Source organism: Ornithorhynchus anatinus, chromosome 1 (genome assembly GCF_004115215.2).
Source record: "Ornithorhynchus anatinus isolate Pmale09 chromosome 1, mOrnAna1.pri.v4, whole genome shotgun sequence".
NCBI classification, from domain to species: domain Eukaryota; kingdom Metazoa; phylum Chordata; class Mammalia; order Monotremata; family Ornithorhynchidae; genus Ornithorhynchus; species Ornithorhynchus anatinus.
In genome coordinates this window covers 130,987,040-131,100,633 of record NC_041728.1, presented here as the reverse complement: position 1 = coordinate 131,100,633, position 113,594 = coordinate 130,987,040, and the positions used below count along the sequence as shown (strand labels likewise).

At 52.5% G+C, this 113,594-nt stretch overlaps 1 protein-coding gene across 4 annotated transcripts; it reads left to right on the top strand.

Moving 5' to 3' along the window:
* Positions 1–7,538: 7,538 nt before the first annotated feature.
* PDE6D (phosphodiesterase 6D) lies at positions 7,539–75,934 on the top strand. Of its 4 annotated transcripts, none has more exons than XM_029066989.2 (5): positions 7,551–7,686; positions 68,467–68,555; positions 71,070–71,195; positions 72,299–72,404; positions 75,257–75,934. In XM_029066989.2, exons 1-5 carry the CDS (start codon positions 7,637–7,639, stop codon positions 75,336–75,338), a joined length of 453 nt encoding a protein of 150 aa, XP_028922822.1. In that variant the 5' UTR covers positions 7,551–7,636; the 3' UTR covers positions 75,339–75,934. The 4 variants fall into 4 exon arrangements, with proteins under 4 accessions (XP_028922834.1, XP_028922822.1, XP_028922827.1 ...); XM_029066994.1 differs by lacking the exon at positions 7,551–7,686 and adding an exon at positions 7,693–7,766; XM_039912935.1 differs by lacking the exon at positions 7,551–7,686 and adding an exon at positions 55,196–55,281.
* The last annotated feature ends 37,660 nt before the right edge of the window (positions 75,935–113,594 follow it).

The window sequence follows — 113,594 nt, the reverse complement described above, 5'->3', positions numbered from 1 at the left end:
CTTTAATAATAATAATAATACTAATAATGTTGATATTTGGTAAGCTCTTACTATGTGCAGAGCACTGTTCTAAGCGCTGGGGGAGATACAGGGTCATCAGTTTGTCCCACATGAGGCTCCCAGGCTTCATCCCCATTTTCCAGATGAGGGAGCTGAGGCCCAGAGAAGTGAAGTGACTTGCCCACGGTCACACAGCTGACAAGCGGCAGTGCTGTCACTTCTCTGAGCCCACGTTCTTTCCACTGAGGCCCTGTTCCTTCGCATCATGGAAAATAACAATCAGTTTTTCTAATGCACTATTACCTACCGCACGTAAATATGCCTGTATAAAAATCTGTCAATCATAGTAATAATGTTAGTATTTGTTAGGCCCTTACTATGTGCCAGGCACTTTTCTAAGCGCTGGGGGAGATACAAGGTCATCAGGTTGTCCCAGGTGGGGCTCAGTCTTCATCCCCACTTTACAGATGAGAGAACCGAGGACCAGGGAAGTGAAGCGACTTGCCCAAAGTCACACAGCTGACGCGCGGCGGAGCCGGGATTCGAACTCACGACCTCTGACTCCCAAGCCCGGGCTCTTTCCACTGAGCCACGCTGCTTCTCTATTTGAGGACAGTGTTACCGACCTTGAGAGCTGCCTTCAAATCTGCCTCCTTCTACCCCAAATTTCCCAGGGATCATCTTTGCATTTCTAAGTCTTGATGATGATGGTATTTGTTAAGCGCTTACTATGTGCCGAGCACTGTTTTAAGCACTGAGGTAGATACAGGGTCATCGGGTTGTCCCACGTGGGGCTCACAGTCTTCATCCCCATTTTACAGAGGAGGGAACCGATGCACAGAGCAGTGAAGTGGCTTGCCAAAGCTCACCCAGCACACAAGTGGGAGAGCCGAGATTTGAACCCACGACCTCTGACTCCCAAGACCGAGCTTTTTCCTCTTAGGCTGCTTCTCCAACTCTTCTCCTAGTTGAACCACCCACACAGTTAAAAATCCCCATACGCAATGGCTCTCCGGTGGGCTCGGAGCCCGGGCCTGGGAGTCAGAAGGTCGTGGGTTCTAATCCCGGCTCCGCCACCTGTCTGCCGTGTGACCTGGGGCAAGTCACTTCGCTTCTCTGGGCCTCAGTTGAATCAGTGTGGCTTAGTGGAAGAGAGTCACTTCACTTCCCTGGGCCTCAGTTCCCTCATCTGTAAAATGGGGATTAAAAGTGTGAGCCCTACGTGGGACAACCTGATCACCTTGTATCTACCCCAGTGCTTAGAACGGTGCTTGGCACCTAGAAAGCGCTTAATCGATGCCTGTTTACCTGATGTCTGTCTCTCCCCCTCTGACTCTGAGTCCGCTGTTGGGTAGGGATTATCTCCACCTGTTGCTGAATTCTACTTTCCTAGCGCTTAGTACAGTGCTGTGCACACAGTCAGTGTTCAATAAATACTACTGAATGAATACACAAATACCATTATTATTATTATTCCCTCATCTGTAAAATGAGGATGAAGACAGTGAGCCCCATGTGGGACAGGGACCGTGTCCAACCGGGTTACCTAGTATCTACCTCAGCGCTTAGTACGGTGCTTGGCACACATAATAAGCGCTTAACCAATGCCATCATCATCATTACTATGATTAGAAATGATTTAGGACACCTTTCTGGCCTTCTCATCTAGCATTCATTCATTCATTCATATTGATTGAGCGCTTACTGTGTGCAGAGCACTGTACTAAGCGCTTGGGATGTGCGATTTGGTAACAGAGACAATCCCTGCCCAACGACGGGCTCACAGTCTAAAAGCGGCGTGGCTCAGTGGCAAGAGCCCGGGCCTGGGAGGCCGAGGTCATGGGTTCTAATCCCGGCTCCGCCGCTTGCCAGCCGTGTGACTCTGGGCAAGTCACTTCACTTCTCTGAGCCTCAGTGACCTCATCTGGAAAACGGGGATTAAAACTGTGAGCCCCACATGGGACGACCTCATCTCCTTGTATCCCCCCCCCAGCGCTTAGAACAGTACTTTGCATAGCGTGGCTCGGTGGAAAGAGCACGGGCTTGGGAGTCCGAGGTCATGGGTTCTAATTCCGGCTCCGTCGCTCGTCAGCCGCGTGACTTTGGGCGATTCACTTAACTTCTCTGTGCCTCAGTTACCTCATCTGTAAAATGGGGATTAGGTCTGTGAGCCCCACGTGGGACAACCTGATCACCTTGTATCTACCCCAGTGCTCAGAACGGTGCTTGGCATATAGTAAGCATTTAACAAATGTGACCATCGTCATTATTATTATTCAAAGGGGGAGATAGACGGCAAGACATAACAAAGAGACAGATTTAAGCCCATGTTCCTAAAAGGGACTGATCGGTCGGCCGGATTTGGGCCGAACTTCGTCGCTAGGTTTTCGGCCCTCGAACGATCCCTGTGTGGGGGGGCCGCCGACTTGCCTTCGACCTCTGCTCTGGGTAGGGTAGGTGGGCATCCCCCCATCGGGATGGCCTGCGCTGGATTTGTTTTTGCGGTAACGTTGATGGATTGACACTAAGCCCTCCCTTTCCCCTCCCTATTTCCCCTACTAACTAAACGCCGAACTAACTCTCTTCCCCCCTTCAAAGCCCTTCGGAGCGCTCGCCTCCTCCAGGAGGCCTTCCCCGACTGAGCCCTCCCTTTCCCTCTGCTCCTCCTCCCCTCCCCATTCCCCCTACTCCCTCCCTCTGCTCTTCCCCCTTCCCCACCCCACAGCACCTGTGTCTATCTGTATTGATCACCTCTCTATTGATTTTGTTAATGATGTGTAGATATCTATGATTCTATTTATCTTGCTGATATGGATGCCTTGACTACTTGTTTTGCTGTCCGGCTCCGCCTTTTAGACTGTGAGCCCGTCGTTGGGCAGGGACGGTCTCTATCTGTTGCCCAATTGTCCGTTCCAAGCGCTCAGTACATAGTAAGTGCTCAATGGATACGATTGAAAGAATGAATGAACACTCCCTCCCTCTGCTCTACCCCGTTTCCCTCCGCCCAGCACTTGCATATATCTGTATATATTATTCATTACTCTATTTTATTAATGATGTATATATATCTCCTTGATTCTATTGATCTATCTTGATGGTATTGATGCCCGTCTACTTGTTTCGCTTTGCTGTCTCCCCCCCGTTCGACTGCGAGCCCGTCACTGGGCAGGGATTGTCCCCGTTGCTGTATTGGACTCTCCCGAGCGCTCGGTCCAGTGCTCTGCAACGTATTTGTACGTATTATTTATTACTCTATTAATGAGGTGTAGCTATCTACGATCCTATTGATCTATCTTGATGGTATTGATGCCTGTCTACTTGTTTTGCTTTGCTGTCCGTCTCCCCCCTTCTCGACTGTGAGCCCGTCGTTGGGTAGGGATTGTCCCCCTTGCTGTATTGGACTCTCCCGAGCGCTTAGTCCAGTGCTCTGCAACGTATCTGTACATGTTATTTATTACTCTATTATAATGTTGGTATTTGTTAAGCGCTTACTATGTGCAGAGCACTGTTCTAAGCACTGGGGTAGATACAGGGTCATCAGGTTGTCCCAGGTGAGGCTCACAGTCTTCACCCCCATTTGACAGATGAGGTCACTGAGGCCCAGAGAAGTGAAGTGACTCGCCCAAAGTCACACCGCTGACAGATGGCAGAGCTGGGATCCGAACCCATGACCTCTGACTCCCAAGGCCGGGCTCTTTCCACTGAGCCACGCTGCTTCTCTTAATGAGGAGTAAGCTATCTAGGATTCTATTGATCTATCGTGATGGTATCGATGCCTGTCTACTTGTTTTGCGCTGCCGTCTGTCTTCCCCCTTTGCGCCTGTGAGCCCGTCGTTGGTGTCCCTGTTGTTCTATTGGACTCTCCCAAGCGCTTAATCCAGTGCTGTGCACAGAGTAAGCGCTCAGTAAATACCAATGATGGAAGGAACCAGCAGCACCCGGCCTGGTCCCGGCTAAGGGCTCACCTCCTCCGAGAGGCCTTCCCAGACTGAGCTTCCCCTTTTCCCTCTGCTCCCTCTCTGCTCCCCCTTCACCTCCCCTCAGCTGAAGCCCCCTGTCCCCCTGCTCCTCCGCCCTTCCCCTCCCCTCGGCACTGTGCTCATTTTATATATTATTTATTACCCTATTTATTTTGGTAGTGAGGTGTACATCCCCTTGACTCTATTTATCGCGATCGAGTCGTCTTGTTCTTGTCCGTCTGCCTCCCCCGATTAGACTGTGAGCCCGTTAAAGGGCAGGGACTGTCTCTATCTGTTGCCCAATTGTCCATTCCAAGCGCTCAGTGCAGTGCTCTGCACGTAGTAGGTGCCCAATAAATATTATTGAATGAATGACCTGGGGCAAGTCACTTTAACTTCTCTGGGCCTCGATTACGTCATCTACAGAAGAGGGATTAAGACTGTGAGCCCCGTGTTGGGCGTGGACCGTGTTCAACCCGATTAGTTTGTATCGATACCGGGGCTTAGAACGGTGACTGGCCCATAGTAGGTGCTTAAATACCATAAAAAGAAAAGGGAATAACAGTAATAAAAATAATAATCGTAGCGGTGAAGCACATACTATGTGTGAAGCACTCTATTAAGTGCTGGGGTAGATACACGCTAATGAGGTTCCACACGGGGCTCACAGTTGAAGCAGTCGGTCGTATTTACTGGAGGCTTACTGTGTGCAGAGCGCTGTACTAAGCACTTGGGAGACTGCGTGGCTCAGTGGAAAGAGCCCGGGCTTTGGAGTAAGAGGTCATGAGTTCAAATCCCGGCTCTGCCCCTTGTCAGCTGTGTGACCGTGGGCGAGTCGCTTCACTTCTCTGTGCCTCAGTTCCCTCGTCTGTAAAATGGGGATTAAGACTGCGAGCCCCACGTGGGACAACCTGATTCCCTTGTGTCTACCCCAGCGCCTAGAACAGTGCTGTGCACCTAGTAAGCGCTTAACAAATATCAATGTTATTATTATTATTAATAGATACAATCCCGGTCCACAGTGAGCTTCCAGTCTAGAGGAGGCTCTGCAAACAGTAAGCGCTCAATAAATACGAATGAATGAATGAATGAATGAATGAATGAATGAATGAATGAATGAATGAGGCCTAGGTTGGGCCCAAAGCCTGTGGACCTACGTGCTGGGATTGGCGGTTTGGGGCGGATAATAATGTTGGTATTTGTTAAGCGCTTACTATGTGCAGAGCACCGTTCTAAGCGCTGGGGGAGATACAGGGCAATCAGGTGGTCCCACGTGAGGCTCACAGTTAATCCCCATTTTACAGATGAGGTGACTGAGGCCCAGAGAAGTGAAGTGACTCGCCCCCAGTCACCCAGCTGACAAGGGGCAGAGCCGGAAGTCAAACCCATGACCTCTGTCTCCAAAGCCCAGGCTCTTTCCACTGAGCCACGCTGCTTCCCATGGGATCCAACCGACGCCAGCCAAGAGGCCTCTGGGACCGCATTGCAGGGCGGGTCTATGGCTCAGTGCCAAGAGCCCGGGCTGGGGTGTCAGAGGTCGTGGGTTCTAATCCCGGCTCCGCCACTTGTCGGCTGGGTGACTTTGGCCAAGTCACTTCACTTCTCTGGGCCTCAGTTCCCTCATCTGTAAAATGGGGATGAAGGGGAGCCCCACGTGGGACAACCTGGTCACCTTGTATTCCCCCCCAGCGCTTAGAACATAGTAAGCAGCGTGGCTCAGTGGAAAGAGCCCGGGCTTGGGAGTCAGAGGTCATGGGTTCGAGCCCCGGCTCTGCCCCTTGTCAGCTGGGTGACCGTGGGCAAGTCACTTCACTTCTCTGTGCCTCACTTACCTCATCTGTAAAATGGGGATTAACTGTGAGCCCCCAGTGGGACAACCTGATGACCCTGTACCTCCCCCAGCGCTTAGAACAGTGCTCTGCACGTAGTAAGCGCTTAACAAACACCCACGTTATTAAGCGCTTAACAAATGTCATCATTATTATCCCTCCCCCTCCCCCATCCTCTGCTCCTCTCCTTCCCCTCAGCACTGTGTTCATTTGTATATATTGAAGCAGCGTGGCCCAGTGGAAAGAGCACAGGCTTGGGAGTCAGAGGTCATGGGTTTGAATCCCGGCTCGGCCACTTGTCAGCTGTGTGACTTTGGGCAAGTCACTTCACTTCTCGGTGCCTCAGTGACCTCGTCTGTAAAATGGGGATGAAGACTGTGAGCCCCACGTGGGACAACCTGATTCCCCTGTGTCTACCCCAGCGCTTAGAACAGTGCTCGGCACATAGTAAGCGCTTAACAAATACCAACATTATTACATTATTTATTGCCCTATTTATTTTGTTAATGAGGTGTATGTCTCCTTGACACTCTTTATCTCGATGATGTTGTCTTGTTTGTGTTTTGTCCTGTGTTGCCTTGCCATCTGTCTCCCCCGTTTAGACTGTGAGCCCGTCACTGGGCAGGGATTGTCTCTGTCTGTTGCCGAATTGTCCATTCCAAGCGCTTAGTACAGTGCTCTGCACAGAGTAAGCGCTCGATAAATACTATTGAATGAATAAATGAATGAATGAATGAGACTCGTAGTGTCTGCCTCCTTGGAGCGCACTGCATGCTGGGACTCGTAGTCCTGCCTCTGGGCGCGCACTGCATGCTGGGACTCGTAGTCCCGCCTCTGGGCGCGCACTGCATGCTGGGACTCGTAGTCCCTGCCGCTGGGCGCGCACTGCATGCTGGGACTCGCAGTCCCTGCCTCTGGGCGCGCACTGCATGCTGGGACATGTAGTCTCTGCCGTTTCCAACGTTGAACCCGGGCGGTTCAACGGCTTTTCTTGGAGCTCTGAACCGCCCGCCCGCCGCTCGAGCACAGCGAAGCCAACGACAACGGTCCCAAGGGACTGCCCGTCTCCCTGAGGGGGGCGGGGTCAAGCGAGGGAAGGGCCGGAGCCGCCCGCCCCTCGCCCGCCTCCTGGAGAGCGATTGGCTGATCCGGCTGCCCATCAGCGGCGGGGGCGGGACGTCGGTGGGAGAGCGGCTCCTCATTGGGCGGCACGCTGAGGCGGGCGGCCCCCGTGGGGGGGGTGGGGTTAAACGAAGGGCGGTTGAGAGCGATTGGCCGTTCCCGCTGCCCATCAGCGGCGGGGGCGGGACGTTGGTGGGACGGCGGCTCCTCATTGGTCGGCACGCTGAAGAGGGCGGCCCCCCGTCAGGGGGGTGGATTAAACGAAGGGCGGTTGAGAGCGATTGGCCGTTCCCGCCGCCCATCAGAGTCGGGGGCGGGACGTTGGTGGGAGAGCGGCTTCTCATTGGGCAGCGCGCTGAGGCGGGTCAAGCGAGGAGAGGCGCGCCCCGCCTCCTTGAGCGCGATTGGCTCTTTCCGCTGTCCATCAGCAGCAGGGGCGGGACGTTGGCGGGATACCCCCTTCCCCTCGGTCGGCGCGCTGAGGCGGGCGGTTCCAGCGAAGGGCGGGGGGGAGGGGGGGCGCGCGCCCCGCCTCCTGGCGCGCGATTGGTCGCTTCGGCCGTCCATCGGGGCGGGGGCGGGACGTTGTCGGGACGGCGGCTCCTCATTGGTCGGCGCGCTGAGGCGGGCGGGGAGAAGGCGGAGGGGCCGCCGTTGCCGTCGTCGTCGCCGTTGCCGCCGCTCGTCCGTCGGCGCTGGGCCGCGGCGCGGGGGAAGCCACGAATCATGTCCGCCCGGGACGAGCGGGCCACGCACATCCTCAGGGGCTTCAAGCTGTATCCTCCGACGCCCAGCCATTACAGTAATGTCGCCGACGAGTGATGCTCTCTTATCCCATCAGTAGGATTGCCGTGAGGTCGTTTATCCTGTTATCATGATTATTAGATCGTTAGGCGATCAGATCCTATTATTAGGACATGATGAGGGTGACGAGAGCGACGGTTCATAAGGATTGCGGCGGCTGCTAAGCGCTTACTACGCGCCGGGCAGTGTACTGAGCGCCGGGCGGGGGGGTGAGAGGGGGTGGGGTTCGTTTGTTCATTCATTCATTCGTTCGTTCATTCATTTATTCGTTCATGTATTCATTCGTTTAGCCGTTCGTTTATTCATTCATTTATTCGTTCATTCATGTATTCATTCATTTATCCGTTCGTTTATTCATTCATTAATTTATTCGTTCATTCATTCATGTATTCATTCATTTATCCGTGCATTTATTCATTCATTTATTTAGTCGTTCATTCATTCATGCATTCGTTTATTCATTCATTCATTTATCCATTCATTTATTCATTCGTTCACATATCCGTTCATTTATTCATTCATTTATTCAGTCGTTCATTCATTCATTCATTTATGCATTCGTTTATTCATTCATTCATTTATCCATCCATCCATTTATTTATTTATTCATTCATTCATTTATCCATTCATTTATTTAGTTGTTCAGTCATTCATTCGTTCATGCATTCATTCATTCATCTACCCATTCATTTATCCATTCATTTATTTATTCGTTCATTTATTCATTTATTTATTCATTTACCCATTCATTCATTCATTCATGCATTCATTCGTTCGTTCATTCATTCATTCATTTATTTATTCATTCATTCAGTCAGTCATTCTTTCATTAATTCATTCATTCAGGCGTGCTGGTCGAGCACCTAGGGAGTGCCGAGCGCTGTGCTGAGCGCCGGGGAGAGGACGGTACGGAAGAGAAAGGGAGACAGGCCCTGCCTGCAGCGGGATCCTATTTATTGAGCACCTACTATGCGCAGAGCACGGTGCTGTGCACTGGGGGAGGACAGTTGGACAAGAGAGACAGGCCCTGCCCGCAGCGGGCTCCTATTGCCTGAGCACTTCCTGTGTGCAGAGCGCTGTGCTGAGCGCTCGCTCAGTCAGTACAGTAGAGAAAGGGAGACAGGCCCTGCCCGCGGGGGGGGGGATCGTATCGATGGAGCGCCTTGTGTGCGCAGAGCGCTGTGCCGAGCGCCGGGGAGAGGACAGTCCAGTAGATAAAGAGACACGGTCCCTGCCCGGAGCGGGCTCACGTGGTCGTTGCGGGCAGGGGATGTGACCGCTTAGTGTCCTCTTGTATTCGTTCCGTCAGTTAGTTGTATTTATTGAGCGCTTACTATTTATTCTATTATTATTATACTTTTTCATTATTATTACTTTTATCGCTATTGTTCTCGTCTGTCCGTCTCCCCCGATTAGAGCGTGAGCCCGTCGAAGGGCGGGGACCGTCTCTGTCTGTTACCGCTTCGTCCGTCCCAAGCGCTTAGTCCAGTGCTCCGCACGTAGTAAGCGCTCAATAAATAATGAATGAATGAGCTTCCTACGTGCGGAGCACTGGACTAAGCGCCCGGAATGGGCAGTTGGGCGACAGATAGAGACGCCCCCTGCCCATCGCCGGGCTTACGTGATAGTCGCGGGCAGGGGACGGGACCGTTTAGCGTCCTGTCGTCGTCATTCGGTCAGTCGAATCGATTGAGCGCTTACTGTGTGCAGAGCGCTGTGCTGAGCGCTCGGGAAGTACAATTCGGCAACAGAGAGAGACGATCCCCGCCCGACGACAGACCCACACGCTCGTTGTGGGCAAGCGATGTGGTCCGCTTCGCCGTCCCGTTGCATTCTTAGAACGGCGTCCGGCGCTTTGAAGGGCGCTTCGCACGTAGCGAGCGCTTCACAGATAGCCTCGTGATGATCGTTATTATCATTATCGTTCATTCAGTCGGTCGTATTTATTGAGCGCTTACTGTGTGCAGAGCGTTGAAGTAAGCGCTTGGGAAGGACAGTCCAACAACAGTTTTCATTCATTCTGGCGTATGTATCGAGCGCTTATGGTGGGCAGAGCACTGTACTGAGCGTTCGGAACGGACAGTTGGGCAACAGATAGAGGCCGGCCCTGCCCAACGAGGGGCTCGCGTGGTCGTTGTGGGCAGGGGATCTCATCTGCTTAGGGTCCTGTTGCCTTCCTTCCTTCAGTCGTATTTATCGAGCGCTTACCGTGTGCAGAGCGCTGCGCTAAGAACAGGGAGGGTACAATGCGGCAATGAAGAGAGGCAAGCCCTGCCCACAACGAGCTCCCAGTCTCTCCCAAGCGTTCAGTACAGTGCCCTGCGCCCAGGGAGGGCTGCATGGATAGGATTGAGCGAGGGGGTGGAGCAGTGGGGCTGGGGTGCGAGTTGCAGGGAGATTGGGAGGGCAACGTTCAGTGACACGGGGGGAGGAGAGAAGGGGCTGGGGTCTAGTGGGAAGGAAATGAGGTTAATAATAATAACCATAATCGTGGCAATGGTTAATATAGTACGCGTGGCTTAGTGGAAAGAGCCCGGGCCTGGGGGTCAGAGGGCAGGGGTTCGAGTGCCGGCTCTGCCACTTTGCATCTCTGTGACTGTGGGCGAGTCACTTCACTTCTCTGGGCCTCAGTGACCTCCTCTGTCAAATGGGGATGAAGACTGGGAGCCCCACGTGGGACAACCTGATTCCCCTGTGTCTACCCCAGCGCTTAGAACGGTGCTCGGCACATAGGAAGCGCTTAACAGATACTAACATTATTATTACCGTCAGCTGTGTGACTGTGGGCGAGTCACTTCGCTTCTCTGGGCCTCAGTGACCTCCTCTGTCAAATGGGGATGAAGACCGGGAGCCTCACGTGGGGCAACCCGATGACCCTGTATCTCCCCCAGCGCTGAGAACAGCGCTCGGCACATAGTAAGCGCTTAACCGATACCAGCGTTATTATGGCGCACTTACTCGGCGCCAAGCACTGTTCCGAGCGCTGGGGTAGATACCAGGTCATCAGGTGGGGTCACGTGGGGCTCGCAGGCTTCGTCCCCGTTTTACAGATGAGGGAACCGAGGCGCGGAGAAGTGAAGCGACTGGCCCAGGGTCACACGGCAGACAGGCGGCGGAGCCGGGACGAGAACCGGGGCTTCTCGCCTCTAGGCCGGGCTGCCGCTCGGGGCTAAGCGCTTATTAGGTGCCAGGCGGGAGGGCGAGAGGATGCGTACGGTGCTCTGCACACAGTAAGCGCCCAGTAAATACGACGGGCTGCGTGCCATAAGAATAGAGACGGGACAGTTATGGCAGATGCAGGAGGGCTGCAGGGGGGAGGCATGAGGTTGGTGGATTAAGAGGACCAGCTTGGGCTCTTCAGGCTACCGCCCAGGAAGAAGAGGGAGGCATCCGAGCCCGTCCTCCCCCCGTTTTTAGACCGTAAGTCCGTCGTCGGTTCTCTCCGTTGCCGAATTGTCCATTCCAAGCGCTTAGTCCAGTGCCCTGCCCCCAGGAAGGCGCTCGATCGATAGGACCGGGGGACTGAATCCGAGCCTGAACAGGAAGAGTCTCTCAGGGCCCGCGGGTGGCATAACGTCGGCGCCCTCGGATCGCAGGCGGCGAGTGGGAGGCGAGGGTTTCCCTCAGGAGGGGCGTAGCGAGAAGTGGCCCGGTGCGTCACGTCCGTTCCCGTTTCTCCGGCTTCTGTTTATTCCCGCCGGAGAGGAGGAGGCGGCGGGGAGAGGTGGCTTAGCTCATCGGAGCCCCGCTAATCCCGGCTACGCCGCTTAGTAGCCGCGTGGCCTCGGATGGTCCCTCGGGTCTCGGCGTTCCCGTCGCCGAACCCCTCGCGGCCTCCGGCCGGGGACGTCGGCGGCCGCCGGCCCCCGTCGGGCGGGCGGGCTTCCCGGAGCCGCCCGGCGGACGGGATGGGAGAGGCGAGATGCGGCCCGGGGTTTGCTCCCTCTAAAAACGAGCGGGGCTTTGGGGCCTCCGTCTCCTCGGTTTTACGGCGTGAACGAACCCGTTCAACTTCAGAGTAACCGTCCGTTTACACCTCTTTACATCCAGGCTTACCAAAAAGGGCAACTTGTTTTTCCTCCTCTCCCCTTTCGCCCTCCCGGCGCTCACTGGCTCGAGTGGTCTCTTCTTGCCGAACGTCTTCGAGTCGGCCGGCGCACTCGAAGCATAATCGTTAGAGCGGGGCACTCTCCCTCGCCGAGGGAACACCCTCTGAACCGCCCGCGGTTTCGAAATACTTAGCGCGATCCTTCAGTCTTCGACTATCCCGCCCGTCTCGGAATAGGAACCGGGAGCGGTTTTTTAAAATGGAAATACAAGAAGGGAAATGGGACCGGGTCTAAAAACGGAAACCAGAGTGGGGGTTGGCGTGGCCAAAATACGTCCTCAGGGGACCTCGAGTCTCCGAATGTAAATGCGGTGACGGTTAAGACGTTCTGGTGTTTTTCCCGTTGGAATGCCACGGGCCCGTCTCCGATTCCTTCGGGAGTGGATTTCACCCAAATCGCAGCCCTCGGCTTGCGAACGACCTTCTTACCTGCCGCCTTGGCCCGCTTTTCAGCCTCCCTGTCGGGATCTCGGGATGCGCGGGTTTTCGGATTCTCCACGAGCGCGGTTACAAGGGATTTGGCTCTCCCCGTGGAAGCTGTCGGGAAGAAAGCCCAAGCAACTCGGATCTTCACGCAGGCAGGTTCAGAAACCTAAGCTCGTTCCTCGTTCAGATTCATCCGTCACCGAAAATGAGCGAACGGCCCTTCGGCCGAGCGGCCGCCCAAAGTGGAAAGGTGGTCCCTCCTTCGAGTTAGCGCTGAATCCTCTTGAAGGAGAAGTTACTAAGCTGTGAATACCGGGAGCAGTAAATCTGGATTAACTTGTTTAAGAAGTCAGTGGACCGGCCTAGTGGGAACGTGGCCCACCTTAATAACGGTGACGTTTGTTGTGCGCTTGCTATAGTAATGGTGGTATTTAGGCGCTTATTATATGCAAAGCGCTGTTCTAAGCGCTGGGGGATACAAGGTGACCAGGTTGTCCCACGTGGGGCTGAGAGTTTTCATCCCCATTTGACAGATGAGGGAACTGAGGCCCGGAGAAGTGAAGCGACTCGCCCAGAGTCACCCAGCTGACAGGTGACGGAGCCGGGGTTAGAGCCCACGACCTCTGACTCCCAAGCCCGGGCTCTTTCCACCGAGCCACGCTGCTTCTCAAGTGCTGTGTACTGAGCACTCTTCTAAGCGCCGGGGTAGAGACGAGTTAATCAGGTTGGAGACAGTCGCTGTCCCACACGGGGCTCGGGATCTAAGGGGGAGAGAGAAGAGGTATTGAACCCCCGTTTTACATAGGAAGCAACTGAGGCACAGAGAAGTTAGGCGAGTCACCCGAGGTCACGCAGGTGGCAAGTGGTGGAACCAGGATTATTCATCCATTCAATAGTATTTAATAATGTTGGTATTTGTTAAGCGCTTACTATGTGCAGAGCACCGTTCTAAGCGCTGGGGGAGATAGAGGGTCATCAGGTCGTCCCACGTGAGGCTCGCAGTCGTCATCCCCATTTTCCAGATGAGGGAACCGAGGCCCAGAGAAGTGAAGTGACTCGCCCACGGTCACACAGCTGCCAAGTGGCAGAACTGGGATTTAGTATTTAGTGAGCGCTTACTCTGTGCAGAGCACTGTACTAAGCGCCTGGAATGGACAACTGGGCAACAGATAGAGACCATCCCTGCCCATTGACGGGCTCACAGTCTAATCGGGGGAGACGGACGGAAAAAAACAAGACAACTTAATCACGATAAATAGAATCGAGGGGACGGACACCCCAGGTCCTGGGGCTCCACTAGGCCACAGTGCTTTTCGACACCTCGGTGTTGCTCTGGGGCAAGACTTACGTCCAGTCTCTTCTTCCCTGACTGGAAGAGGTTCGGGAACACAGGAGGACAGCAGGCTCGACCTGCAAACGAGAAGGGGGTAGGGAGCCCCTGGATAGTCGTTTGACGCTGGCAGGCGAGGACTAACACGGTGAAAGGCAGAGAAGGAAGGCCGGCTGGATTCAGTAAAAAAAAAAAGCGTCATCCCTGTTGAGAGGGGAAGCGAAACAGATCCCAAGTGTTTTCGTTCATTCATTCAGTCGTATTTATGGAGCGCTTACCGTGTGCAGAGCACTGGACTGAGCACAATACAACAATAGTCATATTCTCTCCATCCCCTCGCCCCCTCCTACCTCACCTCCCTTCTCTCCCTCTCCAGCCCACCCCGCACGCTCCGCTCCTCCGCCGCCCACCTCCTCACCGTCCCCCGTTCTCGCCCGTCCCGCCGTCGACCCCCGGCCCGCGTCCTCCCGCGGTCCCGGAACGCCCTCCCTCCTCGCCTCCGCCAGACTGACTCTCTTCCCCTCTTCAGAGCCCTGCTGAGAGCTCACCTCCTCCTGGAGGCCTTCCCACACTGAGCCCCCCTTTTCCTCTGCTCCTCCTCCCCTTCCCATCGCCCCGACTCCCTCCCTCTGCTCTATCCCCCTCCCCACACACAGCACTTGTATATATATGTACATATTTATTATTCTATTCATTTTCTTAATGATGTGTTTATATCATTCTATTTATTTTGATGGTACCGATGCCTGTCTACTTGTTTCGTTTCGTCGTCTGTCTCCCCCCCTTCTAGACCGTGAGCCCGTCGTGGGGCAGGGATCGTCTCTATCTGTTGCCGAATGGTACTTTCTGAGCGCTCTGCACACAGTGAGCGCTCAGTGAATACGACAGAATGAATGAATGCCCCGTTTTGTTGATCTTGTATTCTCCCGGGCAGTGCTGTGCACACAGTAAGCACTCAATAAATACCACTGATGATGGTGATGATGAATTGCTCGACGTGGCGTGTAGAGGCAGAAGAGGTATTTCTCGGGTGTGAGAGTTCTCTGGTCCAGATTTTCCCCGGAGGTGTTGTCGATATAGGGAAAGAGCCTTTGCCGCGCCTCGTAGAGTGACCGGATGATCTAGGGACTCTTCTTTCTTAAATCTCAGAAGATCTGTAGTTGTCTACGGGTGTGAAGCTGGAAAAACTGACCGATCCTTCTCTCTCTCTGCTTAGATCGTTCTCGTCTGCTTAAATTTAAAAGAAGTGGTGTCCGTATGGGAAGAAGGGGGCTGGAGTTAGTGGGTCATGAAACTCCTACCCGAGAGAGGTGGACGGTCGAACTCCAGTTGAGCGTGCGAAAAACGGCAGGGCCAAAGCCCGGAGAGAGCGAAGTTTCGCGTCGTGAAAGATTTGGTAGCGGGAGTGTGTTTTGAAGGGAGTAATGAATAGTTCGAAAGACCAAGTCGAGTAATTAGGTTGGGTATGGCAGATTTCTACGCCGAATTAGAGATCTTAACGGGATCCGTGACCAATTCTCTCCCGGAGAACCGCAGAGTGCGTTCTGTTCTCCCGAGGCTGCAGTTAACCCTGGGACAGGGCCACACTTGACCTGTGTAGTTTTTCCCTAAACTTCAAAGTTTGTGCCTGGGGCTCTTCCGCCCCGGGGGGGGGGGGGGGGGTCCACGGGCATCCCAGGGACAACAAAGATCTCTCAGTTGCCACAGGATGATCTTGGACTTGCCAAAAACCAGCATCAGTTACGGAAATCGGGGGCGCCGAGCAATCAGTCCATCGGCTTTTCCATGGTATCTACTGAGCGCGTACAGCGTGCGGAGCACCGCACTGGGCGCTTACAGTCCTCGAGACCGGAAGCTTGCCATGGGCAGGGAACGTGCCTACAACTCCTATTGCTGTATTGTACTCTCCCGAACGCTTACCTATTGCTATATTGTACTCTCCCGAACGCTTAGTACAGTGCTGTGCCCACAGAAAGCGATCAGCAGGTAGGGTCGATTGGTCGCCGGGAGAGTAAAATCCAATAAAGTTGGTAGGCGCATTCCCTGCCCACAAGGAGTTTACAGCCTGGAGGGGGAGGCAGATGTTCAAATAAATTACAGAGAGGGGAAGTGAGAGATTATAAGGGTGCGTACATTAGCGCCGTGGAGTTGGGGAGGTATCGGAGTGTTACAGGGGAAGCAGAGTGGCTCAGTGGAAAGAGCCTGGGCTTCGGAGTCGGAGGTCTTGGCTTCGACTCCCGGCTCTGCCACTTGTCAGCTGTGTGACTGTGGGCAGGTCACTTCGCTTCTCTGTGCCTCAGTGACCCGTAAAATGTAAAATCTGTTGAATGGGGATTAACCGTGAGCCTCACGTGGGACAACCTGATGACCCTGTATCTCCCCCAGCGCTTAGATCGGTGCTCTGCACATAGTAAGCGCTTAACAAATACCAACATTATTACAGGGGAAATCAATCGGCGATATCGAGCATCTACAGTGTGCAGAGCATTTGGGGGAGTACAGTTCCAAAGAGCAGGTGTAGACAAGTGCAGAGGGGAGGGCCAATTGAGGAGCGATATGAAGCGGGAGTCGGAGAAGACCTCTTCGAAAGGATATGATTTAGCATGGGAGGCGATTTCGGGAGGACCAAAGATCTAAACCCCCAAGTTGGCCGGACCAAGGATTTCTGAAAATGGAATACTGTAGGATTCTTCCATCCGACTTGGATTACTGTGAGCCTGGAGTTATTAGTTTGTGGCTTGAATCCCTGAGTCCGCCCTCCACGCATCCTTTTGCGGTGATAAGGGTGGGACTTGCATGCATCACTTTGAGATTTGCCTCCCTTCAGGAGCTAAACAGAGCGTGTTTAGGGAGGGATGAAGGTGCGATCTCACGTTTCCCATTGTTCTCTGCCTTGAAATAGCTTTTCTGAGAAGAGGAGCAAAGGTTGAAAAGTAGCCAGAAGCTAGTGGACCTGATCCCCACTTGTCAGAAGAACAGATGGCTGGTTGGGGCTGGTTTGTCGTGGGTATAAATTCACTCTTTATCGATGTCCTTTAGAAGTCTGATGGCTTTTGTCAGTGTCCTTCACAGGCCCGACGGCTCTCTCTGTCTGCATTCCTCGGGAAATGTTTTCGACGTGGGAAAGGGACGTGTCGACCAACTCTGTTAAATTGTATTCTCCCGAGCACTCAGTACAGCGCTCTGCACGCAGTAAGCTCTCAATAGGTACGACCGACTGGTTCTGTGGGGACCCAGTTGCATTCATTCGGTTGTATTTATTGAGTGCTTACTGTGTGTGCTTGGGAGAGTACGGTACAACCGTAAACAGGCACATTCCCTGCCCACGCCGAGCTTACGGTCTAAAGAGGGGGGAGACAGGCATGAATACAAATCAATAAAATTACAGACATGAACGTAAATACTCTGGGGTTGGGAAGGGGGAAAGAGCAAAGGGAACAAGTCGGGACAACGCAGAAGGGAGTGGGAGATGAGAAAAGGTGGGGCTTAGTCTGGGAAGGCTGCTTGGAGGAGATGGGCCTTCAGTAAGGCTTCGAAGAGAGAGAGGAGAGAAACGAGGTGAGGTAGGAGGGGGAATGCCAGCGGAGAGGAGTTTCTGTTTGACGTGGAGACGGATGGACAACCACTGGAGGTTTTTGAGCAGCGGGGTGACGTGTCCTGAACGTTTTTGTAGAAAAAACGATCCGGGCGGCAGAATGAAGTACGGACTGGAGTGGGGAGAGACAGGAGGCCGGGAGGTCAGCGAGGAGGCTGATGGAGTCATCCAGGTAGGGACGGATGAGTGATCGTATTACCGTAGTTTGGATGGTAGTGGAGGACGGCAGTTCGTTTCCTTGGTGTGGAAACTGAGCCCTCATATAGGTTTTCCTAATAAGTAACTTGAAAACACTTTCCTTCTCCTGTCCCTTTGGGTCGATAAAGGCGCCTATCTATAATTACAGTGGAGGGCAAGGGAATGGAAAGGATGGTCCTAGGGCCCAGGCAGTTTGTAAGTGCATCTGTGTTGTCGTTGTGTGTCTCTCTCACATTTTACTCCCGAAACCCTCATCTTCTGTTCTTCACGCAGCCTTTTTTTTTCTCAAGGTCACTTCCAGGTTAGAAATAGCTTGCTTTCCAAGTCCCCTGACTCTCTCTTCATTTCCCTTCTTGAGACCAGTGAACTTTTGTATCCTTCAAGGATGCCAATTTACTTCTCGGTATGCTTCACCAAACCCTTTTCTAATCTGGATTATTTCTTTAGGCCGACTGGAATCATTTTCCCTTTCTGCAGAAAACAGCCTAGGCCACGTGAATTATACGTAGGCTCTGTTCCAAGAGAAAAGTAAAGGACCACAGTTAATAATGATAATAATAATAATAATGTTGGTATTTGTTAAGCGCTTACTATGTGCCGAGCACTGTTCTAAACGCTGGGATAGACACGGGAATCAGGTTGTCCCACGTGGGGCTCACAGTCTTAATCCCCATTTTACAGATGAGGTAACTGAGGCACCGAGAAGTTAAGTGACTTCCCCAAAGTCACACAGCTGACAGCTGGCCGAGCCGGGATTCGAACCCATGACCTCTGATTCCAAAGCCCGTGCTCTTTCCACTGAGCCACGCTGCTTCTCAGTTGTTTTGTAAAAGTAAAATTTTCATTTAATGTCAATACAAATTTGGGGGAAGCAAAAAAAAAATAGAGAATGTTTTTCGCATAACTAAATCCACCCAATATAGTCACAGATTGTTTGAACCATGGATTTATTGCTGGGTTTACAGTGTGCCTATAGGATACTTACTGATCTTGACCCAGGCACCTTTCTGCTTTAGAGCATTTTAGCGCCCTTGACAGTTTAAATGTGATTAGGCAGACTTTTAACTTTTCATACGTTTCACACCGGAATCGTGCGGGCCATTTCCTCTGCAGAGAACTTTAAGGCCGTCGGGTACGTGTGAGGAGGTAAACTTCACGGGCTGATCGTCTGGGGGGTTTTGTCTCAGAAATTACTAAAATCAGATAGTGTTACTCGTCACCTAGTATTATCCCTTCAACAGTATTTATTGAGCGCTTACTATGCGCAGAGCACTGCACTAAGCGCTTGGAATGTACAATTCGGCAACGGATAGAGACAGTCCCTGCCCAGTGACGAGCTTACAGTCTAATCGGGGTTAAGTGTGCAAGTATATATGTTTAGCAGCGGTACCTGAGGCCCAGGCTTTGAACCCCAAGAAAGATGCTAATCTTTCTTAGCCATTCCTTGGCTGTGGAATGTCCGTCCGCTGACACTATTTTGCGGACAGCGCTCGGCACATAGTAAGCGCTTAACAAATACCAACATTATTATTATAATCAGTTAAGTTGACTCCTTTAACCTCATCACGGTGTTCATTATCACCATCGTCTCTGCCACCCTCAAAGCCTCTTTACAACTGTGGAGCGGAATTCTGCTGAGAAGTTGTCACCTAAGATTTTTGCTACGGATACAGAGCTGGAGATGACGGATTTACCGTTGCCCACCCCCACCCCCCAGCCTTATAATAATAATAGTGTTGGTATTTGTTAAGCGCTTACTAGGTGCAGAGCACTGTTCTAAGCAGTGGGGGAGATACAGGGTAATCGGGTTGTCCCACGTGAGGCTCACAGTCTTCATCCCCATTTGACAGATGAGGTCACTGAGGCCCAGAGAAGTGAAGCGACTTGCCCACAGTCACACGGCTGCCGAGTGGCAGAGCCGGGATTCGAACCCTTGGCCTCTGACTCCCAAGCCCGGGCTCTTTCCACTGAGCCACCCGTACCGTCGCCCTGTCCCGTTGAACATTGTATGGACTGGAAATCTGGGGCCAGGTCTGGCTTAACCCAGTTCCTGCCCAGTTTTGGCCTGGCGCCAGCGCTCCGCACTAAAAATAGCTACGGGGTAAGAGCGGGTGGGTGTCGAAAGTCACCAGCTTCCCGGTGCCAGTGATAAGCCGTAATTGTGGCTGAGACTCTGGACTCGGATCTTATCGCAATTTATTCATTCATTCAATAGTATTTATTGAGCGCTTACTAGGTGCAGAGCACTATACTAAGCACTTGGAATGAACAAGTCGGCAACAGAGAGAGACGGTCCCTGCCGTTTGACGGGCTCACGGTCTAATCGGGGGAGACGGACGGACGAGAACGATGGCGATAAATAGAGTCGAGGGGAAGAACGTCTCGTAAAAACAATGGCGACTAAATAGAATCGAGGCGACGTACAATTCATTAACAAAATAAGTAGGGTAATGGAAATATATGCAGTTACAATTTTTGGTGCTGACCGCCTTCATCTGTTGGCGAGAAGCGCGGGGGAAGATTTCCGCATTGTTGGATGGAGGTGCAGGTGATGAATGGGCAAGTTTCTCAAATTGTTGGGGCATCGGAGAGTCCGTGTCCAATTGATGTTGGCTCATCCGATTAAGCTGTCCTCGTTTGGAATGATCGCTTTGGGGCAGACTCCTTGAAAGCTGGGACTGCGCCTTTTTTCTGTTGCGTCGAGTGCCCGGCACACGATGGGCACTCAGGAAATACCAGCCAAAGAAAAATAACTGAAGAAGAAATGGTGAATAGGAATTGGTCTCCTTTAGTTGCTCTCAGGGTGGATATTCCTTTCTGGGCGTGCAGGTCACCGTGGAAGGTGACCTACACCTCACTTGTATGTGTTACTTATTAGCCTATATATAATTATTTTTATTATCTATTATCCTGTTTATTCTGTTAATGAGATGTACATCCCTTTGATTCTATTTATCGTGATAATGTTGTCTTGTTTTTGTCTCGTTCTGTTTCGCTTTGCCGTCCGTCTCCCCCGATTAGACCGTGAGCCCGTCACTGGGCAGGGATCGTCTCTGTCTGTTGCCGAATTGTCCATTCCAAGCGCTTAGTACAGTGCACTGCACAGAGTAAGCGCTCAATAAATACGATTGAATGAATGAAGATTAACAGTGTTATAACGCCGAGCGGTTTTACGAATCAAAGCGCTCGCTCTTCACTTTCTACACATCTCGCATCCCTCTCTCCTTTATCCTCAGACTGATGGAATTGTACGTTCCAAGCATTTAGTACAGTGCTCTGCGCATAGTAAGCGCTCAGTAAATAACGATTGAATGAACTGAGACTCTTAGAACATCATTGAATTGTGCCTATTAATCTCGCCGTTGGGCCTTAAGCCGAAAAAACCATATTTAACCTTTTTTTATTTAACATATTTATAATTAGACCGTAAGCCCGTCAAAGGGCAGGGACTGTCTCTATCCGTTACCGATCTGCACGTTCCAAGCGCTTAGTACGGTGCTCTGCACACAGTAAGCGCTCAATAAGTACTACTGAATGAATATTTAACCTCCGTAAGCTTCCGTATTGGTGCGATTAGATCATGAATTGTAATTTTGCCCTTTGTTCCCGTTGGATACAGGCCCCAGTGTTTTGATATCCCTTTTCTCTCCGTCTCGAATGCATGAGCTTCTCGTGAGTTATTGTCAGTTGTTCTGTCAGGGTCTGAGCATTCAAAAATGTCAAGTTCCAGGATGCTTTTTTCCCCTGAATGCTGTGGGGCAACAGGAGAAACGAAAGCGATGGCGCTCACTGAAAGTCGAAATTGTATTCCGCTCCAGGACCCTCAAGAACGATGCAGTCGAGATGGAGTTTAAATGGGGCACAAGACTGAGTTCCAAACCCAGCTCTGACCTGCTGTGTGACCTTGGGCCAGTCACTTCATTCATTCAATAGTATTTAGTGAGCGCTTACTATGTGCGGAGCTCTGTACTAAGCGCTTGGAATGGACAGTTCGGCAACAGATAGAGACAATCTCTGCCCCACGACGGGCTCGCGGTCTAATCGGGGAATAGTTATGGTATCTGTTAAGCGCTGACTACGTGCAGAGCACCGTTCTAAGCGCTGGGGGACATGCAGGGTCATCAGGTCGGCCCACGTGAGGCTCACGGTTAATCCCCGTTTTCCAGGTGAGGGAACTGAGGCACAGAGAAGTGAAGTGACTCGCCCACGGTCACACGACAGGTAAGCGACAGGTGGGACGACTAGAACCCGGGCCCTCTGGCTCCCGGGCCCGTGCCCTTTCCACTAGGCCACGCTCCTTCCCCAGCTCCGGGGTTTCTGCTCGCTTACAAGCCGGGGACCTTTTGCCGGCCGGGCGAACTCGACAACCACTTCGCTACGGAAATGAGATGTATTATCATTATTATTACTGATGACCGTGACCGCCTCACTACAGAAATGAGGTGTGTCGTCGTTATTATCGATGACCGTACCGATGTCCCCGGTGCTGCTCGTGCGTGCGCATTCGTTCAACGGTATTTATTGAGCGCTTACTATGTGCGGAGCGCTGGACCGAGCGCTTGGAATGGACAGATCCGGCGACAGACAGAGACGGTCCCTGCCCATCGACGGGCTCGCGGTCTAATCGGGGGAGACGGATGGACAAAAAAGACAACTTAGTCACGATAAATAGAACGAAGGGGATGTGCGCCTCATTAACAAAAATCAGTAGGGGAATAAAAATCTATCCAAATGAGCGCAGTGCTGAAGGGAAGGAGAGGGGGAGGAGCGGAGGGAAAGGGGAAGCAGAGAGGGAGCAGAGGGAGAAGGGGAAGCTCGGGCTGGGCAAGCCGAGGCCTTACCTAGTAGGCTTCAGGTCAAAATTAGTCAGATCAGAAAACAAACTTCAGAAGGATCTAGTCAGATTCATTCCTTCGTTCAGTGGTATTTATTGAGCGCCTACCGCGTGCCGATGCACCGGTTGGCGGGAAGAACCCAAAATGAAAGGCCCGTTGGTCTGCCCCACCTTGAACTGTATCACCCAAGGGCCCGATAGTTTTCCTGGTGCTCTCCCCGTTTTCTTTTTGGTTCTTTTTTTCTTTTTTTTTTTTTCTTTTTGGAAGTTGCCGCCTACAAATTTTGCCTCAAAGCCTCCTTGGAAAGCCATGAAAGCTTATTGCCGAGAAGTCTTAGGACCCAGTCCGAGGAACTCACCACAAGAGAGGCAGCGTGGCTCGGTGGAAGGAGCCCGGGCTTGGGAGTCAGGGGTCACGGGTTCAAATCCCGGCTCCGCCGCTTGCCAGCTGTGTGACCGTGGGCGAGTCACTTCTCTGGGCCTCAGTGACCTCATCTGGAAAACGGGGAGGGAGACTGTGGGCCTCCCGTGGGACAACCCGAGGACCCTGTGTCTACCCCAGCGCTTAGAACGGTGCCCTGCGCGTAGCGAGCGCTTAACAGATACCAACATTATCATTACTGTTACCTCGTAAAAGCGGTACGGGCTCTTGTTAACATCAAGGATTTGGAAGGGGCTTCTCCGAGCGCTCGGGAAGCCAGACCCCAACGCCCCCGCAACGGCTCGCCCCCTCCGCGGTCCGACGGGCCTCCTTCCCGGTAATGGGTGTCTCGTCCATCGGTCGGGGCTAATGATGATAATAATGTCGGTATTCGTTAAGCGCTTACTCCGTGCCGAGCACCGTTCTAAGCGCTGGGGGAGACACAGGGGAATCAGACACATCCCACGTGGGGCTCCCGGTCTTCATCCCCACTTTACGGATGAGGTGACTGAGGCCCAGAGAAGTGAAGCGACTCGCCCGCGGTCACGCAGCCGACAAGTGGCAGAGCTGGGATGCGAACTCATGACCTCTGACTCCAAAGCCCGGGGTCTCTCCACTGAGCCACGCTGCTTCTCGGCTACTTATTGAGCACTTAATGTGGGCAGAGCGCTCTGCCGGGCGCTTGGGAGAGTATGATATGACCGTAGAACCGACACGGTCCCCGCCCACAGTGAGCTTGCAGTCTGAGGTGCAGGTAGGCAGACCGAAAGACGGCCCCAACCTTACGGCTCTGCTAGAGTGACAGTTCCCCGGGAACGGGGAGGAGACAGAGCTGTACTGAACACCCCTCTCCTCCAAGAGGCCTTCCCCGACTGAGCCCTCCTTTCCTCGTCTCCCTCTCCCTTCTCCGTCGCCCTGACTCGCTCCCTCCGTTCGCCCCGCCCCCCCCCCCCCCGCGCTCCCGTGCACCATCTGTCATTTATTTATTTATATTAACATCTGTCTCCACACCTCTAGCCTGTAAGCTCGTTGTGGGCAGGGAACGTGTCTGCTTACGGTTAAGGTGTACTCTCCTAAGCGCTTAGTACAGTGCTCAACACACAGTGAGCGCTCAGTAGATCCTCGTTTTGTTGTCTGGCTCCCCCGTTTAGGCTGTGAGCCCGTCGTTGGGCAGGGATCGTCTCTGTCTGTTGCCGAATCGTACAATCCAAGGGTTTAGGACAGTGCTCTGCACGTAGCAAGCGCTCGATAAATAGGACTGAATGAACGGACGTGCTGCCCGACCGCTTGTTTTGTTTCGTTGTCTGTCTTCCCCTCTTCTAGACTGGGAGCCCCGTTGCCGGGCAGGGATCGTCTCTGTCTGTTGCCGAATCGTAGGTTCGCCGAGCGCTTAGCACCGTGCTCTGCCCACAGTAGGCGCTCAGTAAATACGATCGAATGACTGTGGCGGAGCCGGGAATGGAACCCGTGACCCGACTCCCTGGCCCGTGCCTCGTCCATGCTGCTTTACGCTGTACTAAGCGCTTGGGAGAGTACAACACAGCCGGAGTTGGCAAGAGTGGTTGTCAGCCCACAGTGAGCTTACGGGGACGGACGTTAATATAAATGCAGAGATGATTAAAAAAAAAAAAAAATAATAATAATAATAAGGGAACCTGGGAGACAGGCTGGAAACTAAGTCCCCCATGGGTTCTGAGGTTGTTCCCTAGGTGAGTCTACACGGTATCTTCCTCCCAAACACCCTTATGCAAGCGTGCCCACAGAGAACGAAGCCACTGGGAACAAGTGTCTCAGTGGCAAGAGCCCGGGCTTGGGAGTCAGAGGTCACGGGTTCGAATCCCGGCTCGGCCGCTTGTCTGCTGTTTGACCCCGGGCAACTCACTTCACTTCCTTGCGCCTCAGTTCCCTCACCTATAAAAGGGGGGTGAAGACTGTGAGCCCCACGTGGGGCAACCTGATGACCTCGTATCTACCCCGGCGCTTAGAACGGTGCTTGGCACATAGTAAGCGCTTCGCCAGTACCATCATTAGAAGCCTTGTTTTGGGGCCTCGGGGATCAGATTGCACATACCGACCTGTTCGTCTTCTGCAGATGGCTTGCCTTAGCTGTTTCCCAGGCCGATTTGAACTTCGGTTGCGCGTTCCCTCAGCCCCGCGTTATTGCCAGGGTCGAGTATCGTTTCCCCGTGATAGCGGCGCCCGGTTACATTCACTCGTGACGCTCGTTAGGTTTCAGGCAGCGTGGCTCGGTGGCAAGAGCCCGGGCTTGGGAGGCAGGGGTCGTGGGTTCTAATCCCGCCTCCGCCCACCTGTCTGCTGTGTGACCTCGGGCAAGTCGCTTAACTCCTCTGGGCCTCGGTTCCTTCATCTGTAAAATGGGGACGGAGACGGCGAGCCCCACGCGGGACAACCCGATCGCCTTGTATCCCCCCCTCCCCCCCCCCAGCGCTTAGGACAGCGGTCGGCACGTAGTAAGCGCTTAAAAAATAAAGTAAGTAAATAATAAGGGTACCGAGGCCCCGTCTCCAAGCGACCTCTCTGTTAACGGGGTAGAGCTCCCGAGGGGAGACGAGCGGGGAATTCACCGTACGCGGGAGGATGGCGATGCCTCTGGTTAAAAGCGGGTGAGATGGACAGGGCCGAGAGTCGGCCCGGGAGACAGTGGAACCGGTCGTATTTACTGAGCGCTTAACGTTTGCAAAGCACCGTGCTAAGCGCCCGGGGAGACTACGACACGAGTGGAGGATCACATTCCCCGCCCACAGTGAGCCTACGTCTAGACGGGGGGGAATCGACCCATTCTGCCGAACCACAGTGGCTCTCGGAACAACGGGGCGAGCCCGCCCGAGGCGATGTCCCGTACGGCGGCGAGAAGCGGCGCGGCTCAGTGGAAAGAGCCCGGGCTTGGGAGTCGGGGGTCGTGGGTTCTAATTCCGGCTCCGCCGCTTGTCGCCTGTGTGACGTTGGGCAAGTCGCTTCACATCTCTGGGCCTCAGTTCCCTCCTCTGTAAAATGGAGATTAAGACGGGGAGCCCCACGTGGACAACCTGATCACCTTCGTTCAACGGCATTTATTGAGCGCTTACTATGTGCAGAGCACTGGACTAAGCACCTTGTATCCCCTCCAGTGCTCAGAAGAGCGCTTGGCAGATAGTAAGCACTTAACAAATACCCCCATTATCGCTATTATTAACTTCTCTGGGCTTGAGTTCCCTCATCTGTAAAATGGGGATGAAGCCCGCGAGCCCCACGTGGGACAACCTGATCACCTCGTATCCTCCCCGGTGCTTAGAACGGGGCTTGGCGCATGGTAAGCGCTTAACAAATACCAGCGTAACTATTATTAACTTCTCCGGGCCTCACTTCTCTCATCTGTCAAATGGGGATGAAGCCCGCGAGCCCCACGTGGGACAACCTGATCACCCCGTATCCCCCTCCGGCGCTAAGAACAGCGCTTGGCGCGTAGTAAGCGCTGAACAAATACCAGCATTACTATTATTAACTTCTCTGGGCCTCAGTTCCCTCGTCTGTCAAATGGGGATGAAGCCCGCGAGCCCCGCGTGGGACAACCTGATCACCTCGCATCCTCCCCGGCGCTAAGAAGAGTGCCTGGCACATGGCGTTTGACAAATACCATCGTTGTCATTATCATCATTATTATTATTATTACCCCATGCTTCCGTCACCAAGAGAAGGCCTCTCAGACCGGTCGATGTTGTCGTTCAGCAAGAGCTCCCTTCCGAAAACGGGGGGAAGCTATCGCAGCAGAAGGCGCTTCAGAAGGCCCGGCTCTGAAAGGGGGGGCCTTTCCCAATCCTCGGAGTTCCGCCGCCAAGCCCGCCCTCTGTTCCTTTGCCCTGCCGCGCGGAGTTTAAAATAGGTTCGCGATCCCAGGTGGGTTTTCCAACCCCGGGAGCGAGTCGTCAGCCCCGCCCGCACGGCCACCGTTGCCCGGGCCGGATGGTGGGCTGGGGCTAGAAAGGGACTCTCTTGACCGGAGTCCCGGTTATCTCGGGTCGGGGGTTCAGAATTCCCGTGGAGAAACCCAGGAGCTGACGGTCGGATCCGGGGAGCGGCGGGACCCGGCAGTCCAGGTGGCCTTCTCGGCACAGCTTGATCCAGACCGGAGAAGCCCCGCGTCCTTCCTCTGACCCGGAGCGCCTCCCCCCCTCGAATCCAGCAGCGACTCTCCCCCGCCTTCGAAGCCCTACTGAAGGCGCACCTCCTCCAGGAGGCCTTCCCAGACTAAGCCCCCCCCTTTCCTCAGCTCCCCCTCCCTTCCGCGTCACCGTGACTGGCTCCCCTTTGCTCGCCCCCTCCTCCCCGCCCCCCAGCACTTACGTACCTATGTGTATATCTGTAATTCTGTTTATTTGTATGGATGCCCGTTTACTTGTAATAAGGCCCGGAGAAGTCAAGTGACTCCCCCGAAGTCACACCGCTGCCGAACGGCAGAGCCGGGATTTGAACCCACGATCTCTGACTCCCCAGCCTGGGCTCTCTCCCCTGAGCCACGCTGCTTCTCACGCTGCTTCTTGTACTGATGTCCGTCTCCCCCCTCTAGTTGTAAGCTCACTGAGGGCAGGGATCGTCACTGTTTATTGCTGTATTGTACTTTCCAAGCGCTTAGTATAGCGCTCTGCCCAATTAAGCGCTCACTAAATGCGATGGAATGAATGAATGATAGTATTGATGCCTGTCTACTTGTTTTGTTGTCCGTCTCCCCCTTCTAGACCGCGAGCCCATCGTCGGGCAGGGGTCGTCTCTATCTGCTGCCAAGTTGTACATTCCAAGCGCTCAGTACGGCGCTTTGCACACAGTCAGCGCTCAATAAAAAAGATTGAATGAATGCATATTCTCCCTAGCGCATCGTGCAGTGTTTTGCACGCAGAAAACTGTCGATGAACGCCGTTTTTATCGATCGATCAGTAAGAAGCAAGGCGCCGTATCAAACTTCGTCAGCCGTGGTCCCTATCAGTGCACCGTTTACAGTCGAAAGGCGATTCGTTCATTCATTCGGTCGTGTTTATTAAGCGCTCACTGTGGGCAGAGCACTGTACCAAGCGCTTGGGAAAGTACAGTACAACAATGAACGGCGACCGTCCCTGCCCACGACGAGCTCACGGTCTAGAGCGGGGGAGACCGAGGTCAATACAAATAAGTAAAATGACAGATATGTACGTAAGTGCAGTGGGGCGGGGGAAGAGCGACGGGAGCGAGTCAGGGCGACGCGGAAGGGAGCGGGAGCTGCGGCAAAGGGGAGCTTAGTCCGGGAGACGCGGGTGATCTTAGTTTCCTGATCTCAAAGCACTAGAAAGGGTTCCGTGGAAAAACAAGTGTTGAGAGAGATTTAGGGCTCTGACCAGGGTAGGGGGAAGAGTTGTCATCTCCATTTAGGAGAGTGTTTTAGGATTGAAGTCGGTGTTTAAAAATGCACGAGGGTGAGGAGGGGAGAGATGAGAGTGGGCTTGAGGGGAGAAGCCGGGAAGCCCGGTCCTCGGAGAAGTTGGGGGAAAAGAAAAGCCTCGCAAGGCGGGCCTTGGAAACGGCGGGTTGCCGACCGCCTCGTTTGCGATGCCCTTCCAGGAGGCTCTCGTGGAGCTTTGAAAACTCCGAGTGCCCTTCGAAAGGAAATTCGTTTCCTTGGATCGCTCTGCCTTGAGTCGTCTCTCTCTCGGGGGTCGGTTGGTTGGGTTCTGTGCGTTCTCTGGGAATAGTTACCAGGGAAGGGAAAAATTCATCCAGCTCCCCGTTATTTGCCTAGGAGCGAGGGAACAAGATCGACCTCAGAGATCATTGGAGATGAGTTCATACTCCCTAAAGGTGGCAAGAACTCCTTGAAGAAAATCCACAAGCCTCCCCATTTCCCCTTTCTCTAGATTGCGATATAATAATAATAATGATAATGCCGGTATTTGTTAAGCGCTTACTGTGTGCAAAGCACTGTTCTAAGTGCTGGGGGGAATACAAGATGATCAGGTTGTCCCACGTGGGGCTCCCAGCGTTCATCCCCATTTTACAGATGAGGGAACCGAGGCCCAGAGAGCTGAGGTGACTTGCCCAAAGTCACACAGCTGACAAGCGGCAGAGCCGAGATTCGAACTCATGACCTCCGACTCCCAAGCCCAGGCTCTTTCCATTGAGCCGGTTCAGTTGAGCCATTCAATTTCGAATCGAACCTCCCCGAGAATATTAAAAGATGTTGACAGAATTGGGCCGGGGGGGACCTGAAAGGCGGGAAGAATTGTTTTTAGCGTGGCAGACCCATCCCCTGGGATTCCTCCATTCAATAGTATTTATTGAGCGCTTACTATGTGCAGAGCACTGTACTAAGCGCTTAGAATGTACAGATCGGCAACAGATAGAGACAGTCCCTGCCCTTTGACGGGCTTACGGTCTAATCGGGAAAGACGGACAGACAAGGACAATAGCAGTAAATAGAATTAAAAGTCACACACAGATACTTTGTTGGCCGCAAAGGGATGGGGAGTATCCTGGAAAAAAGGCGGTGAGAGGTTTGGCGGCTTGGTGACTGGGGAGTTTGTGCTTTCTTTTTTTGTTTTTGTTTGGTTTTTCTTGTGTTTCGTTTTGGTTTTGTGAGGAGAAGGGGGCCTTGCGTCAGTTGTGTGAATTGTAATTAATCCTCTTCCGAAACAGATCAGGGGTCAGGGGGACCTGGGTTCTACTCATGGCTCCACCACTTGTCTGCTGTGTGACCTGGGGCTTCACTTCACTTCTCTCGGCCTCAGTTACCTCATCTGTAAAATGGGGATTTGAGAGTGTGAGCCCCATGTGGAACAGGGACTGTGTCCAACCCAATTAACTTGTATCTATTCCAGCACTTAGAACGGTGCTTGGCACATAGCAAGCGCTGAAGTGCCATTATTATTATTATTATTATTATTTTCCTTCCATTAAGGGCAACGGAACCCCAAGAGTAGTGAATTACCTGTCTTCCCTGACCGCTCATCTGCTTCCGTGGTTCCGCCTTCTCAGAGGGGGCTGTTCTCTCTCCTCCGATACTTCCTTAAGCGACAGTCGCGGTGCAATCTCTGCAGGTGACGAGGTCTTAGAGAAGCAGCGTGGCCTAGGGGAAAGAGCCCGGGCTTGGGAGTCAGAGGATGCGGATTCTAATCCCGCCTCGGCTACTAGTCTGCTGTGTGACCTTGGGCGAGTCACTTAACGTCTCTGTGCCTCAGGTCCCTCATCTGTAAAATGGGGATGAAGACTGTGAGCCCCACGTGGGACAACCTGATTACCCTGTATCTACCCCAGCGCTTAGAACAGTGCTTGGCACCTGGTAACCACTTAACAGAAACCGTAATTATCGTTGTTATTGTTCCTGCTCCTGACTCTTCACGTCCTGTGTATACTAAGTGGAAAGTGTATTTAGTGGTCTTACGTTCTTCCCCTCGGCTCTATTTATCGCCGTCGTTCTCGTCCGTCCGTCTCCCCCGATCAGACCGTGGGCCCGTCAGACGGCAGGGACCGTCTCTATCTGTTGCCGACTTGTTCATCCCAAGCGCTCAGTACAGTGCTCTGCACGTAGTAAACGCTCAATAAATACTGTTGAATGAATGAATGAATGAATGAATGGTCATCGTAGAGGTGCGGGGCCGAATTATTAAATGCCAGGTCTTGGGCACGAACTATCCTTTGGATAGATGAACAGTGGTACCAGGTGATCGCTTTTTTATTGTTTAAATGATATTTGTTTCCTCTCTCCTCCTTGCTTTTAGTTAGCCAATTTCAGCTCACCCTACAGCGGGCAACTTGGGCATCCTGCCTTTGTCCGTGCTCCCAAATCCCCCCCGGTCCAGCTGGGTTGTGATAAGCCGAGCTTCCGTGCTAGGAAACTGACTTTTTTTTATGGTATCTGTTAAGTGCCTACGATGTGCCAGGACCCGTACTGATCGCGGAGGTAGAAACCAGGTAATCGAGTTGGACCCGGGCCGTGCCCCCCCCGTAGGGCTCACAGTCTTAACCCCCACTGTACAGGCGAGGTAACCGAGGCGCAGAGGAGTGAAGTGACTTTCCCGAGGTCGTACAGCAGACGAGTGGTGGAGCCGGGATCGGAACCCAGCTCCTTCTGACTCTGAGGTCTGTGCTCTGTCCAGGGGAGAGGCTGCTTCTTGGGCCTATATTTCTGTGCTTCTATTCTCCCAGGCGTTTGGTACTCTGCTTGCTCTGTCCACAGGAAACACTCCTCCTTGTGCTTGTATTGTCCCAACCGCTCGGTACGCTGCTCTGCGCACAGTAGTTATCCTGATTATTTTATTATTAAGTGCCGTCGAGTCGTTTCCGATTCACGGCGACTCCGTGGATGTACTTTCTCCATTCATTCATTCAATAGTATTTATTGAGCGCTTACTCTGTGCAGAGCACCGTACGAAGCGCTTGGAATGGACAGTTCGGTAACAGGCGGAGACCATCCCCGCCCACTGACGGGCTCGCGGTCTGATCGGGGGAGACGGACGGACAAAGCCAAGACGGCTTAATCGCGATGAATAGAATCAAGGGGATGGACCCCTCATTAACAAAATAAATAGGGTAATCAAAAATATATACAAATGAGCACAGTGCTGAGGGGAGGGGGAAGGAGCAGAGGGAAAGGGGGGGGCTTAGCTGAGGAGAGGTGAAGGGGGAGCGGAGAGGGAGCAGAGGAAAAAGGGGAAGCTCAGCCTGGGAAGGCCTCTTGGAGGAGGTGAGCGCTCAAGAAAGTCCTGTCCTTTGCCATCGTACGCAGCCTTTCGAATGGTTCTTCCGTTATCGTCGTTATGGTCTCCGTTCGGTTGTATTTATTGAGTGCTCACTCTGTGCAGAGCACTATACTAAGCGCTGGGAAAGTACAGTTCGTCAACAGAGACAATTCCTACCCAACGGGCTCACGCTCTAGAAGGGGGGAGACGGACAACAAAACAAAACAAGTCGACAGGCGTCATCAGCATCAATATAAATGAATAGAATTATAGATATATACACATCATTATCCCCCTAGCTGCCGGTCTGCCTCTTCCTCGTTTCCCCTGGACTTTTCCTAGCATTAGTGTCTTCTCCAGAGCGTTAGTCCTGATGACGTGTCCCAAATGTGCTGATCTAAGCGGAGTCATCTGGCCTTCCAAAGACCGCTTTGGTTTAATTTGCTTCAAAATCCATTTGCTTGTCTTTGGGGCGGTCCGTGGTACTCGCAGAAGCCTTCTCCAGCACCACGTCTCAAAAGAATCGATGTTCTTTCTATCCTGTTTTTTCACCGTCCGGCTTTCGGATCCATACCTCGTCACCGGAAACACCGGAGAGTTAACAGTTTGTGTTTTCGTGGCGACGGTTTCGTGCCTTTTTCCAGGCTCTTCGTAGCAGGTCTTCCAAACGTTAATCTTCGGCGTACCTCTTGGCTACAAGTTCCTTGATTATCGATCCCAGGAGAGAAAAACTGTCAACTGTTTCGGTCTCCTCTCCGTCCACTACGAACCTGTTAAAACTTCCAGTTGCCGTGGTCTTTGTTCTCTTCAAATATAGGCCCATCTCTCTGCTCTGTTCCCTAACTTTTAGGAATAAGCCCTTCAAGTCGTCTTCACAGCTTGGGTTGTATCATCGGCATAACGAAGGTTGTTAATATTTCTTCCTCCCATCTTCATCCGGTCCGGCTTCTCTCATCAGGTGTAAAGGATGAACAGATGAGGCGATAAGATGTATCATTGTAAGCACACAGTAAGCGCTCAGTAGATACCGTTAATTGATTGACTCCACCAGAAAGCAGCTATCCTCAGTCCCCCCCCCCGCCCCGCATAAAAGCCCCAGTGGACGGGCACAGCAAGCCGTCACCCCTTTCTTCCCCCTATCAAACCTGGAGGAGCAAAGGGTCGACTGGGTGTGGATTGAATAGTCCCCTCCGTGGAAACTAACCGGTGTCTGTCCTCAGAAGACCCGCTCGCTGCCCCAAATTCCTTCCCTCTCAAAGCTGTAGGTTCCATTCTGGGTCACAACTGGCTGGGAAAAGAAATGTAGGGGTGGGAAGGAAGAGAGAGAGAGCGGGGTATTTATTAAGCGCTTACTATGTGCCGAGCACTGTTCTAAGCGCTGGGGTGGACACAGGGGAATCAGGTTGTCCCACGTGGGGCTCACAGTCTTCATCCCCATTTTACAGATGAGGGAACTGAGGCCCAGAGAAGTGAAGTGACTCGCCCAAAGTCACACAGCTGACGAGGGGCAGAGCGGGGGTTCGAACCCATAACCTCTGACTCCAAAGCCCGGGCTCTTTCCACTGAGCCAGGTTAGGTAAACGGGTCTACCGACTCCGTTGTTATACTCTGCTAAGCGCCGCGTACAGTGCTATGCACACAGTAAGCGCCCAGTAAATGCGATGGATTGATTAGAGAGGTTGACGATTGGAGGAGCTGTCTCAGCGCGATTGCAGCGTCGTCCTTTTAGAGTGAAGATACCGTTGCTGACAGTGAGGTCGTATCTGTCTCCACACTGTGAATGACAGTAGAATTAGGGGAGCAGCACGGCCTAGCGGATACGGCACGGACCTGGGTTCCGATCCTGGCCCTGCCACTTGTCTGCTGTGTGACCTCGGGCAAGTTCATTTCACTCCTCTGAGCCTCCGTTCCCCAATCTGTAAAATGGGAATTAAGACCGGGAGCCCCTTTGGCTTGTATTTACCCCAGCGCTTAGAACAAATATATACATTTGCATATATTATTTATTACTCTATTTTTTTAATTACGTGGATATATCTACGATTCCATTTATCTCGATGATATCTACCCGAGACTACTTGTTTTGTTCAGTTTCGCTTTGCTGTCCTTCTCCCCCGTTTAGACCGTGAGCCCGTCGTTGGGCGGGGATTGTCTCTATCTGTTGCCCAATTGTCCGTTCCAAGCGCTTAGTACAGTGCTCTGCACATAGTAAGTGCTCAATAAATACGATCGAATGAATGAATGATGAGCGTCTGGCTCACAGTAAGCGCTTGACAGACACCACCAAAAAACATGCCCGAGTCTCTCGGAAAAGATGTCAGCCGCTTAAAAGTTTCGAAGCTCAAACTTCAGGAGGTCGGGAGAGATTGGGGGGAGGATATTAGGCGCTGAGGAAGGACGGCTTTTATGAGCATCTCGGTTGCTCGGCTTTACGAGCGTGGAGAGCATACGTGCAGACGGCTGCGTTGTTTGTCACCGGCTCCCCCGGGCGTCGCCGTGGGAGAGCCGTTCCACGGGGCGTTCTCTCCTGCCCAGCTGAGGAAATCGACAGATGGAAGGTAACCGACAGACGGAAGATTAACACGCTCCGGATCAGATTCTCGGCCATTCGCGTTTGGTAGGAGCAGAGGTTCCCTTTCTGATACGTATTCAGCCTGTATCCAATCTGATCGTCTCCTATCTACCCGGTGCTCAGTATTAATATCATCATCGTGGCTTTCCTTAAGTGCTTACTGTGTGCCAGGCACTCTCCACTAGGCCCTGAGGTGCTAATCGGGTTGGATACAGTCCCCGTCCCCCGTGGGGCTCGCGGTCTTAATCCCCGTTTTACATCTGAGTTAACAGGCACGGAGAAAGTGAAGTGACAAGATGACAAGCAGACAAGCCGGGATTGGAACCCAGGTCCTTCCGACTCCCAGAGCCTTGCTGTATCCACTGGGCCACGCTGCTTCTCTAGTACAGAAGAAGCACTCGGCAAGTGCTCGTCAATGCCATAAGGCCAACTGAGGCGCCGAGGTCTCAAAACTCGGGTGACTTTTATGTTTCGGGAAGGTCCAAAAAGTCAGGGTTCCTATTTTTTCTTCCGAGAGGTCTCGTGTAGGTGAACGCTGGGTAGGCAGATGAGCCGGGCACCGTACCCTGAAGGCCAAATGAGCCTGGCAAACTTGGTAGGGTGCCTTCTGCCCAAATCCGAGGGCTGAGTTGAGCAGCTTTAACCAGGGTAAATAACTGGAATTTAGAAAGGCACAAAGGACACTTTTGAGGCTCGGTCTTATTTTCTTTCCTAAAAAAAAAAAAAAAAAAAAAAGTCTGGATTTCAGGATTTGAATTTTGGCTGGGATGGAGATAGAGAAGGAAGGAAGAAAAGAGGCAGTGAAGGAGATGGGCGTGTGTTTAAGATTCCTTAATATCGTTGGTTTTAGAGGCCAGAGCTGGGCAAGGCGGTGTTAAAAAGAGGCCTTCCCTCACGTCTTGTCCTAGCCGAGGGTTTGCTCTCCCGCACCTTCATTGCCTGTTTATTGAGCACCGGCTGAAGGGCGGTTCCCGAATGGAGAAAAAGGCCAGTCAGGGGACTAAAACAAGTTCCGTGGTCTTTCAGTCTGTGGCATCGCAGAACTGATCTGTGGGACGGAAGCCACGAGGCCTAGTGGATAGAGCACGGATCAGAGAAACCCGACTTTCAATCCCGGCTCCGCCCCTTATCGGCTGTGTCGCCGTGGGCGGGTCACTTCACCGCGCTCCTCTAGACTGTGAGCTCGTTGTGGGCAGGGTCCGTCGCTGTTCAGTGGCCGCATCGTACTTTCCCAAGCGTTTCGTAGCGTGCTCTGCGCTCGGTAAGCGCTTGATAAATATAATTGAGTTGAATTCTTTGGGCCTCAGTTACCTCATCTGTAAAATGGGGACTCAATCCTTCCTACTTAGACTGTGAACCCCCGTGTAGGTCCCACTTGACTCGTAATCTACCCCGGTGCTTAGAACAGTGCTTGTCGTAGAGTAACTGCTTAACAGATGCCATTCGGACAACGTCAGAGCCAAGAAATGAATGTTTTCCCAGTCGTCGTGGAAGGGTGTAGAAAGATATGGGCTCCACGGGGTTTTTTTAGTCATCCTGCTTCTCTCGCCGCTTTATCCCCCCCCCCCGCATTCCCGGAAAAGTCTCCTCGTGAAATTAAAGACCCCGGGGATGGTCTGCTCTTCCTCTTGCTCTACCGTCTTCTCCTGAGGAGCAGACGGGGGAGAGCCGATGCTGCTCCCTTGAGAGTTTTTTGATTCCCCGTTAGAAGAAGATACGCCTCTTCCCCTGGCCATAAGGTAAGGAGAAATTGAGTCCCGTAGCTGTGACATCTTTCCCAAGGATGTCACAACTGTTGTCTACTTCTGGAAGGCTGTTAATAACGCTTCACCTGAGGAAGTCATGGATCTAAGTGATGATAAAACGTCCCAAATCCGAGAGAAGCCGCCGGAGCTAAATCGACAGCTGTCGTGAACCCCATCTCCCGGTTCTTGAGACTGGACGGACAGTTCAAGGCACTTGTTGCTTCAGATCCCGAGGCACGCGCTGCAGACGATACCACACTCCAAATTTCTCACTCCACGTGCCTGTAGAGATTTGGTCAGGGAGGAAGAGAGAGGGAAGAATGGATGTTTTCCATAGAGACATGGGTGATCTTCGGGCTTCGAAAGGGTGTCGCACAAGTTTTTGGCCAGGGAAGTGGTCTGGGTTGGATGAATCATAGAGTCCGGGAAGTCAGAGGAGGAAATCATAAGCCGCTGCACCAGAGGCATTTTCCTTAGGAATCTTCCTCACCTCCAACCAACGCACGAGTGTCCCCTAAATTTAATTTTCCTCCTACTCAGCTTTCCACTCTCCGGGTGACTGGCGCTGTGCTATCTGGACGTCCTTCAGCGTCTTCTGCGTGTTCAGTACGTGTGCAGTTGTGGTCGGGCATCTGGAAAGGCTGAGACCAGCATCCTGAAGCTCTGAGCGGCGTGTGATTTGCCCACGTGCTATCCTGCAGTTAAGGGAGGCCAATCGCAGGCCCTAGCTTTCTCTTTCTTCTCCCTCCCTCTCTCTTCTCTCTCCACCTCTCTATTTTCTCCTTCCTCCTCTCGCTCTTCTCCCTCCCTCTTACTTTTCTCTCCTCTCGCACTTCTCCCTCCTCTCTTCTTCCTCTCTCTTTCTCCTTCCCTCTCTTTCACCCTCCCTCTCGCTTTCGCCCTCCCTCTCCTCTCCATCCCTCTCTCTTCTCCCCACTTCTCCCTCCCTCTCTCTTCTTCCTCCTCTTTTCCCTCCCTCTCTTCTCCCTCCCTCTCTCTTCTCCCTTCCTCTCTCTTTTCCTTCCCTCTTTGTTCTCCCTTCCTTTCTCTTCCCTCCCTCTTTCTTCTCCCTCCCTTTCACTGTTCTCCCTCCCTCTCTCTTCTCCCTCCCTTTCTCTCTTCTCCCTCCCTCTCTCTTTTCCCTCCCTTTCTTCTCCCTCCCTCTCTCTTCTCCCTCCCTTTCTCTCTTCTCCCTCCCTTCTCCCTCCCTCTCTCTTCTCACTCCTCTCTCTTCCCTCCCTCTCTCTTCGCCCTCCCTTTCTCTCTTCTCCCTCCTTCTCTCTCCTCCCTCCTTCTCTCTCTTCTCCCTCCCCCTCCTTTTCTCTCTTCTCTCCCTCTCTCTTTTCCCTCCTCCTCTCTCTTCTCCCTCCTCCTCTCTCTTCTCCCTCCTTCTCTCTCTTTTCCCTCCTCCTCTCTCTTTTCCCTCCCCCTCTCTCTTTTCTCTCCCTCCCTCTCTTCCCTCCTCTCTCTCTTTTCCCTCACTCTCTTCTCCTTCCCTTTCTCTCCTCCCACCCTTTCTCTTCTTCCTCTCTCTCTGTCTCCCTCCCTCTGTCCTCCCTCCCCCTCCCTCTCTTTCTCCTCCCTCCCTCTCTTCTCCCTCTCCACCTCTCTCCCCCCACTCTCCACTCTGTCCCTCCTCCTTCCCTCTCTTCCCTGCTTCTCCCCTCTCTTCTCCCTCCCTACCCACCCCATCCACACAGCTCCACAATTTAAATTGTCCGTCTTTGACACGGCTATATTTATAAATGGATTGTGGTGGTGGGGTAGGAAGACATTTCAAGTGAACCCTTCCGTGAAAAGAGGAAGTCCTTTTGGTAGGATAGGAGAGAACGACCGTATTTGGGGGGAAACCCAAAAGGGGGGCAGTTGGCGGGGCTGAAAGCTCGAGAGAGAAAAAACGGCAAAATTTGAGAGAAAAGGAGGGTATAAGGAGAAGAGAATGGAGCACGACACGGCCTAGTGGAAAGAGCACAGGCCTGGGAGCCGGAGGACCTGGGTTCTAATCCTGGCCTCGCCACTTGTCTGCAGCGTGTCCTTGGGCAAGTCACGTAAGGTCCCGTGTGACGTCTCCGTGCCTCGGTCACCTCATCCGTAAAAGGGAGATTAAGACCGTGAGCCCCACGTGGGACTTGGACTGTGTCCAACCTTGTATCGCTCGCCTGCCTAGAAAGCGCTAAACAAACACCATTAAAAAAAAAAGACGGCCACGTGAGCCGATCTCATCAAGCTACCCTCATCGGTCAGACAGCTGCAACGGGGCTCCTCCTACCACCGGCTGGACTGTGGCAACAGACGCCTCGCCGCCTCCCGCCGAACCCTGAGGTTCTCGCCTCTCCCTCTCGGTGTCACAATCCGTGGGAAATCTCTACGGGAAAAGAGCCCCTTCTCTGTCGACTAAAGCGCGCTAGGCCGGACTCTCCCCCGGAACAGGGTCACGGTTTTCAGGAGGGCTGCGGCTTTGACCGAGGCTTCTTCATCTTGCCGCATCCCTAAAATACATGTTTCCCCTCTCCTCCTTGCCTTCGGTTAGCCTATTTCATTCGTTCATTCGTTGTCGTATTTATCGAGCGCTTGCTGTGTGCAAAGCACTGTACTAAGCCCTTGGGAGAGAACAATATAACAACAGACAGACACATGCCTGCCCGCGGCGAGCTCACGGTCTAGAGCTCACCCTGCAGCTCACCTGACAGGGGGCTGCTTGGGTATCCTGTTGTTGTCCATTCTCCCAACTCCCACCCAGTCCAGCAGTGTTGGAGTGAGCCGAGCTTCGGTGCCGGGAAACCGACTCCTTTTTTCTTTTTTTGGTATTGGTCAAGCGCTTACGATGTGCCGGGCACCCTGGTACGCGCTGGGGTAGATACAGGCTAATCGGTTGGGACACAGCCGGCTCACAGCCTTAATCCCCGTTTTACAGAGGGAACTGAGCCACAGAGGACGGGAAGTGACTTGCCCAAGATACACAGCGGACAAGTGACAGAGTGAGGATTAAAACCCAGGCCTTTCTGATTCTGTGGCCCGTGCTCTTTTCGGCTGATTTTCGGTTTAAAGCTTCAGTGTCTGCGGTGCCGTAAACGCTCTGGGCATGTCGCTCCCTCCTCAGAAACCTCCAGTGGTTGCCCATCGACCTCCACGCGAAGCAAAAACTTCTCACTCTAGGCTTCGAGGCTCCCCATCCCCTTGCCACCTCCTACCTCACCTCCCTTCTCTCTTTCCAGCGCCCACCCCGCACGCTCCGCTCCTCCGCCGCCCACCTCCTCGCCGTCCCCCGTTCTCGCCCGTCCCGCCGTCGACCCCCGGGCCGCGTCCTCCCGCGGTCCCGGGACGCCCTCCCTCCTCACCTCCGCCAGACTCACTCTCTTCCCCTCTTCAGAGCCCTACTGAGACCCCACCTCGTCCGGGAGGCCTTCCCACACTGAGCCCTCCCTTTCCCTCTGCTCCCCATCGCCCCAACTCTCTCCCTCTGCTCTTGTGTATATATGTACATCTTTATAATTATATTTATTTTATTAATGATGTGTATATATCTCTAATTCTATTTATTTATAATGATGCTACGGATGCCTCTTGTTTTGATGTCAGTCTCCCCCACTTCTAGACTGGGAGCCCGCTGTGGGCAGGGATCGTCTCTATCTGTTGCTGAACTGTACTTTCCCAAGCCCTTTGTACGGTGCTCTGCACACAGTCAGCACTCAATAAATACGATTGAATGAATGAATGTCGAGCGTAACCCGTAAATGAAGGCGATGAAACTCTGATGAAACGGTGTCTGTGGGCAGAGTGTGTCTCAGGGGGCCGTAAACTCTCGGCGGATCTGTTGCCCCGCGCTTTTTAATGGCCTCCCGGGCTCCCAGAGCCGCCGTGCTTCATTTAATAATAATAATGACAATGTTGGTATTTGTGAAGCGCTCACTATGTGCAGAGCACTGTTCTAAGCGCCGGGGGAGATACAGGGTCATCAGGTAGTCCCACGTGGGGCTCACGGTCTTCATCCCCCTTTTACAGATGAGGTGACTGAGGCACAGAGAAGTGAAGTGACTTGCCCACACTCACACAGCTGACAAGTGGCCGAGGCGGGATTTAACTTTCCACTTCCTTGTCTGTCACCGCGTCATTCATTCACTTCAGTCGTATTTATCGAGCGCTCACTGGGTGCAGGGCACCGTACTAAGCGCTCGGGAAGTGCAGTTCACTGATGGGCGTGATCGGTGTCACCAGATCTTGTAATAGCACTAAACTCTAGGTGGCCGACATAGATTTTTGTTTCTCGGTTGCTGCCGACAGATAGATGGCTTCTGTTCTCTGGAGTCGTATCGACCGGTGGGATTTACTGAGCGCTTACTATTGGCAGAACGCTGGGTTAAATGCTCGAGAAGAGGACACCGCAAAACGGCAGACACACTCCCTGCCCGTAGCCAGCTCAGCGGGGGAACCGGCCGTCCGTTTGAGTGAATAAGTAATTTCTAATGTATAATTTCGAGATACGTACGTCCCTTTGCGGAATCTCGCGTTATGGAGCCCCCCGATGCTGCAGCGTTTGGGGCACGGTCACAGACGCTTCCTTCCCGGAGCCGTGTTGAGCCCAGATAGGGCTGCGTTGTCGGAAGAATGGCCCCTAATTTCCTAGCAGCATTCTAGCCGAAATGCAGAAAGTATGTGTGTTAGCAGGACTGGATGGACTGGAATAAAGCCGTGAAATTGGTTCTCTACCTCCTCGAGCCTGGTTTCTGCAGCGGGGTAGTCGGTTACTTTAGTGTGACGTGCTAGAAAGTCTAGACTGTCCTCTGGAACGGGTAGATTATCCTCTAGACTTTAATAGTAATTATAATAATGGTGATGGTTTTAATGAGATGTTCTTCCCCTCGATTCTATTTTTTGCCATCGTCCTCGTCCGTCCGTCTCCCCCGATTAGACCGGGAGCCCGTCAGAGGGCAGGGACTGTCTCTGTCTGTTACCGATTTGTCCGTTCCAAGCGCTCAGTCCAGTGCTCTGCCCCTAGTAAGCGCTCAATAAATACATTGAATGAATGAATGAACGATGGTTTTTTCTTAAGCGCTATGTGCCAAGCACCCTTCCGAGCGCCGGGGTAGATACAAGGTAATCAGGTTGTCCCCCGTGGGGCTCCCAGTCTTCGTCCCCATCTTCCAGCTGAGGGAACTGAGGCCCAGAGAAGTGAAGTGACTTGCCCAAAGTCCCACAGCCGACAAGTGGCAGAGGCGGGATTAGAACCCACGACCTCCGACTCCTAAGCCCGGGCTCTTCCCACTAAGCCAACCTGAGCTCACTGGGGGCAGGGAACGTGCCCATTGTTATATTGGACTCTCCCAAGCGCTTAGTACAGTGCTTTTTAATAATGGTGGTATTTGTTAAGCGCGCTCACTATGTGCCAAGCACTGTTCTAGCACTCACTAAGTACGAGCGAATGAATCTAAGACGTCCCCGTCCTTAATCCGTGGAATTTACAGGTTATATAAAGGTTAAAGTGAAACAAGAGGAGGAGCACATCAGTCATCTCTCTTAGAACATGGGGGTTACGTTGTGGGTGAGCTCTGTCTCATTCATCCAGTGGCATTTATTGAGCGCTTACTATGGGCAGAGCACTGGACTGAGCGCTTCCGACCCCTTGTCCTTGCCCGACCTCCGGCCTGGAACCATCCCTCCCCGTTTACATCTGACCTATATCCAATGCATTCATTCAGTAGTATTTATTGAGCGCTTACTATGTGCCGAGCACTGGACTAAGCGCTTGGAATCTATAATTCTGTTCATTTACATCGATGCTGCTGGTGCCTGTTTACCTGTTTTGTTGTCCGTCTCCCCCCTTCTAGACTGCGAGCCCCAGGTTGGGTAGGCATCGTCTCTCTCTGTTGCCGAATTGTACTTTCCCAGCGCTTAGTCCAGTGCTCTGCACCCAGTAAGCGCTCAATAAGCACGACCGAATGAACGGATTGAACGGATGAGAGGAAGGGGCGGCTTGTAGGGGTGTTCCGGAGGTAGAGCCCACGGGATTTGAACGTGTGGGTCGACTGAGAGGGATGAAGCGGGGAGTCTGCCACGGTCGCGGGCTGGTGAGACGGGGAGGATGGCGGTGCCGCCTACAGGGACGGGAAAAAGTCGGGGAGGACGGGGTTTGGGCCGGAAGATGATCATTTTGGTATCTGTGAAGCGCTTACAGAACAAATACTGTTCTAAACGCCGGGGCAGATGGCTCAGTGGCAAGAGCCCGGGCTCGGGAGCCAGAGGTCATGGGTTCGAATCCCGGCTCTGCCACTCGTCAGCCGGGTGACTGTGGGCAGGTCGCTTCTCTGGGCCTCAGTGACCTCATCTGGCAAATGGGGGTGAAGACCGTGAGCCTCACCTGGGACAACCCGATGACCCCGTATCTACCCCGGCGCTTAGAACAGTGCTCGGCACATAGTAAGCGCTTAAAAAATACCAACATTATTATTATTATTATTACAGGATAATCAGGTTGTCCCACATGAGGCTCCCAGTTCATCCCCATTTTGCAGATGAGGGGACTGAGGCACAGAGAAGTGACGCGACTCGCCCGCAGCCACGCAGCCGACAGTTGGCGGAGCGGGATCGGGACCCGTGACCTTCCGACCCCATGGCCATTAGGGCAGGCTGCTTGTCAGCGCGACAGTAATTGTCCGTCTTACGGGGGAAGAGGGAAGGGCGTTCCAGGCCGGAGGCGGGACGTGGGCGAGAGATAGGCGAGATGGGGGTACGGCGAATAGGTCGGCATTGGAGGAGTAGAGTGCGCGGGCCGGGTTGGTATTGGTTAAGTATAGTGTTGGTATAGTGTTGGTATCTGTTAAGCGCTTACCCTGCGCAGGGCACTGTTCTAAGCGCTGGGGCGGACACGGGGGAATCAGGTTGTCCCCCGTGAGGCTCCCAGTTGGTCCCCATTTTCCAGATGAGGTCACTGAGGCCCGGAGAAGTGAAGTGACTCGCCCACGGTCACCCAGCTGCCAAGCGGCGGAGCCGGGTTTCGAACCCATGAACTCTGACTCCCCAGCCCGGGCTCTTGCCACTGAGCCACGCTGCTTCTCTAGCTGGGTGAGGGAGGAGGGGGCAAGTCGATGGAGCGCCGCCAGGCGACCGAGGGCTTCAAACCTCGCGGTGCGGGAGTTCCCGCGTGATGCGGAGGCGGACGGGCCGCCTCGATCCCCGTTTCGCAGACGAGGGAACCGGGGCGCAGGAGCGAAGTAACTCGCCCACGATGGCGCAACAGAGGAGCGGCGGCGCCGACACTAGAACCCGGGTCTCCTGACCCCCCGCCCCGGGCCCGGTCTCTCTCCGCTCGGCCGCGCCGCTTCCGTGCTACTCCCCTCTCCTGCTCTGTGGCCCTAACCGGATGGGAGAACAGCTAGTGGTTAGTTGTAGCCTATCCTTCTTCAACTCCAGCTTTTACCTTTGTGGCCCTTGGCTCGCGTGTGCTCTCAGTCGTGTCTTCTGGGGGGGACGCGGACCCTCTGGAACCCCAGGTGGCTCGGAGCACGTGGCGGGTTGGCGACCGTCCCGAGAGCGCCGTGCCGCTCGTCGGGGGAAGCTCGTCGGTCCGGTTCCGTCGCCGTTCCGCTCCGCCGTTCCGTAGTGGGCGTTTTCACCGGGTCCTTCGGCTGGAAAGCCGGTCTGGGATTAGGGTGCGCCCTTCCGGACGACGCGCGCCGAGCCGGGTCGAATGAAGCGGGATGTTGGAAGCAACGGTTTTGCGCACGCACGTGGAATCGGTCGTCCTCTGCTCCCCCTCCCCGACGCCCCGACTCGCTCCTTTTGCTCTACCCACCCCCCCCCCATCTCCGTCCCACAGCGTTTGTATGTATAAAAAAATGCACGCACATACATATACATATACATATATGTTTATATTTATAATTCTATTTTTATTCATTCCTTCATTCAATAGTATTTATTGAGCGCTTACTATGCGCAGAGCACCGTACTAAGCGCTTGGAATGAGCAAGTCGGCAACAGATTTTCATGATGTTTATATATCGATATATACACATCTATATATGTATACATATATCTATCTATATATCTATATTCATGATGTGTATATATCGATATATACACATCTATATAGGTATACATATATCTATATATGTATATGCATATACATATATAGATGTGTATATATCTATAATTATGTTTATAATGATGCTACTGAGGCCTGCTTACTTGCTTTGCCGTCTGGCTCCCCCCTTCTAGGCTGTGAGCCCGTTATGGGCGGGGATCAAGCAGCGAGGCTCAGTGGAAAGAGCCCGGGCTTAGGAGTCAGGGGTCATGGGTTCGAATGCCGGCTCTGCCGCTCGTCAGCCGTGTGACTGTGGGCAAGTCGCTTCACTTCTCTGGGCCTCAGTTACCTCATCTGTAAAATGGGGATCAAGACTGGGAGCCCCACGTGGGCCAGCCCGATCCCCCTGTGTCTACCCCAGTGCTTAGAACAGTGCTCTGCACATAGTAAGCGCTTAACAGATACCAACGTTATCCTTCTCTGTTGCCAAACTGTACTTCCCAAGCGCTCAGTACAGCGCTCTGCACCCGGTAAGCGCTCAATAAACAGGCTTGAATGATTGAATGAATCAAGCCGTGTGCCTTGTAACACGAGGTCTCGCTGAACACGGGGTTTATTAAGAACGTAGCCCCCGCTTTTTAAAAGAACCGTGTAGACCCACACAATCGGAGTCCCGGTTTTAACTCTGAGTAGCTTTGACCCCGAACAGAAGGTGGAACAACACAGTCAATCGGTGGCATTTATCGAGGGCTCACTACGTGCCGAGCACGGTACTGAGCACCGGCACCGCCCGAAGCGCTTGGGAGAGTACGTTACGATAAGCAGACGCGTTCCTCGACCTTAAAAAGCTTGCTGCCCTGAGGTGGAGCCGCCAGTCTTAGAAGGGGGCTGGCTTTGCTCGTCGTGGGCAGGGAATGTGTCTTTTTATTGCTTATTGTTGTAATAATAATGATAATAACGTTGTCATTTGTTAAGCGCTTACTATGTGCAGAGCCGTTCTAAGCTCTGGGGTAGACACAGGGTCATGAGGTTGTTCCATGTGAGGCTCATAGTCTTCCTCCCCATTGTACCGATGAGGTAACTGAGGCCCGGAGAAGCGAAGCGACTTGCCCACAGTCACACGGCCGACAAACGGCAGCGCCGGCATTCGAACCCATGACCTCCGACTCCCCAGCCCGGGCTCTTTCCACGGAGCCACGCTACTCTCCCAAGTGTTTGGTACAGTGCCCTGCACACCGTAAGCGCCGAATAAATACGACTGACCGCCTGGCTGACTGAAAGTTGATGGCGGGTGGGGGGAAACCAGGGGGGCCGGTCGACGCCTCGCAGGCCCGGCACTGACAGAGTCCGTCTCTCTGCGGAAAACCTTAAGGTCGGGGGAACACGCCGGGGACCGGTTCTCCGAGTTAGAAAGGAAGAATGGACACCCCTCACGTGTCTCCCGGCCCGTTTCCGGCCTCGAAGTGAAAGCCTTCGGGACTTCGGGAACGGGGTGAATTTGGGGGAGGTTAGTTTGGGACTTAGATAATTAGTTACTAAGGGAAGACCGTTTTATTCTTCTGGTGGAAAGTTGCACAGGCTTCCAGTTGCCTCTAAACCAAAGGGGGAGGTTTGGCGAGTGGCTTTAAAGGAGTCAGTCACTGTGCCCGCTCCGTTCCTCTCCTACTCCAACCCGGCCCGCACACTTGGCTCCTCTAACGCCGACCTTCTCACCTTCTCACGACCCCCATCTCGTCTGTCTCGCCACCGACCCCTCGCCCACGTCCCGCCTCTGGCCTGGAACGCCCCCCCTCCTCGTATCCGCCGGACGTGTCGCTCTCCCCCCTTCGAAGCTATACCGAAGGCCCCCCTCCTCCAAGAGGCCTTCCCCGACTAAGCCCTCCTCTCCTCTTCTCCCACTCCCTTCGGCTTCGTTCTGACTCCATCCCTTTATTCGTCCCCCTCCCGGCCCCACAGCACTTAAAAATAATGAGGGCGTCTGTTAAGCGCTTACTCTGTGCCCAACACTGTCCTGAGCGCTGGGGGAGATACGAGGTGGTCAGGTCGTCCCAGGTGGGGCTCGTGGTCTGCATCCCCATTTTCCAGATGAGGTAACTGAGGCCCAGTGAAGTGACTCGCCCACAGTCACCCACCTGACAAGTGGCGGAGGCGGGATTAGAACCCACGACCCCTGACTCCCAAGCCCGGGCTCTTGCCGCTGAGCCACGCTGCTTCTCTGCGTGGCTTCCAGTAATGCCCGGGGGCACCGGCACTGGAAAAGGAAGTAGAATTTAGGAAAAAACAGAAAAGAGTGAGAAAAGGCAAAGGAGGAAACGATCGCTTTCAACAGTAGCGAAAGTATGGAAGTCTAAATTACTGGAAGATGACAACTTTTCCTATTCAGATCAAATGAAATGGGGCACGTTAGACCCAGGGAAGCAGTGTGGCCTAGTGGAAAGAGCCCGGGCCTGGGCGCCAGAGGGCCTGGGTTCTAATCCTGGCGCTACCTGTCGCGCGGCTTCGGGCGAGTCGTTTAACGTCTCCTTGCCTCAAGTCAGAGGTCATGGGTTCGAATGCCGGCTCTGCCACTTGTCAGCTGTGTGACCGTGGGCAAGTCACTTCGCTTCTCTGGGCCTCAGGTACCTCATCTGTAAAATGGGGATTACCTGTGAGCCTCACGTGGGTCAACCTGATTGCCCTGTACCTACCCCAGCGCTTAGAACAGTGCTCTGCACATAGTAAGCTCTTAACCAATGCCAGCATTATTATTGTTATTATCAGTTTCCTCATCTGCAAAATGAGGACTCAGTATCTGTTCTCCCTCCCTCTTAGACTGTGAGCCCCAGGTGAGACGGGGAGTCCGTCCGACTGTACGTTTCCTTGTTCTGCCGTCCGTCTCCCCGCTTCTAAGCTGTGAGCCCGTTGCGGGCAGGGACCGTCTCTCTCCGTTGCTGAATTGTACTTTCCGAGCGCTTAGTACAGCGCTCTGCGCACAGTAAGCACTCAGTAAAGACGACTGAACGAACGAATAAACTCTCACTCGATTTGGATCGGAAAAAAGCCGAAATCCTCAGGATCCAATTCCGGTATTTTTCTTTTTCCAGGAGGCAATTTCGGAAGCTTTCCCCGACTGGTGATTTTCAGGGACGGCCTCAGTCCTTCCTTTCCCCAAATGCAGCCCGTTGTGGATCAACATAACCCCAGAATTACTCAGGATTTCAGCCGCCAAACCCGGAGAAGTTTGGCGGACGGGAACGCTGAGTTGGACTGCGATGGCGGTCTCAAGAATCCCCCTCCCCCAGTTTTGTAATAGAGCCTCTAGAATGCATCCCTCCCCGCTAAATTACATCATATTCCGTAGGTTCCCGGGTTTGGTTCGACGCGGTATCGGTTGGGAAAACGTTACGGACCGAATCTTCTTGACTTCCCGGACACGGCGCTTTAAAAGTCCTGGGAACCGACTCCGGCGTAGGACTGCTTCGTGATTACCGTATTTGTTAAGTGCTTACTGTGTGCCAGGCACTGTAATAACAATAAGAATAATGTTGGTATTCGTCAAGCGCTCACTACGCGCAGAGCACTGTTCTAAGCGCTGGGGGAGATGCCGGGTCATCGGGCTGTCCCACGTGAGGCTCGAAGTCTTCATCCCCATTTTCCAGACGGCGTAGCTGAGGCACAGAGAAGCGAAGTGACTGGCCCACAGTCACACAGCAGACAGGTGGCGGAGCCGGGATTAGAACCCGCGACCTCTGACTCCCGGGACCGGGCCGTTTCCACTGAGCCGCGCTGCTTCTGAAGTCACTTCACTTCTCTGGGCCTCAGTTCCCTCATCTGGAAAATGGGGATTGAGACTGGGACGTCCCCCTCGTGGGACGGGGACCGCGTCCGACCCGATTTGCTCATAGCCACCGCAGCGCCATGTTCCTGGCACACGGTAAGCGCTGAACAAATGCCACAGTTATTATCAATCGTTATTATTAATGGCCGGCATTGGGCAGGATGTTGGGCCATCGGGGAGGGGGGAAGGGGCCGGGCGGAGGACCAGGCCCTGGAGCCCCTCCCTGGCCCGGGCCCACGGAGGGGAGGGATCGCAGCTGCTGCCAAAGGGCTGGAACAGCGGGGAAATCATCTCCCTTCCGGAACGAACGGGCCTTCCCGCAAATTGTGTTTTCCCGGAACCTGATTCCAGCCCGTTCCATTCGCTCGTTCAGTCAGTCGCATTTATTGCGTGCTTACTGTACGCAAAGCACTGTGCTGAGCACTTGGGAGAGCACAATAGAGAAGCAGCGTGGCTCAGTGGAAGGAGCCCGGGCTTGGGAGTCAGAGGTCGTGGGTTCAAATGCCGGCTCCGCCGCTTGTCAGCCGCGTGACTTTGGGTAGGTCACTTAACTTCTCTGTGCCTCAGCTACCTCATCTGGAAAATGGGGATGAAGACCGTGAGCCCCACGTGGGACAACCCGATGACCCTGTATCTCCCCCAGCGCTTAGAACAGTGCTCTGCACGTAGTAAGCGCTTAACAAATACCAACATTATGATGATTATTATTATTATTACAATATAACAACAGACACAGTCCCACCCACGACGAGCTTCCGGTCTAGAGAGAGAGACGTTAATGTAAACAAATAAATAGAGAAATAGATTGAATATATAAATAAATAATCCCACTTGATATTCAGTCCTATTTACAAGAAATTCACAGGGTCTCCCCTCTAGACTGTAAGCTCGTTGTGGGCGGGGAACGTATCTACCAACTCCGTTATATTGGACTCTCCCAAGTGCTGTGAGCCGTGGGACAACCCGATGACCCTGTATCTACCCCAGCGCTTAGAACAGTGCTCTGCCCAGAGTAAGCGCTTAACAAATACCAACATTATTATTAGTTGGGTGCTCTGCACACAGTAAGCGCTCGATAGATACCACTCACTGACTAGCACCATTTTTCTGGAGGACCCCGGGAGAAAAGATGGGGAAATACGAAAGTCCGGTGCTCGGCACCCAGTAAGCGCTCAATAAATGCCATCGATCGTTAGCACCATTTTTCCGGTGGACCCGGGGAGGAATGATTGGGAAACACATAATTAGTCTGACAAGATGACAGAGGGATTATCTTGATTGATTGATTTTTTTTGAAAAGCTAGTAAAATCCTGAGTCATAGCATTGAAGACTTTACTATTTATTTTTTTTAAATCCCATAATTGCACGTAATATTATAACTGTCCCATTTGCGGAGTGGAAAATATTTTTCCTATCCCAGCACCGTTTCAGGTGACTCAGCTTAATCGCCGTGTAACGCTCTCCCACTTAAAACCAATATTATTTTGGTTTGGCTTCTCGTTTCAACGGCCGTGTGATTTACGGACACCCCCGTGAGTCCTGAGGAGAAAAATCTCCCGATCGCCTCAACTTTTCTTCTCACCGTAATCGGTCGGGGACAGAAAGGTTAAGCGGGGCTGGGGGCTGGGTCCCTGTGTGTGTGTGTGTGTGTGTTTGTGCCCCTGTGTGCTCTTGCTTTGGGGAAGCAGCGCGGCTCAGTGGAACGAGCTTCGGAGTCAGAGGTCATGGGTTCGATTCTCGGCTCTGCCGCTTGTCAGCCGTGTGACTGTGGGCAGGTCGCTTCACTTCTCGGTGCCTCAGTGACCTCATCTGTAAAATGGGGATCAACCGTGAGCCTCACGCGGGACGACCCGATGGCCCTGTATCTCCCCCAGCGCTTAGAACAGCGCTCTGCACGTAGTAAGCGCTTAACAAATACCAACATTATCATTTTGCATGCTGAGCCTAAGGAACGTGAAGTCTGGATCCTCCCAATTCTCATGTCTCTTTGCCCCACGTGAGCCCGCTCCGCCTGGCAGCGGCAGCAGGGAAGAATTAGAAGTCGTGCGTCTGAAGCGGTCGTCGCCTACTGCGAAACCACCCAAAGCCCCCTCGCTCGGACTGCGCTACAACCCGCGTGTGCCCATTCGTTCATTCGGTAGTATTTCTTGAGCGCTTACTATGTGCAGAGCACCGGACCGAGCGCTTGGAACGAACAGTTGGGCAACAGATAGAGACGGTCCCCGCCCGATGACGGGCTCACGGTCTAATCGGGGGGGACGGACGGACGAAAACGAGAGAACGTCGGCACGACAAATAGAGTCAAGGGGATGGACACCTCGTGAACAAAATAAATAGGGGAATAAAAATATATAGAAATGAGCACGGTGCCGAGGGGAAGGGAGGCCACGGGCCCCAGGCCAGAGGCATCACCAGGGTGGCGCGAGGAGGGTGGTCACCCGTGGCACGTAGGCGAGGCGGAGGGGTGGGAGACCGGCTGAGGGGAAAGAGGCAGGGTTTAAAGGCCAGAAGCGTCCCCGCGATTGCGTTCCCTGCACCCTCCCCTCCTTCGATTGAACCCGGGAGGCCTCGATTCGGGGGCCCGACAACGCTCTTTAAGAGCGGAAGCGGCTTCAGTTAAAGGATTTCCCCCTCTGGACTGTAAGCTCGTTGAGGGCAGGGAATGGGTCTGTTATATCGTTCTGTTGGACTCTCCCAAGCCCTTAGTACAGTCTGCACACAGCAAGCGCCCCGTAAGTACAGTCGACCGACGGACCGACTCTCGCTTTTTAACCTTTTTTTAATGGTATTCGTCGAGCACTTACCGTGCGCCAGGCACCGGGGTAGAAACAAGCTAATCCCGGCTCCGCCGCCTGCCAGCCGGGTGACTCTGGGCAAGTCACTTCACTTCTCTGTGCCTCAGTTACCTCATCTGGAAAATGGGGATTAACACCGTGAGCCCCAAGTGGGACATCCTGATCGGCTCGTATCCCCCCCCCCCCAGCGCTTAGAACAGTGCTTTGCACGTAGTCAGCGCTTAGCAAATACCACCGTTATCATTATCAATCGGGTCGGACGCAGTCCCTCTCCCTCTTGAGCCTCACAGTCTTAATCCCCGTTTTACAGATGAGGTCACTGAGGCACAGAGAGCCGTGCCCGGGGCCACCGGACCCGTTGTGCTTCTGGAGCAGAGGAGGGAGGCAAGGAAATCCCTTTCGTGGTCTTCCCCGTCTGGGCCTCACCCCAGTCGGTCCATCAGTAGGATTTATTGAGCACTGACAGCGTGCAGAGCCCTGTACTGAGCGCTTGGGAGAGTGCGGTACAGCGGTATGGCGGACACATTCCCTGCCCACAGCGGGTTTACAGTCCAGAGGGGGAGACAGACATTAATATGAAGAAATAACGATGACAGTAGTCATGGTATTTGTTGAACGCTTTCTGTGTGCCAGGCACCGTTCTAAGCGCCGGGGTGGATACGAGCAAATCGGGTCGGACACCGTCCCTGGCCCACGTGGGGCTCCTGCTCTCAACCCCCGTTTTACAGGGGAGGGAGCCGAGGCCCAGAGAAGCGAAGCGACCGGCGTGAAGTGAGTGGCCCAAGGTCACACGGCAGACAGGTGACGCAGCAGGGATTAGGAGCCGTGACCATCTGACTCCCGGGCCCGGGCTCTCTCCGCTCCACCGCGAACCGTGGATATGCGCACGAGAGTTAGGGGACTGAGGCGGGGTGAACAGAGGGAGCAAATCAGGGCGACGCAGAAGGGAGTGGGAGAAGAGGAAAGGGGGGCTTAGGCAGGGAAGGCCTCTTGGAGGTCGTCGCTCCGCTGCCCGGGTTATCTCTCTGCGGAAACGCCGTGGGGATGTCACTCCCCTCCTCAGAAACCTCCAGCGGTTGCCCGTCGACCTTCACGTGAAGCAAAGACTCCTCACTCTGGGCTTCAGAGCTCTCCGTCCCCTTGCCCCCTCCTGCCTCCCCTCGCTTCTCTCTTTCCGCCGCCCACCCCGCACGCTCCGCTCCTCCGCCGCCCACCTCCTCGCCGTCCCCCGGTCTCGCCCGTCCCGCCGTCGACCCCCGACCCCCGTCCTCCCGCGGTCCCGGAACGCCCTCCCTCCTCACCTCCGCCAGACTGACTCTCTTCCCCTCTTCAGAGCCCTCCTGAGAGCTCACCTCCTCCAGGAGGCCTTCCCGGTCTGAGCCCTCCCTTTCCCTCTGCTCCTCCTCCCCTCCCCATCTCCCCAACTCGCTCCCTTTGCTCTATCCCCCGCCCCCTCCCACAGCACTTCTGAATATATGTACCTATTTATAATTCTGTTTATATCAATGATGCGTATATATCTGTAATCCTATTTATATCGACTCCATCGATGCCTGTTTACTTGTTTCGATGTCCGCTTCCCCCCCTTGTAGGAAGCCCATTGTTGGGCGGGGATCGTCTCTACCTGTTGCCGAGCTGTACTTTCCAAGCGCTCAGTACCGTGCTCTGCACACATTTAGCGCTCGGCAAATACGATCGAATGAACGGATGATGCGCCTTCAGTAAGGCTTGGCGGGAGGGAAGAGCGATCGTCCGTCGGATGTGAAGAGGGAGGGCGTCGCAGGCCGTGGGGGAGAGGCTGGCGGCAGGGTAGAGGAGATCGGGTTGGACGAGTTCTGTTTCGCCCTGCCGTCCGTCTCCCCCGTCTAGACTGTGAGCCCGTCACTGGGCAGGGACGGTCTCGATCTGTTCCCAAATTGTCCATTCCAAGCGCCCAGTACAGTGCCCTGCACATAGTAAGCGCTCAATAAATACTATCGAACGAATAAGTTACTGCACTTGGGAAGGGGTTGGACTCCGAAAGGGTCAAATTTCATCGTATTGGCAGCCTCAGGCAACAGGGAAAGCAGCACGGCCTAGCGGAAAGAGCCTGGGCGTGGGACTCAGAGGACCTGGCTTCTAATGCCGCCTCTGCCCATCGCTTCTTGTGAGATCTTGGGCAGGTTGCCTGACTGGGAACTCGCCGGGGGCAGGGAACGCCTCTGTTGCTGTGTCGTACTCTCCCGGGCGCTTAGTACAGTGCTTCGGACCTGGTGGGTGCTCGAGGAAGACGGCAGAATGAGTGAAATTCTCTGCGCCTCAGTTTCCTCATCTGTAAAAAGGGGATTCGGTCCCTGTTCTCCCTTCTGCTTAGACCGTGAGCCCCCGTGAGGGACAGGGACTTTTCCTCTTCTCCCCGCCCCCTCCGCGTCACCCTCCATCGCTCCCTTTGCTCTTCCCCCCCCTCTCCACGCCCCACGGCACTTATGTGTAGATCTGTCATTTTCTTTGTTTACATTGATGTCCGTTTATTTGTATCGATAGACCGTGAGCTCATCGTAGGCAGGGCCCGTCACGCTTTTAGTTGTACTTCCCCAAGCACTTGGTACAGTGCTCTGCACACAGTAAGTATTCAATAAATGCCACTGCGTGAATGAATGAACGTGTACCTACTCCAGCGTTTAGAGCAGCGTCTGACGCTTAGCAAGCCCTTAACAAATGCCATAAAAACCCCCAAACCTGCCCATTTGATCTGCTCCTAGAACCAGCTGTTGCAGGAAAGCCCTGTTTTCTTTCTTGCACCAGGTCCTAAGACATGGAGGTTTGAACTTTTCCGGGCCTTAATGATAATAATGTTGGTATTCGTTAAGCGCTTACTATGTGCCGAGCACCGTTCTGAGCGCTGGGGTAGACACAGGGGAATCGGGATGTCCCACGTGGGGCTCACAGTCTTAATCCCCATTTTACAGATGAGGCGACTGAGGCACAGAGAAGTGAAGTGACTCGCCCACAGTCACACGGCCGGCAGGTGGCCGAGCCGGGATTCGAACTCATGACCTCTGACTCCAAAGCCCGGGCTCTTTCCACCGAGCCACGCCTTACGTGGAGCGGCTCACCTGTGCAGCTCAGACCGCCTTTTCACTGCCCAGCTCAGCGTGAGGCTAAACCTGGATCCGCGCGGGGCTGTAGGGGGAAAATGAGGTGGGAGGGGAAACAGAGAAGGGCAGAGAGCTCAGGTGGTTCACTGTGGGGAGGGGAATACACCTGTTTATCGTTATATCGTACTTTCCCAAGTGCTCGGTAACAGCGCTTCGCGCACAGTAAGCACTCGTTCACTGCAACTGAACGTGTTCGGCGTGAAAGCCATTCTTCCGAGTTCGGAGGGGTATGATTGCGGTATCCGTTAGGCGCCTACCCTGTGGCAAGCACCGTCTTAAGCGCTAGGGTGGTTACGGGATCATCAGGTTGGACACGGTCGTCATCCCCGTTTTACAGATGAGGTAACCGAGGCCCAGAAAAGGGAAGCGACTTGCCCCGGGGTCACAGAGCGGAGACGTGGCCGAGACGTCTTCTGATTCCCTCGCCCGTGCTCTTTCCACTAGGTCACACTGCTAGGAATCTAGCCCCGGGTGGGTATGAATTACCCAGGCACTAGAGAGAACAGGCCCTCGAACCTGAGTCGGGGAAGATGAAATTGAGCCGTTAATTTGAATAGCCGCTCGGCGACCCGACCGCACTCTAGTGATGATTTTTAAATGCCTTCTGTGGAACGTAGATTGGAAAAAAGGCTTAAAAGACACTTGCGGCAAAGCGTTAAAAATTTACCGGGTCTCCCAAATGTCTTCCCTGCCCTCTGCCTCACCCGCCCACCCGTCCACGGAGGGGAAAATAAATACGAATCGATATCCTGTATCGCGGGAGCTCCGGGAACTGTCCTCGGCTCTGGGTGTGTGGGGAAGCGACGATCTCCTTAGCCTAAGAAGATTAAAAGCGACACATTTGTTCTGAGCTGCCGTTACGAGGCAACCAGCTTTCTCGGGGCTCCGGCTCGAAGGGTTCTCGGTTGGGGATTCGTCTCGTGTGTGTTGGTCTGTACCGAAATTCTAATATTTATCATTGGATTATCGTCTCCTCTCTTAGGCTGAGGGACCCGAGTTTTAAAGTGGGACGTTGAAAGCGGTATTCGTTGAGCGCTTACCGTGCACTGAGCACTTCGGGGCGTACAGTGTAACGGTGACGACGGTGGTATTTGCTAAGCGCTTACTCTGTGTGCCGAGCACTGGGGCAGATACCAGGCGATAGTAATAATGTTGGTGTTTGTTAAGCGCTTCCCGTGGGCAGAGCACTGTTCTGAGCGCTGGGGGAGATCCAGGGTCATCAGGTGGTCCCACGTGAGGCTCCCGGTCTTCATCCCCATTTGACAGATGAGGGAACTGAGGCACAGAGAAGCGAAGTGACTTGCCCACAGTCACCCAGCTGACAAGTGGCAGAGCAAGGTAGTCAGGTTGTCCCACGTGGGGCTCACGGTCTTAATCAGATGAGGTGACCGAGGCGCAGAGAAGTTGAGTGACTTGCCTAAAGTCACACGGCCGCTAAGCGGCGGAGCCGGGATTGGAATCGGGCAGGGGCGGTCTCTATCTGTCGCCGAATTGTCCGTTCCAAGCGCCTAGTCCGGTGCTGTGCACGTAGTGAGCGCTCAATAAATATGAATGAAGGAAGCCACGACCGGTGACTCTCAACCCCGGCCTCTTTCCACCAAGCCACGCCGCTCCCACCGCGTGTTACGACGGTTTAACCGACACGTTCCGTGCCCGCGAGGAGCTTCCGATGGGGGGAGGGGGGTAATGGGCAACAGTGGGAGTTTAGAATGAGCAAAGAGTTTCCCTTGCAGGGAAGAGGTTTGGAGGGGAGATCCGGGCAAGAGTCGTGGGGAAGGGATGTGGTTTATTTTGCGTCTCCGAGCCTGTGGGGCTCGGGCTGAAAGAAATCTCCATGTTGAAAGTCTGAGGAAACGAAATCATTAGAACGTAAGAATCGCCGTGCCGGAATTAGCGGGCCCGTTCCCTGAAGCAGGGCCTAGTGGAAAAAGCACGGGCCTGGGAGCCAGAGGGCCTGGATTCTAATCCCGCCACGGGCCTGCTGTCTAAGTCCCGTGCCTCGGTTTCCTCACCTGTTAAACGGGGGATTCCATCCCTGTTCTCCCTCCTACTTAGACTCAGACTTGGGAAAGGGGCCCCCTGGGACTCGATTAACTCGATTCTTCCCCAACGCTTAGAAGAGTGCTTGAAATATAGTAAGCGCCTAACCGATTCAGTAATGATGGGGAAGCGGCGTGGCTCCGTGGCAAGGGCCCGGGCTGGGGAGCCGGAGGTCATGGGTTCGAATGCCGGCTCCGCCGCTTGTCAGCCGTGTGACGGTGGGCGAGTCACTTTACTTCTCTGCCCCTCGGTTCCCTCATCGGGAAAACGGGGATGAAGACCGTGAGCCCCACGTGGGACAACCTGATGACCCTCTATCTTCCCCGGCGCTTAGAACAGTTCTCTGCACGTGGTAAGCGCGTAACAGATACCAACATTATTAATGATGCGCACCGACCGCTGGGCTAAGTGCTGGGGTTAGGAGCGGGATATTCAGGTGAGACACGATCCCTATGCCATATGGGCGCTTGGTCTAAAAGGGAGGGCGAGCAGGTATCCTGTTCCTATTTTTTAGTTAAGGAAGTTGAGGCCCAGAGAGATTAAGTGGCCTGCCTAGGATCCCGTGATGATGGTATTTATTATTCATTCATTCATTCAGTGGTATTTATTGAGCGCTTACTCTGTGCAGAGCACTGGACTAAGCGCTTGGAATGGACAAATCGGCAGCAGATAGAGACGGTCCCTGCCGTCTGAGGGGCCTCCAGTCTAATCGGGGGAGACGGGCAGACGAGAACGATGGCGATAAATAGAGTCGAGGGGAAGAACGTCTCGTAAAAACCGATGGCGACTAAATAGAATCGGGGTGACGTACAGCTCATTGAACAAAATAAACAAAATAAATAGGGTGATAAAGATATATGCAGTCGAGCGGACGAGTACGGTGCCGAGGGGGTGGGACGGGAGAGGGGGAGGAGCAGAGGGAAAGGGGGGAGAAGAGGGTTTAGCTGCGGAGAGGCGAGGGGGGGGGTAGAGGGAGCAGAGGGAGAAGGGGAGCTCAGTCTGGGAAGGCCTCTCGGAGGAGGTGAGCTTTAAGTAGGGATTCGAAGAGGGGAAGGGAATCAGTTTGACGGAGGCGAGGAGGGAGGGCGTTCCGGGACCGCGGGAGGACGCGGCCCGGGGGTCGACGGCGGGACGGGCGAGACCGGGGGACGGCGAGGAGGTGGGCGGCGGAGGAGCGGAGCGTGCGGGCTGGGCGGTAGAAAGAGACGCTTACTATGGGCCAAGCGCTGTTCTAAGCGCTGGGATAGATACGTGGTTATCAGGTTGTCCCATGTGGGGCTCACACTTTTAATCCCCATTTTGCAGATGAGGGAACTGAGCCCCAGACCCCTTTTTCCTCTGCTCCCTCTGCTCCCTCTCTGCTCCCCTCCACCCTCTGCTCCCTCTCCCCTTCCCCCCCTTCACCTCCCCTCCGCTAAGCCCCCTTTCCCTCTGCCCCTCCCCCTCCTCCCAGCACTGTGCTCATTTGTATATCTTTTCATTACCCTTTTTACTTTGTTAATGAGATGTCCATCCCCTAGATGATTCTATTTATCGTGTTTATGTCGTCTTGTTTCTGTCCGTCCGTCCCCCCCGATCAGACCGCGGGCCCGTCGTTGGGCAGGGACGGTCTCTATCTGTTGCCGACTTGTTCATTCCAAGCGCTTGGTCCGGTGCTCTGCACATAGTAAGCGCTCAATAAATACTGTCGAATGAACGGAGTGGTTCGCCCAGAGCCCCACGGCCGACAAGCGGTGGAACCGAGATTCGAACCCACGACCTGCGACTCCCAAGCCGGGCTCTTGCCACTGAGCCACGCTGCCTCTCCGTGGCGGGCCAGTGGCATTCATTCATTCATCCCGCCGTATTTACCGAGAGCTTCTACCGTGCGCAAAGCACCGTACCCAACGTCCGGGAGAGAACAACAGAAAAATAAACAGACACATCCCCTGCCCACGACGAGCTTACGGTCTAGAGACGGGTTTACGGCGGCAGAGCCGAGACAGAGCCCAGGCCTCGGGACTTTTCCACTGGGCCCCAGGATCACCCAGGAAAACAACGCGGGCGGGTTCGTTTTTCATTCCTCGTCTGGTTTTTGAAAGGTGCAGCGGAATATCACGGGGGCTGTGTTTTCCTTGGTGAAGCGCTGCTCGGAGTCCCGTTTCCTATCGCAGCCTTTGCCCCCTGAAATACAGAATCCAGTTCTAATCTGGTAGTCGGGTCTTTTTGGGTTTTGCTCTTCCCTCTCGGGAAGTGAGTTTTAGCCGTCGTGTCTGGCGGCCCGCGGGGGTCTCTTCCGTCTCTGCTGTGTGCGGGCTGGGCCGGCAAGCACTCGGTGAAATAAACGGTGGTATTCGTTAAGCGCTCGCTAGGTGCAGAGCGCCGTTCCAGGCGCTGGGGGATACAAGGTGATCGGGTGGTCCCACGTGGGGCTCACGGTCTTCGTCCCCATTTGACAGATGAGGGAACTGAGGCACCGAGAAGTGAAGTGACTTGCCCACGGTCACACAGCTGACGAGGGGCAGAGGGGGGATTTGAACCCATGACCTCTGACTCCCGAGCCCGGGCTCTTGCCCCTGAGCCGCGCTGCTTCTCTAAGCCACGTCCTCGCCCGCGTTGCCAATTATAGTTGGTTTAGGATCATTGGGATTTGTGCGGTAAAACCCTGGAAAGTTGAAACCTCAGTAAAATGTTATCTTCTTGACAACGAATGGGCTTCCGACGTACAGAATCTGAGGATGGATCGATGGATCATGCCCCCTGAAGGACAGGGTCCAGACCTAATTTCCACCTGGGTATTCTCTCCCAGCGCTTAGTATGGTGTCCTGCGTGCAGTGAGCGCTCAATAAGTGCCAGCACTACTAATAAATACTATCATTGCTACTCATCGTACTAGAGAGCCGCTAGCAGGATTTTATTAATGACGTATACGTGGCCCGGTGGAAAGAGCCCGGGCTTGGGAGTCAGAGGTCATGGGTTCGAATGCCGACTCTGACACTCGTCAGCTGTGTGACTGTGGGCGAGTCACTTCACTTCTCTGGGCCTCAGTGACCTCATCTGTCAAATGGGGATGAAGACTGGGAGCCCCACGGGGGACGACCCGATGACCCTGTATCTCCCCCGGCGCTTAGAACGGTGCTCGGCACGTAGTAAGCGCATAACAAATACCAACATTATCATTATCTGTTGCCGAATCGTCCGTTCCAAGCGCTTAGTCCAGTGCTCTGCACGCGGTAAGCGCTCAATAGATACGTTCGAATGAATGCCACACGGGATCCTTCGGTGTTCGGGGGGGAAAAGGCCTCGTCTTCGGCTCTTAAGGCCCGCGGCATTCTTGGCCAGATATTTTCCCCCCGTCGACGTTCCCCTTTCGAACCGTCTGCCTCGAATGTCATTTCTTTTCGCTCGGTCCGTCACCTCCTCGGCTCCTGCCAGGCGTTTCCGACCCCGACGTTCCTCTACCGCGCACTCCTGGGTCCGCCTCAGAGGTCTCCGGGGCATTAGGAAGATAAAACCTCTTATTTTTAGCAGCCGTGCTGGGACCTGGAAGAACCTTACACCGGCTAAATGCGTGAGGGGAGGAGGGCATCTGTAGGTTTGCTTCCTTCGCTTTATTATGTAGTAGGTCCCATCCCGGCTGCAGGAAGCGGCGTGGCTCGGTGGAAAGAGCCTGGGCTTCGGAGTCAGAGGTCATGGGTTCTAATCCCGGCTCGGCCACTTGTCAGCTGTGTGACTTCGGGCGAGTCGCTTCACTTCTCGGTGCCTCAGTTCCCTCATCTGTCAAATGGGGATTAAGACTGTGAGCCCCACGTGGGACAACCTGATTCCCCCGTGTCTCCCCCAGCGCTTAGAACGGTGCTCGGCACATAGTAAGCGCTTAACAAATACCGACATTATCATTCTTCCCGGATAGTCTGCATGGGACCAAAATAGTGCCTTGAGCTCCGATGTAGATCTGCAATCCACCCGCTGATTTGTCTGGGGTATTCCTCGCTTGGTCTTTTATTTTTCACGTTCTCCCTCTGGAGTTGCCGTCGGACAACCCAGCTTGAGAGTCTGGATGATGTGTTTCCTATTTCTTTTTTTTTTCATCAGACTTGAAACCTTGCTCCGTCTTGGGCTGGTGAGCGTATCGGGTAGGCGGGAGGTTGATTCTTCTCATTTACCCGGGGGGAGACGGGAGGGAATTGGCCGACTACGAGTCGTGATTTCCGTCAGGGTATTTAAGTGCTTATTATGTGTCAGGCACCGTTCTGAGCGCCCTGGTAGATAGATGCGAGTCGGTCGGGTCGGACGCGGTGTCTGTCCCACATCGGGCCCCCGGCCTAAATGGGAGGGAGAAGAGATTTGTTTGTTTATTCATATTAATATCCGTCTCCCCTTCTAGAACCGTGAGCTCGTTGTAGGTCGATTAGACCGTGAGCCCGTCAGTGGACAGGGACTGTATCTGTTGCCGATTTGTCCATTCCAAGCGCTCAGTACAGTGCTCTGCACATAGTAAGCGCTCAATAAATACTATTGAATGAATGAATTTAAGCAGGAATGTGTCTGTTGTTACATTGTACTCTCCCAAGCACTTAGCACAATGCTTTGCACGCAGTAGGAGCTCAATGAGTACGGTTGAATGAATGAACAGGTGAACAGATATCATATATATTATTTATTACCCTATTTATTTTGTTAACGAGGCATCCATCCCCTCGATTCTATTTATCGTGATGATGTCGTCTTGTTTTTGTCCGTCTCTCTCCCCCCCGATTAGACTGTGAGCCCGTCGCTGGGCAGGGATTGTCTCTTATCTGTTGCCCAATCGTCCATTCCAAGTGCTCAGTCCAGTGTCCTGCACAGAGTAAGCGCTCAATAAATACTCTTGAATGAATGAATGGCTCCCCATTTGGCAGGTGAGGAAACGGAGGCCCAGAGAAGGCCGGCCCCGGGCGGAACCCGGCTTCGAACCCAGGTCCTCTGACTTCCAGGCCCGGGCCCCTTCCACTAGGCCGTGCTGCCCCTCCCCAGACACCTTGGTGCTTGAAGTTTGGTGCCGTGCGGTTCTCACGTGGGCTCGAAGCCAGCTTGGAGAGCAATTCACATTTCTTTCTTTCGCTCTTCCCTTATTAATAATAACGTTGGTATTTGTTAAGCGCTTACTCTGTGCAGAGCACCGTTCTCAGCGCTGGGGGAGATACGGGGTCATCAGGTGGTCCCCCGTGAGGCTCACAATCTTCACCCCCATTGGACAGATGAGGGAGCCGAGGCCCAGAGGAGTGAAGCGACTCGCCCACGGTCACGCGGCTGACAGGTGGCAGAGCCGGGATTCGAACCCATGACCTCCGACTCCCAAGCCCGGGCTCTTTTCCACTGAGCCACGCTGCTTCCCTTCGGACAGGTGGGAGGATCTGTGCCATTCACGTACGGACAGGTCCCAGCGGAAGCGATCGCTGGGCCTCAGAAATTCTGGTTTTTAAATAGGTCGGGCAGCGTGCTGGCTCGCCGACGCGTGGGAAAGAGTAATGTGAAGAATTTCAGGCAGAGGGAACTAGAGGTCTGCTCTTAAATAATAATGTTGGTATTCGTTAAGCGCTTACTATGTGCCGAGCACCGTTCTGAGCGCTGGGGTAGACACAGGGGAATCGGGTTGCCCCGCGTGGGGCTCCCGGTCTTCGGCCCCGTTTTCCAGATGAGGTCACTGAGGCACAGGGAAGTGAAGCGACTCGGCCCACAGTCGCCCGGCTGCCAAGCGGCAGAGCCGGAATTCGAACCCACGACCTCGGACTCCAAAGCCCGGGCTCTTTCCACTGAGCCGCGCTGCTTCTCCTAAGGGGAGGAGAGGAAAAAAAAAACCCCCATGGGTTTTCAGTATGGCAGTAAGAATGCACAGCATTTGAAACAAGCGCTTAGTGCAGTGTTCTGCAGAGCTCACCTCCTCCAGGAGGCCTTCCCAGACTGAGCCCCCCTTTCCCTCCGCTCCTCCTCCCTTCCCTCTCCCCCCTTCCCCTCCCCTCAGCACTGTGCTCATTTGTATATATTATTTATTGCCCTATTTATTTTGATAATGAGGTGTACATCCCCCCGATCCCATTTATCTTGACGACGTTGTCTTGGTTTTGTTTTGCCCTGTTTGGCTTCGCTCCCTGTCTCTCCCGTTTAGACCGTGAGCCCGTCGGTGGGCAGGGATGGTCCCTCTCTCTGTCCGTTCCAAGCGCTCAGTCCAGTGCTCTGCACATAATAAGCGCTCAGTCGATACGACTGAATGAATAAACGGTCAAGCCAAACTGTTGCCCGGCCTCAGGGGCGATGCGTGGGATTAATCAGTCCATCTAGGATTAACGTTTCTCTCTCTACAGAGTAAAGTCGTCGTCATGGCCCGGCCTTTTTTTAATTTTTTTACGGTATTTGTTAAAGCGCCCGCTACGTGCCGGATTTATCAAGCAGATTTATTGAGCGCTTACTGTGTGCAGAGCACTGCGCTGAGCGCTTGGAAAGTACAATTTGGCAACAGATAGAGACAATCCCTGCCCAACAGCGGGTTCTAAGTACTGGGGTAGACCCCGGCTTATCAGGGTGGAGACAGTCCACGTTCCACATGGGGCTCCCAGCCTTAATCCCCATTTTACAGGAAAGGTAACTGAAACCCGGAGAAGTGAAGTGACTTGCCCAAGGTCACGCAGCAGACACGTGGCATAGCCGGGTTTAGAACCCAACTGTCAATTCCAACCCGTCCATCCTAATGCGGCTATTTTATTATCAAGAAATAAGAAATTTTCCCACCTAAGCGCCGTGGTAGAGACGCTCACACACCATGGGAGCGAATCATAAAAAGATACGGGCTCGTTAAATCTTCCGTGTCTCTAAAGGTCTTTGAATCCATCGGTCATTTAATAGTACGTATTCAGTCATATTTATTAAGTGCTTCCTGGGTGCAGAGCGCTGTGCTAAGCGCTTGGGAAAGCACGGTACAGTAGTAAAGAGGGACAGTCTCTGCACACAGCGAGCTCACGGTCTAGACGGGGGAGACAGACGTTAATACAAATAAATGAAATGACAGCCATGTCCATTCATTCATTCGATGATAGTATCTATTGAGCGCTCACTATGTGCAGAGCACCGTACCGAGCGCTCGGAACGGACAAATCGGTAACAGATAGAGACGGTCCCTGCCCTTTGACGGGCTCACGGTCCGATCGGGAAAATAAGTGCGGTGGAGCTGGGAGGGGGGGAAGAGCCAAGGGAGCGAGTCAGGATGACGCAGAAGGGAGTGGGCGATGAGGAGATGGGAGTGGGAGATGGTGCTTCCTTTGTCCCGAGCACTGTCCTAAACGCTTGGGAGAATACGGTACAGCAGAGTTGGTAGCCGTGATTCCCCGCCCCCGAGGAAAAGGATCTTAATAATGTTGGTATTTGTTAAGCGCTTACTCTGTGCAGAGCACCGATCTAGGCGCTGGGGGAGATCCGGGGGAATGAGGTTGTCCCACGTGAGGCTCACGGTCTTCATCCCCGTTTGACAGATGAGGGAACTGAGGCCCAGAGGAGTGAAGCGACTTGCCCAAAGTCACCCAGCTGCCAAGTGGCAGAGCCGGGAATCGAACCCGTGACCCCTGACTCCCAAGCCCGGCTCTTTCCACCGAGCCACGCTGCTCCGTCCCGTATTTGCCGAAATCGTTAGAAAATACATCCTTACAGCTAACTGAGATCTCTCCTGCCGCAGTTTAAATCCACGTCCTCTTCTTTTTGTCCTCCCCGGAGATGTCACAACCTATACTTGAGTGCGGGGAGTTACTTGGTCAGTGTAGAAACCCGCGAGGCCAGCTCGCCTGCAATTTAAGGCACGGACGTGTTACTGGGAACTCCGAATGCGAATTCTCACCCAGATCTGTACCGGCGCTGATCCTTGAAAGGCGAAGTAAATTGCCCACCCACCGTATACCGATCAATCAGTGGTATCGATGGAGCGCTTGGGAGAGTACGATCCGACAGAGTTGGCCGCCCCGTTTCCCCGCCCAGAGTGAAGCGCGGCAGCGTGGCGCAATGGATAGAGCCCCGGGCCTGGCAGTCAGGAGGTCGTGGGTTCCAGTTCCGGCTCCACCGCTTCTCTGCTGGGCGGGTCGCTTCACCTCCCCGGGCCTCAGTTCCCTCATCTGTAAAATGGGGATTGAGACTGTGAGCCCCACGTGGGGCGCAGTCCAACTTGATTTGCTTGTATCCACGCCAGCGCTTAGTGCAATGCCCGGCACGTAGTAAGGGCTTAACGAATACTGTTATTCCTAACAAGCTTATCATTATTATTGTCACGGTATTGGTTAAGCATTCATTCATCCGTTCATCAGTATTTATTGAGCGCTCACCACGTGCAGAGCACCGAACTTACTCTGTGCCGAGCGCTGGGGTGGATACAGATATAAGCCGATCCCGTCTCTACCCCCTGCTGCCGTGCGACCGAGAGAGAGGCGGTTTTAGGTCATCTGCTCATCAGCTTATGGGCTGCAGCTGACCCTGAGTGATCCCGGACCGGCCCGGCCTAAATTTACCCCGCCTGGCCGTCGCGTCCGGGGGCAGAGCACTCTGAGAAGTTGCCGAGGGAGGCCCCGTCTTCCCCACCGCAAGAGGAGACGGTGACTGTCCGCCCCTTCGAAACCGTATCGGAGGCCCATCTCCTCCAAGAGGCCTTCCGTGCATTCGTTCGATCGTATTTATTGAGCGCTTACTATGTGCAGCGCTTGGAATGGACAGCTGGGTAACAGAGACAATCCCTGCCCGTCGACGGGCTTACGGTCTAATCGACCTCCCCGACGGAGCCCCCCTTTCCTCTTCTCCCGCTCCCTTCTAAGCCAACCCGACTCGCTCCTTTCCTCCGTCGCTCCCTCCCAACCCCCCTGCGCTTATGTACGTATCTGTCATTTATTTATTCACATTAATGTCTGTCTTTAGACCGTAAGCTCACTGTGGACAGGGGATGGGTCCCTTTATCGTTATATCGTACTCTCCCGGGACGCCAATGCTAGGAAAAGTCCAGGGAAAACGTGGAGGAGGCAGACGGGCAGCTAGACGGAGAGAGACCGTGACAACGATAACGGAAGAACCGTTGGAAAGGTTGCGGACGATGGCAGAGGACGGGACGTTGTGGAGAAAGTGCGTCGGTGGGGTCGCTGCCAATCGCAAACGACTCGACGGCACTTAATGACAGTAATGATGATAACTCTCCCGAGGGCGGCCGAGTACGGGGCTCTGCACGCAGCAAGCGCTCAGGAAATACGATCGAGTGAATGACCGACATCTGCGATACCGATTTTAGACGTGTGCCTATACCGGAGGACCGCTAACCGACGCGTGTTCCGTGGAGAGAGAAAGACACACGCACGCCCCTTTTATGAATGAAAACATCTGCAGTTATCGTCTCGGCTGTTTAACCGTCGTATCACCGTGCCTCGGTCTCGTCCGTCTCGCCCCCGGCCGGCCTCCGGCCCGGAACGCGCTCCCGCCTCTCGTACGTCGGGCCCCGGCTCTCCCTCTTTTCAGGGCCTTATTAAAATCATGTTTTTAGGCCTGTGGAATCCCCCTGCTGCCGCTGGAGCTCCCTCCCACCCCGCTCAAGGCAAGGTAGGAGGGGAGGGGGAAACTCCGGGGTTGGAGCTCGGAAGTCTGGCGGCACGGTTGGACTGAGACCGCCCGCTGCCGCGTCTTCATTCGGGGTTAGGCTGCATCTGCCCTCCTCCTTTCGTTCAGGTGAGCAAGCCTGGGTAGGAAACGGGTCGTCCAACTCCGCCGCACCGTCCTCCCCCGGAGCGCCGCGTACGGGGTTCCGCGCGCGGGCCCTCGATAAACGCCACTGACCGCTCGAAGCGAACAAGTGTCAGGTTTCTTCGGGAGTTGCTTTCGCTTCCTTACCTTGCTTCTCAGGTTCTCAGATTGATCTCGAGCCCCTTCCCTTCGCCGATTTTCACAGGATGAGCGTTTTGGTTCTTTAGTGGCGTTGGTTAAACGGCACTGCGTGCCTGACACCCTGCCGAGCGCTGCGGTGGATACAAGCTGATGGGGTTGGACGTATTCCTTGCCCCACGTAGGGCTCGAAGTGTAGAGAAGCAACGTGGCCTAGCGGCCAGAGGCCGGGCCCGGGAGTCAGAAGGACCCGGGTCCTGATGCCGGCTCCGCCACTTGTCCGCCGGGTGACCCCGGGCAAGTCGCGTCACTTCTCAGTGCCCCCGTCCGTAAAATGGGGAGGGAGACCGTGTAAAATGGGGCAGGAACTGTGTCCAGCCCGATTGGCGTGTATCCATCCCGGGCGCTGAGTACAGTGCCCGGCCCGTGGCAAGCGCTCAACAGATACCGTTATTGTTATTGATCCCCGTTTTAGAGGTGAGGCGCGGGACAGGGAAGTGTAAGCCCGTCACACGGCGGGGACCGTCTCTACCTGTGGCCGACTTGTTCGTTCCAAGCGCTTAGTCCAGTGCTCCGCACCTAGTAAGCGCTCAATAAATACTATTGAATGACTTACCCGAGGTCACCCAGCGGGCAAGTGGCGGAGAGCCGGGATTAGAACCCGGGTCCTCTGACTCCCAGGCCCACGTTCTTTCCACCAGGCCACGCTGCTTCCACACTGCCTGGCAGCTCCATAATCGCTCTACACACTTGGGGTGATTTCCAGCCCGGCCCAGAAAAGAGCCGGGTTGTTGAGAGAAGCGACGGAACCGGGCTCGGGCCGTCACGGACGGTTTTGACGGGAGTCTCCGCCGCCGCCGCCGTCGTCGTCGTCGTCTCCCTTGGGCCGGGTCCCGGCGTAGATGCGGGGTGATCCGATCGATCGGGCGCACGAGGCTGACGATCCTAAAGATAATAATAATAATAATAACAATGTTGGTGTTTGTTAAGCGCTTACTGTGTGCAGAGCACCGTTCTGAGCGCTGGGGGAGATACAGGGGAATCACGCTGTCCCACGTGAGGCTCACAGTCTTAATCCCCATTTTACAGGTGAGGGAACTGAGGCACAGAGAAGTGAAGTGACTTGCCCACAGTCACCCAGCTGACAGGTGGCAGAACCTGGATTCGAACCCATGACCTCTGACTCCCAAGCCTGTGCTCTTTCCACTGAGCCCCGCCGCTTCTGTAAAGATAAGGGAGCAGCGTGGCCTAGGGGAAAGAGAACAGGCCTGGGAACCAGAGGGCCTGGGTTCTAATCCCGGCCCTGCCACCTCCCTGCTGCCTGACCTTGGATAAGTCACTCAACTCTTCTGTGCCTCGGTTCCCTCATGTGCAAAATGGGGGTTCAAGACCTGATCTCCCTCCTACTTAAAGTGTGAGCCCCACACGGGACCTGATTATCTTGTATCTACCCCAGTGCTTAGCGCCCGGGAGTCAGAGGGTGTGGGTTCTAATCCCGGCTCCGCCACTCGTCTACTGTGTGACCTTAGGCCAGTCACTTAAATTCTCTGTGCCTCAGTTCCCTCATCTATAAAATGGGGATTAAAAGCACGAGCCCCATGTGGGACAACCTGATTACCCTATATCCACCCCGGCACTTAGAACACGCTTGGCAGATAGTAAGCATTTAACAAATAGCGTAATTATCATTATTTTTATTATCATTACACCACTAGGCTCATAGCGCTTCAATATTAGCGTCATCATCATCATTCTCAATTTTAGGTAAGAAGGGCAGGTATCGCATCCCCTTTCACAGATGAAGAAACTGAGGCACAGAACAGTTAAGTAACTCACCCATGGTCACACAGCGGGCCAGAGGCAGAACTAGGCTGGTTTTCTTTGTTCGATTTTGTGGTGGTTTGTGTTAAGCGCTTACTACGTGCCAGGCACTGGACTGAGCACTAGAAGCAGCGTGGCTTAGTGGAAAGAGCACGGGCTTGGGAGACAGAGGTCGTGGGTTCTGATCCCAACTCCGCCGCTTGTCTGCCCTTTGACCTCGGGCAAGTCATTTAACTTCTCTGTGCCTCAGTTCCTCGTCTGTAAAATGGAGATTAAGACTGTGTGCCCCTTGTGGGACAACCTGATGACCTTGTACCTACCCCAGCGCTTAGAATAGTGCCTGGCACATAGCAAGCGCTTAACAGATACCCTCGTTATTATTGTTAGGGTCGTTGCCAGATCATTCATTCATTCGGTAGTATTTATTGAGCGCTTACTGTGTGCAGAGCACCGTACTAAGCGCTCGAAATGTACAGTTCGGCAACAGATAGAGACAGTCCCTGCCCGCTGACGGGCTTGAGGTCTAATCGGGGGAGACAGACGACAAAAACGAGACAACTTAAGCACGATAAATATAATCAAGGGCACGTCTACCTCATTAACAAAATAAATGGGGGTAATCAATAATATATCCAAATGGGCACAGTGCTGAGGGGAGGGGAAGGGAGAGGGGGAGGAGCAGAGGGAAAGGGGGGGAAGGGGGTTTAGCTGAGGGGAGGTGGAGGGGGAGCAGAGAGGGAGCAGAGGGAAAAGGGGAAGCTCAGTCTGGGAAGGCCTCTCGGAGGAGGTGAGCGGGTTGGATACAGTCCCTGTCTCCTAAGGGGCTCGCAGTCTTAATCCCACTTGTACAAATGAGGTTACTGAGGCCCAGCGAGGTTAGGTGACACACAACTGACGAGCGGCGGAGCCAGGATTAGAACCCAGGTCTTCTGGCTCCCAGGCCGTACTCTTTCCGCTAGGCCTCGCTGCCTCTCGGTTTCCCAGTCAGACCCCTTGACTCTCAGCCCTCGCCCTTTCCCCTTAGGCCCCGCAATAATACCCGCCTCAAACCTACCTCCTACGGCTGCCGGGAGGGCAAAATCGGAGGGAGGAAAAAAACCCCCCAGAACACCTCAAGTCTCGGAGATTTTTCGTCGTCGGTTAAGAAAGGCCCCTCCGTCCGGCTTTCCAGTCCCTCCTCGTATTCCCCGGGGCCTCCCCCGGGTCTCATCGGCCGTCACGGCCCGGACGGCCCGTGAGTCGTCGGAAAAGCGGACGAGCGGCCGGCCGCGAGTCTCGGAAAGCCAGGGGCACGTGGAGCCAGCTCCGACCGTTTGCTTTTCCTTAATCGCCCGGGATCAGAAACTGGATGAACCTGCGGGATGCCGAGACGGGGAAGATCCTCTGGCAAGGAACGGAAGACCTGTCTGTCCCCGGAGTGGAACATGAAGGTAACTCCCGACCCTGAGTCCGGGCGGGCTTGTGACTCCTCGTGGGAAGAGCCGCCTCTTCTAAGTCCCCCGAGGTATTAGCGGGTCAGATGTTTGGGTGGATTCCTGGAAACGACAGCCTGTGGATGTGTCTGCTCCTGAAATTCTCCCACCCCTTCCTTTCCTCCTGCGGTGCCCCTCCTCTTCACTGGCCTTGATTCAGGGACAGCCCTCACAGGTTCCGACCGCCGGGCTGCGGAAACTCTCTCCGCGTTTTCCTGCTTCCCCTCCGGCGGCAGAAAATGAATCCGCAGACCCGACCTCGATCGTCCGCGGACGAGGGGAACGCTCCTGGGAGCTGTGGAGGACGAGCGACCCCCCCCTTCGTATACTCGATAATAAGTAATGAGTAGCAATCGTGATATTTAAGTGCTCACTGTATGCTAAGCGCCGTACCCAGCCCTGGGGCAGATGCGAGGTGATCGGGTCCTTCACGGGGCTCACGGTCTAAGGAGGAGGGAGGACGGGTACGGAGTCCCCATTTTGCAGTCGAGGAAACCGAGACACAGAGAACCTGGGTGACTTGCCCACGGCCGCAAAGGCGGAGAGCTGCATTCGAACTCTGGTCCCGTGGTTCCCAGCCCAGCGCTTTATCTGCTAGGCCACGCTGCCTCCCCTCCCGTCGCAAGCAGAAAAGTCAAGGCCCGGAAGCGATGGCATTTATTAAACGCGTTCTACGTGCCGGGCACTGTTGTAAGCGCTGGGGCAGAAACAAGGTCGTCAGGGTGGGCACGGTCCCTGTCCCGCGTGGGGCGATACGCTCTTTCCCCTTGCTCTTGTGGGCGGTTTCGAAGCGATGTTGCGGGGCAGGGTAACAGCAGCGATTGTGCTGCTGACAAAATCATCCTCTCCCACCCCTGCCCCGTGCAGTTTGGTAACGAAACATCCCTCTGCTTTGTGCCCCGGGTGAGGAAGAATGCATTTCTCTCCCACCTCTGCATTTAAGTCTCTGGGAGGACTTACCGTGCCTCTTCCGCCCTGATGCTGCAGAGGAAAGTTGGACTCGATCGTCTTTACGGAAGACTAGATAGCTATCCGTGCGACGTAGCCGCCAGAAAGCCGTTAGTGTTTCAGTGGTGATTTTAGTAGCCCGGGTGGAAAACAACCCGGAGGTTTGGGCGGGTCTGTGTCCCGGTGCAAAACCACCCCGCCTTAGAAACCAACTGGTTCCAAAGTCAATTTTCTCCCAACCTATTTCTCAACCTTTTAGGTCCCCCCCAAAAAAGGCGCGGGGGCAGGGAGGCTGTCGGTCTCTTACCTGTAACTCGATTTATTCATTTTTAAAACTCTCCAGTCCCATCGTGCATTTTTCAGGAACCCCCTGATGGTGTAATTGCCTTTCCGGGACGGCCCCCGGTTTTTCCCGTAGTGGGAGATGGAAGGTGCGAACCTGGGCAGGGGGCTTTAATTGTGGTACTCGTCAAGTGTTTACTCTGTGCCAAGCACTGTACTGAGCACTAGGGTAGGTACAAGATAATCAGGTCCCACGTGGCACTCAGAGCCTAAGTAGGAAGAAGAACAGGTATTGGATCCTCATGGGTTCAAATCCCGGCTCCACCGCTTGTCAGCTGTGTGACTTTGGGCAAGTCACTGAACTTCTCTGTGCCTCAGTTACCCCATCTGTAAAATGGGGATTAAGACCGTGAGCCCCACGTGGGACCACCTGATCACCTTGTATCCTCCCCAGCGCTTAGAACAGTGCTTTGCCCATAGTAAGCGCTTAACAAGTGCCATCAGATGAGGGAACAGAGACACGGAGAGGTGAAGTGACCCGCCCAGGGCTTCCTGTCCATTCCCCAGACCGAAGGACCCAGGACCAAATGTTCTACCTAATTTCGGGGTCTGGACCCCGAACGCTAAAATGCCTACCAGGTTCCGGAGCACGTGGCACAGCCTGAAAACCAGCGCTCGGATCCTGTCTGGTCGACTTCCCCGGATTTTGTTTCATTTATGGCATTTGTCGAGAGCTTAATAGGTACCAGGCTCTGTTAAAGGAGATAATCAGGTCAGACACAGTCCGTGTCCCACGTGGGGCTCACAGGCTCAATCCCCATATTACAGGTGAGAGAACTGAGGCACAGAGAAGTGAAGTGGCTTTCCACACAGCGGACTGGTGGCGGAGCCGGGATTAGAACCCAGGTCCTCCGTCTCCCAGGCCCGTGCCCTTCCCGCCGGGCCTCGCTGCTTCTCCGTTTGCAGTCGAACTGGAAGCTCGCCACCGTCGTGCCCGGCCAGTTGGTTAGGGAGGGATTTCCCGCGGGCTGATGAAGATAGTTCAGAAAGAACGTTCTCTGCCCTTGGGGCGGGTTCCAGGCGTCCTCGTCGGGGCCGTCGGATCCACGGAGTCCGTTCGCTGGCCGGGAAACCCCTCCGGAATCGTGCTCCAGCAGTGACTGGCGGCGATCCGGCCTCCTGGCGGCGTGGGCCGCTGGCGTCCCTGCTGCGTTCCTTATCTCTCTCTTTTTCTCTCACCAGCCCGTGTCCCCAAAAAAATCCTCAAGTGCAAGGCAGTGTCTCGGGAGTTGAACTTCTCTTCTGCAGAACAGATGGAGAAATTCCGCCTGGAACAAAAAGTTTACTTTAAAGGGCAATGCCTAGAAGGTACCGTCACCACCGTCGGGCTGAAATCTTGGGCTTCGGGGGCGGGTGGAGAGGGGGCACAACTTGGTGGAACAAGGAAAGAGGTCAGCAGCCTTGGAATTCCAACTCAAGACAGATTTTGACTTCTCCCCAAAACAGAACCTGAGCTGTGCTTCTGTGGAACTTTCCTCTGCCTCTGGGTCGTGGTTTCCTGCTGCAAAACGGAACATAAAATCTGTCCCCTCCCTGCAGCCCCTGCCTGTCTGTCTCTCTCTTCTCCTTCCCTTCCCCCAGGCCACTACAAGAATTAACCGCCGGCATCCAAAAGGAGCTTAGAACTCCTTACAGGGAAGGGACCCCGTAGGCCCAGCGTCTCGGTGGCGACGGTGCTGCCTTGTCGCTGTTTTTCACTAATCAGATCCTCTAGACCGTAAGCTCGTCGTGGGCGGGGAATGTTTCCGTCGTCCTATTGTACTCTCCCAAGCGGTCAGTAAAGAGCTCTGCACAGTAAGCGCTCAGTAAGTACGATGGAAGGAAGGAATGAAAGTCCGCTATTGACCTCAGTTGTTGTTCTCGGTGCTGTCGCCGCTGTCTTTTCATGAGCGATGATGACGACGATGGTGTTGGTCAGGCGCTTTCTCTGTGTCAGGCGCTGTTCTAAGCCCTGGGGAACATCCGAGCTAATCAGGTTGGAGACGGTCCCTGTCCCGTATGGTCTTAATCGCTGTTTTATAGATGAGGTAACTGAGAGCCAGGGAAACAAAAGGACTTGCCCGTGGTCACACAGCAGACGGGCGGAGGAGCGGGAATTAGAACCCGGGGCCTTCTGACTCCCGGGCCCGGGCTCTATCCTCTAAGGAAGATTTTGTATGGGAGTATTTAGTCCAAGCACCTCATCCACTGGCCTCACCTGCCTCAGGGGCTAATAGCACCACAGCCAGTCCCTCCCACCCACCGTAAGCCTGCGCCTTGGGTGCACAAGGGATGGCACCCCTTCCGTGGCTTTAGATTTCGGGTGGAGGTTTGGGGGGGGGGGGCAGGGGTTGGAAGAGGAGGGGCACAGAGGGGAAGTGAGACGCCCCCAGATCGGCGTGCTTCCTCACTCCGGCTTCTCCTCCCCTCAGAATGGTTCTTCGAATTCGGCTTCGTGATCCCCAACTCCACAAACACCTGGCAGTCTTTGATAGAGGCCGCACCGGAGTCCCAGATGATGCCAGCGAACATCTTAACGTGAGTGGTCCGGTCTTAGAACACAGCGCACGGCGGGAGCCGCTGCCCGAGAGGAAGAGAAGCGAGAGAAGTAGGCGAGGGTTGGAAAGGGAGCCTTATCCGTGGCACACGTCTTAATTTTCCGCCGTTAGAGTCTCAGATGGAATCTCCCCGTAGATCGGCCCTGACTTTTGAACCTGGTGCTTTTTTGGTATGTTTTTTTTTTTAAAAAAAAACAAAACCTCCCTTTCCATCAGAGCTGTTCCAAGGATATCGCAAATGTTTTTACAAATAGACATAACGCCCTCATGGGCATGCCCACCCCTTTCTCACTGCTGGCAGGCCTCCCGCAGCTCTCCAAAGATTAGTTGACGAAGAGCAGCGCGGGACCCACCCTCCGTCCCCGAATATGACAGTTTGGGCTCTAGCCCGGGTCTCTTCTCCGTTCAAAATCCCTCCTGTTCCTCATTTCCCCTTATTCCAAAGGGCTCAGCTGGACCCAGGTCAGCCGGGATTTCTCCCAACCCAGATTCCGTTGGGGGTTTGTTGTTGTTGTTGTTGTTGTTTTTTAATCCCCTCCGCTTCCCACACTCCTTCAAGGAATGTTAATCACCACCCACCATCCCATCCCACGGTCTCAAGTTAGCTCCCTGGGCCGGCACCGGCTGGCGCTTCCTAGAGCTGAGGAAAAGAGCTGTCGTCCTCTGAGGGGGTTTTCTGCCCCCTCCTTCGGCGACGTGGCCCTAACGTGGACTCGGGGAGCCCAGAGCACAAGCCACTCTGGCTTGCAATCCGATATAAGAAAAGGGGCCAAAAATGATTTAGTAAAGCTAAAAGAGAGCCAAAGCGTAAACGGCGATCAGTGTCGAACGGACGTAATCCGATAAGCCGGTTGCCGCCCAGAAAGATCGGAAGAGCGTTAAGCACACTCCCGGGCCGTAAATGCGAGTCTTAACCTTCCTCTAGACTCCCCCCCCCCCCCCCCCCCCGAGCTAGAGAATCCAAGGTTTCGGGGTGGGGGTAGGTTATGGTATCTGAGTGCTCACTGTGTACCAGGCACTGTACTGAGCACCGGGAGAGAGACAGGCTAAATCAGGTTGGACACAGTCCGTGTTCCACAGGGGGCTCACAGTCTTCATCCCCATTTTACAGATGAAGTAACTGAGGCCCAGAGAAGTTAATGATGTGCCCAGGTTCACGCAGCAGGCAAGTGGCAGAGCCGGGATTAGAACCCACGTCCTCTTGACTCTCAGGTCCGGGCTCTAACCACTAAGCCACGCTGCTTCTCGGTTTCAAATAACCCGATTTGCTTTTATAATAATAACGACGGCATCTGTTAAGCGCTTACTGTGTGCCAAGCGATGTTCTAAGCGCTCCACCCCAGCGCTCAGTACAGTGCCTCGCACACAGAAAGCACCAATACCATACTACTAATAATAATTGTTATTATCATTATTAATAAAGGCTCCAAAGCCATGTGCTTTCTTGCATTCCCTTTACAGGTTCTCTGACGGGGAAGTCTCCTCTGCTTCCTAGGAGAAGACCTCAACTTCCTGTCTCTCTGGGGGGTTTTTTGGTTTCGGTTTTGGTTTTTTTAAAAGCAGTATCTTTCATCCCAGTCCCAGACCCAATTCCTGAACTGGCAGGTATTGGCTCGACCCTCTCCCGGCAGTGTCATCAGATTCCTGGGACTCCAGCCTTGTTTCAGCCACCTGCCTTTTCACCTGTAACCCTTTCACCTTTAACTAGGGCAGCAGCTTGGAAGCTGAGAAACGGGCAAGCAGCTCCGAGGACTCATCGTGGAATTTGCCGTGCCATTCCTGGAGGAATGTATGCCGGATGTAGTATTGGGAAGATCGGTGGAATGTTTAGTCACAAAAGGCTTGGTCTGCCCATCACGGGGACCAGATTTGCATTACTCAGGGTGGCCCAGTTTCAAACTGTTACTGTTGACGGCCCCATTTTTAGCCTGATTTCAAGTTTGGGACTCGTAAGCCTATGCTGACCTAAAAGATTTCTTTTCTTCCTTTTTTTTTTTTTTTTAAATGGTCTCTGTTAAGCACTTACTATGTGCCAGGCGCTATACTGAGCACTGGGATAGATACCAGCTAATCGGATTGGGCGCAGCCCATGTCCCACGTGGGCCTCACGGTCTTAATCGCCATTTTACAGATGAGGAAACGGAGGCACGGAGAAGCTTACCCAAGGTCATAAGTGGGGGAGCCGGGATCAGAACCCAGGTCCACCGGACTCCTAGGCCCGTGCTCTATCCTCTAGGCCATGCTTCTTCTCAAGATCAGTCAATCAATCGCGTGTATTGAAGGCTTACTGTGTGCAGAACACTGAACTGAGCGCTTGGGAGATCTCAGTTGCCGGACGTTCGCTGTGCAGATCACGACCTACGATGAATCCAGTTTATGTCGCTCTTTGGAGCCACCTCTCTCGTCCCCCCTCTCCCGTCTCTCATCTGAGGCATTAGACTTGGAAGAATGCTTGGCACCTAGTGAGCGCTTAACAGTTGCCATTTTTATTGTTGTCACCAGGGAAAAGCAGCACAGCTTGACCTTCGAGGACCTCGGTTTCCTTCCTCCGAACAGGAAGAGTAGTGATAATCTTGCTATTTCTCAGGGGTCAGTGCCCCCCCATAGAGAGGCTAAGATCCCCTCTGTGGGAACGGGGGGCCCACAGCCGGAGCCGGCTCCTGAGAGAGCTCCGTGTTCCGGGTCGTTCACGGTCAGTCGGCGGCTTTGGAAAGTGCCCAGCTCCCAGAAAGCAGGCTGGGGCAGGGGCAGACCCCAGCCAACCTTAATTCATTTCCTCCTCTCTAACATCTCTATTCCCTGTCTTCTCTCCCCTCGTCTCTCCCTCTGCAGCGGGAACGTTATCATAGAAACCAAGTTCTTTGACGACGACCTCCTCGTAAGCACGTCCCGAGTGAAACTTTTCTACGTTTGAGAGCAGGACGCGTGTGTGTGTGTGTGTGTGTGTCTCCGGGGTCGGGGGAGGGTTTTTTGGGGGAGGGAAGGGGACTGCACTACTTTTCCTCTAGTCACCTGTCTCTGGCACCAGCCCGCATCCTTCCATGCGATCGACGCTCCCTGGGCTGCCAGGAGGAGGCCAGCAGGCTGCCGGCCGGCGTTTTTTGGGTTTTTTTGTTTTTAATCCCTGCTTGCCCACCTCTACTGGCCAGACCGGACTCCCCACCTCCAGAATGGGGCAGGAAGGAAAACTGACACGTCCCCAGCGCCCCACTTCGGGGCGTAATTACTGACGGATGAACGCTCACCGAGAACGAAGCCTGTAAAATGGCTGCCCTCCCTGCAGACACCACCGCGGCACCCTCAGCTCTCCGATGCGGGGATCGAGTTCGCCCTCCAGTGCCCCCTCGTTTAGTTTTCTCCACCATTCCTTAAGCCTCCTGCTCCCCGTTTCATACGTCCTCATACACTAAACTTGTAAAATAGACTGTGATTATTATTGTTATTATTATTATTATTATTATTACATAATGTAATTAAAACCGATTTATGAATTAAAACATTCCTACCTTCCTCGGTCTGGTGGCGGTCTCGTCTCTGCTTCTCGCCGAGCAGGGAAGCGGGATGGAGGGGTGGGGAGGAGGGGACCGATCGTCTCGCCGCAGCTCTCGTCCCAGAGTTAGATTCGTCGGCTGGTTCCGTCCCGCTGGGACCTGCAGAGGGCCAACGGACAAGAGGTTGGTTTGGGGGGTTTTTGCGGTATCAGGTGCTTGCTGTGTATTTTGGGGGGGGGGGGGTTGTTTGTTTTCTTTTTAACCTGATTTTAAGTCTGAGTCCTTGGAAGCCTATGCTGATTTACGAGATATTTTTTTCTTTTTAATCGTTTCCGTTAAGCACTTACTATATGTCAGGCACCGTTCTAAGCCCCGGTGCCTGAGGAGAGTGGGACCGGGCCAGGTCCGGAGGATGACGAGAAAGACACTGTACGCGCAAGAGGTATGAGGCGGTGGGCGTGAGAAACTCTCTTGACCGAAAGAAGGGAGGGGAGTGGAGTAAGGAAGGTGATTAGCCTGACTCAGCCTGGCCTCGGGGAGGCCCCGTGTGCCGCCTCAGTGGCCCCAGACCGAATCTGAATCGGAAAACGTCGGGAAGGTAGGGGAATCACGTAGGTAGAGAAACGATTTTATCAGTAGTCCCATCAGTTTATCTGCAGAAGAGTCGACAGTCAGCCCAAGCGTGAGATGACCAAAATTCCGGTCTGGAATTTTGGCTGTCGCACAGAAGAGGAAGCCCGCCGGCCACGGGCAACCGAACACCACTTAGCTACGGATGACGTGGGCGTCGATCGGATGCTCATTTAGTGCTCGGTTACGAGATCTCCCCACCCCGGGCTGCCACCGTGTCAATCCGGGCCCCTATCCTTTCCCGTGGTGAATGCCGCGTCGGCCTCCCGTCTCTCCCCACTCCAGTCCGTACTCGGCTCCGCTGCCCGGATCGTCCGTCGGCCCGTGTCTCCCGGCTCCTCGAAACCTCCAGCGGTCGCCCCGCACCCAACGGAAACGACTTGCCGTCGGCTTTAGAATGCTCAGTCACCTTGCCTCCTCGTAGTTTACCTTCCCGGTTTCCTGCCGCGGCCCAGCCCGCACACTTCTCCAACACCAACCTGCTCACCGTACCTCGATCTTGGCTATCTCACCGCCGACCTCTAGCCCACATCCCCGCTGTGGCTTAGAACGTCCTCCCTCTTCACGTGATCACTCTCCCCGCCTGCAGAGCCTTGCAAAAAGCACATCTCCTCCGAGGGGCCTTCCCCCACTAGGCTTCTTCTCTTCTACTCCCTTCTGCGTTGCCCTTGCGTTCCAATTTGCCCCCTTGATTTCCCCCTCCCTCGGCCCCACGGCTCTCACGTTCGTATTTGCAATCTGTTCGTATCAATTAACGGCTGTCCCCCTCTAGACTGTAAGGTGGGTGGGGAGCGTGTCTGCCAACCCCGCTGTACTGTACTCTCCCGAGCGCTTCGTGCAGTGCTCCGCCCCCGGTAAGCGCTCAGAAAATACCGTCCATCGATGGACCGTCGCATGCCAAGCACTGTGCCGAGCGCTCGGGGTTCGGTCATTCACGCATGCGATCGTATTTCTGGAGTCGATACAAGATGATCGGATCTGACGCGGTCGTCGTCCCACTCAGAGCTCGTTCTGTTGTATGACGGCGGTGTCTGTTGAGCGCTTATGTGCCGAGCGCCGTTCTAAGCGCTGGGGTAGATACGAGGTGATCAGGTTGTCCCATGTGGGGCTCACAGTCTTCATCCCCATTTTATAGTTCCCTGCCCACTGCAAGCTTACGGTCTAGAGGCTTCAGGCTCCAGGTGGGCTTCTCCCATCTCAGCAAGTTCATCCATCCATTCAGTCGTATTTATTGAGCGCCTACTGGGTGCAGAGCACTGTACTGAGCGCTTGGGAGGTGCAATTCAGCAACGGAGTCGATCCCTGCCCGCAACGGGCTCACCGTCTAGGAATGGGCTCACAATCTAGAACTCCTAGACTGATCTAGAGACCAAGTCTTCCCTTCCTGTCTACCTTGTAATCCGTCAATCGTCGTCGGGATTTATTGAGCGCTTAGTTTGTGCAGAGCCCTGTACTAAGCGCTCAGAAGAGGGCAATACAACAAGAGTTAGCAGATATGTACCCTGCCCACGACGAATTGACGGTGTAGCCTTCCTTTCATTCTGGATTTGATTGTTTTCGGATGTACCGTGTAGCGGGAGACGTCCCTGATGTCATCCTTCGTCATTTCTTGCATCGCTTCTTTAGAACAGTCAGACATTGTAGGGGAGATATATTCTGGGTGTGGAACGGCGGGCCGAGTTGGAACGTGGAATTTTGCAAAGGCCTTGGGGGAGGGGACCTCGTCTTCAGCCACAATAATAATAATAATGGCATTCGGTAAGTGTGAAGCACTGTTCTAAGCGCTGGGGGGGGGGATACAAGGTGATGAGGTCGTCCCACGTGGGGCTCCCAGTCTTCATCCCCATTTTCCAGGTGAGGTCACTGAGGCACAGAGAAGTTAAGTGACTTGCCCAAGGTCACACAGCTGACGGGCGGCCGAGCCGGGATTCGAACTCATGACCTCTGCCCGCCAGGCCTGGGCTCTATCCACTGAGCCACGCTGCTTCTCTGCCAAGGCCACCTTACACCTGCCAGCGGGAACTAAATAGCTTCAGCCCGTTTCCAGGGATATGCTGGGAGTGATGGACTTTAGTGATGTAGAGAAGTGGCGTGGTCGAGTGGATAGAGCCTGGGCCCGGGAGTCAAGGTCATGGGTTCTAATTCCGGCTCTGCCGCTTGTCAGCTGTGTGACTTTGGGCAAGTCATTTCTTCCGGGCCTCAGTTCCCTCCTCTGTAAAATGGGGATGAAGACCGTGAGCCCCACGTGGGACAACCTGATCACCCTGTAGCCCCCTGGCGCGTAGAACAGTGCGTTTCACAAATGCCATCACCGTTGTTATATTCTGAGTTCTAATCCCAGCTCTGCCACATCTCTGCTGGGTGACCTTGGGCAAGTCACTTCACTTCTCCGGGCCTCAGTTCCCTCATCTGGAAAATGGGGATGGAGCCTGTGAGGCCTACCTGAGACAGGGACTGTGTCCAACCCCATCTGCTTGTATCCGCCCCAGCGCGTAGCACGGTGCCTGGCACACGGTAAGCGCTTAACAAATACCGTAATTCTTATTATTCCAAGGGTTTTACCGGGGCAGGTGCCCAGTTTTAACAGATTTGGGGATTAGCTCCAGTTCAGGAAAAATAATCTGAGATCTTTAAGAGAAGACATCTCACATAAGACATTTGAGGAGACAAAAGCGAAGATCTAAAGACAGCTCTCTGAGTGATTAAAGACGCGCCCCTTTCCCGGCCTCTGCCCTTCCCCCTTCCCCTCAGCACTGTGCTTATTTGTATATATTATTTATTACCCTACTTATTTTGTTAATGAGGTGTACATCTCCCCGATTCTATTTATCTTGATGATGATGTCTTGTTTTGTTCCGTTTTGCTTTGCCGTCTGTCTCCCCCGTTTAGACTGTGAGCCCGTCACTGGGCGGGGGTTGTCTCTCTCTGTTGCCAAATTATCCATCCCAAGTGCTCAGGACAGTGCTCTGCACAGGGTAAGCGCTCAATAAATACCTTTGAATGAATGAAAGCTTTGACAGCCATTAGGAAGCTGACAGCCCTTCAGCTCTTGGTGGGGCAGTGTTCAGGCTTCGATTTTTTCCCCTCGGACATAAGCTGAGCTGAAGAGGTCACCAGGAGGTAACGAGAATTTGATCGCCCGTCACACTAAGTCTGTCACCTCAGTTCGAAGAAGGGATTTCACAGCCCCCTAAACGCAAATAACAATAAGGGTGATGGTATTTGTTAAGCGCTTACTACGCGCAGAGCGCTGTTCCAAGCGCTGAAGGAGATGCAGGGTCATCGGGTTGCCCGACGTGAGGCTCGCGGTCTTTTCCGTCCCCATTTTCCAGACGAGGTAACTGAGGCCCAGAGAAGTGAAGCGACTAGCCCGGGGTCACACAGCAGACGAGCGGCGGAGCCGGGATTGGAACCCGTGACCTTCCGACTCCCAGGCCACGCGCTGACCGTCGATGGCAGAAGACATCACTGATGGCGAAGCTCGCTTCCGCGCGTCTCTGCGACCGAAAGGCCGACGTGGGAGCCCCGCGTTCACGTTGGAGGTTCGCCTGCCCGTGGTTTTCTCTTTCGCTCCCTCACTTCCCTGCCCCTCGGGAAGCTTTCGCCCGAGAGGAGCCGCAACCGTCCCGAGGGCAGTAAGCCAGGCTGCCCCGGTGCCGTGCCGCCGGGATGCCGGGCTGTCGCTGTGCCAGGCTAGCGGTAGCCCGGCCTGCCGGCATCCCAGACCGGCGGCGGGCCACGCCGCCGGTACGCCGGGCTATCGGAATGCCAGGCTGTCGGCATTCCATGCTGCCGGGATGCCGGGATGCCCGTGTGCCGGGCTGGCGGCGGGCCAGGCTGCCGGCGGGCTCCCCGTCTTCGCTTGCCACGCGGTGCTTTCTCGGGCTTTGTTCTACTGTGCCCCGTAAGACGTTTCCTCTGCCCTCCTTGCTTTCGGTTTCCCATTTTCAGGGTTCCACCCGGCAGCTCTTGGGGTGCCCGCTGTCACCCATTTGCCTCCCGGGGCCCTCCCGGCGGAACTGTGTGAAACCGAGTATAACTTCAGTGCCAGGAGACTGATGGACGGTGATGATAATGACGATGAATAATGTTGGTATCTGCTAAGCGCTTACTGGGTGCAGAGCACTGTTCTGAGCCCTGGGGGAGATACGGGGTCATCAGGTTGTCCCACTCGAGGCTCACAGTCTTAACCCCTGTTTTACAGATGAGGTAATTGAGGCACAGAGACTTGCCCACAGTCGCACGGCTGACAAGTGGCCGAGCCGGGATTCAAACCCACCACCTCCGACTCCCAAGCCCGGGCTGATTTCAACTGAGCCACGCCGCTTCGCTAATAGTAATATCGTTGGGATCTGTTAAGCGCTGGGGTAGATACAAGATGAGCAGGTTGTCCCACGTGGGGCTCACGGTCTTCATCCCCATTTTATAGATGAGGGAGCTGAGGCACAGAGAAGTGAAGTGACTTGCCCAGGCTCACACAGCTGATAAGCGGGATTAGAACCCACGACCTCTGACTCCCAAGCCGGGGCTCTTTCCACTGAGCCACTCTACATTCCAAGAACTCCGTTGTCCTTAATCACGCCTTGCCGTTCGATACTGAATAGGGATCGAAGCGGGGTGGCCTAGTGGATAGGGCACAGGCCTGGGTTTTAATCCCGGCCCCACCGCTTGTCTGCCGGGTGACCAGGGGCAAAGTCACTTCACGTCTCTGGGCCTCAGTTACCCCGGCTGTAAAATGGGGATTAAAGCTGCCCCACTTAAATAATTATGGCGTTTCTTAAGCGCTTACTATGTGCCGAGCACTGTTCGAAGCGCTGGGGTGGATGCAAGGTCCTCAGGTTGCCCCACGTGGGGCTCACAGTCTTCATCCCCATTTTACAGATGAGGGAACTGAGGCAGGGAGAAGTTGATAATAATGATGGTATTTGTTAAGCACTCACTATGTGCAGAGCACTGTTCTAAATGCTGGGGGAGATGCAGGGTGTTCAGGTTGTCCCACGTGAGGCTCCCGCTCTCCATCCCCATTTTACAGATGAGGGAACTGAGGCCCGGAGAAGTGAAGTGACTTGCCCACAGTCACCCAGCTGACGCGTGGCAGAGCCGGGATTCGAACCCTGACCTCTGGCTCCCAAGCTCGGGCCCTTGCCACTGCTATCCCGGCCCCGCCACCTGTCAGCTGGGTGACTTTGGGCAAGTCACTTCACTTCTCCGAGCCTCAGTTCCCTCCTCTGGAAAATGGGGATGAAGATTGTGAGCCCCCCGTGGGACAACCCGATCACCTTGTGTCCCCCAGCGCTTCGAACAGCGCTTGGCACATAGTCAGCGCTTAACAAATACCATCATTATTATTATTATTATTAAAATGGGGATGAAGACTGGGAGCCCCACGTGGGACAACCCGATCACCTTGTATCCCCCCAGCGCTTCCAACAGCGCTTGGCACATAGTCAGCCCTTAACAAATGCCATCATTATTATTATTATTATTTTTTAAATGGGGATGAAGACTGGGAGCCCCCCGTGGGACAACCCGATCACCTTGTATCCCCCCAGAGCTTAGAACAGCGCTTTGCACACAGCGTTTAACAGATGCCATTATCATTATTATTATTATTATTATCCCAGCGCTTAATACAGTGCCTGGCACATAGTAAGCGCTTAGGAAATACCGTTATTAATTAGGATGATTATTAGCCTAGTTGGAGAGGCGGGTCTGGACCAAGACTGGAAAGAAAAAGGAACGTGCCGCTGCTGCCCTCTTGTGGAGCTGAAGGGAACCGTCATTTCCTAATCCCCCCCCCCCCACCAAGATTGATCTGTGGATTTAATAATAATAATAATAATAATGTTGGTATTTGTTAAGCGCTTACTATGTGCCGAGCACTGTTCTAAGCGCTGGGGTAGACATAGGGGAATCAGGTTGTCCCACGTGGGGCTCACAGTCTTCATCCCCATTTTACAGATGAGGGAACTGAGGCACAGAGAAGTTAAGTGACTTGCCCACAGTCGCACAGCCGACAAGTGGCAGAGCTGGGATTCGAACTCATGAACCCTGACTCCAAAGCCCGTACTCTTTCCACTGAGCCACATAATGTTGGTTTTTTTAAGCGCTTACTACGTGCAGAGAGCACTGTTCTAAGCGCTGGGGGAGATACAGGGTCATCAGGTGGTCCCATGGGAGGCTCACCGTTAATCCCCATTTTACAGATGAGGGAAGGGAAGTGACTTGCCCACAGTCACACAGCCGACAAGGGGCAGAGCGGGGATTTGCAAGTAAATCGCCACTGAATACCTGCCGATCAATTAAACGGTCGCATTTATTCATTCATTCATTCGAGAGTATTTATTGAGCGCTCACTATTGCGCAGAGCCCTGGACTGAGCGCTTGGAATGGACAAATCGGTAACGGATAGACACGGTCCCTGCCCTTTGACGGGCTCACGGTCTAATCGGGGGAGACGGACAATAGCTATAAATAGTAGATATTGAGCGTCTACTGTGTGTCGAGCACTGTACTAAGCGCTTGGGAGAATACAGTGCAGCAGAGTTGGTTGAGGGGGTCGTATTCTCCCAAGCGCTTAATACAGTGCAACAGGGTTGGTTGAGGGGTTCTAATCCCAGCTCCACCGCTCATTCACTCATCCAATAGTATTTATTGAGCGCTTACTATGTGCAGAGCACTGGACTAAGCGCTTGGAATGGACAAATCGGTAACAGAGACAGTCCCTGCCCATTGACGGGCTCACAGTCTAATCGCGGGCCTACAGTCTAATCGACTACTACTACTAATAATAATGATGATGGCATTTGTTAAGTGCTTACGATGTGCTAAGCACTGTTCTAAGCGCTGGGGTGGATACAAGGTCATCAGGTTGTCCCACGTGGGACTCGCAGTCTTCACCCCCATTTGACCGATGTGGTAACCGAGGCCCAGAGAAGCAAATAAAATAATGTTGGTATTTGTTAAGCGCTTACTCTGCGCACTGTTCTAAACGCTGGGGGAGATCCAGGGTCATCAGGTGGTCCCACGTGAGGCTCACAGTCTTCATCCCCATTTGACAGATGAGGGAACTGAGGCCCAGAGTGGTTAAGCGACTTGCCCAAGGTCGCACAGCAGACAAGTGGCTGAGCCGGGATTCGAGCCCATCACCTCTGACTCCCAAGCCCGGGCTCTTTCCACTGAGCCACGCTGCTTCTCTCATAATTACTAATTACTGGTATTTGTTAAGCACTTACTACTTGCCGGGCACTGTACTGAGCGCTGGGGTGGATACAAGCAAAGCAAGTTGGACACAGTCCCTGTGTCATGTAGGCCTCACGGGCTCCATCCCCGTTTTCCGGATGAGGGAACTGAGGCCCCAATAAATAAATAAATACATAAATAAATAAATTACATTATATGAAATAAATAAATTACGGATCTGTACGTAAGTGCTGTGATCGTTCAGGGTCCGTCATCGTGCAGTTTTAATTGGATTCTCTTTCTCTCCGTGCCCTGCCTCTCAAGCCCCTTGAAGAAGGGAACACATCCACCACCTCTATTGTATTGCACTCTCGTCAGCGCTCAGTACAGTGCTCTGCACGGTGCTCAGTAAGCGCCATGGTTTGATTCCCTTGACAACTCCTTGAGGGCTGAGATTGTGCCTTTCAGCTCAATTGTACTGTACTCTCCCAAGCAGTTAGTACAGTGTTCTGCCCACACTGGGCGCTCAATAAATAACATTGATCGATTAGCTGGCATTTGTTCACCAATAAGCAAATCTGCCTCTTTTCTTTCCAAACTCACAGGCCCTTCTGCAGTTTCATCGTTAAAGGTATTTACTGAGTGCTTACTGTGTGCAGAGCACTGTACTAAGCGTCTTTCACGGAAAGAGCACGGGCTGGGGAGACAGAGGTCATGGGTTCAAATCCCGGCTCTGCCGCTCGTCAGCTGTGTGACTATGGGCGAGTCACTTCACTTCTCTGGGCCTCAGTTACCTCATCTGGAAAATGGGCATTAAGATTGTGAGCCCCACGTGGGACAACCTGATCATCTTGTATCCTCCCCAGTGCTTAGAACAGCGCTTTGCGCACAGTAAGCGCTTAACAAATGCCATCGTTATATGGAGTAGCAGCCTGGCTCAGTGGAAAGAGCCCGGGCGTGGGAGTCAGAGGTCATGGGTTCGAATCCCGGCTCCGCCACTTAACAGCAATGTGGCTTTGGGCAAGTCACTTCAATTCTCTGGGCCTCAGTTACCTCGTCTCTAAAATGGGGATTAAGGCTGTGAGCCTCATGTGGGACAACCTGATTACCTTGTAATAATAATAATAATGATAATAATAATGTTGGTATTTGTTAAGCGTTTACTATGTGCAGAGCACTGTTCTAAGCGCTGGGGGAGATGCAGGGTCATCGGGTTGTCCCACGTGAGGCTCACAGTTAATCCCCATTTTACAGATGAGGTCACTGAGGCACAGAGAAGTGACTTGCCCAAAGTCATCAACCCCAGCGCTTAGAACAGGGTCTTGCACGTAGTAAGCGCTTAAGAAATACCATAATTATTATTATTATTTCATTTCACCCGTCCTCTTCCAGATCACTTACGAATGCACTAAACAAAACCGGTCCTAAGCCCGGTTCCTGGATAGTCCAGAATTTACATTTCACCCCAAATAGCGGAGCCCTATCCTTAGTTTCCTCTTTTAGCCAGATTTCTCTCTTTGACAGAACATTCCGTCCAATCCCAAGATTACTCAGCTTTTAAAAATGTTTTTGGCGCGGAGCCTTTCCGAAAGCCTTTGGAAAATCCAAGTATGTGATAATGTCCACTATTCTCTCTCTGACGCCGTGGCTTCTTGACGCCTTCCAGGAACTTTAGAAGTCCAGAGAGGCCGGGTTTCCCTTTAAAGAAATGATGCTGCTGTTTCCCTCAAACTTAAAGATCCTACCAATCAGTTAATGGTATTTATTGAGCCCCTACAATGCGCAGAGCACTGTACTAAGCGCTTGGGAGAGGAGAAGCAGCGTGGCTCAGTGGAAAGAGCACGGGCTTGGGAGTCAGAGGTCATGGGTTCGAATCCCCACTCGGCCTCTTGTCAGCTGTGTGACTGTGGGGAAGTCACTTCCTTTCTCTGGGCCTCAGTTCCCTCATCTGTAAAATGGGGATTGACTGTGAGCCTCACGTGGGACGACCTGATTCCCCTGTATCTCGCCCAGCGCTGAGAACAGTGCTCTGCACATAGTAAGCGCTTAACAAATACCAATATTATTATTACAAAATAACAGTTGGTGGAACTGTTCCCTGCCCCTGATAAGTTTACAGTATAGAGAAGTGAGTTTGCAGTCTGGAGTCTACCAACGTACCAAGCAAAAGAGCAGAGGGGCCATATTTTTGTTTGGAGTGTGGATGGTGGAAAGGGGGTAGGGCTTTGAAGGGAAGCAAACTGGATGTACTGTACTTTCCCAAGCGCTTAGTACAGTGCTCTGCACACATTAAGTGTGTGATAAATACACTCGAATGAATCAAGTAGGCTTCGAAGAGCTAACGGGCTAGAAAAACCCGATTTGAAATCTTTTCACTCCCGTTGGGAAGAGTCAGGTATTGTTAGAGCACAGGCCCGTAAGTCAGAAGGTCATGGGTTCTAATCCAGGCTCTAATCCACTTGTCTGCTGGGTGACGTTGGGCAAGTCACTTCCCTTCTCTGGGCCTCAGTTACCTCATTTGTAAAATGGGGATCGAGAGTGTGAGCTCCACATGGGTCAGGGACTGTATCCAACCGAATTTGCTTATATCCAACCCAGCTCTTAGAACAGTGCCTGGTACATGGTTCACTGGAAAGAGCTCAGGCTTGGGAGTCAGAGGTCATGGGTTCGAATTCCGGCTCTGCCACCTGTCAGCTGTGTGACTGTGGGCAAGTCACTTCACTTCTCTGTGCCTCAGTGACCTCATCTGTAAAATGGGGGTGAAGACCGTGAGCCTTACGTGGGACAGCCCGATTACCCTGTATCTACCCCAGCGCTTAGAACGGTGCTCTGCACATAGTAAGTGCTTAACAAATACCAACATTATTATTATTATTATTACATAGTAAGCCCTTAACAAATACCATTATTATTACTAATAAAGATCTGGAATAATCAAGGATGGGAATCCTAAAAACCTATGGAGGGGAAACTAATGGAAATTTTAGGTTCTCTTCCACCTATCCCGTTTTCACATATCTGCTCTTCTCACCCACTTTTCCCCAGCTTGCTCTCTTCATTTCTCCCAAACACACCTCCTAACTTTTCCTTGCTTTCTTGGGCATCTTTTCTTCTTTTTTCCTTTTTTTTTTTCTTTCTTTGGTACTTGTTAAGCACTTACTCTGTGCCAGGCACTGTTCTAAGCGCTGGGGTAGATACAAGATGATCAGGTTGGACTCAGTCACAGTCCAACGTGGGGCTCACAGTCTTAATCCCCATTTTGCAGATGAGGTAACCGAGGCACAGAGAAGTGAAGTGACTTGCCCAAGGTCTCACAACAGACAAGTGGCGGGGCCGGGATGAGAAACCAGGTTCTCTTGGCTCCCGGGTCCATGCTCTTATCAACCGGGCCACACTGCTTCTCATTCTTCTTGATGGGCCTCAGTTTTATAATAATTGTTAAAAACTATGTGGCAAGAACTGTACTAAGCATTGGAATAGACATAAGATAATTGGGTCCCACAGTAATAATTGTGGCATTTGTTAAGCGCTTACTATGTGCACAGCACTGTTCTAAGCGCTGGGGGATACAAGGTGATCAGGTTGTCCCACGTGGGGCTCACAGTTTTAATCCCCATTTGCCAGATGAGGTAACTGAGGCCCAGAGAAGTGAAGTGACTCGCCCAAGGTCACACAGCTGACCAGCGGCGGAGCCGGGATCAGAACCCATGACCTCTGACTCCCAAGCCCGGGCTCTTTCCACTGAGCCACGCTGCTTCTCTACAAGCACAAGGGGCTCAGGGTCTAAATAGGAGGGAGAACAGGCGCTGAATCCCCATTTTTCAGAAGAGGGAACTGAGGCACAAAGAAGCTACTTGCCCAAGGTCACACAGCAGACAAGTGGCCAAACTGGGATTAGAAACCAGATCCTCTGACTCCCAGGCCTCGCTGCTTCCCTGAACTTCATCTGAACTCTACATTGGAGCGAATGGGGGGTTTTTTTTCCGCTTTCAGTTTTTTTGTTTTTTTAATGAAGAAATCGCTCAGGCCCAACCATCAGAGCCGTGAGCGCACCAGTGAATGAGGAACAGCGAAGGGTAAATGGTTTCCACAATCTTCAAAGCTGCTGCTACCCCTGAGGAGAGAGCCCGGGTCTGGGGGTCAGCGGGTCATGGATTCTAATCCCGGCTCCCCCGCTTGTCTACTCTGTGATCTTGGGCAAGTCACTTCGCTTCTCTGGGCCTCGGTGACCTCATCTGGAAAATGGGGGTGAGCCCCGCTCGGGACAGGGACTGAGTGATTTGCTCGTCTCCACTCCAGCACTTAGTACAGTGCCCGGCACACAGTAAGTGTGTAGTAAATACCACTATTATTATTAGGAAATGCCCGGGTGGGGTTGGATGGGAAAATTATTAGCTTTGATGATGGAAAGCCTGGTAAGAAATACCCAGAAACATCAAATTATAGTAGCTTCATGGATAGAGGTCAGGCCTAGGAGTCACGGAGACCTGGGTCCTAGTTCCGGCTCTACCACTTGTCCGCTGTGTGACCTTGGGCAACTCACTTCATGTCTCTCTGCCTCAGCTACCTCATCTGTAAAATGGGGATTCAGACCGTGAGCCCCATGTGGGACATGGATGGTTCATTCTGATTACCTTGTATCTACCCCAGCGCTTAGGACGGTGCCAGGCACATAGTAAACACTTAAAAAATACCCATTAAAAAAAAGATGGAAAACTGGATGCCAGCGTGGTTGTGGGCCAAATTTATTCATTCGTTCATATTCATTGAGAACTTACCGTCTCCCCCGTTTAGACTGTGAGCCCGTTGTTGGGCAGGGAATCTCTCTATCTGTTGCCGAACTGCACAGTCCAAGCATTCAGTACAGTGCTCTGCACAGAGTAAGCGCTCAATACGAATGAATACGAGGCACTGTATTAAATGCTTGGGAGAGTACAATGTAACAATAAATAGATGCATTCCCTACTCACAATGGGTTTGCAGTCTAGAGTGGGGAGACGGGCATTAAATATAAACAGATTTGTACATAAGTAACACGGATATGGGAAGCAGCGCGGCTCAGTGGAAAAGAGCCTGGGCTTCGGAGTCAGAGGTCACGAGTTCGACTCCCGGCTCTGCCACTTGTCAGCTGTGTGACTGTGGGCAGGTCACTTAATTTCTCTGTGCTTAGTTCCTTCATCTGTAAAATGGGGATTAACTGTGAGCCTCACGTGGGACAACCCGATGGCCCCGTATCTCCCCCAGCGCTTAGAACAGTGCTCTGCACATAGTAAGCGCTTAACAAATGCCAACATTATTATTATTATTATATGTACTGTTAGAGACCATTTAGAGACTATTGAGGTAGCAGAGAGTCTCCAGAAAACAATGGAGTTTGTGGTGAGGAGGAGGGTGTGAGTCAGTACTGTAATTCAGGGGATTTCCAGGGACCGAGGCCTGCAAACGCCCTGAAAGTTCTCACGGATCGGGCTGGTAAGCAGAATAAACTCGAGTTCACCTCATTTTTAACCACTGCTTCCTCAGTCGAGTGCTGGGGATGGCTCCTGTCTGGCGACGCCCATGTGTCCGGAAGCTGGAAATCAGCCACCGCGACAGAGGAGGACCGTTTCTCCATCCGTGGGATTCGTTATGCCAAGTAGAGGGGCCGAAGAAAAGCCTATTTCCGTGGCTTTGGGAGATTGGGAGAAGGGGTACGTTCTTTTTTCTAAGACGCGGTTAACTCCTTACCGTGATGGATCGTAAGGTCCTCTCTAGACTCTAAGCTTCTTGTGGGCAGGAAACGTGTCTACCAACTCTGCCATAGTGTACTCTCCCAAGCACTTGGTACAGTGCTCTGCACATAGTGAGTGCTCAAAAAAGACCATCGACCGAGTGGTTCTGAGGGATAGGGTCCTGCCGCTGCACCTCACTGTTACAATTCGTGGACACACACACACACACACAAAATTGAACCATAATAATAATAATGATAATGTTGGTATTTGTTAAACGCTTACTATGTCCAGAGCACTGTTCTAAGCGCTGGGGTAGATACAGGGTCATCAGGTTGTCCCACAGTCTTAATCCCCATTTTACAGATGAGGTAACTGAGGCACAGAGAAGTTAAGTGACTTGCCCACTGTCACACAGCTGACAATGATGATGATGGTATTTGTTAAGTTCTTACTATGTGTCAAGCACTGTTCTAAGTGCTGGATAATATCAATGATGGTATTTGTTAAGTGCTTACTATGTGCCAAGCCACTGTCCTAAACGCTGGATAATAATAATGATGGTATGTGTTAAGTGCTTTCTATGTGCCAAGCACTGGGATAGCTACAAGGTTATCAGGTTGTCCCATCTGGGGTTCAGTCTTAATCCCCATTTTACAGATGAGGGAACTGAGGCACAGAGAATAATAATAATGTTGGTATTTATTAAGCGCTTACTATGTGCAGAGCACTCTTCTAAGCGCTGGGGTAGATACAGGGTAATCAGGGTGTCCCACGTGAGGCTCACAGTCTTCATCCCCATTTTACAGATGAGGTAACGGAGGCACCGAGAAGCGAAGTGACTTGCCCAAAGTCACGCAGCTGACAAGTGGCGGAGGCGGGATTAGAACCTACATCCTCTGACTTCCAAGCCCGGGCTCTTTCCACTGAGCCACGCTGTGCCCTTCCCCACCACATATCAAACACCCTCTGTCTTCGATAGAGTGCACAGATAAGACAACGGAGAAAGCGGAAGCAGCACGGCCTAGTGGAAAGAGCACGGGGCTGAGCCTCAGAGGACTTGGGTTCTAATCCCGGCTTTGCCAATTGCTCGCTGGGTGACCTTGAACCAAGTCACTTAACGCCTCTGTGCCTCAATTCTCCTGTTCTCCCTCCTGCTTAATAATAATGTTGGTATTTGTTAAGCGCTTGCTATAATAATAATGTTGGTATTTGTTAAGCGCTTATTATGTGCAGAGCACTGTTCTAAGCACTGGGGCAGATACAGGGTCAACAGGTTGTCCCACCTGAGGCTCACAGTCTTCATCCCCATTTGACAGATGAGGGAACTGAGGCACAGAGAAGTGCAGTGACCTGCCAACAGTCACACAGCTGACAATGGCAGAGCCGGGATTTGAACCCATGACCTCTGACTCCCAAACCCGGACCCATTCCACTGAGCCACGCTGCTTCTCACGCTGCGTAGACTGTGAGCCCCATGCAGGACAGGGACTGTGTTCAAACTAGTTAATGTGTATCTACCCCAGCGCTTAGAACAGTCTTTAATGATGCACATGTATCTATGATTCTACTTATTTTGATGGTATTGACCCCTGACTACTTGTTTTGCTTTGCTGTCTGTCTCCCCCATTTAGACTGAGAGCCCGTCGTTGGGCAGGGATTGTCTCTATCTGTTGCTAAATTGTCCGTTCTAAGCGCTTAGTACAGTGCTCTGCACATAGTAAGCGCTCACTAAATACCAGTGAATGAATGAATAGGAAGCACTTAACAAATAACTTTACCCTCTTCTACCAAACCCTAGCCTGTGCCCTCTTCTTCCCTCTAGACTGTAATCTTATTTCGGACAAAGAACGGGTCTGGAAATTCTGTGCACTTAGTACGGTGCTCGGCACATAGTAAGCGCTCAATCAGTACCATTGATAGATCAATTGATTGCATTTCCTGGCCCTACCTCACCTTCAACGCTCCCAGCTCCGGTTGATTTCTTATACCGTGAACCCTGCTCAAAACTCTCTTCTCGGCTCCACCAAATCACAGCCCTCCTACAAAAACACCCAGTACTTCCAGGAGGCTTTCATGATTCTAGACCGTGGGCGCTTGGGTAGGGACTGTCTCCATTTGTTGCCAAATTGTAATAATAATAATAATGTTGGTATTTGTTAAGCACTTCTATGTGCAGAGCACTGTTCTAAGCGCTGGGGGAGATAAAGGACAATGAGGTTGTCCCACGTGAGGCTCACAGTTAATCCCCATTTTAATAATGTTGGTATTTGTTAAGCACTTACTATGTGCAGAGCACTGTTCTAAATGCTGGGGTAGATACAGGGTCATCAGGTTGTCCCACGTGAGGCTCACAGTTAATCCCCATTTTACAGATGAGGTCACTGAGGCCCAGAGAAGTGAAGTGACTGGCCCACAGTCACACAGCTGACAAGTGGCAGAGCCGGGATTCGAAACCATGACCTCTGACTCCCAAGCCCGGGCTCTTTCCACTGAGCCACGCTGCTTCTCTCCAAGCGCTTAGTACAGTGCTCTGCACACAGTAAGCACTCAATAAATACGATTGAATGAATGATTAATCCCCTTCCTTATGCTGGACCTAACATTTCCTTGGCTTTCAGAAGTCCTGCTGCTGATGTATTTAGCCAACTGAACAGGCTATTCTTCTCCAGTCTCTGCTCTTAACTAGTAAACGCTCATTGCCTTCTTCATAATAAAAAAAAACTGTGGTATTTGTTAAGCATTTACTAATCGCTGGGGTAGTTGCAAGATCCCCTCTCAGGGTGGCACCTGGAGAGTTGCCAGTCCTCTACCCGTCTCGACTACGGGAGGGAGAGTCAAGCAGAGGCCCGTCCGTTCCATTCCTAGCTTGGGCAGTGGCTAGCGAGCGGCAGGCCGTCGGCTACGAGTCAAAACTCCCCCGTGCTGGGCAGCGGCGGCACGGGAGAGAGTCGAGGGCGGCGACTCGAGTTCACTGCTTGGAAGAAGGCAATGGTCAACCACTTCCGGACTTTTGCCAAGAAAACCCTCTGGATCCGCTCCCAGAACGAATGCAGATGGAGGCGAGGCGTTCTGGGAGAGAAGTGTCCGTGGAGTCCTTACGGGTCGGAGACGACTCGATAGAGAAAGACGAGCCGGATACAGGATAACCCGATCCCACAGGTGGGCTCACAGAGTAAGTAGAAGAGAGAACATGTATTGAATCCCCATTTTGCAGATGAGAGAACCGAGGCCTAAGAGAAGTGAAGAAACTTGGCCAAGATCACGCAGCGGGTAAGTGGCAGAGCCGAGATTAGAATCCAGGTCCTCTGACTCGCGGCCTGGGCTCTTTCCACTAGGTCGTTGTGGGAAGGGAGGGTGTCTGTTAATTGTTCTATTGTGCTTTCCAAGCACTTAGTACAGTGCTCTGCACATAGTAAGTGCTCAATAAATATGATTGACTGGTTAGGTCATGCTGCTTCTACATTAGACTGAAATAGTAATAATAATAATAATAATGAGATATTTGTTAGGTACTTACTAAGCTCTGGGGTAGGTATAAGGTAATCAGGTTGTCTCCCACGTGGGGCTCACAGTCTTCATCCCCATTTTCCAGATGAAGTCGCTGAGGCACAGAGAATTGAAGTGACTTGCCCAAAGTCACACAGCAGACGAATGGTGGAATCAGGATTAGAACCCATGACCTCTGAGTCCCATGACAGTAGTCCATGCTGGAAGCTCCTGGAGATATGGCCAGGTTCTATATTTACTTCTTCAGTATCTTTCCTGGGCCTTTACCAGAGGCAATAACGATGATGGTGAGAAGCATGTACTGGATAATGACAATAATAGTAATAATTCTGGTATTTCTTAGGTACTTACTCTGTGCCAGGCACTGTACTGAACACTGGGGTGGATAGAAGCAAATTGAGTTGGACCCACTCCCTGTCCCACATAGGGCTCAAAGTCTCAATCCCCATTTTAAAGATGAGGGAACCGAGACAAAGAGAAGTGAAATGACTTGCCCAACGTCACCCAGCAGACAAGTGGCAGAGCTGGGATTAGAATCCGTGACCTCTGACTCCCAGGCCCGTGCTCTAGCCACTATGCCATGATGAATGGGGTAGAACCGGGTAACTCTCTTGCCCTCTTCAAAGCCCTACTGAGAGCTCGCCTCCTCCAAGAGGCCTTCCCAGATTGAGCTTCCCCTTTTCCCTCTGCTCCCTCTCTGCTCCCCTCCGCCCTCTGCTCCCTTCCCTCTCCCCCCCTTCACCTCCCCTCAGCTGAGCCCCCTTTCCCTCTGTTCGACCCTCCCCCCACCCCCCAGCACTGTGCTCATTTGTATATATTTTTATTACCCTATTTATTTTGTTAATGAGGTGTCCATCCTCTTCATTCTATTTATCGTGCTTTAGTCGTCTTGTTTTTGTCCGTCCGTCTCCCCCGATTAGACCGTAAACCCGTCACTGGGCAGGGATTGTCTCTGTTGCCGAATTGTCCAGCCCAAGCGCTTAGAACAGTGCTCTGCACAAGGTAAGCGCTCGATCAGTACGATTGAATAAACGAATGAATGAATAAGCCCCAGACCTTACCATCAAACTTTCTAAGGTGCCAGGCTCCCAGTGGTGTTCCAGAAGGAAACTGGGCGAGGCCCCACAGAAACTCCAGGATCCACCCTGCCAATCTGGGGGGGGGTCCCCCGGCACTCTCCCCTGCCGCCCCCTCCATCATGGGCAGCACCTCACCGGCCAGCAGAGGCAACAAAGTTGTGGCGATCCTCTCAGCTCCTCTGCACGACCTCTGGTTTCCTTAGGGCTCTGAGGCTGCCGTGGGAGGCAGGCGGCAAAGCTGCAGGTCCTCCTGCTGTTTCCGCGTGTGCCATCTCCCGCCCACGTGGGTGGGAAGGGTACGAAGTGGTGGTCTGCTCTGCCGCTTGTCAGCTGACTGTAGGCAAGTCACCTCAGTTCCCTCATCTGTAAAATGGGAGTTAAGACTGAGCCTCACTTGGGACAACCTGATTACCCTGTATCTACCCCAGCGCTTAGAACCAACATTATTATTTGAGCACGGGCCTGGGAGTCAGAAGGACCCGGGTTCTAACTCCGGCTCTTCCGTTCTGCTGCTTGTGTGACCTTAGGCAAGTCACTTCTTGTCCAACCCGACTATCCTGTAGCTACCCCAGCGTGTCCATGTACAGTGCCTGGCCCATAGTACAGTGCCTGGCACATAGTAAGCGCTTAACAAATACCGCGACCGTTGTCGTCGTTGGGGACGTCCGTGGGGTCCCCGGAGAGCCCCGGGCCCGGCCGTAACCGGTCTCAACGGACATCACAGAACCACCGTTCATTCATTCATTCATTCAATTGTATTTATTGAATTAGTACTGTGCGCAGAGCCCTGTACTAAGCACTTGGGAAAGTACAACGATAAACAGTGACATTCCCTGGGATGCTCCCCCTCCCCCATACCCTCGTTGGAAGAGCATAGCCCCTAGAGATCGGACTCTACACTGTGTCTGAGCAGATATATTAGAGACAAGTTTATTCACTAATAGTTCTTAGTTGGGAAGTTGAGTGGCAGAGATTCCTCTGCTGGTCAAGACCAGCTCAGTTCTGAGTAAACCAGAGCTTCTTTAGACAGTCGGAAGGACCTGGGTGCTACATCTCCAAGATCCGCTCTTTCCTCTCCATCTAAACCGCTACCTTGCCGGTACAAGCTCTCATAATATCCCAATTGGATTATTGCATCAGCCTCCTCTCTGATCCCCCATCCTCCTGTCTCTCCCCACTTTGGTCTATACTTCATTCTGCTGCCCGGATTACCGTTCTGCGGATAATAATTATGCTCTGGGCATGTCACTCCCCTCCTCAAAAATCTCCAGGGGTTGCCTATTAACCTTCTCTTGAAGCAAAAACTCCTCCCTCTTGGCTTCAAAGCTGTCCATCCCCTTGCCCCCTCCTACCTCACCTCCCTTCTCTCCTCTTCTCCAGCCCAGCCCGCACACTCCGCTCCTCTGCTGCTGCTTACCTTCTCACTGGGCCTCGTTCTCGCCTGTCCAGCCGTCGACCCACGTCCTCCCGCTGTCCTGGAATGCCCTCCCTCCTCTCAGCCTCTAAACTAACTCTCTTCCCCCTTCTAAAGCCCTACTGAGAGCTCACCTCCTCCAGGAGGCCTTCCCAGACTGAGCCCCCCTTTCCCTCTGCTCCTCCTCCCCACCCCATCTCCCCAACTCCCTCCCTCTGCTCTACCCCCCACCCCACAGCACTTGGGTATATTTGTACCTATTTATTACTCTGTTTTTATTAATGATGTGTATATATCTATAATTCTATTTATCTATCTTGATGGTACTGATGCCTGTCTACTTTTTTGTTTTGTTGTCTGTCTCCCTGTTCTAGACTGTGAGCACATTGTTGGGTAGGGATTGTCTCTGTTGCTGAACTGTACTCTCCAAGTGCTTAGTACAGTGTTCTGCACACAGTAAGAACTCAATAAATGCGATTCAATAAATGCGATTGAATGAATGAATAAATAATCCAGGTTCTACTGCCGGCTCCACCACTTGTCTGCTGTGTGACCTTGGGCAAGTCACTTTACTTCTCTGGACCTCAGTGACCTCATCTGTAAAATGGGGATTGAGACTCTGAGCCCCCTGTGGGACAGGGACTGTGTCCAACCCGATTTGCCTGTATCCACCCCAGCATTTAGTACAGTGCTTGTCACATAGTAAGCGCTTAAAAAATACCACAATCATTATCATTATTATTAACAATAATAATAATCCCGGCTCCGCCACTTGCCTGCTGTGTGACCTTGGATAAGTCTCTTCACTTCTCTGGGGTCTCAGTTACCTCTGTAAAATGGGGATTGAACCTGTGAACCCCACGTGGGACAGGGGCTGTGACCAACCCAATTTGCTTGCATCCACCTCAGCTCTTAGAACAGTGCCTGGCACATAGTAAGTGCCTAACAAATACCATAATTATTATACAGTGGTGCCACATCTGATTTAATCAAAGAACAATACAGGATTGCCCTCTCAGGGTGGCACCTGGAGAGTTCCCAGTCCTCTACCCGTCTCGGCTACGGGAGGGAGAGTCAGGCAGAAGCCTGCCCGTTCCGTTCCTAGCTTGGGCAGTGGCTGGCGAATGTCAGGCCACCTGCTACGAGTCAAAACTCCCCCGTGCTGGGCAGCGGCGGCACGGGAGAGAGTCGAGGGCGGACACTCGGGTTTACTATGTGGAAGGAGGCAATGGTAAACCGCTTCGGTATTTTTACCAAGAAAACTCAATGGATCCAATACCAGAACGATTGCAGGTGGAGATGGGGCGTTCTGGGAGAGGGGGGTCCATGGAATCTCTATGGGTAGGACATAAGACAAGAAAATACAGGATAAATACATCAGGATGGGGAGCAACACCCCCTGTTCTCAAGGTGATTAAATCCCACCCAACCCCACTCAAGGAATAGCTTCATTTTGTTTGCTTAGGTCTTCCTTTCAGAAGACCTGGAGAACAAAGTGAAGATGTGTTGTGAACTTGACTGCCTTGGAAACCCCCTGAAACCGTTCGGAGAGAAGGGGGCAAATGCAGGACCTTGACCATTATGATTGATTGATTGATTGTGGTATTCGTTAAGCACTTACCATGTGCCAAGCACTGTACTAAGCGCCGGGTGGATATAAGTAAATCGGGTTGGACACAGTCCCTGTCCCACATGGGGCTGCCAGTCTCAATCCCCATTTTACAGATGAGGTGACTGAGGCAGAGAAGAGTGAAATGACCCGTCCAAGGTCACACAGCAAACACGTAGCGGAGCCGGGATTAGAGCCCATGATCTTCTGACTCCTTGGTCAGTGCTCTATCCACAAAGCCATGCCTTCTGCTTCCACACGATATTGTGTGTCAGCACGCAAGAGATTTTCTCTCAGATTCATTCATTCATTCATTTAATTGTATTTATTGAGCATTTACTATGGGCAGAGCACAGTACTAAGCGCTTGGAATGTTCAATATGGCAACAGATAGAGACGATCCCTGCCCAGCAGCGGGCTCACAGTCTAAAAGGGGGAGACAGACAGCAAAACAAAACAGGACAGTGCATTCACACTCTTGGATTTAGGCCTCTCTGCCGGCAGTGTAGTCTTCAAACTGAAGGACAACTCTGCTGTTGAAGTTTGGGAGGGAAGTGGGAAGGTCATGTGAGAACTGACCTCATCTTCCCTCCCCAAACCTTGCCTCCACACTCTTTCCCATCGCTGTTGACAGCACCACCATCCTTCCTGTCTTCCAAGCCCAGAACCTTGGCATTATCCTTGATTTATTTCTCTTTTTCAAACTACGTGTTCAGTCGGTCACTAAATCTTGTCACTTCTATCTCTACTACCTCTCCAGAATTTCTTCCTTCTTCCCATCCAAACTGATACGCACCAATCACACTTCCCCACCCCACTTTAAAGCCCTACTGAAGGCTCACCTCCTCTAGGAGGCCTTCCCAGGCTACGCCCCCCTTTTCCTCTGCTCCTCCTCCCCTCCCCAGCGCTCGGACTCTCTCCCTTCGCTCTACTCCTCCTCCCCCTCCCACAGCACTTCTGTATATATGCACACATTTATAATTCTATTTATTTATATTAATGATGTATATACATCTCTAATTCTATTTATTTACTTTGATGTTACTGATGCCTGTTTACTTGTTTTGGTGTCTGTCTCCCCCCTTCTAGACTGTGACACATTATGGGCAGAGATTGTCTCTATTCGTTGCTGAATTGTACTTTCCGAGCGCTTAGTACATGAGAAGCAGCATAGCTCAGTGGAAAGAGCCCGGGCTCGGGAGTCAGAGGTCATGGGTTCTAATCCCGGCTCTGACACTTGTCAGCTGTGTGACTCTGGCAAGTCACTTAACTTCTCTGTGCCTCAGTTCCCTCATCTGGAAAATGGGGATTAAGACTGTGAGCCCCATGTGGGACAACCTGATGACTCTGTATCCCTCCCTGTGCTTAGAGCAGTGCTTGGCACTTAGTAAGCATTTAACAAATGCCATCATTATTAGTAGTAGTAGTACAATGTGCTGTACACAGTAAGCGCTCAATAAATGCGAATGAATGAATGAATGAATGGCTCAAGCCCTCTTCGTATACTGATTCCACTACAGCAGCAGCCTCTTCACTGACCTCTCTGCCTCCAGCCTCTCCCCTTTCGAGCCAATATACTTCACGGGGCTGCCCGGATCATTCTTCTAAAACACTGTGCTGCGCATGTCTCCGACTTCTCAAGCTCCTCCGGTGGTTTCCCATCCTACTCCACATCAAACAGAAACCCCTCACCATCCGATTCAAGGCACCACCCCATTCAATGGCTCTCTCCCTCTTACTGGCAGAAGCAGCATGGCCTAGTGGCAAGAGCCCGGGCATAGGAGTCAGAGGTCATAAATTCTAATCCCGGCTCCGCCACTTGTCTGCTGCGTGACCTCGGTCAAGTCACTTTACTTCTCTCTGCCTTGGTTACCTCATCTGTAAAGTGGGGATTTGAGACTGTGAGCCCCATTCTCTTCCCCTCTTCAAAGCCCTACTGAGAGCTCCCCTCCTCCAGGAGGCCTTCCCAGACTGAGCTCTCCCTTTCCCTCTGCTCCTCCTCCCCTTCCCATTCTCCCTACTCTCTCCCTCTGCTCTACCCCCTTCCCCTCTCCACAGCACTTGTATATATCTGTACATATTTATTGCTCTATTAATTTTATTAGTGATGTGCATTTATCTACGGTTCTATTTATCTCTTCTGATGGTACCGATGCCTGTCTACTTGTCTTATTTTGCTGTCTGTCTCCCCCCGTTTAGACCGTGAGCCCTCGTTGGATAGGGATCGTCACTATCTGTTGCCGAATTGTACATTCCAAGCGCTTAGTTCAGTGCTCTGCACATAGTTAGCGCTCAGTAAATACTATTGCGTGGCTCAGTGAAAAGAGCCCGGGCTTTGGATTCGAATGCCGACTCTGCCACTTGTCCGCTGTGTGACTGTGGGCGAGTCACTTCACTTCTCTGTGCCTCAGTTACCTCATCTGTAAAATGGGGATTAAGACTGTGAGCCCCACGTGGGACAACCTGATTCCCCTGTGTCTACCCCAGCGCTTAGAAGAGTGCTTTGCCCATAGTAAGCGCTTAACAAATACCAACATTATTATTAACATCATTATTGAGTTAAATGAATGAATGTCTCTATCTGTTGCCGAATGGTACTTTACAAGCGCTTTACCTGGAATTTGTTTTACTGTCTGATTCCCCTGCTCCTTGAGAACAGGGATTGCGCCTGGGGCTTAATACAGTGCTTTGCACAAAGTAAGCGCTCAGTAGATTTCACCGATTGGGGGATCGAATACTTTAGCAATTCCACAATGCGGCAGGATGATGGCTGTATTTTACAGCTCCAAATTGAAGCACACGGAGACCCTTAACAAGTTAAATCCCATTTCAGACTCTGTGAGCATTCTCAAGGTCCAGCACTGCACAATAAAAAACCTCTTCAGCTCAAAATTCAAGGGACCAAAAACTTTGAATTAAAGGAGTTTAAACTATCCAGTTTCTCTTATTCGGAGAACCCTTACCAAGCCTTCTTCTTCGGACAAAAAACCCTCTTGTGAAGGGTCCTGTCTTTGTGGTAAAAGAGCCGGGGGGGGGGGGGGGGGGGGGGGGCGACTTGAAAAGGTTGCTTCGTTTTCCATCTCACCCTCCTTCTCCCTCTCCTATTGATATGTAAGCAGAGCGTGGCACAGAGAGATGTTCCGCTTGTCCATACGCTTCTGATTTGCAGTTGATTTACTTTGGAATTGACCAATCGATTTGGAAACCCCAAGTATTCCGGGACCAGATTTCCTATTCAAATGCCAGAATAGATGTATTTAGCATCAGCCTTCCCATCAAAGGAGAAAACTCGAGCTAGTCAGCGGGGATCCCTCCACCCCCACTGCATTTTAAGGCTTCCTCTTTCTTATTTGTCCTCGTAAAATCCGGGCTGGGCCAGGATGCCCTGAACTAGGGCTACTGCCCTAAGGGGTGTAGGAGAGCCCAGGCTGGGGTCGAAAAAGGGAGTGAGCAGAACACTCCCAAGGCGAACTGAGCAGAACAAGCAGCGTGGCCTAGTGGATAGAGCACGGGCCTGGGAGCCAGAAGGACCTGAGTTCTAATCCTGCCACGGCCACTTGTCTGCTGGGTGACCCCGGGCAAGTCATTTCACTTCTCTGGGCCTCAGTTACCTCATCTGTAAAAAGAGGATTAAGACTGAGACTGTGGGGGAGGGACTGGTTCCAATCTGATTAATTTGCATCTACCCCAGCGCTTAGTACAGTGCCAGGCACATATTAAGCGACGACATATCTGACTACTTTGTATCTACTCCAGCACTCAGTACAGTGCCCGGCACACACTAAGCATTTAAGAAACACCTCATCTCCCACTCCCTTCTGCACGGCCCTGACTTGCTCCCTTTGCTCTTCCCCCGTCCCAGCCCCACAGCACTTATGTGTATATAAATATAATTTTATTTATTTATATTGATGTCTGTATTGACATTTATCTCACCCACCCTAATAAAAATAATAACAATAATGGTATTTGTTAAGCACTTCCTATGTGCCAAGCATTTCATTCATTCAATTCAATAGTATTTATTGAGCGCTTACTATGTGCAGAGCACTGTACTAAGCGCTTGGGATGAACAAGTCAGCAACAGATAGAGACAGTCCCTGCCGTTTGACGGGCTTACAGTCTAATCGGGGGAGACGGACGGACAAGAACAATGGCAATAAATAGAGTCAAGAGGAAGAACATCTCGTAAAAACCGATGGCAACTAAATAGAATCAAGGCGATGTACAATTCATTAACAAAATAAATAGGGTAATGAAAATATATACAGTTGAGCGGACGAGTACAGTGCTGTGGGGATGGGAAGGGAGAGGTGGAGGAGCAGAGGGAAAAGGGGAAAATGAGGCTTTAGCTGCGGAGAGGTAAAGGGGGGATGGCAGAGGGAGTAGAGGGGGAAGAGGAGCTCAGTCTGGGAACGCCTCTTGGAGGAGGTGATTTTTAAGTAAGGTTTTGAAGAGGGAAAGAGAATCAGTTTGGCGGAGGTGAGGAGGGAAGGCGTTCCGGGACCGCGGGAGGACGTGACCCGGGGGTCGACGGCGGGATGGGCGAGACCGAGGGACGGTGAGGAGGTGGGCGGCGGAGGAGCGGAGCGTGCGGGGTGGGCGGTAGAAAGAGAGAAGGGAGGAGAGGTAGGAAGGGGCAAGGTGATGGAGAGCCTCGAAGCCTAGAGTGAGGAGTTTTTGTTTGGAGCGGAGGTCGATAGGCAACCACTGGAGTTGTTTAAGAAGGGGAGTGACACACCCGGATCGTTTCTGCAGGAAGATGAGCCGGGCAGCGGAGTGAAGAATAGACCGGAGCGGGGCGAGAGAGGAGGAAGGGAGGTCAGAGAGAAGGCTGACACGGTAGTCTAGCCGGGATATAACGAGAGCCCGTAATAGTAAGGTAGCCGTCTGGGTGGAGAGGAAAGGGCGGATCTTGGCGATATTGTAGAGGTGAAACCGGCAGGTCTCGGTAACAGATAGGATGTGTGGGGTGAACGAGAGGGACGAGTCAAGGATGACACCGAGATCGTGGGCCTGCGGGACGGGAAGGATGGTCGTGCCATCCACGGTGATAGAGAAGTCTGGGAGCGGACCGGGTTTGGGAGGGAAGATGAGGAGCTCAGTCTTGCCCATGTTGAGTTTTAGGTGGCGGGCCGACATCCAGGTGGAGACGTCCCGGAGGCAGGAGGAGATGCGAGCCTGAAGGGAGGGGGAGAGGACAGGGGCGGAGATGTAGATCTGCGTGTCATCTGCGTAGAGATGGTAGTCAAAGCCGTGAGAGCGGATGAGTTCACCGAGGGAGTGAGTGTAAATGGAGAACAGAAGAGGGCCAAGAACTGACCCTTGAGGAACTCCAACAGTTAAAGGACTGTTCCAAGCACTGGGGTAGATACAAGGTAATGAGGTTGTCCCACATCTTCATCCCCATTTTACAGACGAGGGAACTGAGGCACAGAGAATAATAATAATAAGAATGATGTTGGTATTTGTTAAGCGCTTACTATGTGCCAAGTACTGTTCTAAGCGCTGGGGGAGATACAAGGTCATCAGGTCATCCCACGTGGGGCTCTCAGTCTTCATCCCCATTTTACAGATGAGGTCACTGAGGCACAGAGAAGTTAAGTGATTTGCCCAAGGTCACACAGCTGACAAGTGGAGGAGCTGGGATAGTGAAGTGACTTGCCCAAAGTCACACAGCTGACAAGTGGCAGAGCTGGAATTAGAACCCATGACCTCTGACTCCCAAACCCGTGCTCTTTCCACTAAGTCAGCTACTTCTCTGTGAGCTCGTTAATGGACAGAGAATGTCACACTCTTCTATTGGTGTATTGTACTTTCCCAAGCGCTTAATAACAATGATGACATTTGTTAAGCACCTACTATGTGCGAAGCGCTGTTTTAAGCGCTGGGGGAGATGCAAGGTGATCAGGTTGTCCCACATGGGGCTCACAGTCTTCATCCCCATTTTACAGATGAGGGAACTGAGGCACGAAGAAGTTAAGTGACAAAGTCACACTGCTGACAAGCGGCCGAGCCGGAATTAGAACCCACGCCCTCTTTCTCCCAAGCCCGTGCTCTTAGTACAGTGCTCTGCACACACTAAACGCTTCATAAATGTAACTGAATAAACGAATGAAATTTAAAAAAAAAACCCACAGAACTGCCTTGGGGGGAGGAATGGAGAAGGTAAGAAAGGAGAAGGAGGTAGAGGAAATACCATAAAACCCCCCCACAGAACTGCTTGGTGGGGAGGGAATGGAGAAGGAAGGAAAGAAGAGGGTAGGGCCAGGAAATACTATTTAAAAAACTCCCCACAGAACAGCCTGGGGGAAGGAATGGAGAAGGAAGGAAAAGAGAGGGGAAAGGACAGGAAACGGAAGGGAGGGGAGGGGGAAGGCAGAAGAGCAGCATGACTTAGTGGAAAGAGCCTGGGTTTGGGAGGCAGAGGGTGTGTGTTCTAATCCCGGCTCCACCACTTGTCTGCTGGGTGACCTTGGGCAAGCCGCTTCACTTCTCTGGGCCACAGTTCCCCCATCTGGAAAATGTGGATTAAGAGGGTGAGCCCCACGTGGGACAACCTGATTCCCCTATGTCTACCCCAGCGCTTAGAACAGAGCTTGGCACATAGTAAGCGCTTAACACCATCATTATTATTAAAGGGAAGTTGAGCTAACAAATACCATCATCATTATTATTATTAAAGGGAAGCTGAGCTAACAAATACTATAATTATTATCATTATTATTAAAGGGAAGCTGGGCTGATTGGCAGGTGCAGGCTGATGGGCAAAGCAGCAGTGCCAGAGAGGGGAGCCCCGGCCCTTCTCTCTTGGGGTTGGCACAGGTGGCAGCACAGGGAGAAGGCTTCGGGGGTGGGGAAGGCAGCACCTTGCTTTAGCTTGGCTGTGAGGTGAGGAGCATTCAGGGAGAACCATAATCTACACCACTCGTTCATTTCTGAGCACAGACACAAGACAAAGAGGCCGGGATTTTTCTTCCGCCTCCCCCGACCTTCACCTTGGGAGCTGGGGAGGCCTGTTGAGGGTCATTCATTACTGGTGAAAGGGCTCGGGCCCCGGACGGGGACACAAAACTTGATCCACGATCCTTACCCAGAGGCCACAGATGGGATGGAGGAAGTGGAGGAGGGGAGCAGGAGGATATGGGCGGGAGGGAAGGGGAAGGAAGGGGAGCGAAGGGGAAGAGAGGAGGAGAGGGGAGAGGAAGGGAGAAGGGAATTAGGGAAAATAATAATGTTCACTGAAGCGCAGAGAAGTGAAGTGACTTGTCAAAGGTCACACAGCAGACATGTGGCGAAGTTGGGATTAGAACCCATGACCTTCTGACTCCCAGGCCCGGGCTCTATCCGCTACACAGGCCACAGTTCCAGAGCTCCAAGCCTGAAGGATTGAGACAGACAGACATACGCATCTTGGTTCACCATTCATTCATTCATTCATAATAATGGTGGTATTTGTTAAGCGCTTACTATGTGCCAAGCACTGTTCTAAGCGCTGCAGTAGATGCAAGGTAATCAGATTGTCCCACGGAAGGCTCACAGAGTCTTCATCCCCATTTTACAGATGAGGGAACTGAGGCCCAGAGAAGTTAAGTGACTTGTCCAGAGTCACACAGCTGACAAGTGGTGGAACCGGGATTAGAATCCATGATCTCGGACTCCCAAACCCATGCTCTTTCCACTAAGCCATGCCTCTAAACAGACACTTTATCTGCCCACAAAGAGTTTACAGTCTAGAGGGTCTAATCCCGGCTCCACCGCGTCTCCTCTGTGACCTTGTGCAAGTCATTTCACTTCTCTGTGTCTCAGATACCTCATCCGTAAAATGGGGATTAAGACTGTGAGCCCCATGTGGGACGCAGGCTGCGTCCAACCCGATTACCTCATATCGACCCCAACATATAATATGGTGCCAGGCACTTACTAAGTGCTTAGTGACCACCATTAAAAAATAAATAACTAAATTCATTGAGTCAGTCAATTTTTATTGAGCGTTTACTACATGCAGAGCACTGTACTAAGCACATGATAAATACCATTGATTGAAAAATGCCAGAATAAGCTACTTGAGAAGAAAGTGGCTATCTAAAACTATTTACTAGACTTGTCCCCAACTGTCCCAGGCCCCATTCCGGGCACACGAGTCGTGCTTCTCCTTAGTCCCTGCGTCTAATTCTTGGCATCTGCACTTTCCCAGGGTTTTTGCCAGAGCTGAAGTTGTATCTGTTTGGCTCATTGTCATTGTATAGTAATATTTCATCAGTGACTCTCAGAATCTCCTTTGCTCTCATATGGCTGTTTCACCTCTGCTGAATCAGAGCACTATTCCCACCCTGCTAAAATCCAAAGACCCCCATCCCGAGCTCTTGCCTGCCTCTTTCATTCACTGCCTCTATCTTCTGAAGTTTCCTGTAACACCTGGAGAGAATAATAATAATGATGATGATGATGGTATTTGTTAAGCGCTTAACTATGTGCCAGGCCCTGTACTAAGGGGATGTTCATCCCCTTGATTCTATTTATTGCTATTGTTTTTGTCTGTCCGTCTCCCCCGATTAAACTGTAAGCCCGTCAAAGGGCAGGGTCTGTCTCTGTTACCGATTTGTACATTTCAAGCACTTAGTACAGTGCTCTGCACAGAGTAAGCGCTCAATAAATGCTATTGAATGAATGAATACTAAGCGCTGGGGTGGATACGTGTAAATTGAATTGGACACAGTCACTGTCCCAGGTGGGGCTCACAGTCTCAATCCCCATTTTGTAGATGAGGGAACTGAGGCCCAGAGAAGTGAAGTGACTTACCCAAGGTCACACAGAAGACAAGTGGACAGAGCTGGGATTAGGATCCATGACCTTCTGTCTCCCAGGCCCGTGCTCTATCCACTGCGCCACATTTCTTCTCTGAAATTGAAAGCCCATGTGCTGGTAGATCCCTCTAGACTATAAACTCCTTCTGGACAGGTAGGCGGGGAACATGTCCACCAACTCTGGTTTTAGTTGTTGTTATTTTAGGGTTTTTTAAAATGGTATTTGTTAAGCACTTACTATGTGTGTCAGGCACTTTACCAAGCAGTACAGTACATACAAACTAATCAGTTTGGACATAGTCCCTGTCCTATATGAACCTCACAGTCTTAATCTCCATTATACAGATGAGGTAACAGGTGCAGAGAAGTGAAGTGACTTGCCCGAGGTCACACAGCAAGCAAGTGGTGGAGCTGGGATTAGAACCCCGGTCCTTGTGACTCCCAGGCCCATACTCTATCCACTAGGTCACGTTGCTTCTCTACAGCTCCCTATAATAATGTTGGTATTTGTTAAGCGCTTACTATGTGCCGAGCACTGTTCTAAGCGCTTGGGTAGACATAGGGGAATCAGGTTGTCCCACGTGGGGCTCACAGTCTTAATCCCCATTTTACAGATGAGGGAACTGAGGCACAGAGAAGTTAAGTGACTTGCCCACAGTCACACAGCCGACAAGTGGCAGAGCTGGGATTCGAACTCATGAGCCCTGACTCCAAAGCCCGTGCTCTTTCCACTGAGCCACGCTGCTTCTCTATAACTCTATTTTACTCTCTCAACTGCTTAATACAATGCTCTACACAAAATAAGTGCATAATAAATTCCATTGTTTGATGGGCTTTAAGTTTACAACTTTGAGTTGTAACCAAAGTTGTAACAAACTTCAAGTTGTTTTGTAGTTGAGCCGCCATAACAATAGATTGCAGAACAAACTGCCAGCACTTTCTGTGCCAGTGGTAGCTTTCCAGTGACTCAGTTTCCCCATCTGCCTAGAGCCAAGGGGCTACATAAAGCTCTCTTCAGAGCCAATCCAACAGCAAAATGATTTTGTCCGATAATAAAGTAAAATATGTCTGTTTCTTTGTTAGTCACGGTCAGTTTTAACCCAGAGACAAACTTCAGACAGAGCTCTGGGTAGGTCAGGTGCTTTGTTTTTATTGTGTTTGGTTAAGAGCTTGTTATGTGCCAGACAAGGTGAAATAACTTGCCCAAGGTCACACGGTAGACAAGTGGTAAAGCTGTGATTAGAACCCAGGTCCTCTTGACTTCCAGACTTGTGTTCTATCCACTAGGCCTTGCTGCGTCTCTTCACTCCAGCGCCATGCTGCTCTTTGCTGCTCTTTGCTGCTCTTTGCGGCTCCATGGGTTGTGGTGTTGAGGGGTGTGGGTGTCTAGGAGATATAACAATAATAATTATAAAAATCATAGTATTTGTTAAGCACTTACTATGTGCCAATCACTAGTCTAAGCACAGGGTAGATACAAGGTGATCAGGTTGTCCCACGTGGAGCTCACAATCTTGTTCCCCATTTTACAGATGAGATCACTGAGGCCCAGAGAGCTGGAGAGGTTGGGGCTGGGATGGAACATGGCACATGACTCAGGTGAGTCTCTCCGTACCACTGGGTTAGCGGGAAACCTTCCCTCTCTGAATTAGAGCCTCCCTTGCTCGGAAACCATCAGCCTGTAGCAGCACACTTGAGAGCAAATTCAAAGTCTCCAGCAGTGCTGACCGACCAATTTTCTCTCTGCTTGTCAGTCAGTCAGTCAAATATATATATTGAGCGCTTAGTGTGTGCAGAGCACTGTACTAAGCACTTGGAAGAGTACAATACAGCAATAGACATGTCACCTGACCACAGCAAGCTTACAGTCTAGAGTGGGAGACAGATATTAATATAAATCAATAAATTAAAGAATGGGAGGAAGTGCTGTGGGGCTGGGAGCTGGCAAAGAATAAAGGGAGCAAGTCAGGGTGAGGCAGAGGGAGTGGGAGAAGGGGAAAGGAGGGATTAGTCAGGGAAGGCCTCTTGGAGGAGGTGGGCCTTCAGTAAGGCTTTGAAAGGGGGTGGAGAATCATTCTCACTGCTTGTGAAAACAGAACCCAGTACCTCCAGTTATTAATCAGTCCATCCGTCAATCAATCGATCCTTTTTTTTCAACAGTTACAGGCCAGAGTCAGCCACAAGTGGAAAGACCCGCTCACAGTAATAATACTAGTAATGATAGTTGTATTAGTTAAGTGCTTCCTGTGTACCAAATACTGAACGAAGCTTTGGGGGCAGATATAAAATAAGTAGGTTGGACACAGTCCAAAATGTCTGTCTCCCTCTTCTAGACTGTGAGCCCGTTGTTCGGTAGAGATTCTCTCTATTTGTTGCTGAATTGTACTTTCCAAACGCTTAATACAGTGCTCTGCACACAGTAAGTGCTCAATAAATACGATTGAATGAATGAAAGTGCTGGAAAATGGTCAGTCAATCAATCAACCAGGCATATTAATTGAGTAGTACTGTGTAGACACATTCCTTGCCCATAACAAGTAAATAGTCTAGAGGGGGAGACAGATCTGGCTCCACCATTTGTCTTGTACATCCTTGGGCAAGTCACTTCACTTCTCTGTGCCTCAGTATCCTCATCCGTAAAATGAGGATTGAGACTGTGAGGCCCCATACAGGACAGGGACCACGTCCAACCGGATCTGCTTGTATCCGCTTAGTTCAGAGCCTGGCACATAGTAAGGGCTTAATAAATACCACAATTATTATTAGTAGTAGTAGTAATAGCAAAAATAGTAATAGTAATGAGCTCGTTGTGGGCAGGAATGTGTCTATTTGTTAATAATAATGGTGTTTGTTAAGCACTTACTGTGTAGCACTGAGGTAGATACAAGCAATTCATGTTGAACAGAGTCCCTGTCCTACATGGGGATCAAGGTCGGAATCACGGAAGGGAGAAGAGGAAAGGAGGGATTAGTGAGGGAAAGCCTCTTGGAGGAGATGTGCCTTCAATAAGCATTTGAAGGGGAGGGAGAGTCGTTCTCATTGCATGTGAAACCAGAAGCCAACACCAGAACCCTGCCTGCTGACCTCCCTCCCTCCTCAGCTCCCCAAGCTCTATTCTCCCACCTCAGCCCCACCGTCCCGGAACCAGCCCTGGGCCTGACCGCTGACCCCTCAGTCCAGAGCCCTCAGCCCTGACCTTTGATCCCTGAACCCTCAGCCCTGACCCCTGACCTCTGATGCCTGAACCCTGAGCCCTCAGTCCTCACCCCCGGCCACTGAGCCGAGCCTGAGCCCGAGCCCCGACCCTCAATCCTGAGCCTCGAGCCCCGATCCCTCAGTCCTGATCCCTGACCCCTGACCCCCGAGCCCTCAGTCCTGAGCCCTGAGTTCCGAGCCCTGAGTCCCAAGCTGAGGAGGGGCTGGTGGAAAATTGAGGCATCGTACCAGTCTGGCTACATTCCCAACCAATGCACATAATCCACTCAAAAAGCAGACTTGTCCTGCAGATGGAGCTTTCTGAGAGGTTGAGAGGCTGGGAGGCTGGGTGGGGGCATGGGGGTGCGGGGTGGTTCCCTGAAAGGGGCCAGGGATGGATGCAGGCAATTTGCCCAGGATGCAGATGCAGAGATCCAGGCTGAAAGATAGAAGCAACGTGGCCTAGTGGAAAGAGCACAGGCCTGGGAGCCAGAGGATCTGGGTTCCAATCCCAGCTCCGCCACATGTCTGCTGCGGGACCTTGGGGACAAGTCATTTAACTTCTCTGTGCCTCAGTTCCTCATCCACAAAATGAGGATTCAGTACCTGTTCTCCCTTCTACTTGACTGTGAGCCCCAGTGGAACAAGAACTGTGTCTGTCCTGATTAACTTGTATCTACCCCAGCACTTAGAACAGTGCTTGACACGTAGTATGTGCTTAACAAATACCAAACTCCTGACCCCCCCAACCCCCCCCCCCCCAAAAAAACACTGCTTCACACAGTGAGTGGTAAGCATGAGCGATTTTTTACCCTAGGAAGTTATGCAGGCTGAAAAGTTTGAGAAGAGCTTTGAAAGCTACTCAAAGAGAAGTTTGAGTAGCTTTCCCTCCAGTAAATAACCTCTAATGGGTTCCTGGAGGCAAAGTTAGGGATGCTAGATGGTAAATTCCTAACCATTAGGATGGACATCAAAGAAGTAGCCATCGCATAATTAATCAGTCAGCTTCCTCCCTCACCTCACTGCATATTGTCTCTATTCTCTCCCATCCAGACTTCATTCTGCTGCCTGGATCATTTTTATTTTTTTTTAATTCAGTCCACATCTCCCCACTCCTCAAAAACCCCTGGTAGTCACCTCTCCACCTCGATATCAAACAGAAACTCCTTATCATTGGCTTTAATAATAATAATAACAATAATAATAATGATGAAGGCATTTGTTAAGCACTCACTATGTGCCAAGCATGTTCTAAAGTATTCAATTAGCTCGGCTCCTCCTAGTTTACCTCACTGATCTCCTCCTATAGCCCGGCCTGCACACTCCATTCCAATAATAATAATAATAATTGTGGTATTTGTTAAGCGCTTACTATGAGCCAGGCACTGTACTAAGTGCTGGCAGAGGGGGAGGAATATAAGCACATCGGGCGGGACACAGTCTCTGTCCCATAGTGGGCACACGGTCTTTAATCCTCATTTTACAGATGAAGTAACTGAGGCCCAGAGAAATGAATTGACTTGCCCAAGATCACACAGCAGACAAGTTCTTTCATTCAATAGTATTTACTGAGTGCTTACTATGTGCAGAGCACTGGACTAAGCGCTTGGAATGTACAATTCGGCAACAGATAGAGACAATCCCTATCCAACGACGGGCTTACAGTCTAATCGGGGAAGACAGACGGACAAAAACAAGACAACTTAATCACAGTAAATAGAATCAGGGGGATGTACACCTCATTAACAAAATAAATAGGGTAATAAAAATATATACAAATGAGTACAGTGCTGAGGGGAGGGGAAGGGAGACGGGGAGGAGCAGAGGGAAAAGGGGGAAAGGGGGCTTAGCTGAGGTGTGTGTGTGGGGGGAATCCAAGATTAGAACCCATGACCTTCTAACTCCCAGGCCTGTGTTCTATCTACTAGGCCGTGTTGCTTAACTTAATGTGCTTCAGGCTCATCTATCTTACTGCCCGCATCCTCGTTCACATCCTCCCCCTGACCTGGAACTTCCTCCTCCTTCATAACTGACAGACCAAACACTCTCCCCATATTCAAAGCCCTCCTAAAAATCATATTTCTTCCAGTAAACCTTCCCTGAATAACTCTTCACTCCCCCACACTATTTGCCCTCCCTTCTGGGTCATCTAAGCACTTGGACCTTTCCCCTTTGAGCACTTTATTACTCACCCTTCCCCTAGCCTCACAACACTTCTTTTTTTTAATAGTATTTGTTAAGCACCTACTATGTGCCAAGCACTACACAAAACACTGGAGTAGAGATAACATAGGTCAGACACAGTCCCTGTCCCAGGTGGGGCTCATGGTCTTACCATTTTACAGATGGGGTAACTGAGGCACAGAGAAGTGAAATGGCTGACCAAGGTCACACTGCAGTCAAGAGGCAGAGCCGGAATTAGAACTCAGGTCCTCCGACTCCTTGGCCCAAGCTCTTTGACATGGTATTTGTACTCTGCCATTTCCACTATATGTAATTCATTTTAATGCCTGTATCCCTATCTTTACCGAAAGCTCTTTATGAGCACGATTCATGTCTACTAACTCTAGTGTACTGTACTCTACCAAGTGCTTAGTACATGCTCTGATAACTAGGCGCTCAGTATAGTGCTTTGCACACAGTAAGCGCTTAATAAATACGATTAAATGAACGAATGAATTCATTCAATCGTATTTAATGAGTGCTTCCTGTGTGCAGAGCTCTGTACTAAGCACTTGGGAAAGTACAATACAATAATAAACAGTGACATTCCCTGCCTTCAGCAAGTTCACAGTCTAGAATATAATAATCACGGTATTTATTAAGCGTTTACTATGTGTCAAGCACTGTGCTAAGCGCTGGGAGGGGGGATACAGGCAAATTAAGTTGGACACGGTCCCTGTCCCATGTGGGGCTCACAGTCTCAATCCCCACTTTCCAGATGAGGTAGCTGAGGTCCAGAGAAGTGAAGTGGCTTGCCCAGGGTCACACAGGAGACAAGTGGAGGAGTCAGGATTAGAACCTGTGACCTTCTGACTCCCAGGTCCTTGCTCGGTCATTAAGCACTCAGTAACTACCACTGCTTGACCAAAGTGTCTAGTCGATATTAGGGACCTCGCCGTAGGCTTGAAGGGAGATTATTGACATGTTCGGGAGTCCTCATCGCCGCCCTTTCTCCTCACCGATTTTAAAGTGATGGAGGCCGTGTGGGATTAGGGGTAGAGGGTAGACGGTCAACCTAAGAAACGTTCATTAAATAAGAGCAGCAGAGAAACAGCGTGGCTCAGTGGAAAGAGCACGGGTTTGGAGTCCGAGGACATGGGTTCTAATCCCAGCTTCGCCACTTGTCAGCTGTGTGACTTTGGGCAAGTCACTTCACTTCCCTGGGCCTCAGTTACCTCATCTTTAAAATGGGGATGAAGACTGTGAGCTCCACGTGGAACAACCTGATTACCTTGTATCTACTCCAGCGCTTAGAACAGTGCTCGGCACACAGTAAGCACTTGACGCAACATGGCTTAGTGGAAAGAGCCCAGGCTTGGGAGTCAGAGGACATGGGTCCTAATCCCGGCTTCGCCACTTGTCAGCTGTGTGACTTTGGGCAAGTCACTTCACTTCTCTGGGCCTCAGTTCCCCCATCTGTAAAATGGGGATTAAGACTGTGAGCCCTATGCGGGACAACCTGATTATCTTGTATCTACCCCAGGGCTTAGAACAGTGCTTGGCACATAGTAAGCGCTTAACAAATACCATCATAATAATAACAATAATAAAATGGGGATGAAGACCGTGGGACAACCTCGTATCTACTCCAGCGCTTAGAACAGTGCTTGGCATGTTGTAAACCCTTAACAGCATGGCTCAGTGTAAAGAGCCCGGGCTTGGGAGTCAGAGATCATGGGTTCGAATCCCGGCTCTGCCGCTTGCCAGCTGCGTGACTTTGGGCAAGTCCCTTCACTTCTCTGTGCCTCAGTTCCCTCATCTGGAAAATGGGGATTCAGACTGTGAGCCCCACGTGGGGCAACCTGATCACCTTGCATCCCCCAGCGCTTAGAACAGAGCTCTGCACATAGTAAGCGCTTAACAAATACCATCATTATTATTATTCTTAACAAATACTACAATGATTATTATTATAATATTAAGAGCAGACGACTGATTCTCTGATTATCCACCAGAGGGGGTTATTCCTTCACAAATCCAAACTCCAGCCTGGATTTAGTAAGACTTGCAGGACGTCTCAGAGACATGAGCGTCCAATCAGTCAATCAACCATATTTATTGAGCGCTCACCCTGTGCGGAGCACTGTGTTAAGATCTTGGGAGAGTACAACGTAACAGAGTTGGTAGAGACATTCCCTGGCTTTAGATGCAGAGAAGCAACATGTGTAGTGGATAGCGCGGCCCTGCGAGTCATGAGGTCATGGGTTCGAATTCCGCCTCTATCACTTCCGGCAAGTCACTTCACTTCTCTGGGCCTCAGTTAACTCATCTGTCAAATGGGGATTGAGACTGTGAGCCCCACGTGGGACAGGGATGGTG

Coding starts and splice junctions, on each gene's coding strand:
- PDE6D (XM_029066989.2), top strand. CDS start 7,637: ATGTCCGCCCGGGACGAGCGGGCCACGCACATCCTCAGGGGCTTCAAG. Junction 7,687..68,466: donor ATCCTCAGGGGCTTCAAGCT/GTATCCTCCGAC, acceptor GCCCGGGATCAG/AAACTGGATGAACCTGCGGG. Junction 72,405..75,256: donor ATGCCAGCGAACATCTTAAC/GTGAGTGGTCCG, acceptor CTCCCTCTGCAG/CGGGAACGTTATCATAGAAA.